Below are 120,792 nucleotides of genomic sequence, written 5' to 3' on the forward strand. Positions count from 1 at the left end.
TCCTACCCATTCACAGGTGGGGTACCCTGGAGAGGAGGAGGGGCAGCTGATGTCATCCAACAACCCTAAGGTCCTGAGACCCAGGACAATCAAGCAGGGGTCCAAGGTGCTGGGGCAAGGAGGGGGGCAGCAAAGAGCTTAATCACCACTCCCACCAGGTCCCAGGGCCTAAGGAGAGTGCTTGGGGGAGGAGTCCAGCCTGGTGGAGAAAACCAGATGGAAGAAATCCTGGCGGAGCAGCCAGTGACTTGCGGGGAAGAGGGGTGGAAGGAAGACGGGGGTTGTCTCGATTTCCTCGGGTAGATGGGGTGGGGTGGAAAAGATGGAGGTCTCCTGGAACGTGGAGGGATGCTGACAGAGCCAGATCAGATGAAACTGGGGTCGCAGAAGAGGGGGCTGAGGCTGGGGATTTTCCTCTCCTAGCACGCCCTCTCCTTGATCACAGAAATTAGGAAGCAGCTGAAAAACGAGGAACTTTCCCAGCTGACCCCTCATCCCTGCCTGCACTTGGAGGAAGAACTCTAAAATCCTGCCCCTAAATTCTCCCTTGGAGATGCTGACCCACCTGCCAGCTCTCCCCAGCCCGGTCCCGCCCCGCCCCACACGTGCCTGAGAGGTAAGAGGAAGGAGCCAGCTTAAACGCGGAGGGTGGGGGAGATGAGAGGGAACTCAGTCAGAACCTCGGAGAGTCAAACTTCACAGCAGTCCGGGAGCCGAAAGGTGGGGGGGACAAGAGCAGCAGCCCACAGCCCTGGTTCTCGGGAGCCTTCCACCCCGCCTCTCCGCTAGGAGGGCGCGGAGACACCGCTGGGGGCGGAGGAGGCGGCTGGGAGGCGGGGAGGGGGGAGGCAAACCCTGCCCACTCGGCTCTGAGCCCAGAGCGGCCGCGGAACTCGGAGGCCGGTGCGCAGGGCGAAGAGGGCACCGGGGGCGGGGGGCTCCGCTCCCTGCCTGTCCCCTCTCGCCCCAACCAGGAAAGTGAAGGCTCCTCGGACTCTAGAGCCAGCGGACGGAAGGACCACGACCGCCGGGCGCTCGGGCTCAAGGACTTGCCCCACCCGCCCCCCTCCCCGCCCCCAAGGCGCTCCGCACTCACTGGTGAGCGCCGCGACCCGGGCGCTGGATGTGGGGGCAGCTGCGATGGCCCCGCGCGCGGGACAGCCGGAGCACAGGGGCCCGCTGCTGCCGGGGCTGCTGCTCGTGGCGGCGGCGCTGAGCCGACCCGCCGCGCCCTGTCCCTTCCAGTGCTACTGCTTCGGCGGCCCCAAGCTGATGTTGCGCTGCGCGTCCGGCGCCGAGCTCCGGCAGCCGCCGCGGGACGTGCCGCCCGACGCGCGCAACCTCACCATCGTGGGCGCCAACCTGACGGTGCTGCGCGCGGCCGCCTTCGCCGGCGGGGACGCGGACGGGGAGGAGGCGGCGGAGGGCGGCGTGCGCCTGCCGCACCTCACCGCCCTGCGCCTCACGCACAACAACATCGAGGTGGTGGAGGACGGCGCCTTCGACGGGCTACCCAGCCTGACGGCGCTCGACCTGAGCCACAATCCGCTGCGCACCCTGGGCGGCGGCGCCTTCCGCGGGCTGCCCGCGCTGCGCTCGCTGCAGCTCAACCACGCGCTGGCGCGGGGCGGCCCCGCACTGCTGGCCGCGCTGGACGCCGCGCTCGCTCCGCTCGACGAGCTGCGCCTCCTGGGCCTGGCGGGCAACGCGCTTAGCCGCCTGCCGCCCGCCGCTCTGCGCCGGCCGCGCCTGGAGCAGCTGGATGTGCACCTCAACGCCCTGGCCGGCCTGGACCCCGACGAGCTGCGGGCGCTAGAACGCGATGGCGGCCTCCCGGCTCCGCGCTTGCTGCTCGCGGACAACCCCCTGCGCTGCGGCTGCGCCGCGCGCCCCCTGCTGGCCTGGCTACACAACGCCACGGAGCGCGTACCCGACGCGCGGCGCCTGCGCTGCGCCGCCCCGCGGGCGCTGCACAATCGGCCTTTCCTGGACTTGGACGAGACGCAGCTGCGCTGCGCCGACGGCGATGCCGACGGTCGCGGGGATGAAGTGGAAGTCGCCGGCCCCGAGCTGGAAGCCTCCTACGTCTTCTTCGGGCTGGTTCTGGCGCTCATCGGTCTCATCTTCCTTATGGTGCTCTACCTAAACCGCCGCGGCATCCAGCGCTGGATGCGCAACTTGCGCGAGGCGTGCCGGGACCAGATGGAGGGCTACCACTACCGCTACGAGCAGGACGCCGCCGACCCGCGCCGCGTGCCCGCCCCGGCCGCGCCCACCGGCTCTCGCGCCACTTCCCCGGGTTCGGGCCTCTGAGCTTCGGCTGTTCTGACTTGGGGACTGCCCCTGCCAGCTGATGACCTTACTGAGGCCGCCTCGCCCGAGACCGTGGGTATGGGACACCCGCGAGCTTGAGGCTTTGAGACCTGCCCCTGCCCTGAGACCTTTGGATTATGGCATCTCCCCCACCCAGAGGCCTGGAGCTGTACCCCTTCTCCCCAGCTTCTGAGAGCTGTCACCATCGAAGACCCAGAGACACCCTCTTCTGATTCCAGAACCACCCCCATCCACTCATCCCAGGCTCTGAAAGCCCTCCTGAACCACCCGAAGCCCCTTCCCCCTTTCAGGACTCACTCGGAGACCCTGTCCTATCCCAAGCCCCTGAGACTGCTTCCACCACCCTGTGCATTGAACCCAGACCTCTCTTTAGGAAACACCCCCCTAAACTACACTCCAGCTCGCAGCCCTCAGCTCCCTTCTAGTGCTCAGGGGCCCTCACATCCCATTCTAGTCTCAGAATCAGAGCACCCCCTTCAGAAGGTTTTTGTGGACTTTGAGCCTTTTTCCTTTTACCCGCTCATCCTGCATACAGACCTACATCTGGGGGCTCTGAGGGCTGGGCACCCTCCCCCTATCTGAAGATGTATTTCATACCACCCACCACCTCAGCTCTAGCTCAAGCCCCTCCTTGGCCCAGGCTTGGCACTCAGCTCCTAACTCTGCCGTCACAGGGACAAGGACACCTCATTAAACCCTTAGTGTGGAGCCGATCCTCAGCGTTTCCCACTTGGGGTTCTCATACCCCAATACTCAGTCCTTGTTCCCAATTTGAGACTCTCAGCTCTTTACCCCGATCTGAGTTAAATCCCTTTACCCAAGTTTTGGGCTCTCAGTTCTCTCTACACCCATCGCTTGCACTCAGTACCCACACCTGCCACTCACTGGGTCAGGTCCAGTGAGGACTCCATCCCTGGGAGATGCCCACCCCCCTTTCCTCTTAGGATGAGCTCTCTAGCCCTGCAAAACAGGCAGGTGCCAAGCACCGCTCCCCCCCAACCATGCTAGCAGATCCTCATGAGAGATCCTGGAGGAGAGAGTCCTGGGGGTGCAAAGTAGATGCGCTGGCCTTAGAACCTGGGTCAGCTGACGTTTGTGCCCACAGAGAGGGGTGGAAGAGGAGGCTCTGAAGGGCTGGGAGCTGTTGGCCACGTCCTCTTTCCCACCCATGTGACTCTTCTCCCCTGAAGTTTCCTTGCTGCCACCTCGCCATCCTTGCCCATCCCCTGCCCCATATGACTTCTGGAAGAGGAAGGGGGCCTCTCCTCCTGTCTCAGGCACAAGCCCTCCTGTCCAGGGTCAGAGCCTCAGCACCCTGCCTTCTGCATGATCCCAAAGCACAATTGGTGAGTGGGAGGGGGCTGCCTCTCCCTGACTCCCATCCCCTAGGTCAAGCAGAAAGGCTGGCCTGTGCTGCCTCTGCACACAGGAAGTCACCCTCCTCCAACATATTGGCTTGAGGCCTCTCCCCACCTAGAAATCTGGATCTCCTTTGGGCAGTTTTCTATAAAGTCTGCAATAACCTCAGATACTCTGCTCTTGGAAGTGGTGCCATGTCATTCTTGCTGACCTTGGTCACTGAAGTGGGGGAGGGGACACTCAGAGCATTTTGAACCTTCCTGAGATGAAACAGTGACTCTTGATGTCTTTTCTCAGACTGGGGGCTGGGGGGAAGCGGGCTCTGACGGCACATCGTAGGATTGGGGCTAGCCATATGGAGGGACTTCCCATTGGGATGGCATGGCTCTCCAAACCAGTTTTGCTTTTCATCCTGAGGTAGAGTTATCCACAGCCAGGGTGGGACCCTATGGTTCCTCTTCATTCTCTTACCCTTCGACTCTTCAACACTCGGTGGTATGGGGGGTCATGGGGGTGGTGTCGTTAGACTGACAAATTAACTAGCATCAGATGAGTCTGTCAAGGGAGGAAGTCCAGCTACAGAGAATCAGAAGCAGTTGATTCAGGCAGGCAAGAGGAGGATGCGTGATCTGCTGCTTTGGCATCATCTCCTTTGTTGAATTGGGCTTCCCTGGTGGCTCAGATGGTAAAGAATCAGCCTGCAATGCAGGAGACCTGGGTTTGATCCCTGGGTTGGACAGATCCCTTGGAGGAGGGCATGGCAACCCATTCCAGTATTCTTGCCAGTGGAGTGTGGCAGGCTACAGTCCATGGAGTCTCAAAGAGTCGGATATGACTGAGTGACTAAACACAGCACTTCTGTTGAATTACTTGATCCTCCCTTATGTTCTGTGTCATGCCATGCTCTCCTGGCTACAGGGCTAAGACCTGCACCTTGAGTATATGAGAGGCTGAGGGGAGGCAGCCTAGCAGTGTGTGTGTGTGTGTGTGTGTGTGTGTGTGTGTGTGTATATAAAATAGCCCCTTGAGATAATGTGGATGAGACGATAGGTGGGTTCTAGGCCAGTGGGGTTAGGGCAAGAGGCTGTCGCCTCCTCAAGGTCCCCAGGCTGGATTATTTTACATTCAGGGTCTCAGAACCCTGGAACTGCATGGCGAATATCTAGAATTCTGGCATTTTGGAATCTTGAAGTTCTAGAATATGTGTCTTCTAAACATTGAAAGGGACCTCCAAGGTGATGTGGGAAACCTGGTAAACTGGGTCAGCAAGGAGCACCCTCTATCTGGGAAGAGCCCAATCCCTCCCTTCCACTTTAGGGCCAGAGAAAGCAGCCTGGGACTCCTTGACAGTCCCAGCTTTGCCGTGAGGCCAGGAACACTCCCCACCCCAGCTGGCTTTTCACCAAGTGAAAAGAGTCATGAGTCTCCTTATATTTTCCCAGCAAATTTCCTACCCCTCTTCTCAGTCATCCCTCTTGAGAAAGGGTTAAATTATTTGGAAGCATTTCCATCCATCTGTCAGTGGCCTTCAAAGAATGCTCTGCCAGTCCCGCAGGACAAAATAGTAATGGGTTTCTAACAAGGTTAGAGAACTATGTCTCTAACAGGTCACCCCTACCCTCAGTTCCAAAGACATGTCCTCTGGCACTGTAACCTAAGACTGCAGTAAATCCTGGCATATAAAACATGCTACTAGCTGTGGCTCACTGTCAGCAAAAATCTTGGAGGGTTTTAGATGAGAGCTGATGCTAAGCTAAACATCAAATCAATAGTTGTCAAAAATCAACAAATTGAGTACCTAAGTTATGCCAGTTGACGTTTAACCTTAGTGTCATTCACTGATTCCCATTAAATGTTGTCTCTGAGCTGCTTCCCTTCTTGCAGTCTTGCACTGGCCTTGGGCTTTATGGGACAATCAGCGGGTCCCCAGGGGCCCCAGCCTCTTCTGCAGATCCAGCCATTTGCTAACTCTCTACTGAATACAACTTTGCAGTCCTAGAAAAGCTAATGACTCAGGGGAGAAATTATATTCAATCAAATTCTAGAGAAACGAAGTCACAGGAAACTGTGTGCTCAGAGTAGAGGCCCCTGTACCCAGCCTAAGGAAACTTCTTAAAGTCACATTTGAACAGGGTTTTGAAGGATGAATAGGAGTTTGCTGAACAAAGACAGATCTAAAGAATCACCTTCTGCAAGGGTGTGGAGGCAGGAAAATCTATTAGTCTGATAATTCAAAAAAAATGTTTATGGCTGGGATAGATAGGAAGATGTTTGTGGGTAAGATGGTTCTGTGTTCCCCTCACTCTCCACTGCACTAGAGGGACTTCCGCCCTCAGAGGAGAACTCAGGGAAGCAGGGAGATGCGATATGTGGGCCAAGAGAACTGCATGCTTCTCTCGCTTATTCCTTCCTTCTTTTTGTGCCCATCCTTTTTGTGGCAAGCCTCATGCTGAGCACAGGAAACACAGGAATCAGCTAAGCTGTGCCCACAGGAGGCCAGACGGGCATGGGGGTAAGGGAAGGGGCTGCAAAGAGTCCTTGCAGGAAAAGGTGAGATGGAGGGGTCTGGCTAGTTCTCCCCTGACACCCTGATGCACCCCCTCACTGCAGACCCTCTCAGCAGCACCAAGGACCCCCCGAATGGCCAGCCTTCCCCTCTAATCAGATGCTGTGAATGCTGCTGGAAGTTTGAGGTAGGCAGGGGACTACAGGGCCCAAGTGCTGGGGGTAAGCTCCATCCAGGATGTGCCCTTAAACAGCAGGTAGGGTAAAGCCTTCCCTGGTGTCCACTGCATAAGGTTTCGTGCTCCCAATGCAGGGGACTGGGATGCCATCCTTGGTCAGGGAACTAGGTCCCACTAGTTCTGCAACTAAAACTCAGCACAGCCAAATAAAAAAAATTTTTTTTAAAAAGAGGAGGTAGGATAGAGAGCAGGGAGAAAGGGAGAAAAAAGATGTGTGACTGTCAGAAATGTGACAGACATGAGGCGGCTCTGAGGCAAGAAACCTGTCAGACTTCCTGGGGTTCGGTGACCCTGTAAAACCTGAAATTTCCTCTCAAAAACAGAGGAGAGCCACGATCACCATCTCCTTGAGAAGGCATTTACTTCTGCGCCCCCATTCCTACCCAGGCCCCTCAGTTCTGGGATGAGGGCCCAGCTGGAGTCCAGAGGGCTGGGGTTCAGTCTGAGCTCAGCATGATTTGCCATGTCATCTGGTTCCCTGGTCAGTCAGAAACAGAGGTTAGGCCCCATTGTGTGCTTGGGTGCTGGGGATTCAGCAATGAACACCTAAGAGCCGGCTTTTACCTATTTGGTTTGTTCCACCCCTGGCCATGGACACCCCCTGCCCTTCCCTGGCTCCAGGTTCCTTCTGTCCAGACTGGGGCTGGACCTGTGACCTCCAGAGGCACTGTCTGCTCTCACTGAGGCCCATCTCCTTCTTTATTAAGTCTGCCTGGCAGACTCATGGCCCTAATTTATGGGCATGGCCTTTCCCGGACTGGGAGAGGTGACTGGGGCAGTTATTATTCCTGTGGTAATGTGCTTGGCTGCCTCCAGAGTCCCTTCTTGGCTCCCTCACCCCTCTCTTGCCGCCTCTGCCCTCTTTCTTCAGCACTGCTTCGTGTGACTTGCTCAGGGGTGGCTGCTCCTCTGGAGACCTCCTCAGCTAACCCTCCTGTGTACTGATGGGGAAGTTGAGGCTCAGCGAGTGCAGGAGCCCGTCCAGGTCACGCCAGGTGCTAGGAGCAGAGCAGACCCACAGCTCCGGACACCCCCTGGGGTCTTCCCTTGCCCTGCTCTGGGTCTGAGTACCTGGCAGGGCTTCCCAAACTCCTGACTCTGTATCTGTGCCTCTGAGGTCATTGCTTCCTGTGGCCAGGCCTGTGGTGACCTGGAGATAAAAAGCCAACAAAGAAGGGGTGGGGAGCTCTCTTTAACCTCTATCAGCAGCTTCCTGCAGGCCTCAGAAACCCCCTCCAGCCCCCTACCAGCAGAAACCCTCCTGAGGGCTCCCTCTCAAAAGAAGGGACATCTCTTCCCATCTCTGAGAGGGAAAAGTGGTTTGCTCTGGACCCCCAGGCTCCGAGGTCCACCTGCCTGAAAATCATCCTTTCTGAGCCTCTCATCTCTGCTAGGACCTGCTGAAATGGGCCACATCCTGTGCCTGGTAAAGACGGGGTCACTGGGATAGTGGAGGCAAGGAGGGGTAAGTCCTAACTGAGGTGACTGTCCAAACTAGGAAATCTTGGAGAGCACAAGGGACCTCTATTAATAATTATGCTGGGACAAGAAGTTAGGACAGTACCAGGCTGCTGGCCCTGGACTCCAGTGGCTAAGACCTGGAGGGGTAAAGAAGTGCTAGACTGCCAGTCTGCAGCACTGGACTCACTCCCTGTCCTTGACCCTGTCCTCCAGCCATGCTAGACGACTTCTTGAATGCCATTCTCCAGCCATACCAGGCTACTCCGATTTTTCGTACAAGAGTCTAGCTATTCCAGGGCCCCCACACCTTTGCTCGCACAGTACCCTCTGCCCAGGATCCTTACCCCCAACAGAGAGCAGCAGGACGTTTCAAGAGTCCCCTCTGCTTTCCTGACCTGTCTTCCTCCTGTCGACAGACCCCCAGACCTCCGTGTGGGCTGATTTGCTTTCTGGCCCATTGTCTGCACCAGACTAGACGCCCCTGCCCCAGAGGCTGGGCTCAGTTCCCTTTTGGGTGCCTGATCCTGGTGCGCCGAAATAGGTGAGCACTGTCTCTGCACCACAGAAATCCAAAGCACGGAGGAAAAGCCATTACATGGGGCTCGTGGCCTCCCTCTGCTGCGTGTCAGATGTCCACACCCTCTAACTCCCACGACCTCTCACCTCACTGAACTGGGGCTGCAGTTACAGAAGATGCCTGTGTGGCCAGCTCCTTGTTACTAGTCAATAAAGTGAGAAAACAGAAAACGGGGCTTTAGAATCTATATGTAAAACATAATTTAGCTTTAGTTTCTAGACTTTGACTTTTTAATACGATTATCGCTTTCTGGTCCTCTGTTTGGGATTCTTGAGAGTGCTATCTGGGCAACATCTGCCTCTGGCTCTGGCTTGGTTCCTTGACCCAGGGAGCAACAGTGACGTCTATTGGCTGATTTGTGTAAGAGCCGAACCAGTTTTTAAAAATGTTTTCCATACATGTGCCATCTGCTGGTGGACATGGGACTATGCCTTCTTTCATTTAGTAAACTCTTGCCTGGAGAATCCCAGGGACGGGGGAGCCTGGTGGGCACAGAGTCGGACACGACTGAAGGGACTTTGCTGCAGCAGCAGTTCAGCAACTATTTTATAAAGTGCCTACTATGTGCCAAGCACTATGTTCGACAGAAGCTAGGAGTTTTTCTAGGCACTTGACGTATATTACCCCATTTTAGCCTGATGACAGTTCTATGAAGTAGCTATTATTTGTTTTTGGCTGTGCCAGCTTTCTCTAGCTGCGGGGAGAGGGGGCTGCTCTTTGTTGCAGCGTGTGGCTCCTCATCGCGGTGGCTTCTCTGGTTGCACAGCACATGCTCTATGCACTCGGGCTTCAGTAGTTGCGGCACGTGGGCTTGGTCGTCCTGCAGCATGGAATCCTCCAGACCAGGGACTGAACTATGTCTCCTGCATTGGCAGACTGCTTCTTAACCACTAGACCACCAGGGAAGTCCCTATGAATTATTATTATTCCTACTTCACAAATGAAACTATGGCAACTGAAGGAGAATTTGCTAAAGATCACAGTGTTGATAGGGGTCAAGGTAGGCTAAGAACTCAGAGCCCATGTGCTTGGACCATAAACAAGTAAACAAACAAGATACTTTTTATGAGGAAAATAGAATGATGTAGGAGTGATGGGCAAGGGTGTCCTTTGAATGGGGTAGTCAGGCAGGCTTCTCTGAGAAGGTCTTACCCTGAAGAACGGGAAGGAAGGAGCTCTGCAAAGAGCCTGGGAAAGATGAATCCAGGCAGGAGAAACCGAGTGCAAAGGTGCTGAGACTGAATATTAAATATTGAGTGGGAAGCCAGTTCTGGCCATTCTACCCCTAAATACCTTGCCAATCAGTTCTTCCCTACCTGGTCACAGCTTCTGCATCTCTAAGCCAGATCCCTTTCGCAGCTTCCTCCCTGATCCCTCTGCCTCTGGCCTTCCCCTCTGGCCCATCCTCTGCAATACAGCCAAAGTGACCCTAAAAATGCATAAATCTGATCCATCACACTGTCCTGCTTAAAACCTGTCCCACTACCTACCTTCTGAATAAAAAACAACAACAACAAGCCCTTTGGGCTAATTATCTGTAACCTTCCTCTCCACGGCTGTGTTTGGTCCCATCTCCAGTTAGCTCTTCTGGTTCCCTTCATTCTAGCCACATCGAAGTCCTTACAATTCCCTGAAGGTCTGTTTTTCTCACCCCTGAGGCTTCCCATGTGCCACCTCTTCTATTTGGAATGCCTGTAGCTTCTCCTCACTTGCTTAACTGCTTCTCATCCTTCAAAAGTCAGTTGAAGGAACGCCTTCTCTAGGAAGCTTGCCTTATTTCCTACCCTACCCACCCCTCCTTAGTGCTCCATAGCATGACATGAGTGCGTGTCAGCCCCCATCCCCAATATCCCTCAACATCAAGCCCAAATCTTTGTCGTCATGCCTTATATTCTTGTGAATTTGTGAGCTCCTTGAAGGAAAGGATTATCTTACTTATCTTTTTGTCTTCAGGATCCAGCATTAGCCCCAGCAAATGGTACAAGCCCTATAAATATTGTTTGTAGTTTGTGAGCTATAAATTGTTTACTTTTTTTTGCTTTTTATTGAGATACATATTTGCATAGAGTAAAAATACACTCTTTTCTGGCATACAGTTGATTTTGACAATCAAAATGTGAAACAGTTCCATCACCCTCCAAAGTACTTCCAGCTGCCCCTATGTAGCCAACCCTTCAGATCAACTCCAGCCACTGGCTACTAGTGGTCTGTTATCCATCCCCATAGTTTTGCCTTTTCCAGAATGTCATATAAATAGATGCATATATATTTGTCCTTTTAAGTCTAGCTTCTTTCACTAGCATGATGCTTTTGAGACTCATCCTTCTTGTGTGTATCACTCATTGGTTCATTTTTATTGCTGAGTAGTATTCCATTGTGTAACTATACAATAGTTTATCCATTCACACTAGCTTGAGTATTTGGGATGTTTTAAGCTATGTGTACATCCATTATTTACATTCACATACAGATTTTTGCAGGGACAGAACTTTTTATTCTGGGAGTGGAACTTCTAAGTCTTATAATAAGTATCTTTAATAGTGGTAAAGAACCTGCATGCCAGTGCAGAAGACCTAAGAGTGACAGGTTCAGTTCCTGGGTTGGGAAGATCCCCTGGAGGAGGAAATGACAATTTACTCCAGTATTCTTGCCTGGAGAGTCCCATAGAAAGAGGAGCCTGGCGGGTGACAGTCCATTAGGTCGCAGAGTTCAACACAACTGAAGCAACTTAGCACACAAGCAGACTTATAAGATTATAACTGCCAAATTATTCTCCAAAGCATCTGTACCATTCTGTATCCCTACCAGCAGTGTTCCAGTTCCTTCACAGCCTCACCAGCTCTATTTATGGGAAAGAACAATTAGATAGCCTTTGCACCTTTTTGGAAAATCAGTTGATATGTGCTGGCCTATTTCTGGATTCTGGAGTTCATTTCATTGATGTGTCTGTTTTTTCACCAGAACCACCCTGTCTTAATTACTGTAGCTTCACAGTTAAGTCTTGAGATCAGGAAGTAAACAACTCTAATTGTTCTTCCTTTTAAAAATTGCCTGGCTAGTCTAGTTCCTTTATTTTTCCATATAAATTTTAGGATTACCTTGTCTATATCTGTAAAAAAGATCCTGCAGAGATCTTGGATTGCACTGAATATCAGTTTGGAAACAATTGCTACCTTAACAATATTGAGTTTTCTAATCCATGAACATTAGTACATGCCTCAATCTGTTTCAGTCTTCTTTCATCAATATTTGCTGGTTTAGAGATGTACATAGAGTCTGTGCACATATTTTGCTATACTTACACCTAAGTATTTCCATTTTGGTGCTATTGTAGGTGGTATTATCTTTTTATTTGGCATCGTCTTTTAAATTTCAAGATCCAGTTGTTTAATGTTACTATACAGAAGTACAATTGATTTTTGTATATTGAGCATGAATCCTCACTGAAGGCTTCCCGGGCAGTGCAGTGGTAAAGAATTTGCCTGCCAATGCAGGAGACTCAAGAGATGCGGTTTTGATCCCTGGGTTGGGAAGATCCCCTGGAAGAGGAAATAGCAACCCATTCGAGTATTCTTGCCTGGAAAATCCCATGGATAGATGAATCTGGTGGGCTATAGTCCAGGGGGTTGCAAAGAGTCAAACACGACTGAGCTACTGAGCACAGCATGTCCTCACTGATCATTCATCCTCTTTTTCTGGTTCTTTGTAGGTTGAGTAATTTCAGATTGTATCCTGGATTCTGTGAATGTTATATGGTGTAGACTCTGGGTTAATGTTGGGTTTTGTTTTTGCTATTGTTTTAAGAAGAAATCAACTAATTTAGTTTCAGACCCAAAGTTGTGTCTCACCTTCTGTTGGTGGTGGTTCTAATTTCAACACAAATCCACAAAAGAAAGGAGAAATAAAAGGGAAATTTAAACCACGCAGATTACTTTTCCAAAGTTTTGCTCCTCTGGACCACCTGCCTGCTTTTGTTTGATTTTCAGAGTCATTAGGTAGTTGTGTTTTGTATTTTTGTCCAGAGTTTTTATGTAATCGGTAGGAGAGACAGGTTCTAGTGGACTTTGTCTCGATCAGAATTTGAAACATCTATGCTGAAATTTTTAAAAAGCTAACAGAAATGAAGTCTCAAAATACCATGAAGACAGTGACAGAAGGAGAAAAGCTCAAAACTAAAGAGACAGTAGTAAACCCCTCTTCCTGTTCAGGTGTCAGGGCTCCTAAATGGTGGTATCCAGGCCAATAGGATTATTTCTGTTTTTTCGATGAGAGATTTAAAGAGCTGGTCATTTGTCTATTTGGTCTCAGGTCGAATCCCCTGATTTTCCCCTGTTCTATACTGCAAGGCATTGACCATTGCAGGCAACATTTCCCCAATTCTGTGAATATTAGCTTCTAATTAAGAGTCTGCCAATAGGAGTGCAGGAGAGAAGAAATCAGAGTATTTCTCCCACTCTCTCTGCTTTGGAAGCATCCCCCGCCCCCCTCCTCCCCCCCCCCCGCCCCCCCAAGGAACAGAGGTCTTTCTTCTATGGTCTGGATTCACCAGATACCCTCTCCCTCCACATCCCTGCTGGGCTTCCCTGGTCCTTGGCTCAGTACCACCACCTCCTCTCCCTGTCCTTCCACCCTACAGGCGGTAGTCATTTCCTATTGTACCTGGGTTGCCCTTTTCAACTCTTGCAACATTTTTATAACCAGTTTCTTTGTAAATACTGGCATAGACTTTGTTTATCTGGACTTGGACTGACACAGTCCATGAGGGAGGGCAGAATCAAAGCTCTAGCTCCTGTCTCCTGACTCACACGTCAGCCTTTCCACCACCCTTCTCTAGCTGGAAGAGAGAGTCAGAGGAAATAGACCAGCTTCTGGCCAACCAGGAGGGCAATGCACTGATCTAAACTACACATTATTTTACAGGAGTGTAAAAAAAAAATTGTTTCATATATATGACCAATTTCCTAGAATTATCATCTTGTAATCCAGCAGCACCTTCCTTTCGTATGAATACAGTATCCTGTCATTTAGGACTCTGAATCTTCCTCACCTGTACCACCACTCCTCCAGGAGTTCTTTTGAAACAGGTAGTGGGTAAGTCATACAAAATCCAAGTGACTTTGGGGAGATCCAACAGAACAGGAGAAGAGACCTCAATGAGAACCAGGCTGGGACTGGGGCAGAACTCCAGCTGAAGAGGCCAGAAATGCCGAAGAGAAGACGGGATGGCTTTCTCCTAGGAGCAAAGCAGGAGTCACGGGATCCAGTGGTGTCTGAGACGGGTCAGCTCACCAGGCCCTAAGGCTGCTACGTGGCAGTGAGGGGAGGAGAAGCCGTGAGGAGCCCGGTTGGAGTTGGAGCTAACACCAGACCCAGCCAGTCCAGGGCAGCCGGACAGCATTTTCTGGCCTATGTCCTGCCGTGGGCTTATGAGACAGAAATAAAAGCACAGTCGGCATCTGTCACAAAAGACCTTTAATGGTCTCCTACTTATGGTTCTTTTGTTCGTTTGTCCTGTTAAGAGTCGATAAACTGTAATAACTTATCTGACATAATAAGGAATGCCACAGGTACAACAGATGAACCTGGAAGACGGCCCAGAAATAAGGGTATCACGAAAGAATCACTTAACAGAAGGACCACAGACCTGGAGACCAGTCTCAGTCACTTGTCACTCCCCACGCCCCGGCTGAGCGCCGGCTCCCACTGGGAAGGAAGAGGCAGCCCCCTCCCCCAGCTGTGGCTAGACCCCAACACTGAGCAGAGATGCTCCAGGAAGATGGTCATCCTACACGGATCCCAAGTGCTCTTGGATCTGCAGAGCAGGGCATGATGCATCCTGAGTTTGGGAGTCCCCCTCCATACCCACCTCTCCCATGACCCTTGCAGGAATCCCTTTGAGGCGGGCAAAGCCTGACACTATCTCCACCTTACACAAGCGGGAACTGACGTCAGGACCTCAAGGGCACACTTGGACTGAACACAGAATAGCACTTGGCACTTTTCCTCCCATGCCACGTGGCTTGCTGTGTCCTAAGTCTCACATTTTCACCTGGGATTCCCTGGGTGGGGGCCAGGCAGGATTCTGTGTCAAGGGCTGGTCCAGGTCTCCCTAAAGTGCCCCCCTCTCAGTCAGCCCTGGTGAGGGACCTGGGCAGAGGGGCAGGCCAGCAAGAAGAGAATTCAGGGGATGGCAGGTGGGGGAACCAGCCTCTCTTCAGGGACCCGCCTGTAGCCCACACACTCAGTTGATTGCAAATGTGGGAACAAATCCTATTAGAATTGCTTCAGGGAGATTTGCTGCTTAAAGGGCATCTGGAGGAATCCTGCCTTCATAGGAGGGACTTTGGTCATAAAGTCGTCCCTCAGCATTTCTTTTTTGAAATCTGGACTTTCCTCCACCTGGCTGTATATTAAAGAGGAACCCAACTCTATTTTCTCTTCCTATCACACTGCTCCTCTCTCATCTCATGGGCCCAGGTCAGGAAAGTCAGGTGTCACACTGGGGCACAGACACAAGTCCTGGAGTGGGACTGGGCCTCTTTGCTTCATTCATGGTCCCCCACACTGCCTGGGCCAATAACAGGGACAAGACCCATCCTCACAGCACCAGGACCCCGCCCAAGTCAAACCCAGGCCAGAGTTTCAGTGGGGGTGAGCTACAAAACCATCAAATGTTTGCGTGTTTTTTACATGTGTGTACGTGTATGTGTGTGTGTGTGTGAATAAGCAAATGTTTGGGCCTGGGTCTGTGATGCAAGTTCCAATACGAAGATACTTTGTATTGGAATACTAGGGCCATTCCAACATGAAAAGCAAGAATAGAACCGGTGCTTGCTGGTCTAGGATCAAACCTCAGAATGGTGGTTTGAAGTTTTTTTTTCAAGAGAAGTTTGAAGGTGAAACCTTGATAGGCAAGACAGATAAAAGAAGAGCTGTTCTGGTGGAAGTAGGAATGAGGGGGTGGGGAGGGCTGGAGACATAGCCTTTGCCTCCACCCCATCTTCCCACCTTAGCAGCCCCTGACAGAGCTCTGTGGAATACAGGGGTTCCACAGCACTTGGTTAGGAAACAAGTGCTTCAGAGTCTATGGATCATGGGTCCCGGGGACCTGTGCTTTGACTTCCCTTTTGGGGTGAAGAGTTGGAAGAGAGGGATGGGTGGTGGAGGGGGAGGATGCTCCCCCTTCAGTGGGCCTCTCCCTGGCGCCACTGTGCAGTGGGCCTGCACTGGTGGCAGAGGTGGGGATCCTGCCCCACAGTTAGGCCCCTTCAGTCCTGGAAGGAGGACAAGTGGTGGAGCTGCCTGGGCCAGGAGGACAAATTGCCAGGCCCAAGGCAGGCTTCCGCCTGAGGGTGGGGAGAGTCTGTTTTGGTCCATGTTGACTTTAAAAACATCAGAACGATTATAGGCCTATGTCCAAAGGACCCTAGGAGAGTTCAAGACTGGGGCCTAATGCCTTCCTCCAGGATGGGTGGAGGATGCTCAGTCCCCAGTCGCTGGCAGGAGGGAAGCTGCCTCTGTGGGCTGCTGAAACCACCAGGGATGAGTCAGCTGGGACTCAGATCTCAGAGTTGAGAGGCCTGGGCTTTCCTTGAGCCCAAATCCCTCCCATGTGTCACCAAGAAGTGGCAATTGGCAGCTCTGGTTGATCCTGGAGGGGGCCTGACACTTTGAAGGGGCAGGCAATTTCTATTCCACCTCACCCTTGGGGTTCTTCAGCAGGGTAGTGGGCGGTTCAGCCCCGCTAGGCCTGGGGGCTGGAGGCTCTTCCTAACCTAGGATCTGATCCAAGCCTTCCTGGCCTCTGACACCAAGATGTACTCAGCTCCCCAATCACTGACACTATCCATGTCTCTCTGTTTTGGTTGCTGGGATCACAGCCGGGGGAGGGGGGGGGGCAGGCATTCCTGAACAGTGTCTGAATTTCCTTCTCATCTGGGTCATCAAAGCCAAATTGGCCTCCTCTCATTCTGGTTGACCTCTACCTAAGTGAGACGGGAGCAAGAGATGGAGGGGGCGGGTGGGAGGGCTCAACTGGCACCACACTTCTTGTGTGACCCTGGGCTGCTCCCGTGCAGTGGCAGGCCACGGCCTGAGCAGCCATTTGCAGATTACAGAACTGATTTTCATCTCCTTTGGGCCTCACAAGTCCCTTGAGATGGGTGGGAAAGAAATGACTGTCCCATTTTACAATTACAGAAACCAAGCCCAGGGGGTTGAATGAGACATTCAAGGCTCCTCGGCTGCGCAGCGACAGCCAGTGGGGAGAGGCATCGTGGACTTCTGGGCCAGGGTACTCTTCACTGCACCATATGGTACCAGCTTGTCAGTAATCCCCCAGCGAACCAAGACCCAAGTGAGCTCACCTTGCCGGTCTGGGCTCTGAGACCAAGGAGGCCGGTGGAGTCCAGCCAAAGAACTCAGTCCTTATCTTCACAAGGACTGCACTCCTCTCTTGGTTGGGAAGGTGAGGAAGTCCAGCTGACTCTCTGCCTGTAGACTTTCACTCGGGTCATGCTCTTTCTTCCTGCCCAGACTGCTATCTACATGCCACCCACTGCAAAATCTCAGTGTGGAGAGATGTGGTCAGCACAGGTCACAAATGTGTGGACAGAGAGCGCCAGGACTGTGGGCTGGTGCCTGGAGCTGAGTGGGGCTCCCCACCCCGTTTCACTCCAGGGGTTCCCCGGGACAGGCTGACTCCAGATGGAGAGGGGCCCTGCAGAGAAGGGGCTGCAGGATTGGGCGGGGTATGGAGCCAACCAGAGGCTTGGAAAGATCATCTGGGCCTTTCTCAGGAAGAAGCCTGAGTGTTCACTGTGCTGCCATGCGTGGGTATGCAGGAGGGCACTCAGCTCAGGGACATGTGGGGCCTGTGACCACTTGGGAAGCTGTGCATTCCGAAGTGGGTTGAATCCACCTCGAAGAGGCACTGTTTCTAACTCACATCAAGGCACCGTACGGGCTAGCAGCAACCATGGAGCCCTGAAGGCAATGGCCCCTCATCACTTCCCCTGTAACTCCCCCTTGACCACTTTCTGAGGACAGGGGCTGGGACTGACCCAACTGCGTCTCCAGTGCTTAGCACCAAGTGGAGAAGTTGTCAACCAAGCATGGTTAAGCCAAGTGAACGTGACCACTGCTCTTCTGTAGTCCTGGGCCCAAAGAGGAAATAAAAGGTTAAATAGGCCCATGATGCTTTTTGCAGCTGGAAAATTTCAGTTCAGCACTGTGATAAACCCAAAATGGTCAGTGTGATTTTGAGGTGGAAGGAGATTAAGAAACCAGCCTGACAAAGCTTTTGTGTGCCTGCGTTAGGGACATGGAGAAAGGTCTATTTGTAGGTAAGTGATCACCACACATCCTAAAGGGTCTTGTACCAGCCCCAAAGGTTCCAGAAGGCAACGCTGAAGAGCGTATGCTTGCCACACCTTGTTCCAACAGTTCATTAACTCTCCAGCTGCCCAATGAGGTACAAACTGTCCAGCAAGCTCTGGGAGGGACCGGATGCAGCTGGGACCCTAGCATTGACTGGGGGGGTGCGACTGTCCCAAGCTGGCTTGTTTCTGACCTGGAGTGGGGGCCCCTGGAGTGAGATTCAGCACGGAAGGGCGGGGGTGCAGTGCCAGGCATACGAACTGGGTAATTTCACCACGGAAAAGGGTTGCAAAGTCCATCCCAGGAGGGGCTGAACTGAAGAGCTGAGATCCAGCTTGTATAATAAAACTTGGCCATCTCCCTTTTCACAAGTATGGGACACAGACAGAAAGGAGGAAGAGGTCCCCTTGCCCTGCTAATCAATACATCTGCTTGGGTGTGAGGCAAACTTCAGGACATCCAAAGAGGGTGGGAAGTAGTACCGTGTCTATCGCAAGCTCTCCTCCCCTCCCCCTGCCACGCCTCAGCAAATACAATACCTTCTGTAACACTTGGTCCCTAGGGCCAAGCGGCTCATGCTAACTACAGCCACAGCTTGACATCAGGCAACCCCTCACCCTGGCCCGGTCTAGGGACCTTAGAAGGGCCCTTCTTCGGCCTGGAGTGGGTGTAGGGTGGTGGTGCTAGGTGCCCTCTATTGCCCCGCCACCCCTCGGGTTCAGTGAATCCTCACTGGTGGCAGACAGACCAGAATCAGTGGTTCTGGCTCCACCCACCAGACCAGAAACTCTAATGTTCACAAATTCTTGGAGCCAGAGCTGGGAGGGCCCTTTGTGATCATCTGCTCGAACCCCTTGGTTTTCTAGGTGAAGTACTGAGGCCCAGAGATGGAAAGGAACTTGCCCAAAGTCACACAGCAGTGAGCATCAAAGGTCAGAGAAAAACAGACAACTTTTAACACTTTCTGCCTCATCGTCTGCCTGCCCCATTGCCCTGGAAGTATGCCCCGTGTCCTAATCACACCAACATCACCCCATGGGTACTGCAAACCCATGACAGTGGGAACCACTGTGTGTGTGTGTGTGAGTGTGTGTGTATTGGCGGGGGGTGGTCATCAGCTCCCCAAGGAAACAAAAGAGTCCCCCTTCCTTTTAGGTAAGGACAACTCAGTGGACCTTGCTACCTTCTACGGAAGGACCCCCTTTGACTGTGGGCACGGTGGTCTCAGGGGCTCTCTTCCAGTCCAGCCCTGGAGACCTGCAAGGGCAGGAAGACATTGGTGGCCTCAATCGTTCTGGCCCTTCAGCCTTGCTTCCCACCAGATCGCTGATCCCTCTTAAGGAAGGGAGCTGGGCAGACTCTCATCTTCTCACCCCACCCCCATCTCAGAGTCACCCTTCAGGACACCTCCTCAAGACCTTGGTGCTTTCCGAAGGCCCCTCCCTTCTCTCTGTTGCACTCTGTGCATATCTGCGGATGACACACACGCAAGATACAGGCAGCTAGGATATTACATCCTGATGATACTGACATAGACTTGGGCTACTTCACACGACTTGCCTTAGACTAGGTAACTGCTGGTAAGAAAGTCAGCCAAAATGCTTTGCTCCATTCCTGGGGTCTACAAACCTTCACCAAGGTCACTGTCAGTCACAGAGGGACGGGGGCAGGGACGAGGGAGGAAGAAGACAGGTGTTTGATGGGTCCAAACTTTGAGCAAAACTGTGTGGAAAATCTATCCATGGGCCTGTCCCCTCCCAGCCAGAGAAGCGTGGCCTTCAAAGCGGTCATGTTTTAGCTGCCAGAACTGTATTCATCACCCGGGACAGTGGCCACATCCTCTCACGTGTCTTGAGCCTCCATCCCCACCCCGCCAAGCCCTTGTGCCCCATCTTCCCCTTTCTGCTCCCCATCCCAAGTCAAATTCTAAGGCCAGAGCCGTGCTGGCCTGTCTAGGGGTCAACAGGAAAAGAGGAAGGATGGAGAAGTGATGCAGTGAGAGGGTGAGGGTGCTGCCTGTGGCCCAGTTGGCATGGCGATGGGGGCCAATCCTGAGGCCAGGGGTTCCCATTGTGACCTGGAAGACCGCTGGGCCCCCTGGTAGAAACTGGAAGAACAAAGGGGAGGGGGAGCCAGGACAGGAAGAAGACAAACAAGCATCCTAGCGCATGAGAGTGGACCTGGAGCTGCCCGGAGGGAGGGCAGCCCCAGTCTATCTGTCGTTGAGCCGCGGAGAGCCGGTACCATCCTCCTCTTCCTCCTTGTCATCCTTCATGCCTTTTAGTCTCTGGCGGGCAAAGTCCTCAAACACAATGTCGTCATCGCTGGTGGGAAAGACAAGGAAAACAGGCATGTTTGCAGGGCAGGGAGAGGAGGCTTACCCAGAGGGGTCGGAGGGCCTGCACAGCCCAGCAGGACCCAGAGGCCAGCCTCTGGGACTGGTCTTGGATAGAAAGGCCTGCCAGGCCAGCACATCTGGATGCCCATCAATGACAGTGGGACCAGCCAGTTGCAGAAATACCAGAGGGAGGCCTGAGTTTGCTAAGGGCTGGAAATCGACCCAGCTCTTGAGAAGCTGGGGTTCAGGCACACATCAAATTGTGGGTGGGGGCAGGGAGTGAGGCAGGGTTAGGGCCAGAGGAGGAACTTATTTCCACAAAGAGGCCAGGCCGACAGCAGTTTCACAGCATATTCTGAGTCCCCCAAGAACACGCCCCCACCCAAAGAACTACCCTCAGGAAGCACTCCTGTTTTCTGAGAAAACCCCAAAGGCCCTTTCTCCAAGGAAATGTCAGCTCACATTCTACCCTGAGGGATCTTGGATACACAGGGTCTGTGGGGGCTGGGGTGGGGACTAGGCAAAGCCCAATAAGGGTAGGGAACGGAAAAAATATGAGTGGAGAAAGAGGGTGCCTGAGAGGGGTTCCAGAGGGGCTGCCTCTAAGAACAGTGAGCTCCCTTCTACTAATAAAACATGTCCACATGGGCCCACTCTCCAGGCCCCAGCCCCACAGAATTCAGCCAACTGCACGGGGTATCCTCCATGGGCTGACTTAAGACCCGACACATCTCCTAGAGGACAAAGGAAGCATAGATTTGGAGCTGGAGCGAGAAAGCTGCTTGGACCTGGAGGTGGTTCATGTTTGCCCAGGTCCTCCCCTCTGGCCACTGTCCTGTGAGGTGACAGCCTTTGACCACAGGGCCATCCATACTGGTCCTCACGAGTCAGAAACAAGAAGATCCCCAGAACCTTCCCCACCCCACAGCCTGATTCCACTGGCTGGACACCAGCCAAGTAGGAGGGTCCCAGCCCAGGGCCACAAACCAGCCCTGTGTCAGCCGAGCAGGTGCTGTGGATGGACGAATGGACTGACGGACTGACGGACGTGCAAGGACGAGGGAGGAAGACAGACCCCACCAAGGCAGGAGGAAGAGGAACAGGCACCGAGGGTCCTTCAAGTCACATGCAGGCAAGCGGGTTGCTGAAGAGGCGAGCAGAGGCAGCTCTCAGCAGACGGGTTAGACCGCTGCTCCTCGGGGTTAATTAGCATAAATGCATATAACCAGGCAGCCCCGCCCACCTCCCAAGGCCCACCCCGCCCATGTCTGCAGGCAGGGTTCTGCTTACTTGGTGTCAAGTTCTATGAGATTGGTATCTACTGGCGTCTCGTGCTCTGGAACTAAACACAGGGCAGATGACCGCCCACGGGTTACTGGCGAGTGAGTGGGGGGCAGGTGGGCACAGGTCCTCACCCCGGGACCACTAAGCTAAGGTAGGGGAGGGAAAGGAAAAAGCGGGAGTGAGGAAGCCAGGGCTGGTCCCTGGTCTCAGAAACACCTCACATCAGCTTAAATGCAGGGAGGAGGGTCCAGGGAGAGCCAAGGAGGGCCAGGGAGCAGCGCCAGGGGAAGGGAAAATCTCTGGACCCTGCTCTTTTTGGCATGTCTCCAACACAACTGAGATTCATTTGCTGCATGCCTGACTCACTAACTCTAATATAACTATTTACTCACATTTTCACATCTCTGAACTTGCGGTTTGTTTTACAGTCATTGGCATGTCATAGTTTAATTATGGGGACATTTTTCTTTCTTTGTAGTAAGTGCTATAATGTCTCTTTTGACTGAAACAGTCTTAGGTTTAATGAAATATGACCAATCTGGTATCACTTGGAAATATCACCGGGATGGTGTGCCCAGATATCATCCTATCCATGCAGACCCTTCAACTGTCCCTGGATGCGAGACAAGGGCTCCTGACATGGCCCTTCCCACCACCCTCACCACCCCCAGCCCACAGAGAACAGAGCCAGACCTTTCTGTCTACTGGGGAGTCAGATACAAATAGGAGTGTGGGCCTCACAAAAGATCCTGTGAACTGGGGAAGAGGGGTGACCCTGGGCTGAAGGCTGACTCAGTGAGAGGTGGGGTGACAGGGAAACCCTATCCCAGGAACCCACAGATTCTGCTTACCTTCCCGATGTGGGGGTTCCTCTTTGGGCTTGGGGTGCATTAGGGTGAAAGGCAGTTCCACGGCCACATCGCTGAAAGAGACCCAGACAGGTTGAGCCTTGAGTCCAATCCCAGACTCAATGCCCCATCAGTCTGAGGACTGGGAAAGGTTTTGTGATCAGAGGAGGTAGCTCTGGACCAAGTGGCAGGAAATCTGGCCCCAAGCCCCGGTCCCACCACTCTCTGAGCATCAGCCTATCTGGGATACCTCTTCTGGCTCCTGAAAGAAGTGGAAACTTCCCCTTCCCCGAGAAGGCTCCTTGAATTCCCATGAGCTGGGAGGTGGCACGGGGCAGTGAGCATGCTTACCGGGTGGCTCCAGAGGGGCCCCAAGATCCTGCGGACCTCCAATGGTCACAGCCCAGCCTCCCCTGCCACTGCCCTTCTCAACTTCCTGATTGAAACTCCTCTCACCCTCACTCTCCTATCTCTCAACATCTCCAGGGGGCCTATGACAGTGCCCCCTGCACCCTAGATGATGTACTGCTGAGGGCAGTTTAATCAAATTCAAGCTGGACCCAGGTCTCAGTTGTCTACACAGAGTTGTCTACACTGTGCTCAGAGCCTTGAAGCCCTATGGGGGTGGAAGGGTGGAAGAGGTGGTGCTGCTGGCTAGTGCTTCTGACCAGGCTTCTCTGCCCTTGGCCCTGATTGACAGAATAATAACAAGAACAGATACTGACAGGGTGCTGACTTTACACCAAGCAGTACTCTAGAGTCACTCTTTTTAATCTTCACAACAACCCTACTATTATACCCAATGTACAGATTGGGAAACTGAGACCAAGGAGAAAACATACCTTGTCCAAGGCTCTACAGCTATTAAAAGAAAGTGACAGGCTGAGGATTCTGACTCCCTAATTCACACCCTTAACCCTGTGTGATAACAACTCAGAACTGAGAAGGTGATTCCACCCACCCTCTCTCTCCACTCTGGACGAAAGCAGCCTGGAAAGCTCCTCTACTCTGCAGGGGAGAGTCACCCTACGAGGCCCTGTCAACCTTGAGCACCTCCAGGCACATCACCTTACTGACTTTGCTGCCAGGGCCGGGTTGAGGGGAGGATGGGGCAAGGGATGAAGTGGTCAGGGGAACCAACTATACAACCAGGAAGGGATGTTCCCCTAGCCCCTCTATTCACTGAGGAGCAGTTTACATCTTTAAGTCTCACTGAGCTCACCTAGAAAACAGTGCTAACTCTACTCACCTTCCAGAACCACTTCCAGGAGGTAATGTAGGTAAAAGGCTTGGTTAAACTGTGAGGCTTGTGCCTGCCAGAATCATGACTTCCCCTCAACAGGGACATGGAGGTTTCATAAAGCTATTGAAACAATGTGGCTTTTTTCTTTGACTTTGGTTTTGTTTTTTGCTTCCATAGAGGACAGCTTCTTCAGTTCACTTGGAAAAGTGAGCTATCAAAATGGAAGCTGGTGGAAGACTGAGACCACCATTTGGAATATGGATGGAAGAATGTGGACCTTACCCTTCCTTCCACCAGGTGACAAGCAATCATGGGCAGGGAGTGTGTCTGATTCCTCTCTAGGACCTCAGTCTCCCTCTCGAGGCTAGGCTCAAGTCTGGGTTCAAGAACTCCTTACTGAATTAGATTGAATCAAGTTGAATTGAATTAATTTCACTTCTCCTAACGGACTAAGGTTTCTTGGGATGAGCAATATTAGCTTCCTGGGACAGGAGGAAGCAAAGCCACTGGGTTTGGAGCACATGAATTTGTGGAAAATGCATGCGGATCCAGCTGGTTCCAAGGAGTCTTGTCTACAGAAGCAGAGCTCCTCAGGACTTCTGAGCAACACTCAGCCAGCAGTTAGTTCTCATTCATGTAGAAGGGTTTGAAAGCCACGAAGCCTGAGTTTATCCAAAACATCCTGTAAAACAGACTGACTGGGGGCCACTCCCAGATCACCGAAGCCCACTTTGCTGTCTGCAAAGGTCCTTGTCACTTGGATGGGATGGAAGAGCAGGGCAAGGTTTGAAAGGAGAAACCGCACCGCCCCAGCCCCTCCGGAGAGAGTCCTAGTCCCCACACGTGCCTGAGCCTGGCAATCAAAAAACTGAGTGCTAAGAGTCCTTCCTACCCAGGGCCCATGGCTCTGGACAGTCAGGACAATGCTCTCTGGGCCCTTCAGGAAGGTGGGTTGATCAGGTTGAAGGGAGGGGCTTTACCTGGATGCAAGATCTCCCAACAGGCTGGGTGGGTCAGAGGAGGCGGGAGAAGTGGTCAGGAGAGAGTTCAGAGAGGAAGAAAACAGAAAGCAAGTTCATTCACCACACTTTGGGGTAGATTAGACCCAGGGACACACTCCACCCACCCCAGGTATAACCGCTCATCAGGGATATACAGAAGTGGTGTGAGCCCTGCCAGGGGGACTGAACAGGCCCGGTTCAGCCAAACTCCCTGCGAGGGCAGCCCCAGGGTCCTCATCTGTAAAGGAGACACACAAGTTCAGCCCTGTGCTGCCGGCTCTGGGGAAGCTGGGGCTATCCAATGGCAGAAGGAAGTACTTTAGGATGTCCTGAGGATGCCTCAAGAAGGAGCCTGAGGCACAAGACCCCAGGGTCTTGCAAGAGTCAGAGGACACAGGATTTGAGATCTGCAGTTCTGAGAGGTCCTGTAATACATGGCCAGTATTATACACCACCACCACAGGAGGCATTATTCTAAAAATAAAGGAGACTTGATGTCTAATGCTACTAGCTTTCCAATCTTTTCAAAGAAATTTATGAATTAAAAAAAATCCCTCTGACAAATTAGAAATCCCAGTTCTAGGTTGATAACAACCTATTGGCTCAGTATATGGGGAAAAGCGCGAGTTCTTTCTGGGCTTCCACCCGACTCTGCTCTGATCAGGGAATATGTTTGGTTTACTGTCGTTACCCCAGCACCCAGCCTGTGACCTGAGGTTAGAGAAGGAGATTTCGGGAAATGTGTGGGGAACTGTTTTGGCCTCTGTTTCCCTGTCTGTAAAACGGGACAGTCAGAGCACCCTCAACCCAGCTCTGGGATTCTGAGCTCCTTGAGCCGCTTCCCCAGCAGATCAGCCTGGGCATAAGTAGGGGTATGGTGGGTGCTGTGCCCTGAGATGTGATGAGGGGCACAGCACCCCTTGGAAACCCCACAGCACAAACTCTTAGGAAGTTCCCGCCACCTCCCACGTGCCCAGACCAGGGACGGGGAAGAGGAGGAGGAGGAGGTAAAAGAGGAGGAAGAAGAAAAGGGGGAGGGGACAAAGAGGGGAGGAAAAGAGAGGAGCTGAAAGCCTCTGAAGCAGGAAGGAAAAAGGGTACAGGAGAAGGAAGAGGAACAAGGCAAGATCCAGCAAGCAGGCAGAATGGGGCACTGGGTGTGGCCATCAGGGACCTTCCCGCCCACCCTTTGGGGTCTGGGCTGGGCTGGAGCACTCACCCACCACGAGACACCACCAGCTTCACCTTCACTTTGTAGGAAACAATGATGCCCAGGATCTCCCGGTTGGCTCCTTCCCTCAACCTGCAAGGCGACGTAGGGAAGCTGGTTCATGGGTCTTGTGAGACACGGCAGGATGGGGTGCGCCAGGGCAGTGCCGCAGGTCCCTCTCCTGACCACTCAGCCACCAGGTGCAGGCGGAGCCCAGTGTGTGAGAAAGGCGAGGCCTGCCCTTGGGGAGCAAGAACTCAGAGCGCTGGGCCCCAAGTCTGGCTGTGCTGCGCTGGGAACCAGCTCCTTCCCTCCCGGAGCGAGTCCCAGCAAGGAGGTGAGGGCTGGGCTCTTCCTGCTGGGTGGCTTCCCCTTCTCTTGCTGCTGGCAGAGAGGAGAGGGCAGTGGGCAGACGAAGGGAGGGGAGCCTGCACGGGGAAAGACCCTGCAGGAGGCGGTGCGCTCACTAGGTGTTGAAGGCAAGTAGGATTTGAGTCAGGGAAGAAGAGGGAAGTGGGTAGCACACGCAGGGGCGGGTGAGACAGCGTATGGGCTAGAATCCCGAGCAGAGGCGCTGCAGAGGTGGGTCAGGTCCCAGGAAGGGCCAGGCCTCAGCAGGCAGGGCAAGAGGGGTCCTCATAACCCCCGGTGTCCATTAGAGCAGGGTGGCCTCAGAGAGGCAGTGGTGACCTTGGGGTAAGATCCCTGGGATCCCTTCCTTCCAAAACACCTCCACATGTGGTTGAGCCCAGCTCACCACCCTCATCTCTCTGGACTCCCAGACCCATCCTCATTCATCCTCTCCTCCTAGGACCCTTCCAGAAGCCCCTCCTGCCCTTCCTTCCTTCTTTCCATCCTTCTTTCCAGCCTTGCTCTGCCTCAGGGACGCACTCTATCCAGCTGAAGACACGACCAGGTCAGGAGCAGCTGCCTCCTGCACAAAGCCTCTCCATGTCACCCTCCCCAGGGCAAGGCACTGACTAAGGGTGCCGGGTGGAGTGGTCCATCGTGTTCTCTGGGCACCCCTGGAGAGGGGTGGGATTGGGCGACAGCTTCCCTGGCAGTTCAAGCTCATGAGGACTGCCCCGGCAATGGTCAGGGAGAGGGTAGCCTGAGCCTGTGCTGGCCCTGCTGGGACCAAGGTGGGTGTGGATCCATTTGGGGGAGGATGGTAAAGAATCTGCCTCCAATGCAGAAGACCTGGCTTTGATCCCTGGGTGGGGAAGATCCCCTGGAGGAGGGCACGACAACCGACTCCAGTGTTCTTGCCTGGAAAATCCCACAGACAGAGGAGCCTGGCAGGCTGCAGTCCATGGGGTCACAAAGAGTCAGACACGACTGAGCGACTAACACACAGTGGGGAGCCTGGGACTAGGGAGGGTGGGTCCTCACAGGGTGCTGGAGGCCAGGTTTGTGTCCTCGTGTTTGAGCTTCCCGTCCAGGGCGAGGCCCCGCTTCTCTCGATTGTTGGCCAGGAAGGGGGTCAGCGTGTAGACTTTGCAGAACGTAGAGCTGGGTGCCACTGTGTCACTGGAAAGAAGGGGACTAGTGTGGAGATGCCCCCAGAGCCAACCCCAGCCTCACCCCCGGCCCACCCAGGACACAGAGCCCAGCCCTGCTCTAAGCCTCCCTCCCCTGTGAAGGGCCCACCTTTAGGCCCAGCTCTGGCAGGGAGACCACTGCCACCCAAAAGGGGACATCTCTGCTCCACATGCAAACAACAGGGACTCTGGGGTGATCCATCAACTTCATTCGTGGTCTCTAAGCAGCTGCAAGTTTTTAAAAATTCATTGTACTGTTTGGCCCTGTGCTGTATGACTAGGATAATTTTTTTTAGTGGAGAGAGGGTGGCCTGTTTTTCCCCTAACGTATTACTATGAAAAAATTTCAAACATAAAGGAAAACTGAAAGAATTGTGCAGTGATCACTCACCTCCTAAGTTCTACAATGAAGACCTTACTTGCTGTATCTCATCTCTGTCCATCGTGTGTAAGGTGTTTGGGTTGTTCAGTTTTTACCTACTTTTGCTCCACCCCCCAGCCCCTTTTCAACAATAAGAGAGCTGGGGTGCAGCAAGCCTTGGAGCCCTAGCTCTGCCACTGGCCAGCCCTGTGAGGCTGAGCGAGTCACATCTCTCTGCCCCCACTTCCTTCTCTGCACACTGGGGGCAGCGGCAACCCCAATTCAGAAGGCCCCAGGCAACCTAGGTTTCCAGAGCCCCACTCCTCGCAGATTCACTAGCTCTTATTTTGCATTCTAGTTTTAGTGGGTCTTTTCCCTGACTGGAGCATGTATTTCCTTGTAGCTAAACCAAGTGGCTGGGTGGTTTTTAAAAAAGCTATTCAGGGCCAACTACGCTGAGCAGCAAGTCTAAGGCCAGACCCTCTGCCAGGTGGAGAAGAGCTACTGGACCTGTAACTGGACCCCGGGCTTCTCTTTTCCCCAGCTGATTCCACCCGTCCAAGGCTGGGCTTGTGCTCACGTACTCAGCCTCTTCCATGGCCACAGGGCACTTGTACTGGGCTGTGTTGAACAGACAGATGTCTGCATACTGGCGCACTGCAGAGAAAGAGGGAAACGAGGTGGCTGAGTCCAGGGGTCCCAGGCTCTCTGAGTTGGGATGTTCAGCCCCAGGTAATAGCCAGAGGCCACCAGGAGTTTCTGCAGGAGATGGACCCCATCCTCCACCCAAAGGGCAGCCTGAACAGGCCCACTTCCTTCCATAACAAAAAATCTCGCCCTCAAGGACAGCTCTGTCGAGGGAACTTAGAAGAAGGGCTTCAACAGTAAACTCATTACCTGGCCAGTAAGCAGCCTGCGTTACCAGCCTCAAAAGCCTTACCCTTCAGCGTAGAGCAGGCCTTAGTCTTCCCTTCAGGCTAGCGGTTATTTACAGGGCTGTTAGCAAAGAGAGAGCCTTCGGCTGCCCCCAACCTCTGGAAGGAGTCCCCCTGCCCGTCCCCTGGACTGGCCCTCTGCCTGGGTACCCGAGATCTTGATCTTCTTCACTGTCTTGTTGGTGTTGTTGGTGACATGGACGTTGACGCTGATGGGTTCTCCATGGTAGTAGATCTGGGAGGTGGAAGAAGTAGCCGGGGAGAAGGGAAAGATTCCAAAGCTTTAGATGAAGGGGAGGGAGATGAGGCCCCACACACATTTCCTGGGGTTCCCCAGGCCTTGGCCACTCTGACATTGGCCCCAAGCTCATCAGTCACTTCCCACTGATGCTAAGCCACCAGGCATGTTAGACTTAAGTTCCTCTGTGGACCTTGAAAGATAATTGAATTAGAAGGTAATAATTCTAGGCTCTGGGCATCCCTGGTGGCTCAGATGGTAAAGAATCCATCTGCAATGCGGGAAACCTGGGTTGGGAAGATCCCCTGGAGGAGGGCATGGAAACTCACTCCAGTATTCTTGCCTGGAGAATCCCCATGGACAGAGGAGCCTGGTGGGCTACAGTCCACGGGGTCGCAAAGACTTGGACATTACTGAGTGACTAAGCACACTACAATCCTGGGTTCCAGCCCTGGGTTGGTCACCAAAAGTAATGATAACAGTAATACTAACAATAATAAAGATGAGAGTGGTAAGGCCTTGGACAGGCTATCTAAGCCTCGGTTTCCCCCGCTGTCCATTGGAGGGGCTGGAGTAAGTGATACATCAAGCCCCTGGCTCTGAAACCTCACTGAAGCCTCGATTTGTATCTTGGCCCAAGCACTTGCCTTCACTGTGCCCCCGAGAGGGAGAGGGGGTGCTCACACTTCAAAGGCGGATGGGGATGCAGGAAGACGGCCAGGACCCAGGACTCTTCAGAAGGCACACTGACTTCTGAAGTCAGCCACATCCTTCAGGCTCATGCCCCTCCTCTGTCACCCCTTCAGTCCCCAGAGGCTTCCCCAAATCTCCCAAGGAGGTCTCAGCTTCCCTGAGTGCTGTGGTCCTCGGGCTAGAGCCAGAAGCTCCCACCTGGGGAATCCCAGAGGGTGTGAGAGAGCTGGGATCTAAGGCTCCAGTCCTGGGAGGGCAGCCCCACCCATGCCAAGCCCCAACCTCCTACCTCCTTGTCCAGGGAGGCCTCCAGATGCAAGGGCTTGTCTGACATGAGGAACTGCCTGGTGGTCTCCGCCGTGGGCTGGGGGCCAGGCCTCTCTGGGGCATACTGAACCTTCCGGATGACCAGGCGCACAGAATTCCTAGTGGACGTGGGCAGAGCAAACGATGACCAGAGTCCCCCGCCTCCATCCCCTTCCCTTGTGACCCTCACATCTTTCTCTTGCTCAGGAGATCGCCATGGTTCTCATCTCCTTGGACTCCAGTCCAAACTGCAGATGTTGGCATAGCGCCCTGTTACCAGCTGGTCCCACTCCAACCTCCTCCATCCTGGGAGTCCCTAGCATCCTCTAGATCCTCACTCTCATGCTTGATGGTCCCTCTAGCACTATTTCTGAAGCTTTGCATACCTTGGGTCACAACCTATAACACTCTCTTCTGGCTTCTGCCCTCATTTGCTTCCTCCTGCAAGGCTCAGCCAAACACCTGTTCTTCCAGGAAACTTCCTGGATCCATCCACTCTGATCTTTTCCTGGTCTGAACTCCCACCACATCAGAGGCCAAGCCATCCCATGGCAGTACTGTGTGTGGATCTGTGTTTTGGTAGCCAGCAGGATGCTTCCCGGGTGGCTAGTTGGTAAAGAATCCACCTGCAATGCAGGAGACCTGGGTTCGATTCCTGGGTCAGGAAGATCCCCTGCAGAAGGCTCTTGCCTGAAAGATTCCATGTATTCTTGCCTGGAAGATTCCAGTACTCTTGCCTGGAAAATTCCATGGACAGAGGAGCCTGGTGGGCTACAGTCTATGGCGTCACAAAGACTCGGACATGACTTAGCAACTAAACCACCACCAGTAGGATGCTAAGAAAGAGCACTTTCTGCATCCCTTATGTCGCTAATGGTATGAGCCCTTTAAGGGAAGGGTTCCCAACCTCTGGTATCTAATGCCTGATGATCAAAGGAGGAGCTTATGTAATAGTAATGGGAAAATAGTGCACAATAAATGCAATGTACTTGAATCATCCCCAAACCATCATCCCCCACCCACCCACCAACCTTGGTCCATGGAAAAATTGTCTTCCTGTTCAGAAACCTGTTCAGCCAGAAACCAGTTCCTGGCTCCACAAAGGTTGGGGACTCCTGCTTTAAGGACAGAAGTTTTTGTCTAAATTGTTCATTGCTGTATTCTCAGTATCTAAGACAGTGCTGGCTACCATATAATAAATACTTACCAAATAGCTATTAAATAAAAATATACACAGGGGACAAGGGCCCCAGGAAGATACGAGGGCATGGAGAGGTGATGGAATTCAGTGACGGGCGTGTGGATTCCATTAGGGGGAGGGAGGCCAGTACAGAGAATAAAGACTCAGTGAGAGGATGGACACTCAGAGACGAGGTGGGGCTCAATGAACATGATGGGCTCAGGGAGGAAATGGGGCCAGGAAGATTTGGTGAGGGGATGGGGACTCAGTCAGGTGGTGTCCCAGCATTCCCATTTCTCAAATAAGCCACCTCCATTTCCTACAGCTGGATAACCAAGGTTGAAGTCCTTGCTCTTGGACTTCCCTGGCAGTGCAGTGGTTAAGACTTTGCCTTCCAACGCAGGAGGTGTAGGTTTGATGCCTAGTTGGGGAGCTAAGGTCACGGCCAAAAAACCAAAACATAAAACACAGGCAATATTGTAACAAATTCAATAAAGTCTTTAGAGATGATCTGCATAAAAAAGAAATCATTTTTTTAAAGCCCTAATTCTCCCCATACTAATTATATGACCTTAAGTAAATGAACCTCTATGCCTCAGTCTCCTCATCTGTAAAATGGTGATGATAGCAGGACCGACTTCTTAGGGTTGCTGTGAGGATTAAATTAGTTTGTACATCTCCATCACATTGAACTGTGTCTGATGCCTAATAAACTGGTAAGTGTGAGTTGCTCTATCATTATTAGTAAATTCTGGTGTGGACTTAAAATGTCATATTGGTAATAGGTTGAGAGTGCTGGCTCTCAATGTTGCCTCCCCTTTCTTGCTCTAGGTAGGCTACTTAGCACAACCTACACCCCTCTTCCTTTCTCTTGTAGTCTTAAGAAGAAACGGGGAACAGAGAAGCAAGGGACAAAGGTCCCATCTCCCTACACGCTCTAAGTTGTCCAACTGGAGTTGGAGAGGTGCAATGCATCATATGACCACCAGGTGGCAAACTCAGCCCACTCCCTAAGAGGATGCTGCATCCTCTGGAAGCCTGCAGCAGGATGCAGAGTTGGGGACCCTGGCCAGCCTTGCCAGGAGGCAAAGCAAAACCCGACCCCGAGAGGGGCAGGTATGAGAGCAGGGTTGGGCAGCTCACCCTATAAATCAGGGCCAGCTATTTCTGGCTGCTAGCCTGGTCTGTCTGTCTGCCCAGGGCTGTGTCTCTCCAGGAAAATGCTTCCCTCTTTGAGACATGGCAGACCTCCTCTGTCTGCCCTGGGTGGGTTCACTTTCTCCACTTCCCTTCCCTGTTCAGAAGCCTCCATTGACACCCCTTACCCAACCCCCACAACCTCCTGCTGATGACCTCCCAGGAGAACTGGGAAATGGGGGTCCAAGCTGGCCGGGAAACATCTTGCTCACTGTTTAAAACAATCTGAATTTCAGATTTTTTTCCAAAACAAAATTAAAGGACATGCAGTCTGGAGAGGAAGAGATTAGAAGCAGGGCCATAAGGGAAGTGGGTACAGTGATGCAAAGGAAAAAGTGCTGAGGCCTGAGTCAGGGTAATGGAGCCACCTCCCCCAGGAAGCCCTCCCCACCTGCCAGCCTTCCCCAGTGCCCTTGGAGTTTCCAAGGCTGGAATGCAAGGCCCCTCCTCTCCCACTTCCAGGCATTGTTACTTCTGTCTTCCTCCAACCGAACCGTGCCTGTCCTGTCTCCCTCCCTCTGCCAGCAGGCAGCCCGCACCCACACGGATAGAAGCTGCACCCTCCTCACCGCTTGTGGATCTTCTCCTCCAGGTTCTCCGCACAGAAGGCTTTCACTTCATAGTCCACACCGCAGGCCTGCAGGGGAGGGTCGCTGACCTCAGTGGAGAGGGCCGGCTCCACTGAGCATGGCCTACCCACCCTCTTATTTAACAAGGCCGCTGGATGCGAATATCAGGTCCCCAGGCCTGATGCCCTCGTCTGAGTAGGAGCCCTGCACTCAGCCTGTGCGGAGCTGCCTCCCTCATCTGACCCTCCCACAGAGCTGCTCCCTGACCAGCTGGGCTCCAGAGTCCTGGCTGTCTCGGGGGGCACTGTCCTCAATAAGGCAGCTGCCCAGAATTAACAACAAGCCTTTCAGCAGCCCTATATAGGGACCACCCCCACCCCCAAGCATATAGACCCTTGCCCTGGGCACCCCTTCAGCATCTTGCCCTACCCTTTGGACCAGATGATGAGGTACATCCCACCACATCCATTTCACAGATGAGGAAACAGGCTCTGAGCTCCGAGGCCTGGAACACTCGTGGGGTCACCTATGTCCGAGCCTCAGTTTCCCCACCTGTGAGACAGTGATGACTGCACCTCCACACAGGGTTTGTGAGGCCGGACGGTTTGCCAGAGAACATTCTGCAGCCAACACCGAGGCCAGCGAGAGTGACTTGGGAGAGGCCCTGGGCACATAACTGAGTGTAGGGGATGAGGGTGACGCCATATGCGCCGCCCTGTCTGAAAAGACTGCTTATCTGAGGTGGGATCAGCCTAGCTTACACACCAGGAGGCTTCTACAGGGAGAATTCCAGCACCCTCCAGACAGAGAGAGAGCTGGGGACCTGGGGACACAGTGTCCTGAACCCAGAGAGATGCTCCCTCGGGGGTGACCCACCTTCCCTGTATCTTCAGGTCCCGGCTGCAACGTCACAGAGCATGGGAGGTTCGGAGGGATCTGTTAAGAGGACAGAGACACCTGTCACATTCACCGCTGACCTCTCCATGCCTCCCACCCCCACACACATTCATCAGACCTGGGCCCCTAAGGACTGACCACGTCCCTTCCATCAGACTAGGCAATTCACAGGACAGACCATGTTTACCCCATCAGAACATGCTAAGCTATGCCTCATGTTACACTAGAGGCCCCTGCAATAAAGCCAAGGATTTCAGTGCATCACAGCCCCCCTAGAACAAGAGCTGAAAAGGTCTTTCTATGATGTGCACTGTGGTAGGTAGAATAATGGCCCCCTGAAGATGTTCACATTCTAATCTCCAAAACCTGTGATAATGTTACCTAAAAGGGCAAAAGGGTCTTACAGTGTAATTTGGTGAAGCATCCTGAGATGGGGAGATTACCCTGGATTAGCCAGGTGGGCCCACCGTAATCACAGTGTTTTAGCAGCGAAAGCAGCATCACAGTGATGGGATTCGAGAAAGACTGGACCGGCCATTGCTGGCTTTGAAGATGGAAAAGGGCTGGGCCAGGGGCCAAAGAATGTGAGCAGTTTCTAGCAGCAGGAAAAGGCAAAGAAGCAGTTTCTATCCCAGAGCTCCAGAGAGAATGCAGCCCTGCTGACACTTGATTTTAGCCCATGAAAGCTGTTTTTGACTTCCGACCTTCAGAACTGTAAAATAACACATTTGTATTCTAATTGGCAGGTTTAATTACTGCTAGGTTTGCAAGGGTTCATTACAGCAGTCATCATATGTCTATAACAGAGAGGATGGCTCCTTATCCTCTCTCCTCTGACTTGCACAGTCAGGGGATTTCACTGAATCACAGAATCAAAGTCTGAGAAACAGGAGGTCTGAAAATCCAGAATCCTGGAGTGGAAAGGCGGCTGCGCAGGAAATCCAGTACTTGCCGTTCTTGTTTGGGAGTTGGGTTGAAGCAGGGTTAGTGGGCAGCCAGTATGAAGGAGGAGATAGCCTTGCAGTGACCCGGGGGCCAGAAAGGACTCCTTCTTTCTCTGCAGCATCCCCCTCGACCCCTCCTTCTCCCACCGATGACCTGGACTTGGGAGGGTCCAAGTAGCAGTACAGAGGTAAGGGTGACACCTCTGGCAGCGGCCAGAGAAGAGACACTTACCAGGCAGCGTTAAGTGCCAGTGCCCTCACCCCAGGGTACGCTGGGGAAACTGCGTGGCCTGGAGCTGCTGCCCCAGCTGCCCCCGTGTGCCTGCCCAGAGGGCTTGCTAGAAGTGATGCTTCTGGAATGGGGCCCCAGGGGCTGGCAGTCCCTGACCTCAAAGGTGAAAGGGTAGGCATGCTCGCCCAGCTTCTTGATGAGGCGCTCCTGCAGCCGGGTCAGGGGCTTCTTGTCCTCGGGGGCCGGCGGGAAAGACTGCACGTTGGCCACAAACAGGTCCTTGCGAAAGGTCAGGCCCAGGACATCCAGGTCCTCCCGGCCGTAGCGGAAGGCGCAGGTCAGCGTCACATAGACTGTGGGAGCAAGGGGGTGCTGAGGAGGGGCCAGGAAGGGTAGCAAACATGCCCCCCACCCAGAGTGCCAGCTGCAGCCCGGGAACTGGCTCCCCTGCCAGTCTCTCGGAGGCACACATCTGTCCCAGAGCTCCTGCAGGGAGGGCGGTGCTGCCCTTGGGACAAGGGTGTCAGGTGCCTGGCCTGGGGAGGAGGTGAGGGCTGACTGCTGGATGGGTTCGTTCCTTCTCCACCCCCACTGCAGTCCAGGGCGTGTGTGCAGAGGGCCTGACAGGGTCAATAGGGGCCTGGAAGAAGCACGCTGGGGAAGATTAGAGGGTGGGGAAACCAGTGCTAGGTGGTGTCTGGAAGACCCAGTGTCTTGTTCCACCCAACCCCCACCTCCCATCTTCCTGCTGACCTTAGACAAACCCTTGAATGCCTCAGGAATGAGTCTTCTCTTCTGTACAATAAGACCCTACCTCCTGCTCCGTTTGCATCCCCCAGCCTTGCAACAGTCACGATGGGTTGATGTAAAAGGGCTCAGACATGAAAAGGGTCTCCCAAAGTGGGTACAGGCAGGGCTGCCCCAGGGGGCCGGAGCACCTGCTCTGATGCTGACTGGAGCCGTCACGGGAAGAACCAGTGGGGAGGGGCAGGGATGGGCTTGTTGCCTCTCTTAGTGCCAGTGTTCTGCCAGAGAGTCAGAAAGGCCCCAGGCTGGAGGTCAGGCTGGGGGCAGGGGCCACAGCTCACCTCTCCTCTCCTTGAGATACTCCGGATCCACAAGAACCACTCCATCTGGAGGAAGGACAGGGAATGAGCAGACAGGACCTCAAACTCCTGAGCCCCAAAAAGTGAAGTGAAGTCGCTCAGTCGTGTCCGACTCTCTGTGGTCCCAAGGACTGTAGCCCCCAGGCTCCTCCATCCATGGGATTCTCCAGGCAAGAATACTGGAGTGCGTTGCCATTTCCTTCTCCAGGGCATCTTCCTGACCCAGGGATCGAACCCAGGTCTCCCGCACTATAGGCAGATGCTTTGCCGTCTGAGTCGCCAGGGAAGTCTGAGCCCCAAACACCATGTTAAATTCAAACCCAACCATTTGTCTGTTCACAAGCATCACGAGGGCTTCCCCAGTGGCACAGTGGTGAAGAATCTGCCTGCCAAGGCAGGAGACACGGGTTAGATCCCTAATCCGGGAAGACCCCACATGCTACAGAGCTGCTAAGCCTGTGTGCCACAGCTACTGAGCCTACGCTCCAGAGCCTGGGAGCCGCAACTACTGCGCCCTCACACTGGACATACTAAAGCCCGAGGGCCCCAGAGCCCGTGCTCTGCAACAAGAACACCACCACCACGAGAAGTCTGAGCATCGCAGCTGCAGAGTGGCCCAAACTCCCTGCAGCTAGAGAAAAGGCCAAACAGCAACAAAGACCCAGCACAGCCAAAAATAAATAAAATCATTATAAACAAAACAAAAGCATCATGAGAGAAATGGGAAGGCCAGCAGCCAGTGAATGTTACCACCATGCCCCTCCACCCACTGACCCAGGCTGGCCTGACAAACCCAGCTCACGACTATAGGCAGGTTATTTAACTCCTCTTTCTTCATCTGTTAGTCAGAATAAGAAGATGAGTTCAAAACCCCAGTATCAGGTATACTGTGGAATTCAGAAGTTTTGAATTATAGAAAGGCCATGTGGTCCCTCTTCTGTATCTTCTCTAATGCCTTCTGCCAGCTCTGGGGCAGCATTCCTTGTCTAGCCCATTAAAACCTCTGCAGGGAAACTATTTGCACCAAGAGGTTAAGTAAGGCATCAGTCACCTCCCATCAGTTCAGGCCAGGCTGCCACTAACTGAATTCTGTGTCAAACTCATGAACAATTTGGTGCTCTCAGGGCTTCTGGATTCGGGATTTGCAGACCTGCAGTACCCACCTCATAGGGCTCCTGCGAGGACTAAATGAATTAATACGTTTAAAGTATTAGCCGGTACCTGGCACATGTGACCATGGAGAATGTCCCAAGGCCTGACCTTGAGAGTACAGAGTCCAGTTGAAGACAAAGGATGCTCTCTCTGCTCAATGATGTAAGGGAGAAGTTTTTCTCACTGTGGGTCATTTGATCCACTTGGTATGACGCCCCAGGACTCACTGGGATCTCCAGGGTCTAGCACAGGGCCTGGCATGAAGTAGGTGCTCTGTGAACACTGGCTGAATGGTGCTCAGGGTGCCTACGTGTACTAGGGGAGCCAGATCCCTCCTGCCCTTCTCCCCAGCCCCCGCGATGCCCAGCCCCCGTGACCCCGTTACTATTCTTAAAGGCTAATGGGTGTGAACAGCCCTGGCCTCAGACAGCCCATAGGAAACTGCCTTGGCCACAGGGGGGCAGGCCACAGGTGAACACGGGGATGTTTGCTCCCTGCCTCCAAATTCATGGGGGAGATAGAAATGGCAGAGAGGCTGGTGAGCTTCAGAGAGCACCCGACAGGCTGGGAGGAAAAGTAGGGCTGTCTGGCTCCAGGCCAGGAAGGGAAGGACTCAGAGTAGAGCTGGACACTGCAGCCCACAGCCTGCAGAGCGACCCCAGGGACTTGCCAGGCCTCCCGCCCCAAGGTCACAAAGACCTTCCTCCTAGCGAGCTGACACCTGGCTCTCTGCTCCATCTGCTCCCACCTGGGCTCTGGAACCACACGTCTGCCCTGCCCTCCTGGCCCCAGGACAGCTCCCAGGCCACATTCCCTGTGAATTTTTCCCCCAAGCAACACATCCCACTTTCTTCATCTGGACTTAGCCTCCTGTGGTTTCCAGGGCCCAGCCTCCCAACCTGTCACCTTCTTTGGTCTCACCTGGGTTTGTTCATGTCCCTCTTCAATCATTTAACCTCTCTGGGTCTCACTGTCCACATCTGTAAATTAGGGTTAATCCTAGGCCTCCCTCCCTCAAACAAATTGTAGGAAGAGACAACGAGATTGAGGTTCTTTAAGGAAAGCTACAGTTCTTAGAATCCTAACCGGAGGTGATTTTGCCCCCCAAAGGGATATCTGGCAATGTCTGAAAACATTTCTGATTGCCATACTGGGATGGGGGGCCTCCCAGTGTCTGATGGTAGAGGCCAGGAATGCTGCCAAGCATCTTTCAACACATGGGATGGCCCTGCCAGCAAATGATCCAATCCAAAACCTCAGGAGTGCTGAGGCTGAGAGAAGCCCTGAAGTGGAAAAAGTCCTTGGAAGGTGCCTTCAGCCACAGCCCAGCCTCCTGGTAAGAACCCCATTCAGTGAAGACAGCCTCCATTTCACAAGCCCCTAGGTTTTCTTTCCATCTCCCCACCCTTTGCCATCAGAAGGGAGCAGAACAAAGTATCTGTGGAGCCAGACTGCCCAGGTTTGAATCCAGGCTCCTCAATCTACTAGCTCTGGGACCTGGAGGAAGTCACTTAACCTCTCTGTGCTTGGGATGGTAATAATAGTAGTTCCCCCAGTGTTGGGTACGCAGTTAAGCCTCACGCTAAGTGGCGGCTGTGGTCATCAACATCCTCATCGTCCTTATCGTCAGGATGCTTGCCCCACTTCCTACCTCTGTCCTTCCCACAACGTCCTTTCACAGGCCCCTCAGCAGAAGAGGAAAACAGCTGCTTGGTTATTCTTTGCTGACTAGAGCCAAAAGCTACACATATCCTATTCTTGGCACCAGGCCCCTCTGGAGACCTGCAGGATATTCCTGGGCCACTTCAATCTGCCCTTTTCTGGGAGGGGTCAGGCCACCGCTCCCCGCCCCCCGGCCTCTAGGGACTCACCCACGGGCTCCACGAGGTCGATGTGGTCCACAAAGTCCCGCTTTCCCAGATAGACGGTGAGCTGGGGAAGAAAGGCACAGAAGGTGTTAGCAGCTGTGGGCCCCTGCCCTGGAGGAGACCCTGGAAGCTGCCCCTGAACTCCCTGGACCCAACCCTAACCCTATTATCGAAATCCTAACTGGACGTGGACCTGATCCCCAGTCCTAATACTAGGAATAACAAGGCCTTGTATAAATTTTAAAGCACCTGTTTATCCCAAAACCCTGCAAAGAAGTTCTTGCTCCCATTTTGCAGATGAGGACACTGAGGCCTGCGGGGACCTTCACACCAAGCACCACTGAGTGTGGAGTGGCAGCAGCAAAGGTGCTTGCTGAGCGGGAGTGCTGGGCGCATCCCTGAGAGGAGGGGGGACCCCGAGCAGGGCCAGTGGCACCGGGAGGTGAGGGGGCTCTGAACACTGAGCTCTGAGTGTTCCCCGCCTCTGCGCAGTCTGCAGGGATCCACTCAAACAAGGACTTGTTCTCCAAGGCTGTGAGCCTGTGCCCTGCTGGTTGCCAGCCTTCAGGGGAGAACCCCAGAGCTAGAATCCAGAGCGTCATTCCAGATGGTCTGTGCTCCTCCACGATGCCTCCATGCTGACAACTGACCCTCCATGGGATTTCTGTCTCCACAGCCACACCTGACAGGATTATGCACCAGCTCCTTGACTATCTACTGCCTGGAGCTCCCACAGCTGGGACCTTTCTCCCCACCGTAGCCAGACTGGTCACCCTAAAACGCAAATCTAACCATGGAAGTCTGGTCTGAAAACACTCTGATGGCTCCTCAGTGTCCAGAAGCAAGATGACAAACACATTGCATTCCAAATGTCAACTCTGATTGATTGGTAGGGGCTGCCTGGGGCCCTGGGTTGAGAAGAACCCAAGATGGAATATCACCTCAACGTGAAAAGGTGGCCAGTGATTGGTGATGTCTGCTGTGGGCACAGAAGGGGGATGTGAGCACACACAATGATGTCATCTGCCAGCCTGGGCCAGGAGTCCAATCTTCTGAGCCCAACTCCAAGGCTCCAGGACCCAGCTCGGCCAGCCCCCCACCTCAGCTCCTGCTCCCTCTGCTCCTGCTTGGCACCCAGATGCCCTGTGATTTATCTTCACACCTCACATGCTCTTTTCCTCCCTACCTTGCCTGGGAGTGCATCTCTCCTCAGGAAAACCATCCCTGACCACCCAGGCTGGGTCTGCAGCCCCCAGGCACCCCTCTATCACACACTCGCACTTTATATTGATCAGTTTTTCTATGTCTGCCTTCCCCATCTGGCTGTGCCTTATTTTTATCTCAGTACACCCTACTCCAACCCCCACAGGCTCAGCCTAGACCTGACATGGAATGATGTCAGTCATACCCATTTGCTGACCTGCGAGGAAATCAGGATAGGGCCTGGGACTGTGTTAAGAAAGAGAGTGGGGTGGGCCTGGGAGCTGCCCCAGATAATAGGGCTCAGTAGAGGCTCCAGGGGCCGCTCATGCCAAAGGACTAGGTTTCCCTGAGGCCCTTGGCACTGGCTCTAATTATTGCACTCACAAGGCAAGACAGCCTCTCTGGGATAGGCTGTGTTTCCCCATACCAGAGCAGGGGCGCCCTAAAGTCCAGGGGGGTTAAGCGGCCCCCCTCAGTTTGCTGAGAGCGTCCCTGTCACTGTACCTGAGGGAGGACAGGGCTGTGTCTCCTCCTCAGACAGGATGTGCCAGTCTTTCACGGCAGTAAAGATGCCCAAAAGAGAAGGAGAGTTTGGGGACAGAGAGGAGCCGGGGTGGGGCTGCCACAGACTCACCTTTCCATTGGGGCTTGCCTTCTTGAACACCCTGGGGAGAGAAAGAGTGGGAAGGTCAGGTTAGCATATTCCGCCCTGGGGGAAGGTGCCTGCAGGGCATCTCTCAGCAGAACCAGAACAAGGGGCCTGGAGTGACTTGCAGGCTCCATACAAGCGCTGAGAGCCGGAACAGTGCCCAGCACCATCGGGTCTCCCCATCTCCACCACTCTGAGACACCGCGCCTGCCTTCATAGCTCCCCTGGGCGCCCTTGACAGCTCCCTTGGTCTATTCCTCACCCAGCAGGTGGAGGGAGTCTTCGAAGACAGGTCAGACCACCCCAGCTCACACAGAGGCACAGCCTTGTGTGTCTGCCCGCCTCCTTTACCTCTCAGCATCACCTCTCCCACGCCCCTCCCGTCCCCTCCAGCCACAAGCCTGCTTGCCTTTCCTCCAACACAGCAAGGCACTCCTTGCCTCAGCAGTCAGTCCCTTTTCCCTGGGACCCTCTCCCTGCATAGATCTGCCTGGATCTGCTGGCCCAGCCCCGCACCTTATGTGATGAAGCTTCACCCTGCGCCTGCCCAGGAGTGCCAGAGCTCTCACTGTACTTGCCCTTCTCCCACAGCACTCACCGCTCCCTAACCCACTGCACAGCTGACTCTGGGGTTACAGGTACCCCTGTCTATTAGCTCCACGAGGGCAGGGGTCTTTGTCTCTCGTCCTCTGTTGCGTCCCAAGCCCCTAGACTGGCACACCTGGTAGGTATTCGATACACCTGTGTTCATGAATGGCAGGAAGCCAGCAGCCAGTAAATATTAGTTGAGAATATGAATGAATGAATTAGGGGAGGAAGCAACTGAAGCATGAAGCCAGGAAGGGAGGGGATGTGCCTGGGATGGCACAGCAGAGCACAGGACTCGGAGTCAGGCAGAGGTGGTCCCCTGCAGCTCCTCCTGGTCTCTCCCTGAGCCTGGTCTGGGAGTCCCTCACCTGTCCCCCATCATCCAGCCCCAGAACTGCTCTGAGGAATGTTGAGAGGGGAGAGAATAAAGGCAGAGACAGAGGGTGTTAGAGGAGGGCAGGGAGGGAAGGAGGGAGAGGAAAGGGATGCTGGCCCTGGAGGTGTGACAGTAAAAGATGGGATGAGAGATCATAAAACAAACAAACAAGAGAGGAAGAGAGAGAGCAGACACAGAGCCGCAAGGCAGCCACTAAGAGGGGCAGGAGGTCTAGCAGGCCTCCAGGGCAAGGCGGGGTGAGGCCCCAAGTGTCAGCAAGTCCTCCCAGGAGGAGACTGAGGTGGTGGCTCTGTGCTGCCTCCAGAGCACTGCCCCCCATCACTCCCAGCCCTTACTTCCGGGGCCCAAGGGGCCACTGATGGGTCTGAGCTTGGCTTGCAAATAGGAGCCTAGCATATCCCTCCCCCACTTCCCCTAGGAGTTCTGGGTTTTCTCCTCCTCGTAAATATTTATCATTGTTTGGAGTGTGAAGATGCCACAGTCAGCTGGGGCATAATAACTACCAAAGTGAGAAAAAAATACAGATGACACGATTCGAACCAACAACTCCCAAACTAAGGCTGGACCTGCAGAGGAGACCAGGGAAGTGACATGCCACCGAAATCCCTGCTGCTTCCAGAAGCCTCAGTCCATCCCCTCGGGAGCCCCGGGTCAGAGGGAAAGGAGAGGCCACAAACGCCTGAGGCCACAAAGAACTGAGTCAGGAGAAGCCATCCCAGTGACCCCTGAGAGGGACTAGGGGCACCTGGTGACAAGAGGCCGGGGCGGGGCGGGGGGGGGGCAGGCAGGGGGCAGCTAGGAGGAGTGATAGAGAAAGAGGGAAGGAAGGCGGGTAAGAAGAAAGCAAGAAGGAATTAACACTTAAAAGAAGAAGCAACTAGCATTAGTTGAGTGCCCAATTAATTACTTCTCATTACAGCACTGTGAAATGAGCATTATAATTCTCATTTTATGGATGATACACTTAAGGCTCAGAGAGATGTAGGAATTTTCCCAGAAGCACACAGCAAGCAAAGGGCTAATAAGTCAGGATTCAGACCCAGTTCTGCCTGGCTGCCTTCTGACAGTATACAAGGAGATAGGTAATTTTATGTTCAACCCCGCTGCTTTCCTAAAGCAGGTGTTTTCATCAGCATCAAGAATAACAGAAAAGAGAGGAATTGAGGACAGGAGGAGGGGGACGCAATGAAAGAGTGAGTAAGGGGCAAGGAGGCGAGTGAAGGTGACGAGGGGCAGGAAGCCCGGCCGGCCCAGCACTGGGGGGCGTCCCACTGCTCGGTCCCAGGCCACACTCTCTGGGAGCAGGATGCTGATGGCTTTCTCAGGCAACAAAAGCAGCCGCTGCCCATGCCCTCTAGGCTTGTACACCCTTGTCATGGTCATTTCTCTGAGTATTTTCCCCAGAACACTGCTGTGGATCCTTCCACAATCCCATTTCAGAGATGAGAAAACCAAGGCTCAAAGAGGTGAATGACGGCTGCTTGTCTCCAAAGCCTGTGTCCTTTCCACTCTGTCCCACAGCCAAACCATCCCTGAAACAACTCCACTGGCTTCCTGAACCCAACACTGTCAGAGAAAAAGGCCCGTGTAGGGGTGCTTCCAGCTCACCAGGACCCCACCTGTGCAGCACCTCACAGATGGCTTCTGCCTGTCCACTTGGAAGAACAAACACAAACATGCAAGACTGAAGCCAAAGGCAAACTTGGGACTGTGGGATGCCTGGGTTTGGTTCATCCCCAAGTCCCATCAGTGCCCCACAAGCCTGATCCTCAGGGCCAAAGCTGGGTCTTGTACAAGAAATGCCAGCAGCGTTCTAGCTGAGTAAGACTCCCTGGAGACAAGGAATAGAAACCCACCACGCAGAACTCAAGAAAAGGAGACAGTAAAGAAAAAAATCTCACGGGAAGGATATGCAGGCAGGACGCACGGGGGCTGGAGCCAGGAACGGGGAAGCCATCCACCCCTCAGGCAGCGGCTCTCTGTCTCCACCTTTCCCCCTGGAGACGCATGTTCTCCTGCTTGCGCTGCTCTCCTTGCGGCTGCTCCATTGTCTCTGTGGACCAACTCTCTCTGCTTACTCAGGGCTTTTCTGCCCCTCCATCATTTTGGCTTCCATGTGGCTCTCACTCTGACCCTGTTTCTACTCTGCCTCTGATCTGCTTCCCACTGTTAACTGGCTGAATGGCCCAATTCCAAATTCCCAAGAGAGGAATTTGATTGGTCAGTTTTGGTCACGTGTCCCATGCCTGGGCCAATCAGCTAGGTGAAGGGTGTGTCATGTAGCTCATCAGGCATGGTCAGAGTAGGGTCGGTAGGGCAATGTGTTTCAAACCATGGGCCACAATCCATTTGTTGACACTGAAATCAACTTATAGAACTGTCACTAGCACTTTTGCTGTTGTTGAATGAAATAGAAGATATAACAATAAGGTGCAGATGGCAAGTAGTAGATATTATTGTATTTACCAATATTCCATCCCTTCTAAGGCTGGGCATATGTGTGGATCAAATTTCTCCAGTCTTGTGAAGTTAGATATGCCCATACAGCTTGCTCTGGCCAACGAAATAGGAACAGAAATGCCATATGTCACTTCCAGCCAGAAGTATTTAAGGGCTGGTGCATGATGACCCCATGCTGTTTATATTCATTTTCTATGGAAGCTACAATAAATGATCACAAACTTAGTGGCCTACAACCGCATAAACTTAGTATCTTACAGTGTTAAGTTCAGAAGTTCACTAGGTTAAAATCATGGGGCTTCCCAGGTAGCTCAGGGGTTAAAAAAAAAAAAAAAAAATCTGCCTGCCAATGCAGGAAATGCAGGAGATGGTGATTTGACTCCTGGGTGGGGAAGATCCCCTGGAGGAGGAAATGGCAACCCCCACCCCCCCACCAGTATTCCTCTATGACTGAGCAACTGAGCATGCACGCACAGGTTAAAATCAAGGTGTTGGCAGGGCTGCATTCCTTTCCAGAAGCTCTAGGAGTAAATGTGTTTTCTTGCCCTTTCCACCATCATTCCATGTCTCAAGGCCTCTTCCTCCATCTTCAAAGCCAGCAACACCAGGTTAGGTTCTTATCACATTGCATCACTTTGACCTCCTCTTCTGCCTCCCTCTTCCACATTTAGAGACCCACTGCATGAATACATGCAGCTCCCTACTTTAAGATCCACTGATTTTAGGAAACTCAATTCCATCTGCACCTATAATTCCCCTTTGCCAAATGATATAACATATTCAAAGGTTCCAAGGATTAGGATGTAAACATTGTTGGCGGGGTGGGGGGTGGGGGGGTTCTTCTGCCTACCATGGCCTCTTTCCTCTGTCATTGAAACCAGCAATGATCTGGATGGGGAAGCCTTCAGAGACTAAATTCCAGGGCTCTCCTGCTAAATGACAGACAGCATGAGAGAAACTTCTTGAGCCACTAAGGTTTGGGGGTTATTTGTAACTACAGCAGACCAGCTTCTCCTAATTTTTTAAAAATTTAAGTATCATTTAGTAAAATTTCTGTTTCAGGTGAACTGAGTTACAATGTAAAATGAATATCATGGTACAAATTTTTAAATGTTTAAAAAGCATGCCTAAAACAAACATGCTCTATCAGTGTCTGTGCAGCCTGTTAGATCCTATTTTCTGATTCTGCTGCTTTTCTGTGAGCTACCAGTCCTCCCAAATATCTACTTGTGCCTGTAGGGAGAAGCCTGCATCATGAGGGACCCAGAACAAAGTAACTTCCTGGATAGATTACCCAACATTCAAGAGTTTATCATTTTGTACAGTACAGCTAAACAATGGGATATTGCATAGCACTGAAATTATGCTTGCATCTTTCATAACACGGGGAAATGCTTATGATAGAATATTAGGCAGAAATCAGCAATCAAAACAATATGTTTGGCATGAGCTCAAATTTATACTCAATAAATATCCAAAAGAAAGAAGGAGAAGGCTGGAGGTTGTTAAGATGGCAACACTCCTCAAACATATCTATGAATTCAATGCAATACCTATAAAAATTCCAGCTGGATTTTTTGCATTAATTGACAGGCTGATCCTAAAATTCATATGGAAATATAATAGTGAAGACAATCTTTTTTAAATATAATTTTTATTGTAATTATTTGCTTGAGTGTCTCTGTCTCACTTTGCCCTCTTTTTTCGTTTGTTTTGTTCTGGTGACTTCTTGAGGCATTGTGGATCTTAGTTCCCTGACCAAGGATCCAACCCATGTCCCCCGCAGCGGAAGAGCAGAATCCTAACCAGGGAAGTCCCAAGACAATCTTGGGGGAAAAAAAAAACACAACAAAGTTGGAAGACTCAGACTTCCAAATTCAAAATTTACTACAAAGATACAGTAACCAAGACTGTGTGATCTTGGCATAAAGATAGACATAGAAATCAATGGAACAAAATTGAGAGTCCAGAATTAAGCCCATATATTTACGATCAATTGATTTTTAACAAGGGAACAAAGAGAAGACAAAGGAGATAAAATAGTCTTTTCAATAAATGATTCTTGGACAACTGGATATCCATATGCAAAAAAATAAACTCCCCAACCTCACACCAGTTCTGTCCCTGAATGGGGAACTAAGATCTCACATGATGTGAGGCCCAGCAAAAGAAAGAAAGAGAGAAAAGGGAAAAGCTATAAAACCCTTAGAAGAACGCATATATATAAATCTACATGACCTTGGATAAGGCAATGGTTTCTTAGACATGACATCAAAAGCACAGGCAACTAAAAAAAAAGTAGATAATTGAACTTTATCAAGATTAAAAATTTTGGAGTTTCAAAGGTCACTATCAAGAAAGTGAAAAAACAATCCACAGAATGGAGCAAGTATTTTCCAATCATGTATCTAGTAAGAGTCTAGTATCCAGGATATATAAAGATCCTATTATGATTCAACAACAAACAGGCGAATACCTTGATTAAAATCAAGCAATGAGTTTGAACAGTCATTTCTTCAAAGAAGGTATACAAGTGGCCAGTAAGCACATAAAAAGATGATTAGTTACTGGGGAAATGCAAATTGAAGCCACAACAAGGGTATTCCCTGGTGGTCCAGTGGTTAGGATTCTGCGTTTCCACTGTCAAGGACCCCAGTTCGATCCCTGGTCAGGGAACTCAGATCCCACAAGCTATGAAGCGTGGCCAAACAAACAAAAAAGCCACAATGAGATATTTCACACCCAGTAGGAGACCTATAATAATAATTTTAAAAAAAAAGGACAATAAGCCTGTGTTATCAAGGATGTGGAGAAACAGGAACCCTCACACTTTGCTGGTGGTTAGCAAAGGGGTGCAGTCACTGTGGCAAACAGTCTGGCAGTTCCGCTCAACAACACTGAGCTAACATATGACCCAGCAATTCCATTCCTAGGTAGAGACTCAAGAGAACTGAAAATGATGTCCACACACACAAAAATGTTCATAGTGGCATTATGCATAACAGTCATATGCCACCAACTGCTGAATGTGTTTTTTATCTGTGGGATATATATTCAATGGAATATTATTCAACCATAAAACAGAAGGGATGAAGCACTGATTCATCCCTACAACATGGATGAACCTTGAAAGGATCAACATTATATTTTGTGAAAGAAGCCAGACACAGAAAGCCATACGTTGTTTGATCCCATTTATTTGAAATGTCCAGAACGGGCAACTACACAGAGACAGAAAGCAGTTTGGTGGTTGCCAGAGGCTGGTGGGAGGTGGGATGGGAAGTGATTGCCAATGGGTAGGAGTTTCTTTTTGGGGTGCTGAAAACTCTGGAATTAGTGGTGATGGTTATACAACCTTGTGAAAATACTAAAAACCACTAAAACCGCAAATACTATGGTATGTAAGTTATATCTCAGTTTTAAAAACAAACCCAATAAATGAGTATAAGGAAAGGAAATATGCCCAAATGTTAACAGGGGTTAAAGGATATTCCATCCGTCCACCCACTCACTCCTTTATATCCCTTATTTTCCCATGTTGTACAGTGAGCACCAATTACTTCATAAAGATGCACGGCTTCCCTAACAAGATATGTCTCCAGTCTTAATGAAAAAATATCGCAAGTGAAGTAGAGAAAATATGGATCCTATCATTCTGAATGGATGTTAGAATCTCTGATATTGCAACTTTACAATCCATGTCTCTGCGATTCCTCAGACCCTTCCCCAGACCTGCTGTGTCAGCTGTTACAACTGTGCACCGTGCCTTCTCCTCAGTGTTCTCCTTCTCCAGGAAGCCTTCTCTGACTTCCCTAAATTGGGATTAGATGTACCCTGACTCCCACACCCGGTGCGTCCCATCACAGCATTTACACACTGTAAAAGTCTGTTTACTCGCCCTGTGCTTCCCTTACAACTGGATCCCTGGGGGCACAGCATGATGCCTGGGCCACAGGAAGTGCTCAGTAAATAAATACAGGTGGAATGTTGTCCAATGAATGCCCTAAGAGGGAATTAGTCACGAATGAGGATGAATGAAGTTTCAAAAGATGGTGGTAAGGATCCTTGGCCCAGGGTGAGTGGACTCCACAGATTTCTCCTATCTATGCTTCTCTTTGGCTGTCAGGATCAACAGGCACTGGGTTTAGAAAATACTTCACAGGGGCAGGGTCTCAGCCAGCATCAGGGTGAGCCAGGAAGATAACTGATACACCCAAGTGGGCCTCTGCTCAGCTCTGACCAATGACTCTTCCATTTATCATTCCCGTATCCAGTAAACATTCACACACTCCTACCACTGCCAGGCTCTGCAGGCACCAAGATGAATAATTCATGGTCACTGCTGACAAAAAACTGTGGTATAGCCAAGTGAGACAAACCCATCAACCACAACGGCCACCATGCATTAAGCTTTCACTGTAAGCCAGGTGCTTTGCTAAGAACTTCAGCATATTAAGATATTATTCCATCTAAACATTCCCATTTTTCAAAGGAGAAACCTGAGATTCAGAAACCCTAAATAGCTTAAAGTCTCAAAGCCAGTACCAGAAAACTCATACAGGAGAGAAACCCTATGAATGGGCCACCTATGGGAAATCATTTAGCCAAGCATGTCTTACACAACATCAGAAAACTCATCCGAAGGAGATTATCCACTAAGGCGGATTCACTGCCAGAGAATTGAGAGAGCACTGGCAACAATTCAAGCCTTTGTGAGCATCCGAAAATTCATGCTACGAGTACAGTGAATGTTGGGAAAACTTCAGATAGTAATCTCAATCAGCAACAGAAATCTGTTCCAGGAGAGAAATCAGGTGCCAGTCACTGCTCTAAGTGTGTCTTAAACATGAACTCACTTGTTTTTCCGACAACATTTGAGAAGGTATGGTTATAATCCCATTTCTCAGATGAGGAAACTGAGACACAGAGAGTCTAAGTCATTTACTCAAGGTCACAGAGCTAGTAAGGGGCACAGCTAGATACTGAAACCCAGGCAGTCTCACTCCAGAGATGACACTTTTCACCACTCACAATACTACGCTATAGATGGGATTGTGTGGTTCTGTCTGGGGGCCCAGGAAAGGCTTCGAGGAAGGCAGTATCAATGAAGGGGATCTTCAAGAACACACACAGGTATGGAAGAGGTGACGGCACTGCTCGTGGAGGCCTAGGGAGGGCAACTGAGTCCACTCAGTGTTTGGGAGATAGTGGGCAATCTGAAGTACGTCCCAAGTGCCTAGGAAGGGTACCAGGGAGGAGTACGGGCCTGAGAAGGGTCCACTCCCCTCCCTGCTAGTCACAGAGCATCTCCAGACCCCAGGCCCTGGGCTAGGTGCGCAGGGTCTCAAATGCCAGACTAAGGAACTCAGACCATATCCAGAAAGCAATAAGAGCCATAGACACTTAGTGAGGAGGAGAATGGCTGGGGCTGTCTCTTGGACGCAGAGATGCCATAACCCCACCCCTTTCCCTATCCCTGCCCCTGATGGCAGTCATGGTCAGCTGGGCAGGGTGGGGACCTGCAAGGGGGCGTTCGCCCTCAGGTACACCCGCCCTACATTCTGACCCACTTTCCTGGGTGTGAGAACAGCCATCAGGGAGCAGGGAGGTGTGAGGAGCAGGTGGCTGTGGCAGCAAGGAGGTTTCTAGGGCCCTTATCACACTCTCCCTGGTAGTGGGGTTATTTGTGTACAGGCTGCTCTGCTCTTCCAGGACTGAATGGCCCTCCCTGCTTCGGAACACTGCCTTCCTGTTTACCCACCATCAGTGCACCTGCTTCTCAGGACAGCCCAGGAGAGGGGCAGGAGGCAGGAAGATAGGAAAGGTCACCCCTGTTTCACAGATTTGGGGAGCGTGCAGCCCGCTTTATTTCCCAGGTGGAGAAACTGAAGCCCAAGGGCGAGAAGAATCTTGCACCCAGGCCAGGAGACTAAAGCCCAGAGAGACTGGTGTGCCCAGAGTCGCAGACCAGGAGGAGAGCCCCAGGCTGCTGGTTCTCTGGGCACAGGCCCGAGGGATGACGGGCAGTGGATGGGGGTCTGGCCAAGTCGAGCTCCAGGACTTCAGACTTCTCACAGGCTCTGAGGCACACAGCTATTGCTTCAGCCTCCTGCCCACATTCATGTGTCCACTTTTCTAGCCATGATCCGTATCTGTGAATACTTTCAGGAGCTGCAGAGTGAGGGAGGAGAAGAGCCACCAGGTGGCCACGGAGGTGGGGTCGGGGGGTAAGCTTCTTAAAGAAGCCTGGCCCATTTTCTAGTAACCCATAAAACCGGAGGTCCGAAAATCAAAGGCTAATAAAAATTTCACCAAGCAGGCCGACAGCTGGATCCCAGAGAGCCCACAGACCACACCTGAATGCTGTCCTGCCTTCTCGGGGGCCGAGAGGCAGGAAGGGAAGGGTGCTGGCAGAAGAAACAGTGCGGACGCTGAAGCAAGCAGACCCCGCCTAGGTCCTGCGTGACCTTGACTTTCGCTTCCTCTCTGAAGCATGCTTTCAGTTGTCTGGAAAATGGGGTTGATGTCTACCCCACAGGTGAAGGCGTATACAAAGCCTTGGGACCTAGCAGGGAATGATAAAGGGAAGCAGATGTCGTTGGTACGGTGGTAACTATTGTTATTATCACTCTGCCTTCCCTCCAGAGCCCAGTGGAGAGTTCTTGCCCAGATGTCCCTTAGGTGGGTCAGGATGGTTATGTTACCTTCATTGGAGAGAGAGAAGATTTTTTAGTTGGCTATCTCCCTTCCTGTCTCAGATAGAAAACAGCAGTTTATGATATTCTTTTCCTAGTTTAGACCCTCACATTCCAGCTCCAGGGACACACCCTGCTATTCCCTCTCTCTGCAACAGCCTTTCCACTGGTTCCCCCACTGCAGTCCCTCCCATCCTTCCTGCTAAATACCACCTCATCCAAGAAGCCTTCCCTGACTGCTTCAGCTTAAAGTGGCCTTGCCCTGACCCCTTCCTCCTTCCCTCTTGCCGCTCATCTTGGCTACTCCCCTCCTTGCTTTTTGATTCTTTTTGTTTTTCCAATCTTTGAGCCTGACACTGTTCTTACCGCCAGGAGATATAGGCCCCTGTGTCCTGTCTCCAGGGCATCTACACTCTGGAGCAGGGGGAGAGACAGAGAGATCCTCCACCAAGAAACAGAACCCTCTGTTAGAAGCACAGCCGGGGAGTGGGATGATGCAGTGTATGGTGGGCCCAGCTAGGCTCCAGGCACACAACTGCCGTCCTACACATACACACACACACACACAGAGTCTCCCTTCCCCTCCTCCACTCTGTCCGTGTCCCCTCAGCACCCACACAAGCCTGCACATCTCTGCTCCCCAGTGGACAGCATGGAGCTGATATACTGACAAACTCCAGAGAGCAGAACCCCCTTTCTCCATCATCTTCCTTGGTATATAATTGGTGCTGAGTAAATATTTTGAATGAATGAATAAACAAATAAACAAAAGCCGACTGCTGAGCTTGAAGATGGGTAAAAGCAGTACCTGAGCCTAGAGGCAAATCAGAGGCGGACAGCCTGGCCACCAGAATGAGACGTGGGTGTGCGCGACCTTAACAGGAGCACCTTCCATGCAGGGCGGCCCCAGACATGCAGCAGCCATGATCTTCCCTGTGGGAAGACTTTATCCAAAATTTTACTTGCTTGAGGCTTTTGGGGGGACAGAGCTGTTTGTCTGTTTGCTTGTTTTTCCAATTTGAACATATGAACTTTTGGGAAAGAGCATATTATATTAAAACTAAATATTAATTCAGAAGTATTACTTTCCTCACCATTCTCACATTTCATGGAACATCAGAACAATTCAGCACAGTGGTGGATCTCCAACGCTTCATCAACCACTCTGGGGACCAGTCAGGGGCTGAGAGCCCTCCGCAGTCAGAGAGCCCTCTGTCCAGACTGACAGCTACAGCTTAGGGTAGCGGCTCTTTCCAGAGAAAGAATTGCGGAGAGAAAAACCTAGGCCTTATATTTAGCCAGACACAGAGGTCATGATGTGCTGAAACTGGCTGGTACAGGCTCATTCAGAGCCAACTGTCACACTTGTAGGAATTCTGTCATCTAGTTGTTAAACACAGCCACTGCCAATGGCTGTCTACTGGGGTTTATATAACTGTCCACTGGGTTAAATTTGCTCCCCCAGGGGACATATGGCTGTGCCTGGAGACATCTGGATGGTCATGACTTGGGGGAGGGGTGCTACTGGTGTCTAGCGGGTGGAGGTTAGGGATGATGTGCGTGCAATGAAGCCCAGCCCCCTCCCTGCCCCCAACAAAGAACCTCAAGGCCAAATGTTAACCGTGCTGATGGCAAGACAGCCTGAACCAAGATTACAATTAAATAAACTATATTAAAAACAGAGAGGGGGAGACTTCCCTGGTGGTCCGGTGGTTAAGAATCCGCCTGCCAACGCAGGGGACATGGGTTCCACCCCTGGTCTGGGAAGATCCCACATGCCACGGGGCAACGAAGCCCAGGGGCCAGAGCTACTGAGCCTGTGCTCTACGGCCGAGGAGCTGCAACTACTGCAGCCCCGGTGCGCACAGCCTGTGCTTGGCAACGAGAGAAGCCACCACAACAAAGAGGAGCCCCTGCTCGCCGTAACTAGAGGAACCACTTGCCCAGCAACAGAGACCCAGTGCAGCCAAAAACAATAAATAAATATGAAAAATATTTTAAAAATCAAGGGAAGACATACTCAAAACTTACCACTTACTATCTGTTATTTTACTGAGTTTTACTATAAAGATAGAGTCCCACTGTGCACCTCTTCCCAACTCCATGTTCAGTGACATCACATTAGTAGGGTGAAGCCCTTGGTGGGAGAGCCAACACCACAGAAACTGGCAAACGCTATAAACCCCCCTCACCCCCCTTTTTCTGGACGGCCAGTTGTTACCAGTGCGCCGCTGGGGGCGACCTGAGTAGAGAAGGGAAATCCACACGTCTGGTGGACACTTCTGAGTTTTCAGCCCAAGCAGATGACTCAGCACCAGCCTCCCATATGCACTGCGGAACAAGGATCTGAATGTGGCCATATGGACAAACTCTACACACCACACACACACACACACCACGCACACTATGCCCACCACACACACACAAAGACACACATACCCCACACACATCTACAGACAACACACCTATGTAAGCACACCACATTATGCACATACGCCATGCACACCTGCACCACACACACACCATGTATGCTTCACACCTCATACCACATGTACATCCCACACACACCAATACTAAGCACACTCCATGTGCACACCAGCATCACCCGCCCCATACACAAGGCATCTACAACTCTAGCAACATCAATCACATACGCACCACACAAAAACACAAGTGCTCCCCTGGCAGCCCTCTAGCCAGCAGGGGACTAACTGAAACCATGAGCATGAGAGAAGGCCAAGCTGGAACTTTCATGGTGATCCAGCAGTTAAGACTCCACACTGCCACCATAGAGGCCGTGGGTTCGATCCCTGGTCAGGAAACAAAGATCCCGCATACCTCACTGTGAGGCCAAAAAGAAAAGAGGATGCCCAACCTGACTGAGCACCTTCTTTGATGTCTAGCACCTCTGCAGTAATTACTGCCTCCTCATCCAGAGGCCCGTCTTTCCCACAGACCCCTACACCTAGCCTGCCAAAGCAAAGGTCTCGACACCCCCCACGAGCACCATGCAGTGACTCCATCCCAGGCCCGTCTCTCTTGGCCACTGGAGCCCTGGCTGAGCGGTCGCCCATCCCAGCCCTGTACCGAGCTCTCTGCTGCAGCCTCTGGGGCCTGGCCTCCGCCCCCTCCCAGGACCCATGACAAGCAGTTCCCTTGGTGACTCTACCCACCCGGCCACTTTAGCTGCCACCGGATGCTGTTAAGCCAAACCTCCGTCTCCAGCCAGACCCGCTCTGACCCCACAGCCACTAGCCTTGGGACATGCGTACTCCAATGTCCCCAGATTCCTCAGACAAGTCCCAAACAGACTTCCTGTCTGCCCACACCTGTTCCTCGCCTACACTGTCCCCGCCCACCCCAGAGGTCAGCACACAGGAAGTGCTCAAGGTGAATCCCAGAGATAAAGGAATGTACTATATAAATCCCATAAAGAGACGACAAAACAAACTTCCTCATGAGGCAGATAGGAAGTCTTACCCCATTTTACAGAAGAGAGCCCTGAGTCTCGGTGGAATTAAGGGACCAGCCCAGGAGCAGAAGCTGAGGCAGGTTGGGGGCTGTGTGGGGAGGAGGGAGGCCGTGGAAGACCCAGCAAGGGGGGCTGCAGGCGGCCGCAGCAGGCCGGAGCAGGCCGGGCAGGATCCAGGATCGGCTCTCCCCAGCCCCGAGTGAGTGGGTTAGGTACAAAGAAAAGGAAAAGGCGTTCCTGATACGCGTCCTGTTTCCTCTTCTCTGGGCTTCTCAGGTCTTGGAGGGCGGATGTCTCTGGGCTCAGAGCGCTCAGCCTGCCCACAGACAGGCAGAAGGTGAGAGTCTCCCAGGCCCTTCCCATCCCAGCAGTTTAGCCTGCAGGCAGACAGGGGCTCCCGAGTGACCCTCGAGTTTTGCTTTCTAGCCAGGAGGGTCCCCCCTTACCCCCAGTGAGTACTCATCATAGCTAGCAACCTCCTTCCATCAGAGTGGCACACGGGAAGCCTCCGGCGGCAGCTGAAGTGGCGGGTGGGTAGAGTCACCAAGGGAACTGCCTGTCACCTGTACTTGCTAGGGGAGCCCCTCTGAAGCACCCCCTTCTTCCCTGCCCCACAGCAGCCTAGCCCAGTATTCTGCCCAGCCCTCTCTGTGGCTCTTGCCTGTAGACCAGGGCTCCCCATGAATCAGGCCAGGAAGGCAGGGAGCAAAGGCAGAAGCCGTCAAATGGGGCTTCCTGAGTGAGAGAGCAAGATGAGCCTCCCCCATCAGAGAGACAAGGGGCCTTCCTGAGGACAGAGGTCATATCTCCTCTATCAGATAAGAATTCCCCAGGGAAGAAAGCGGCCACAACTCCTCCATCAGATAGGAGGCCCCTGCAGACAAAGTTAATGCCTCCACCCTCAGACAAGGTGCTGCCAGAAGGCAAGAGGGCTATGTCCCTTCTGTAAGATAAGAAGACCCAAGAAACAGAAGCCACATTCACCTCCCCACCAGCCCCACCCTCCATCAGACTGGTGCCTCTCCTGAATAAGGCCCTGCCTCCTCCATCTGACTATAAACCCCAGAGGGCAGAGAATGCCCTGTCTGCTGCCTCCTCAGCAGTTTCCAAAACAGACTTCATTTCAGTCTGAGACACAGAGAAGGACTTCCCCCTAGGGCAGAATTGGGGGAAGTCTTGCCCACATCTTCTCTTGCACAAGACCCCATGCCAACTTCCCATTCATGCCCATGACTGAAAGGAAACTGTTCTGCCATCCTTAAGACAGCCGTGTGTCTGGGCCAATGCCAGCATCTGTCTGTTTCAGTCAGGAATGTTGACTTCGTGAGAGATGGTGATGGAGCCGACTGGGAGAGCCTTGACAAGAGGATGCCCAAGACAGGCCGTGCCCCCAGATCTGGGTGGAAGTGACCAGATGTGTGGGCTGGATGGATCTATGCTCCTGACTCTCCCATGAAACAGGCAAATCTTTTCCCTATGTGGCCACTAACACTTCCCATCCATTTCCAAACTCTGTCGGCACCCACTGCTGGCTAAAGTGGCAGGAGGCAACAGGGAGGAGGGATGATATCACTGCCCTTCCCCAAGGGCCGCCCCTGAGCCTAGTGCAAGTTGCCTCTGTGATCATCTTCCCTACACGTGCCAGCTCCAGGGAGCTGCTATTAGTTAGCATCGATCCACAAAGTGCTTTGCCGACACTTTTTATGAGCTCAGCCTCACCCGGAGCCCTGGGGGCTAGGAGCAAAAGGCAGAAAGCGAACAGGAAGCTCAAGTCCCTGGGCAGAGCCAGGAGCAGCTGAGCTCCAAGATCAAGACCCAGACAAGCCCAGGACCAGCCAGTACTTAGTGACTGTTAGCTGAAGAGTATTGGCTGAAAAGCAACCTGACTGGATTTAGTAACTGTATCTGGGTATATTTTCTTATAAAGAAATAGTAGTAAGTATTTTCAATATAACATATTGTTATTGTTATTTAGTTGCTAAGTCGTGGCTGACTTAGCAACTAAATAACTTCTGCAACCTCATGATTTCCCAGGCAATACTGGAATGGATTGCCATTTCCCTCCCCAGGGGATCTTCCCCAACCAGGGATCAAACCCATGTCTCCTGCATTACAGGCAGATTTTTTTTACCACTGACCCACCTGGTCAGGTACTATTCTAAATATTATATTTAACTCATTTAATCCTCACAAGCACCCTGTAAGGTAGGTACTCTCATTCCCCACTCTATATATGATGAAACACAGAGAAATTAAATTACTTTCTCAAAGTCACAGAGCAGAAATAAGAAATATAAGCAGTTCAAACCATCTACTTGATATATGAGGAAGTAAAAATATAGTAACAACACTTCTGGGTTTTAAAAGAATTAGATACTGTTGAAACGAACAATTTATCCTAAGTGTGCTCCAAACCAAATACTTTCATTATTGGTCATCCTGCGGTATAGTTCCAATGTAAGAGGTTCTCTGAAATAGCTGTATTACAGATATAAAATGTGCACCTGTCATCTCAAAATCATGAAGAAGTTACCCTTCTTTTGAAACTTTTAACTGAGTAGTTTTATTAAACTTGAGAAAACAAACCCCCAAAACCACAATAACAATATTTTAAGATTTATCATGTATTTTTTGTCATACGCTAAGTATTTGATCTATTCCTCCTGTTTAATCTTGAGGACAACTCAAGTAGGGAAAAAGCATTATTCCTTCTGGGGGCCCTTTACCAAGCCTCCAGGCTGAGCGCACTATCTTGTACACCTCCTGTGCGGGTGTGATCCAGTGGGAGTTTGCCCCCCAGGATGGGAGCTGCTCCAGGGCAGGGAGGGCTGTGCGCAAGCAAGGGGCGACATAAAGGAGTTAGGGGCTGGGGTGAGGCAGGCCTGCTGCCTCATCAGCCTGTGCTTCAGCCATCTAGTGTTCAGCGAGGCGCTGGCACACAGTTAGAGCTCTGTCAGTGGTGACGATACTTCCCATCATCGCTATCCCCCACAAGAAACACACTCGCTGGGCGGCCCTGGACGGGTCCCTGATGGACAGGGTTCAGCTGGATCACTGGCTCTCAGCGAGGGTCACGTTACCTCGTATGGGTCTGGGCAGCAGAGAGGAGGTGATGGGTATGAAGAGTTTCTGGGAGGCCAGAGTGCTGGGCAGAGACCAAGGCCTGGTATTACTGAGCATTTTTAAGACATGCATTTCCATTATTTCCAAGAAGAGAGTAATTGGGAACAGATCTCTACCATGGCACTTCATGGCTCCTCACCTCACCTATCCTCACCTAGGTAAGACCACCTCCAGGGTGTGGAGGGGAATGAATGGGCTGATGTCTGCCTATGCCTGGAACATAAGCCAAGTTCACCGCATGGTAGGACTAGGGCACTGAGAGGCACCAGAAGTGCCAGGATGAACAAGGCTGTCCAGGGCTCTGGGGAGACGGGGGAAGACAGAAAGGAGGTGGAGGCGCCTTTGGCCGCCATGCCGCATCTCCCAACATGTATCCGCCCTCTCTGTGTATCTGGTGGGCCTGAGGCACTGGGATATGAGCCTGCTGGGGATCCTGGAGTGTGAGTGAAAGCTGCTCAGTCATGTCCAACTGTTTGTGACCCCATGGACTATACAGTCCACGGAATTCTCCAGGCCAGAATACTGGAATGGGTAGTCTTCCCCTTCTCCATGGGATCTTCCCAACCCAGGGATCAAACCCAGGTCTCCCACATTGCAAGCAGATTCTTTACCAGCTGAGCCACAAGGGAAGCCCAAGAACACTGGAGTGGGTAGCCTATTCCTTCTCCAGCAGATCTTCCCGACCTAGGAATTGAACTGGGGTCTCCTGTATTGCAGGCGGACTCTTTACCAACTGACCTATGAGGGCAGCCCAGAGTGTGGTAGGTGAGCTTATGGAATACACTTCTTAGGGCCTAAACAGCCTCTCCCCCTCCATTGGCTCAGGTTTCACTCTCTTCCGGAAACGTCATGGCCAACATGGCCCTTTGGTATCCTGATTATGTCTAGGAGGTCCTGGGCAGCAGGCATGAGTATGTGCATCACAGAAAGTGAAGGGCTTTTATGCATGGATGAGTGGCCACCTGCTTTGAGCAGAGTCCCTGAATCTGACTGAGTCCATCATGGGGATCTGCTCAATTCTAAGGACTGGACTGTCGCGTGGGGACTTTGCCAAGGCCAGACTCCAGGAGGTCAGCTCCCCAGCACCTTCACCACCCTGCCTCTGCTCTACCACAGCCACTGTGGCCTTGAGAACTGGAGGGGCCGTGGAGAATGCACTGCCTGCAAAACAGCGGGGGAGGCCCACTGTGAACAACTATCCTTGCATAAGGCACCCACAGAGGGTTAGAGAGACGGGGGAGGGAGCAGCTTCGCTTTCCCCAGGGGGACAGGGGGCTGCTGAGAGAGCTACAAAGAGCAGGTGACACCAGAGCTAGGACTTGAAGGGTAATTAAGAGTTTGCCAGGTCGTCAAGGTGCAGAAGAGAGAACGTCAAAGTGATGTGCGTATGCACGGAGTCACACATCCTTATATAGCAGAGTGTACATTTCAAAATCACCACCTCATTTGAGTCTCTCAAATCCCCTAATGGTGTTATTACCCCCCTGACACACACACACACCCACACCCACACATGCAAATAAGAAAAGAGAAGTGCAGTGAAGGCAGATGATGAACCAAAAGGTGACCAATTTCTGGGCGGAGGGAAGGGGCAGGATGTATGCTGGCTGAAACGGCCCTCTTCTCAGGAAGGGGAAGGTATTCCTCTCTGGCAGCAATCTCTCACTTGCAGTTCCTGCTGGCCTGTGGCACCCCCCTCCCATCGCCAGCATACATACACACTCCCCCGACCCCAGGGCCTCTCAGAAGGGGCAGCTGGCAGACACACGGAGCAGCACGGGCCGGGGCTTCGGCGGAGGAGGCTGAGGAAGGGCTGGCAGTTCTCCAAGGCTCGGCCAGGAGGCCCGGCCTCACCCTCTCCCACTCCCCCTGAGCGCTGATAACCTCAGCTCTCCCTCTGTAGATCTCCTCTGCCCTTCTCTCCAAGCAGCTGCCGCCAGCCTCTCCCTCCCCTCCCTCCACCCATCGCCCTCCCCAGGGAGCAGTGAGCTCAGCCTTTCCCATCAGCCATCCCTGGGAATGATGGGAAATGCTCAGCAGGCCAGGAACTGAAAGGAGGCCTGCCTCCGAGAGGGAGGGGAGAAGGGAGGCTTTTCTGAGGGCTGTCGGGGAGCATCCTCAATTCTGCTGCTTCCTATGAATCCCGGGCTAAGGGTGCAGTCTGCCTGACCATAAAACACGCTCGATAGAAGGTGGGATCCAACTGCTACAATGGGCCTCTTTTTACAGCTGGGGAGCCAGAGGCCCAGAGAGAGGACTGAAGAAAATGTGTCTAGGGACTGACTGCCATGTCCCAGGTACTGTTTGATCCTTTCACATTTCTCGTCTCATTTAATCCTCATAGCTACCCTGCAAGGACTGTGTGACAGGCTGGATCATGGCCCCCTGAGATGTTCACATCTCAATCCCTGGAGCTGTGAAGCTGTTACCTTACATGGTAAAAGAAACTCTGCAAACATGATGTTAGTTAAGGATCTGGAGATGGGGAGACAACCCTGCTTTATCTGGGTGGACCCAGTGTAATTACAAAGGTCCTTGTAAGCAGGAGGCAGGAGGGTCAGAGGGAGAAAAGGCAAGGTGAGGATGATGGAAGCAATGAGAGAAACTGGAAGATGCTGTTCTAATGGCTTTAAGATGGAAGATGGGGCCAGAAGCCAATAAATGCAGGCAGCCTCCAGAAGCTAGAAGAGGCAAAAGAATGGATGCTCCCCTGCAGCCTCCGGAAGGAACGCAGCCCTGTGATAGGACTCTGACATCCAGAACTATAAGAGGATAAATGTATGTTGTATTAGGCCACTAAATTTATGGTAATTGTTACAGGAGCAAAAGAAGACTAACAAAATAGGTAACCCCATTCCCATTTTGCAGATGAGGAAACTGAGGCTCAGAGAAGGCACGTAATGTTCCCAGGTTCTGCATGCTTCCCTCTATACCACACTGGGTTACTGAGCATCTCCATGAGCTCTTAAGGCTGGGAGTCCCCTGGCCAGGGCACCAAGGCTAGGAGAGAGTCTGAGGAGGAGGCAGAGGTCTGTTGCTTGTAGCGTTAAGACCAAGGACAGAGGAGAGATCTGGGGAAGGTAAAGCCCTGCCTGAAAGGGGCTGCATTGTGACTGGGGGCTTCTGGGGCCAGTGGATGAGTCCTACCCTGCCCCAAACTGGGAAGCAGGCAGGCATGTGACACAGAGGAAGGGCCCTGGCTATAAAGCTGGGCTCGGGGAGCTAAGTGTCTTCAGGATTAACAGAGATGAGATAAAATCCCCCCATTATCTCTCTTTGATCTTGAAAAAATCCTTGGGAAAAGGTTCCATATCCTTCTTCCTACATTACTGGTGTGAAAAAGGAGGTCCTAGGGTTTCGTGACTGGCCCAAGTTCTCACAGCGGCTAAGAGTAGAATCTGGGTGTTCATAATGTCCCATATAACAAAAAGCATCAAACCATGATGAACGGCTTTGAATGCTGCATGCCTGACACTGTGTTAACTATAATTGGCATTTTTCTCAGTCATGCTAGACATAGACTTGATCAAGTCCTTTCTCTGCCTCAAACCCCTTAACTGCTCCCCACAAGCCCTTCACAATCTGGCCCCTGCTCAGCCCTCCAACCCTTACTCCACCACACTCCCTTGCACCCCCATATCTTGCAACCACACTGTCGGTCAGTCCTCTGGAGCCATCAAACTTTTTCCCAGTCCCACAGGGTTTGGCACCCCTGCCCCCTCTGCTCCAGGCCACTTGTGGTGGAGAAACCATGGGTCCTGGCCATTCCTACTCCTCCCTGTGGGTAAGAGACAGAGAACAGGGCCAGGGGTCAGGATGACAGGCCTCGGAGGCTACAGCTTAGAGGGCATGGGTAAGCTGGTATTATTCCACACAGTAAAGAAACAGCAGCCTGGAAGCATGTGGCAGAACTCCCCTGGGGACAGGCCCTCCCAGAGACACAGACCATAGGCCACTGCAGCTAAAGGAGCCTCTAAGAATGGCGGGTCCCATCCTTCAGGGCACAGAAAAGTCTGGACTTGACCCCAGTTTCACAGTGTGTCACTATGAAGTAGGAGGCAAAGCTTTGGGGTCTGCCACTCACTAGCTGGGTGAGCCTGGCCAAGGAGAGAGTCGTTCTGGTCCTCCCCTCTGAAACATGAGTGACAGTGCCTTTCTCCCTGAGTGCACGGGAAGCGCCTGGTGCTGTGAAGACGGAGATAAATGAAAGCTGTGTTCACTACTGAGAGAGCAGGACCTCAACTCAGGATGCCCATAGGGGAGCTCACTCCCTCTCTGTGACACAGCTGGTGGGTCTGATTTAACCTGGGAGAGCACTGGAGAGGTGGGCGCTCAGCTGGCTCCAAAGCCACTGCTTCTGGGCCCCCAGTGCTGGTCAGTCCTTGATCATCTCCAGAAACGGGCTTGTCAGCCTCATCTGTCTTACAGTTAAAGAAAGGCTCCCCCAAGTGAGCTAGCTTAGGCTAGAGGGGCTCCTAATTAAAAACCTGGGCTTCCCTGTGGTCCAGTAGTTGGGACTCCACATTGCCAGTGCAGGGAGCACGTGTTCAATTCCTGGTCAAGGAACGAGCATCCCACATGCCATGCAGCTCGGTCAAAAGATTAAAAAACAAAACAAACAGTAAAACCAGGGCTCCCACTTGCACACGGGCAGAGGGAAACAGGAATCAACTCTACCGAGTGCTTCCTGCCGGTGGTGCTGCAGTGGGGCTTATGTGTGTTCATCTCACTAGACCATCACCACTGCCCACCCAGAGGGGATCAGGAGGCCCGTCTACTGAAGAGGAAGCAGAGGTTTCCAAAGGGTGAAGAACTTGGCCTGTGGCACCAGCCGGCAAAGCCACGTTCCTACTCTGCTCCAGGAGGCCTCTGGGCAAGGGTCCATCTCTACTGCAAATTATTGAGGTTCTAGGGCCTCTGTGAAGGGAAGGGACCCAGACTGGGAGATGCGGCCCTACAGCAGCCTCCTGCTCCACCCGCGGCCTCTGCGGCCCATGTCCACCCTGCAGCCCTCTCATCTCACCTCAGCCTCCCCAGAGACCTGTGGTTAAAAACTGTGAAAATACCACAACACTGTCCAGCCCCACACCAAGTTCTCATCCAATCCAGCTCAGATTTTTGCTCATCTGGCACTTCCTCGGCTTCCCAGGTGATGTTAGTGGTAAAGAACCCGCCTGCCAATGCAGGAGACATAAGAGGCATGGGTTTGATCCCTGGATCAGGAAGATCCCCTGGAGGAGGGTATGGCAACCCACTCCAGCATTCCTGCCTGGAGAATCCCACAGATGGAGGAGCCTGGCGGGCCACAGTGCATGGGGTCCAAAGAGTCAGACACGGCTGAAGCAACTTATCACACATGCACATGGAAAGCCTTCGGGGTCCCCCAACTAGGGTGGATCCCCCCCAGCACCCCCAGAGCACTCTCACAGCGTTCATCTCTTGCGTCTGGGTCCCTGCTCCAGCCCGGAAGCCCCATTGAGCCAAAGACAGTGTATGTTTGCTATCATGGCATCTCCAGAGGTGCGGGCCACGTGGCCTCTAGAAGTTACCCCATACTAGCCCGGGCCAGGCCCCACGCCAGTCACACTTAATCCTCACCATCACTCTAGGCAGTGGAGATTATCACTCCGCTGTACAGATGAGGACAGCGACGCTCAAGAAGGAAGTGACTTCCCCGAGGACACCCTGCTAACCTGGAACATGTTAGGACCAGCTTTAATAATCTGTGGTCCGAAGTGCAAAGTGAAAACGCAGGGCCCCTTGTTCAGATTTCAAGACAGAGACAGAAGCACATGAAACCAATCAGAGGTCCTCCTGAATTCAGGGCCCTGAGTGAAGGCACAGGCTACACGCCTCGGAGGCTGGCCCCTAGGGCACCCCTGTGCTCTGACTCCAGGCCCAAAGCCAGGCTCCTCCCACTGAAAGGCCCTTGGGCATCAGACAGTGGTTCTTACACTCGAATATACGTCAGAATCACCTGGGAAGCTTGCTGAAAACCAGCTTGCTGAGCTCTACCCCCAGGATTCCCATTCAGTAGGTGAGAGGTGGGCCTGGGAATCTGCATTTCTAACCACTGCCTTTCTAGAAGTGATGTTGCCAAAGCTGGTGCTGTGGCCTGAGCACAAAACCACTACCCTAAGGAATGCCTACGTAACTGGGGCGTTTTGAATCCAGGGCCTCCAGGAAGGAGAGGTTTCAGGTGAGTTATCAGGGCTGAGGGTGTCCAGTATCCTTCAAATCATCCTCAGGCCTCAGTCTAAAGGCCCAGCTCTGCAAAGAAGGAGAAAAGGATGGGGAGGACAGGGAGAAGCAAGGAGGAAAAAAGGAAAGCTTTGCACAGGTTACTTTGTTAATTGTTGTAACAATCTTGAGAGGTAGCATCTATTATCTTTATTGTAGAAGAAACGGCAGCATAAAGAAATCAACAATTTGCCCAGGGTCATAGCCAGGAAGTTATGGACACCACGACTGAACCTAGTTCTAGCTTACGAGTTGTCACAAAGCCTGCTTCAATCAGCTGGCCCTGATGTGTTCTAATCTCATGACCAACTTGGCCCAAGGGAGCAGAGCCAGTAGCCTTGGGTTAGATTCATACAGTCCCAACCGCTGAATAACTCTGACAAGCCCTGGCAACCCCCAGGGCCCTCCATACATGGTGCCCTTCGAGGCCAGGCCTAAAGCACAGACCTGGGACCCAGCCGAAGGGGCCAACTTCTGACAGCATTTCAGCAGGTCAGGGTGCCCACTCCCAGACTGGAGGTTCCTCCCATATCCAGGCCCTTTTCCCCAGTCTCCTCTCTGGTCACTTACTCACACTCTAAGCCCTAGATCACACACCACCTGTCCTAGGATTTGCACAGGCTGTGTTCCTTCTTCCTGGAATGCCCCTGCTGGTGTGTCCAACTCCTATCCATCCTTCAAAACCCCAGGTCATCTCTGCCTCCTCTGAGAAGTCCTCCCTAAGCACCATCCTGCCACCTTCTGCTTCTCTAGCTGCTTGCCAAACATTCATTCTACAAATATTTACTCAGCATCTGCCCTGCTGCAGGCACAGTGCAAGGTGCTAGGAGGCAAAGGCCAGACCACGCTCCATGAGGTCAGGATACAGGTCCGCTTTACCCCATGAGCCTCTGCCAGGGGGGCAGACAGGGCCGGGGCTGGGTGAGCAGAGAGGGTTCTCCAGGGAGTGATGTCAGCGCAGCCGGAGATTTGGAAACGTGAGGATATGAGAAGTCGTACAAACTCTACACTCCAGGCCCCTGCCAAGTTGTGGGGAGCAGCTCCCCAATGCCCTTGGCAAAGCAGCACGAAACTACTACCAAATGAACGTAAGACATGCTATGAGCCTCTGTGCCAAGGGGCTGTGCTGGCTGTGGGCTCCCCAGGAAATCAAAGAGGGGGGAAGGGATGAACCCCAAGCAGGAGGCAGCCCTGAGTGGGCCCCTCTGCCTCCTCCACCAGGAGATGTGGGCTTTCAACAGTGGAGGGAGGAGGAGGCAAGGGTGCCCTCCCTCTGATGTCCTTGCCCTGTGGACCCCTCCTCTGGGGGCGGAAGGTATTAAGGGCACACTCTGGAAAGCCACAGCCCGCAGAAGCCCCAGGCAGGAGAGGGATGGCTGCGGCCTGCCCAGGGAGGGGAGAGGCTGGAGTGGAGCCAGGCTGCCAGAGGAAACATCTTGAGAGGCAGGAGGGAGGAAGGGAGGAGGAATGAGAAAGGAAGAAAGAGCCAGACATGCAAACACCTCCGCCTCCTCTTTCCAACCAAAACAGAATCCCCAGCAGACTGAGACCTGTGGGGAAGGAGACAAGAAACGAAGCTGGGGCCTCAGAGGGGCGGGTGGCTGGGAAGGCACCCAGGGGCTGGAGCCTCTGGAAGTTCAGTAGCCCTGTGAAGCACGGGGTAGGGGCGGGGGAAGCCCCCTCCATCACCAGAGCCCACCCAGCTCTGTGCCGCAGGAGCCGAGGCTCAGGGAGGAAAGGGATGGGGACTCGACCTGGTCACTTCTATTGCTCCTTCAAGGACCACTCAGGTACCAACTTTTCCCAAAGCCCCTGTGCTCCACCCCACCTCCCTGGGCTAGGCTGGGCTCCAACCCCAGACAGAACACAAACTCAGAAAGTACTGTGCTGCAAAACTGATCTGATGGGGGAGTCCAGGCCCAGTCCTTAGAAGGCCCACAGCCTGGTGGGAAACCCAGGGAATTCAAAGGAGGGAACAGTCCCAGGCCGTGGGGCGGCTCTGGACTCCCAGACGACCAGGACCTGGCAAGCACCTGGGGCCAGCCCACAGAACCTAAGGGAGGTCTTTTCCTCTAGCAGGACACATGGCTGGGATGGGAGTCAGGACGGAAGAAGAGGAAGGCATCATCTCTAACACACAGCCCCATGATACACGCAGGCACACACACACACACACACGCTCAGCACCAAGAGCTGAGGGGTTTCCAGGGACCTGGGCTCTGGACCTTGGACAAATCAATCCCCTGATATCTCCAGGTCTCTCCACTCCCTCACCTGTACCATGGGGGCGCCTGTCCCCCACCCCTTCCTCCCAGGGAAGGATAGACCTCCAAGTGGGTGAGAACTGAGGCCTCTGGTATGGCTTCAGCACTTAGGAGAGAACCTTACCCCCACCCCACTCCACCCCATCCCTGCTGGCACCCTCCTTCCTCAGGCCTCCACCCGTGGTACAAAGCCTGGGAGACAGAGGCTGCAGACAGAAGAAGAGGTGCCCTGGCGCCCAAGGGGGAGAGTGGCCCCATAGCAGGTCCACCTTCCGTCTGGGGGCCCTTCTCTCCTTCCTCTCTCTCTGCTGGAGGAAAGCCCCGCCTCCCCACACACCCTCGCCAGCATTGCGATGACCTGCGTCTGGGTTTCCCCTCATCTGACTGACTCTAAGCTGCTGGAATGCAGGGGTTTTCTTTCATTCATGTTTCTTTTAATTTTTTTTTTTTTTTGGCCACACTGAACAGCATGTGGGGTTTCAGGTCCCCAACCAGTGATTGAACCAGAGCCCCCTGCATTGGAAGAAGGAGTCTTAACCACTGGGCCACCAGGGCAGTCCCTCATTCACTTTTTTATCACAGCGAACTAATCTGCCTCAGCTGAAACCTTCACTCACTAGAGGACATCAGTCAAACGACTCCCCCTCCCTCAGCCTATTTCCTCTTCTAAAAAGAGGGGACAACAATAGGGCTTATCCCATAGGATTGTTCTGAGGAATAAGTGTGCTTAGCGCCTGCTGCCCAGTAATACATATTTTGTTGGTGTTGTTAAGTTGCTCAGTCGTGTCTGACTCTTTTGTAATCCCATGGACTGTAGCCCACCAGGCTCCTCTGTCCCTGGGATTTCCCAGACAAGAATACTGGAATGGGTTGCCATTTCCTTCTCCAGGGGCTCTCTTCCCCACCCAGTGATTGAACCCACCCTCATCTCCTACACTACAGGTGAGTTCTTTACCACTGAGCCACGAGGGAAACCCTAATGCGTGTCAGCTCTCAGTATTAATCCTCGTAATCAACAGATATTCAGCAACCCTCTGTTGTGTGTCAGACACTACTGGTCACAGTGACTAGGGCAGATCCATGCAACGGCCCCCGCCTGTATGAAGTTTCCCTCCGGTGGGAAAGGCAGCGGGGCCTTGTGTTGCCCAACTCTGGGAGGGTGCACAGCACAGACCATAGTGCCTACGGCATCCCCTGTACGTGTGCAACACAACAGCCCCGCAAGAAAGAGAGCAAACAAAGGGGCCAATAGTACACACTGACTCTCGGGCTCCATGCTGTCAGGGGCAGGCCTCCACCAGCGCAGGATGCACGCCCATCAGCCTGAGAAAGTCAAGGCTTCCCTAGCAAGTGACAAGTGAGTTAGGAGCTGAAAAAGCAGCAGTGATGTAATTCTGAAGGGGGCCAGGGTGGGATGCTGCACTGAACCAAAATGAAGCAAAACCTTCAGTGGGAAGGCTCTGGGGGAGGAAGGCGCTGAGGGAGACCGGTAGGTGAGGCCAGCAGGGGCAGGGCAGCAGGTGGCCTTGGTCAGGAGGTGGATTTCAGTCGTAGTGATCAGACAGCAGCAGGGTTTCAGTGAGGAACAGACATGCTGCAGCTGTACTTTAATGAGCTTGCTTCGGCCACTGGCTGGAGACTGGAGGGCAGAGAGGCCATAACACACACAGGGAGACTAGTAAAGGGGCGGAATTAATAAGGAGGCTGCCCCAGGTTCAGGTCCCGGATCTGCCATTTATTTGCTAGAAGAGAGATCGCAACAGCATCTGCTTCCTTGGGTTGTTGTGAGGTTTAAGCATTTTTAATATACCTTTTGGCCATGCAGTACATAAGATCTTAGTTCCATAACCAGGGATTGAACCCGAGTTCCTTGCCTTGGAAAGAGGCTTCTTAACCACTGGAGCACCAAGGAAGTCCCTGTTGTGAGGACGACACAAGCGATTTCATGTGTGTAAAGAGCTTTGGACAATACCTTGCTCATGGAGAGTGCTATAGTTGGTATTATTCATCTATAGTTGATATTATTCATCCAGGTGAATTGATAGTTGATATTATTCATCCAGGTAAGAAATGAAGGTGGCCTAGATTAGAGAGGCAGCCATGAGAGAGAAAGAGTGGGACAAGGCCAGACGCGAGGGATAAGATCACCAGGTCTCGCTGGAAGCACTCAGTGGCCACAGCCCCATGCCAGCTGCAACCACAGGAGAGGCCCTGAGCTAGAACTGGCCAGCTGAACTCTCCCCATCTTCATGACCCATGGAAACCGGGAGATAAAGAGATGTATGTTGTTGCTTGAGCTACTAAGTTATCGGGTGATTAGTTATGTAGCTAACGATAATAGGAACACCTCATGTTGAGAGTTACCTAGAGGGAAACTCCTTTCCCCCAGAGGGAAGAAGGTGGCACTTAGGGGCAGGAAAGGAAGAGGTGGTGGCGTGAGCCTGGGACCTCTGAGGCCTCCAGCATTCTGCCCTCCAGAAGCGGTCGGACGACTTTAAAGCTAATCATTCTGACATTATTTACCATAGCAAAAAACCGGAAATAACATAAATCCCAAATAAGGCGATAGTTCAATAAACTGCTGAGCAGTCACACAAGGAACTCTTATGTGTCATTAACAAACACGGGTATTAGGATAAGTTAATGGCATGGGAAATGATGAAGGAAAAAAGCAGTAATCCAAATGTCATATACAGCTTAAGCACAACTGTGTCTGAACACAGGTTCATACATGCACACGAGGACACACACATAATAGCAAGGATCGCAAAGACCAAAAACAAATTGTTTCGTAAAGTTCTAAGTCACAAGATTACGGATGCTTGCAATCTTCTTGTCCAAATGTGAAGCATTTTGTGTTTTTAAAATAATTCCCGAACGATAAATGTCAGCTCTTTTAAATGAGCCCTCAAAACTCTGGTCACTCCCGTCTCTAGGATGGCAGCCTGGTGAGGCTGGTGAGGGTAAGGACTGTCACCTGCTTTGGTCATGCTGGTGTCCCAGTGTTAGAACAGTGCCAGGGACGTGGCAGGCACTCAGCCAGCATTTGCTGAATGAGGGAGTGAATGAATGGCGCATATCAGAGGCAAGGCGTCTCTGTGAGTACAAAGCAGCCTCTCTCATCAGCCCTCGGGCAGGAACCAGGTCCCACCCCACTCTGTCCCCAGGGTTCAGCACAGGGCCTGGCACAGAGCAAAGACCAATGAATGAACGAAGGGCTGAATAAAACGAACGTTCTGGCAAAGAAACCCTCCCTGATCACAGTGTGCCGAGCTCTGCAGGGCCGACAACCGTGTCTATGAGAATGAGATGCCTGTGTCTGTGAGAAATAAGGGGAATACGAATACATCGGGGCTTTCCAAGACCCAGAGAGCCTGGCTTGGCCTGGCTCTGCTCCTCCGCTCCTCTCCTAGTTCAGCTGCCTGCTTGGTACCTCCTTCCACCACCAGGGGGGCAGTTCTGGAAGGCCCAACTCAAGATACTCAAGACATAGCTTTGTTTTTAAAAGGAAACTGAGACAGCAAGCTCCCTCCTGGAAGGACTTTTCTGTCCTTCTGCCCTGAGACAACCTCAGTGACAAGCATCTGGGAAGGAAAACCAACAGTGGAGACCGGGCTGGGATGGGGGGCAGAGGGCAGGTGGCTGGAGAGCCAGGGACGGTAGGGGGTGGGGGGGTGGGGGGGGTGGGGGGGGTGGGGGGCTGGGGGGGTGGGGGGGGTGGGGGGCTGGGGGGGTGGGGGGGTGGGGGGGTGAGGAGGGATCCAGATGTTGGAGGATGAGAAGGGGGAACAAGCGCTCAGCAAGATTTTGCTGGGGGTGAATGGGAGTGCAAGTGGCCAGGTGATTGTGTGTGTGTGTGTGTGTGTGTGTGTGTGTGTGTGTGCGCGTGTTGGTTGTCCCAGTGAGGGGGTAGGGCATATGACTGTGCAGAGGTGATAAACTGTGGATGGCAACAGAAGAGGTGCCCACAGGGTGGCAGCGAGAATCAGATGGTTCGAGTCTAGGAGAGCTGTGGTCAGACTCTGCCTGAGTGATTACTCGGGGATAGGGAATACTGATGGGGGCTGGTCATACCCAAAGCAGGCAGGAGCCCAGTCCTTGAAGGCTGGAGCTCAGGAAGGACCACCTGTCCCCCCACTCCCTGCCAACCCCTACTGCCCCAGAGGCCAGCCCAAAAAAAGACTGTCTACTTTTTATAAATTAAATCTCAGCAGATGTGACACCTTAGGCCCATCCCAAAGACAGGCTGGTGAACTATGTGACTCAGAGGTCTGGAGGCCACAAGAGGCTGAGAGGAATCCCAGGGCACGGCCAGCCTGCCCTCCTCCTTGACAGGTAGAGGAACTGAGGCCCCGGCAAGCCCTCCCTCCAAGTCCAAGGCGTGAGCCCCCAAACCCAGGGGGAGTTTTCAGGAGGAGACCTGTCTGATCCCAGGGGAGACAGTGCCTGCTTAGGCAGCTCCAGAGAAGTGGGAAGTGATGAACAATTTTCATTAACAGCTGAAGCGGCAGGCGCGGCCGGACGTGAGGGAGCTCCTGAGAGTCGACCCTGAGTCACGCTCACAGCTGTGTCCCCAGAATGCAGCCCCGGAGCCTGGCTCAGCAGGGGTGCTCAGTAAATGAACAAAAAAATAAAAATGTGAATGAGCCATAATAAACGTAGCTAACACTTATGCAGACCTTACTTTGTGCGAAGCACTATTCTAAGCGCTTCACAAATATTAACTAGTTTAATCCTCAAGAAAACTGCTAAGCTTTCCATCATAAAAGATTTCAGTTCAGTTCAGTGGCTCAGTCGTGTCTGACTCTTTGCGACCCCATGGACTGCAGCACACCAGGATTCCCTGTCCATCACCAACTCCCAGAGCTTGCTCAAACTCATGTCCATCAAGTCAGTGATGCCATCCAACTATCTCATCCTCTGTCGTCCCCTTCTCCTCCTGCCTTCAATCTTTCCCAGCATCAGGGTCTTTTCCAATGAGTCAGTTCTTCTCATCAAGTGGCCAAAGTATTGGAGCTTCAGCATCAGTCCTTCCAATGAATATTCAGGACTGATCATAAAAGATTTAGATTGCCATAATAAAAACTTAATGATTCCCATTTTCCAGATAGGGGAGACTGAAACAAAGAGGGGTTGAATAACCCGCCCAAGGACACATCTTTGCCCCCAACCATTCTTATTCTGGAACCTTTGTTCCTAATCAGGCTCCACTGGACACCTTTCCCCTGTCACACCCCCTCCCTCTACCCATCCTTTCTCTGGCAGCCTCACCCCTGAACACCCATATCTCATCTCCAGGGCCTCCTCCTCACAATGCTGTTTTTATCATTAGCAATTAAAACAATAATTTATTGAGGTGAAATTCACATAACAAAATTTACCAGCTTGAAGTCAACAATTAGCAGTATTTACTGCAGTCACAACACTGTGCAGAACTACCACCTCTACTCCAGATCCAAAACACTTCCATCACTCCACACTAAAATCCATCACTCTCAAGTGGTTTCTTCTCCCAGCCGCGCCTCCTCCCAGGCCCCAGCAACCACCAATGTCGGCTTTCTGGGTCTATGGACGTATCTATTCTGGACATTTCATATAAATGAAATCACACAATATGTGACCTTTGTGTCTGGCTTCTTTCACATAACACAGTGTTTCCAAGGTTCATGTTGCAGCATGCATCAGTACTTCATTCCTTTTTTTGACTGAATGATGCTCCGTGGTATAGACAGACCTCAATCTGTTTACCCCCGCATACACTGATGAACATTAGGGCCACTGGTTTCCACTTTTTGTCCACTGTGAATAGTCACTCGCTGCCTTTTGAGCCTCACCACAGCCCTGAGGGTGAGGACTATTGTTTCACCTCAGTTCCCAGAAGGTCCATTCCTGGGAGAGATAGTGCCATGGACTGAAGCCCCCTGCCTCCCAGATCACAGTGTCCTTCCCACGTGTCCCATCAGCTGGTCACTTCTCCCCCAGGTCACATGTTTCCTGGGCATCGGTTACCACGCATCAGGCTCTGGGCCAGGATCGGGCAACATGCAATGGATGGCTCAGCCTGGGCCCTAGTCTCCACTGTGACCTGAAGCCAAGGGGTTCCAGGATCCAGGCACGCTATATCCAAAACAGGTACCCTTTCCTCCCTGGTCTCAGCTCTCCTCTCTGCAAAGACAGAAGATGGCCCCCGGCAGAAGGCTCCAGAGAGCTGCATGGTGGGGCTGTGGAGGGGAGCAGGAACTGCTGGGCTGGAAGAGGGGCCTTTAGAAAACACAGAACTCACAGTCCCTCCGTGGGGCAGGGCCGGGGGATCAGGAGAGCAAGGAGGGCTTCCCTTGCCAATCAGCCATTTCCCTCTCAGACATAAACAAGGGACCCTGCTATTCCTGGAGATAAACCTTTTCTGAGGTTTCTCAGCCCAAAGGCAGGGGGCCAAGGTTCTGGGATTCCACATTCCAGGTTGGGATAAGGAGGCTGACCTTAGAGGCTACTTCCATTGGAGCCATCTCTTGGCATAAGATGAGGAGGTTATGACCACTAGAGACTCAGAGAGGCCGCCCCCTTCCTAGCCCTCCAAGAAACCTCCTTCAGCCAAAGCTGGTCTGTTAATGGGACATCCTGAGGGAGTTTCCAGCATTCACTGGGGACCAACAGTCTCAGCCCAGTCACTAAGAGTCACCACCGCCTCTTCACGCCCCCTTCACACGCGACAGGGGCCGACACAAACACGATGAATGAATGACCAATCGATCAAATGAATATTCATTCCCTCAGCGATTTCCCACTGTTGGTCCTCTCGTCTCTAGTCTATTGCTCTACACAGCTGCTGTGGGAACCCTCAGATCCTGCCCCTCCTGCACACTGTGTGTCCTTGGCCAAATTCCTTAATTTACATGAGCCTCAATTTCTTCCATATTTCTTCATCTGCAAACAGGGACTCTACTTGTGGGGTCCTGAGGAAGATTAAAAGAGAAGGCAGATGCCCAGCACCTCAAAGGCTAAGGTAGGGGCCCAGGAAAAGCTGCTGAAGGAAAGTTGTTTCTCTTTAGCCCCACCCCTCACCCCATCCCAGCCCTCCCAACCCTAATCCTCTAACCATTCTCTGCTCTTGAGGCTGGAAGAAGGAGCCTAGCCCCTGGGCCGGCCCCTGGCTGGATGTAAATGTTTATGCCAAGCCCAGCCTCCCAGGGACAAGTTATTTGCTTGGCTAGTAATTAATTGCAGAAGGCCCAGTTGGGTAATAAACTCTACTGGGGAAACATAAACAGTTTGCACAGAGCTCCAAATCCATTGTGAGACCAGTGCAGAGGGTCTGTGAGGAATGGAATGTTCTCCCCAGTCTCCTCCCAGCCAGAGGCAGTGAGGTCACTAAAGGTCAGAAATGGGAGGACCCTTGGAGATCATTTTAAAAACAGGAACTGATGTGATGGAGTCCTTCCCTTGCTCCAGGCCCAGCTGATCACTTGATTATCTGGGACCACCATTATGCTCACGTTAGAGATGAGGAAATTGAAGCTGAAAGAAGCAGCAAGACTTGCTCCAGCTGGAAAAGGGTTGGGCTGGGAGGGATACCAAGCCTGAGCTCAGAGAAGGGAAAGAAAAGGACAGCTAACAAAAATGTATGCGTGTCCCCTGTGCCAGGCACTGGGACCTGGGGACACAGCTCCCATGGCCCCTTGCATTCCAGTGGGGAGAGATGGATCTTAAAGGCTGACCAAAGACTGGTTTGATTACATGAGTGCTAAGTGCTTGGGACAAAAGAAGACAGAGCTTCCAGCGCAGAGAAGTCCAGCAAGTTACAAGCAGCCACTCAAGCTCTGCAGAGCAGATTCCACACAGTAGGCCTCGGCAGGAGCACAGAGTGGATGTGCACTGAGTTTCCGGCTAAAACTTAGCCCTCTTTTCTTGCGGCCAGTGCAGCTTCTTGCCAACCAATTCAAAGTGCATTGAAGGTACTGTGCCAGGGCTGGAGCATAAAGGTGGATGAACTAAGCACAACAGATGCCCCCAGGGAGTTCGCAGCCCAACTGAGGGCACTCTCAAAAGGGTAAAGGATGGAGTGCAAGACAGGATGATGAGGTTCACAGGGCAGAAGAGAGGGGCAGTCAGCATTTATTGAGCACCTACTGTGTGCCAGGCACTGTGCTTAGCCTACATTATCTCATTTAGGCCTTACAGCAACCCTGGGGTGTTGGGGGAGGATATTATCACCTCCATTTGGGCAGAGGGTGGGAGAAGCATTATGGCTTGCCTCTTGCAGGATCTTAGTTCCCCGACCAGGGATCAAACCTGGCCCCTGGTAATGAAAGTGCCAAGCCCGAACCAGCGGACTGTGAGGAAATTCCCTTATCAACCCTATTTTGAAGATGAGAAAACTGAGGTTCATAAAAATTATACATAACTGTCTCAAGGTCACAGACATAACAAGCAATAAGGGTGGGATCTGAAGCCTGGCCTGACACCAAAACCCATGTTCTTTCCTCATAGCTCCCGCCTGAGCTCCTCCTTCCCCCACTCCCTGAAAGGGGTACTGAGGTTGGAAGTTGGAACGGACAGGATGCAACCACCACTCAGCCACCTTTCCCCAAATCTGCAGGGGGAAGCAATGCACCCTGCCGGCCTACCTTCCTTTCCGAGCAGGAAAGGTCAGCTCAGCCCGCACAGGCAGCTTTTCTCAGGCACAAACTCAGCTAGGCTCCTCACCACCACCAACCACCTCCCCTGCACCCGTGGGAAAGGACAGTCCAGACTTCCACCCTGCCCCTCTCACACAAAAGGGCCACTCAGTTGACAAAGAGAGCTGTACTTCACAGCTTATAAACCCTTTAGTCCCTCTTAGCTCATCTAACCACCACCCCCTGCCCCCACAGCCTGTATCCCCAGAGCCCAGCACCAGGCATCGTACAGTGCAGGTGAATCTGACAGCTAGCAACGCTATCCCAACAGAAGGGATGGGCTCCCCGCATCATGTCCATCCAGCTTCTGCCAACATTTACTGAGCTCCCATGACAACCTTTCCGCAGCCTTTTCTGGTAAGAGCTATGCCCATTTCACAGATGAGTAAGGTTGAGGGCAGAGAGACCTTTCCAGTCTGTTACTGACAGCAAGCAAGAGCTATGAGCTTGTTGTTGTTGTTCAGTCACTAAGTCATGTCCGACTCTCCGCAAAGCCTAGATGGACTGCAGCACACCAGGCTCCTCTGTCCTCCACTGTCTCCCAGAGTTTGCTCAAATTCATGTCCATTGAGTCAGTGATACTATCTAACCATCTCATCCTCTGCTGCCCCCTTCTCCTTCTCCTATGAGCTTGGCCTGGCCCAGAACCGGCTCTCCCAGACGTCTTTCAGGTCCTGCCTCAGCAGAGAGGGCTTTAAGTGATGACCAGGTCCACAGTGGGATGAGAACTCCCTGAGGACGTGCAGTGATGTGACGCCAACCTCCTGGCACAAAGGATTCCTGGTCAGAGCAGGGGCAGATCCAGGCTTGAAAGGGACTGAAGCTCATGTAGTTTGGAAGCTCTCTTATAAAAAACAAAAATATCTTCTTCCTTTTGCACATTTCTCAAGCCCTCTGAGCCCGTGGACCATTGCTGGGCCTTGGAAACGGCCCTGGAGCGTGAAGGCCTGAAGTTGAAGCGGCACCAGCCTCACGGTGAATCCGCCTCTGGGCTGGAGGAAGGGCCCAGAGGCGATCTGAGCACAACCCGCCTTCACAAAGGCCCTGCCTCCAGCCCAACAGACAGACGAGGCTCCGGAACATTCCTTCTTCTTGTCCTGCGTCCTGCTGCTACTAAACCCCGCCGTGTCTGTCTAGCCATCTCTCTCCTGCCATGGTTCAGAAGGAGCAGAGCCACCCGAGCACAGGGGCTGGCACAGGGTTTGTGTGGTCACATGGACAGCAGTGCCAAGGCACACCCCAGAGGGCCCCTCTACGCCTAGTGGGCAGGGCCTGCCTCCACCTGCAGCTGGAACCCCGGGGCCGGCAGGAGCAGCTCTTCTGAGACCCCCTCCTCCCCAAATACTTAGAGGCTACAACATGGCTGACAAGTGTTCCCACCTCCTACATCCCACTGGGCCCACACGGCAGTCCTGCAAGTTACAGAGCCAGTTTTATTGTCCCCATTTATAGACGTGGACAACCAACACCACCAGTTATGCACATACTGGGCTTCCCAGATGGCGCTAGAGTTTAAGAACCCACCTGCCAATGCAGGAGACACAAGGGACACGAGTTTGATCCCTGAGTCAGGAAGATTCCGTGGAGGAGGGCGTGGCAACCCACTCCAGTATCCTTGCCTGGAGAATTCCATGGACAGAAGGGCCTGGCAGGCTACAGTCCATAGGGTTGCAATGAGTCAGACACAACTGAAGCATCTAAGCACAGCATAGCACACACGCATAGTAGTGTTAGACACACCACAGAGACTTCCACAAGTGACATCCCTCAAACGCCCTGGCAGGAGGGGCTGCCTCCCCAAGGAACAGGTGGGGAAGCGGAGGCCCCACTCTCTCTGGGCCTGAGCTGGCGAATGGGGCTGCAGCCCTGCTCTCCCACCTCCAGGCCCAGGCCTCCACTTCATCTGGAGTGGACATTTCAGAAGGCAGTGGACAGACTGGTCAAACAGGGCAGGTGGAGGAGCCATGGCCTCCAGCTTCAAAGGCAATGGAGAAACTAGGAGCTCATGACAGACTCGCCGAGTGAAAGTGGCTTCAATGACTGCCTTCTCCCTGGATGAGTCTGAAGAAGAGCACATGGGCCTTGGAAGCCGGAAACCCACTTGAAAGCAACAGCTACAGACTCAGGGCCTCTGTGTTCCCTGCAGAGCAGTAGAGGGCCCTGTGCCCGCCTCCCACCTTCTACCTGCTGGGCCTTCTAGACCCTTCACAAGATCACTTCTCGTGCCACAAGCCAGCCACTTAATGCAGGCTTTTGCTCTCCAAGTCCTGACTCTGTCCCTCATGATTTATTCATCCATATATCCATATTCTTGGAGAAGGCAATGGCACCCCACTCCAGTACTCTTGCCTGGAAAATCCCACGGAGGGAGGAGCCTGGTAGGCTGCAGTCCATGGGGTCCCTAAGAGTCGGACCTGAGTGAGCGACTTCACTTTCACTTTTCACTTTCATGCATTGGAGAAGGAAATGGCAACCCACTCCAGTGTTCTTGTCTGGAGAATCCCAGGGAAGGGGGAGCCTAGTGGGCTGCCATCTATGGGGTCGCACAGAGTCGGACACGACTGAAGCGACTTAGCAGCAGCATATCCATATTCTACAAACCCTTATGGAGACCATGGTATAGGGTGACCAACTAACGGTCTCCATTCACCCAGGACTGAGAGTTTTCCCTAGATGTGGGACTGAGACAGAGCAAGAAAACTGGGATAGTTGATCACTCTAATGTACTGTGTGCCTGGTCCTGTGCTGGGCAGAGAGGACACACTGGACACGTTCCCTACCCTCAGGAAGCCTGCAGTGTGAGAGCAGTGCTCGCTCCATGATGGACCACTGTCAAAGGCACTTGTGCAGCTCCTCATACACATTACAAAGTGCAACCTTACCAGGAGTGTGTTATTACCTCCATGGTGTGCATAGGAAGGGCTTCCCTGCTGGCTCAGTGGTAAAGAATATGCCTTCAGGGTAGCAGACCCAGGAGACACAGGTTTGATCTCTGGGTCAGCAAGACCCCCCGCAGAACAGCATGGCATCCCACTCCAGTATTCTTGTCTGGATAATCCCTTGGACAGAGGAGCCTGGAAGGCTACAGTCCATGTGGTTGCAAAGAGTCAGACACAACTAAGGCAACTTCGCACGCACGCATGCATAGGAAAACTAAGGTTTAGAAAAATGATGTGACCAGTCCTCAAGTCCTGGAGCTATAAGTGACACGCCAAGACTTGAACTCCAACAAGACAGATAAAGGGAAGGATAGGCTCCAGCATCAACATTAAGACAGAAAAATACAAAGACATGTTTTATTTAATCAGTTTTTGTAGCCCTAGTGTTTGGCATCTCCTCGAGGTTCAGAAAATGTATATGGAAGGAAGGGAGGAAGGAGGTATATACCTATTTAATCATCTCCAGGCTAGGAGATCTCAACCCTTAGTAGAAAATGTATGCATTTCCCTTTCCACAGTTTCAGCTGTTTGCTTTCAGTCAGGCTCAGGAGGGAAGTGAGAAGAAGGAAAGAGTGCTTCTCCTTCAGGTCAGCAGCCCAGGGTTCACTTCCTCCAGAGAATTTTCCTTGACTCACTCCTTACCCAATACCCAATTTTGGCCCCCATTTCTTTGAGTATAACAGCTGTGTGTGTGTGTGTGTGTGTGTGTGTGTGAGTGCTGCTTGTACTCCGTTTCAATGCACTTCTGCAAACCCAGGCCTTACCCAGGTTGGCCTCACCCACATCAGGAACTGGAGGTCCACTAAGTACCAGACACATGCCCGCCCTCTAGCACTGGAAACTGACATGCCAGTAGCCAATTCCAACACAACGCTCTGTCTTGGAAACCTATGAGGCTACAAGGGAGCATGGAGGAGCGCACTGACTCTGCCTGGGCAGCGAACAGAGCGAAGGGAAGGTGTCGTGTCCAAGCACACAGTAGGTACTCAGTGCAGCTCAACTGCACTGCATTGAGCTGAGCTGCACTGAGCTCAGGTTCAACCTTAAAATACAAGGGAGATTTCACCAGGCAGGAGAGGAATGCATTCCAAACAAAGAGACTGGCGTGAACAGACACGTATGTGTAGAAAAAGTACAAAGGCTGTGGGGAAAGATTCAGAAAAGTCAGTGTAGCCAGAAAGCTAGCTGTGTGGTGGGGAGAATCGCGACAGGAGCCTGAGAGGAAAAGGCCTCTAGTGCCACCGGAAGAATACGACCTTCTCACAGGAAACAGAAGAAACAGATCAGTGTTTTCTCTGGCCGTGCCACGCAGCATGCAGGATCTTCCCTGACTGAGGATCAAACCTGCGCCCCCTGCATTGGGAGTGTGGAAATCTTAACCGCTGAACCACCATGGAAGTCCCTGATTGGTTTTTAAGCTGGGGAAGGACAGGGTCAGATGTGAATTTCAGAATGAGAGGAGGGTTTGAGAGGTTTAGACCAAGCAGAAGACCACTGCAATAGTCCATGCCAGATGTGGGGGTTGGACTGAGCTGGTGGCTGTGGAATGGGGAGAAGAAGGGCACTTTGGTGATGGAACCATGTAGCTATCCATCACCATCAGGCTGAGTGCCCTGAGGGTTAGGAGAGGGTTTCTCTTCTCCATGGAGTTCGGAACCTTCCCCACCACCACCCCACCTCTACCACCCGATAAAAACTCATCCGTGCCAGAGCTCAGTTTAGGACTGGGTCATGGCTCTTCATTCGAAAGTTATACTAAAAAACTTTATTATTAATTTTTTTGGCAAAGTTGACTCTGCAAAGTTGTGAGCATCAGAGATGGCCGAAATGTTTCAGGTATGCATAGCAACTGAACTGAACTGAGGGAGTCGCTGCTGCCAAAGTGAACACTCTAAATAATATGAAAAATGAATATGTGCATATTAACCATTCCATTATGCTGTTGTGATCATCTCTGTCATTTTTAGGATATTAAAATCTGTTTCAAAAAAAGAAAGTTCTCCTTACTGAGTTTAAAAATGTTTCCAGGTTTCTTCCACTGCCCTGGAGCTATAGAGACCCATAATAAAATCAACCTCCTAATGTGCTGGGTGCTTTCATTAGCATAGATACAGAAAGGATGGAAACTTTATGCCCAGAGGCAGAAAAACTCAGCACACAGACACAAAACTACTGATATGGAGGGAAGGTGAGAACCCCAAGAGCTTCCTCTCTCTACCACGCTACTACTTGGCCTCCGTGTTCCCAGATACGGCCCTTGGAGCTGCAGACACGTGCCCCATCCCCACCCTATGACCCCCAAGGGTAGAGCTGTTTCTCATAAGACATGGTTTCTCTGCTCTTTCATGTCCATCCTCCTCTGGGAACAGTCATCAGACCTCTGCAGGGTCTTCTCAGCTGGAGTGAAGCCTTTGCCCCCCAACCCCCGCCCACCACCAGAGGAGACCCAGGTAGCTCCTGGTTTCCATGGAGGGCTTGCTGAGCCTGGTGTCTCCTCTTACACCTGCCCCATTTCTTCCGTTCAGGCCCGAACACTCACTCTGATGTCACGTGGCAGAACTTTCATTTTTCACCCCAGATTTTGTGTCCTCCAGCAGTACCACCACACCCTTACCAACAGCAGAGGAAGTAAGTGTCTGACTCCGGTGCCTGGCGCATAGTGGGTGCTCAAGTTCTGATGAAGGAAGTCAGTCCCCACTGAGAACATCAGTCACAGGCACCGCCAAGACAAGCGTCACTTCTGGTTCAAGTCAAACTCACCCTCCTAAGCTTGCTGCTATGACCTCCCTGCTTCTGCGGAGCTGCCTTTAACTCTCATCCACTGGGCTTGCTCTGCCCCAGCTATAAATGAATGGGCTTGCTCTGCCCCGGCTGTAAATGAATGGGCTTGCTCCGCCCCTGGTATAAACGAATTCCCATCACCCCACTTCTGACAGCATTCTGGTATGATCTCTTCCCTCCTCCCCAATGATAGGAGCAGCACGAGGGTGGAGACCTGTCTGTTTCCTCCTCATACCTCAAGGGCCCAGCCTGGGCCTGCAGTGTGGCAGGTACTCACAGGGTGTCTGTCCACAGGAACCTCCTTGGGAGGGCAGGGTTGGGGGCGGGGGCACTGACCGGGAAGGGCATAAACCAAGGACATAAACCAACTGTAAAAAAGCTTAGCCCAGAGGAATCCCCATGCTTCCTGTCATGAGGTCCCTGACACCCCAGAACCCAGGACAGCCAGGCCCCAGTCTGTGAGAAAGGGCATGGTCTTAGCAGTGAGATGGGAGCAGAGCCGCCTCGTAAGTCAGCTGCCCACTGGGAGAGACACGCCACGGCGGGGCCAGGGGCAGAGTGGGTGGGCAGACGGCTTCAGGAACATGCCTTGAGTGGAGGTCTGGGCCTGGCACCCAGTAAGTGCTGGGGAAATGTTTGTGGAACTGAGTTGAACAAACTGGAAAATGCTGATTATCCATTCCTCTAGCTGCAGAGAGGTCAGCTTCCCTCCGGGGCACTTTGCAGGCAAATTATCTCAGGACACAGCCTGTTTCCTCTAATGAGGCTTCTCCCCTTTGCAGATCTGCCCCCAGGAGCATGGGAAGGGGGGCAGTGAGCAGAGCCGACCCGGAGCCTGCAGCCGGGCAGCGCATGCAGCTCTCCTCCCGAGATGGTGTGGTCAGCGCCTATCACTGCCCTCGGCAGGGGCACGGTCTCAATGACCTCCTGGGCCCGGGGAATCAAAGCAAAGCGGCAAAGCAGCAGCTCCCGAGGCCTCTCTGGGGAGAATGGAAGAAGGAAGCTGGGAGTCCGGCTGAGTTATGTAACCAGCTTCCTTGGAGTCAGAGGCCCTGGCTTGTCACAGCCCAGCACTGCGGGGAGGGGTGCGGGGAGGCCGAGGCGGCTTTGGTCCCCTCCTTTGCTGCCTCTCCTCCAGACCTCACAGACCTCCAAGGCAGGCACTGCCTTCCAAGTGCCCCGGCTTCAAGCAGGCACCTCCCGCTAGGGGTTGAGAACCAGGAAGGGCTGTTGTCTGAGTGTGTGAAACAGAGGTCTGCTGGCTTCCCTGGCAGAAAATCAGGGCCTTGGCTCTATACCCGGCCCCTGGGGGTGGGGATAAAGGAGAGAAGCCTGGGACCCTCCGTGACGCCCTCTCCTGCCCCCAGCTTCCTGACCCCCAAGCTCTCCCCACTTCCCGGTAGAGAACCCACCATAAATGAGGGGCCAAAAGGGAGGGGGGCCCCATCTGCCCCAGCACCAACTGCTCCACCCTCCCCTCCCTTGGGCAATCTCACTTCCCTTTCCAGCCATCATCTGACCTTCTCCTCCTGCCCAGCACAGCCCCCCCGCCCCCGCACACCCAGCAGAGCACACAGTCCTGGGCAGGACAGGAAGGGGGAGGGGATGCAGGAGAGAGGAGGCAGAAAGAACAGCTTGAGTCCACTGCCAGTGTTAAGAGTCACAATGACTTTTATCAAATCCCTACCCTCTCTACCCATAGCAACTACTTGCAATAGAGGATATTATTATCTTTACTTCATAAATGAGAAAACTGACACCCAGAGAGTTTAAGACCCTCACCAAAGGTCAGAGAGCAATACTGCTAGAAAACAAAGCCAAGTCTTTGTGATTCTGAGATCTATACTCCAAACCTGTGGCTTTACCTTCAGGGAACCCCATTCCTACACTCGTAGGGTGCTTCTTAGGAAATTTCTAGACTGTTGGAAAGGATACTGCACAACCTTCAACGGTCACTCGCTGAGGACACTAGTTTGGGAGCCACGGGACAGTCGGGAGAACAGAGCAGGGACGAGGGCACGACAGAGGCCGAGGACTTGCCCAATGCCATCTACGTCCTTCCCTCGTGATTAACCTACAGAGCCTCAGTCTCAGGCTGGGTCAGTCCCGAGCAGCCCCTTTCAGAAGACAGGGCTGCGAGAGGCCAAGCGACTGGGCAGAAACACAGTCTGCTGTTGACGCCTCCTACCCTGCAAACTGTTGAACCGAATCAAAGGGTTCCAGGGACCTTCCAGGCCAACCCTTTTGCTGCTTGACACACGGAGAAACTGAGGTCCAAAGAGGAAAAGCAGTTAGTCCATGATGTCACAGCAACAGAGACCAAGTGGGATCCCTGCCTCCCAGACCAGATGGCTGCTCTGATTCATCTCATTCGAGTGCGGCCCCCAGACAGCACCCTCTCTCATCTGGCTGTCCCTCTCCCTGCCTGCCCCCCACCCTCTCTCCCCATCGCCTGCTTCTATTCCCAGCTCGGCTCAGCAGGCCCGGTGTCTGAACTCTCCCTGCGTGGAGCATCCCTCTCCTTCCCACGACTCTTCACCACCCCTCTTTCTCCCGTCTGCTGGACCGAGAAGCAGTGTTCGGGGGGTTTAATTAGCTGATTATGACCGCAGCCTGCTGGATCCGGTGCCCAGAACTCTGTCCTCAGTAATTAGGTGGGTTCTGAGTACTTGCCCAGTGGGAAGCCGTGGGGGAGAACTGTGCTCTGCCAGCAGGCCGAGGGAGGGCTCTCCAGGTGCATAAAGAGCTCCTTGACCACCGCCGGGTCATCAGAAGCATGGTCCCCTCCTCATGTCAGGTCAAACCACACTGGACATACTGTAGCCAGATTCAGATGTCCATCCTAAAGGGTGATGGACTACCCAGACCCAGGAGAGGCTCCATCAATGTCTGAGGACGGGTGTGGGGAACAGAGCCCACCCTCTCCAACCGGCCAGGAAGTGATGGCTGGGCACGTGTTGAGGAAGTAGAATTTGGACAAGCAGAGAGAAGAAAGGATAACATTCTTGATGGTGGGAGCAGGAGGAGCAAAGGCCCAGAGGTTGGAATGAGCCACCGACCCCTTCGCCAGGTTGCCTGAACACACATTCTCCTAGCAAAGGAAAAGCCGTCATCCTGTGCCTTCCGTCCTTTGGATTACAGAGAATAATTGAATGCCTGTGACTCTGGGCCATCGTTAGACATTTCAGAATCAGCAATGGTGTCCTTCTGTCCTCACCCACCACACTGGCCTCCCCAAGTGTATCTTTTCTCGGTGGAACACCGACATCAGCCTCCTTCACTGAACAAATATTTATGGAGCTCCAGGTCTACACAGGTGCAAAGGGACAACAGACTTGGGCCAAGTGCCCTTGGTCTCACACAAAGGACATCATGAGTGTGCAAATAACCAGGACCTACAAAGAGACAGAGGCATGAATGCCAAAAGAAAGAGAGAGAGAATTAATATACAGTTAAAAAAAAAAAAGTCACAAGGTACTTGGAGATCAGTGAGGGCTTCCTAAAGGAGGTCATGAGTGATCCATGAGTGATCCAGGCTTTGAAGGACAGGAAGGGCATTGTGAACCAGCCTCACTTGTGCCAGGGGCATATCTCCTAGCTGTACCTATTTTAACTAATTTAATCCTTAAGACAACCTATAAGGCAAACATCATTACTACCCCATTTTATAAGTGAGGGAGTTTCAGCAGAGAAGGGGTTAAATAGCCACCAGAGGTTGCCAGGCTGGGAAGTGGCAAGCTGGCATTTGAAACCAGGAAATCTGGTTCTTCCTACAGCCTAACCACTATGCTAATCAACCTTTAATATATGCTAATAAGATTACAGAGGAGGCTGTGGGCACCTGAGGAGGGCATGGCCTGGGCAGAGAAAATGAAATGTCCCAGGACCTGCCTGCCTGCCAGTTCCTGCAGGTGCTTTGAGGGGTGGAAGGCTGCTGAGGCAACGACCTGGTCCCACAGGGAAGAAAGAACGCAACCCACAGCCATCTAGGCCCAGCTCCCCAGTGATCTCAGTCCCACTGCTGTGTGGCAGAGGCCTGAACTGCCCACTCCCCCATTTCTGTCCTCCAGAAGGAAGGTCACCCCCAAACCCACAACCAGCACACAGGAAACACTGATTCCAGGAGAACAGCTTCATACCCTCTGGCTGATCTGACTTCCATAGCGACAACAAGTTTCAGAGAGGGTGAATGTTGTACCCAAGGTCACACAGCACTGAGAAAGCATTAGAGCTAATTTCTGACCCTCCTGGGATGGCACAGCCTAACAGTCCACTCCCCACCCCTTCTGTGGTCCTCTGCCAAAAAGCATCCACGCCCACTGATTGTAATGGCTGGGAGGGAAGAGGGCGAGGCTGCAAAACGATGAGGATGACCAGTTTGGGGCCAGAGTCTCAGGGCCAGGATGAAGGGAGCACCTGCCTTGTGTGGGGCCACATTCATTCACCTTCTGGGCCTCGGACCGCACCTGGAGAGAGAAGCTGGAGCCAGCATCACCACCGAACCACTCAGACCTTGAGTAAGGAGTCCTGCCTCCTGCTGCCCAGACAGGACCCCAGCACCCCTACCCCAACCCCTGCTCCAGATCCCTCTCCGGTTACAGGAGGACCCCCTGACTATGGTCTCAGCCAGGCCAGACCCAGCCCCAGGCAGGGGAAAAGCGACTCCAGGGCTGTGGTGGATTCAATCACACAGAACTCCAGGACCTGTCTGGTCTGATCCCTGGGGCCGGGCCTCCCGGGGGCCTCATCTGGCACTGGGTCTCTTGGGAAGGAACAAGCAGTTCCTCTCAAGTGGGACTAAAGACGGGGCCAGGTCCAGGAAGGGGGTGGGGGGTGCATCTCCAGAGAGATGGCCCTGCCAGGGCCCCTTGGGAGGAAGGGGGGAGGGAGCTGGGACAACAGTGTCCTTTGTTCCCCTCTCTAAAGCAGCCACCCTGTCTTGTCCCACCCCCTCTGTTCTATATCCCCCTACTAGGACTCAAGCCACCCCCAGGGTAGGACCCATCCTGCACACAGGAGGGAAGGATGATGCTCAGGACCCATCAGGGTCCCTGTTCTAATCCCAGCAGGGCTCATCTTGAAGACATGTCCCACCCCCAGAAGTCCCCTGATGTTGGAGTCAAGGCTCCCACCTGCAGAAGCCTGTCCAATGGGGGAGAACCAGGCTTCACTTGCAGGAAGCCCATTCTGATAGGAGTGGTACTCTTCTCCTTCAGGACTTCTCAATCTGATGGAGGTGATTCCCCAGCACCAGGTCTCATCTAGGAAATATGGCTTCCATCCTCAGCATTCCCTAATGGGAAAGACCTAGGGAGCCCCTGGGCTGACAGCAGAGGCAAGAAGGGAGGAAGCAATTCAGTCCAGCCAACACATCCCTGCCAGACATCTCCTATGTACCAGATCCAGAGCTGGACAATGAATGAGCCAACAGGAAACAGAAATAGCCCCAAATCACAAGGAGCTCACCAACTGGGGAACAAAGACACATGAGGCACATGAGGTATGAAAACCTGAGTGGAAAGTGCCTTGAAACCTACCCACTTCAGCACCCAGACCCCACTCGCCACGGCTGCTGCCTCCCTCCCCACCTGCACGCGGACCTAGGCGCTTCCTTTTGCTCAGAATACCTAAGCCTTCCACATGCCCCAGGACCCAGTTCAGGGGGCATCTTCTCCCAGGAAGCCTTTCTCAAGACCCTTTGCCCAATTCAGCGCGGCCCCTCTCTCTGGAGCCAGCACAGATATTCCCTGCTGTGACCATCTCACGCCTCTGCAGTGTCCCTCCCAGTCCTCAGCTGAGCCTCACCCCCCAGATCCCCACACCCAGAGCCCCCAGTGCCCCCAGCCCAGGGCCTCACACCCTTCTTCCAAGAGGCTCCCTACCAGCTCCAAGCAGAGAAAAACAAGGTCCTTCCCTACTCTCCTCTGCCCATTGTGGCCCAGCTCTGCCCTCATAGCTCCATCAAAACCCCTCTCAACAAGGTACCAGCCACTGCCTTCTGCCTAAATGCCAGGGGTCTTTCCCAGTTCCACCCTCTGCTGGTCCTTCCCTGCCCCGTGGCTCCCAGGACACAGCTTCCCCTGTTCCTTTCCTTCTCCTCCCTCCACCCTTACACACACGTGCTCTCCAAAGCCTCAAATGCCCCCAGCCACCCTCTCTTCAAACTCTATATCCTTCTCCCTGTGCCATGTCATCCACAATTGCCAAGTCAAATACCATCTCTAAACTGAAGACTCTCATAATGCTTGCCTCCCACGTCCATCCCTACCCTGAGATCTGGACCCATCTATGCAGAAGACCCCCGATATCTTCAACTTCCAGCCTGGCTCCCTGTCAAGCTGCCACCTACTGCAGGTCTCATTAGATGGCCAGCATGGTCACTGCAGAGGATGGCCTGGCAGAAGCCAGAGGCCACTCAGGGTGTGCTGACTCCTGGCCTGTTATTCTTCCATTGCTGCATCCCCAGTGTATGGCACACCCTCAACTCAGGATCCCTGAACCCATGTCAATGGGAGGCTTCAACCCTGGGCAAGGAGGCCCAAGCTCAGAAGGAACACAGCTGTGGAGAGGTCTGAAGCCCAGAGGCGAGCCTAGAGCCAGGGATCAGACGATGGGTCAGGCTCAATGCTTCCACTCCCAGCAGTCCCATAAGTGACCCTGGCCAAAGCCACAGGACTTCCCCCATGTTCCAGCCAAGATGGGTCACACAGAGCTTAACCACCGAGACCACAGCCAAGTTTCACAGACAGCTGGTGATTACGTGTCCCCATCACACCCACCCTCCTTCCTTGCCAAAAAAGAAGAGTTCATAAACATCTGTAGAAAAGGAAATGTCATTCTATCCCATTGTCTCTCGGGAAGTCCTTCTTATTGTCTAACTTTGATCCTTTACATTGCCAGTTGAGTTGGTAGGAATAGGGAGAAACAGAAGGGATGCTTGACTTGAGAATGGGGCTGCCAGCAAGGTAGGGGAAGTCACCTGTGAGCCAGACAATCCCCTCCTTCTGGGTGAAAGCACAGAGCAGCAAGGCAGATAGGCCTGGGTTCAAAAGCTCATTGAATGAATGGCAGTGCACAAACTACTTAATCTCTCCTAGTCTGTTTCCTGGTATAGAAAATGTCCTTGCACTAATAGAATCAGAGGGAGGACCATGAGATCATGCATGTAAACCTGGCACACGTCAGGCACCAGACGAGTACGGCTAACGGACTCTATCTCCTTGTTCATCTTCCTCAGCTCCGTTCTTGCCACAGCCTTAATTCAAATCTCACTTTCTCCCAGGCTCCTCCTCAGCCTCCCCACTGGGCTCCCTGCATCCAGGCCTGCCCCTCTTTCAGTTCAGTTCAGTCGCTCAGTCTTGTCTGACTCTTTGCGACCTCATGGACTGCAGCACATCAGGCTTCCCTGTCCATCACCAACTCCCAGGGCTTGCTCAAACTCATGTCCATCGAGTCGGTGATGCCATCCAACCATCTCATCCTCTGTCATCCCCTTCTCCTGCCTTCAATCTTTCCCAGAATCAGGGTCTTTTCCAGTAAGTCAGTTCTTCACATCAGGTAGCCAAAGGCCCCTTGCCACTGCCAACGGCATCCCTCTGCAACACAAATCTGCTCCCATCCTTGCCCTCCCCACACTCGTCTCTGAATCACCAGGGTCTTCAGGAGAAAACGTCTCTTTAGCTTGACATCCCAGGCTGTTGATAACCAGCCTGTGTTCACTCTCACCCGTCACCCTAGCCCAACCCGTAGGCGGCACATGTTGCCTCTTGTCTCCAAACCCTGTCACATTCCTCACCCCACGTCAGGAATGATGTCCCCAGCCCCACCTTCTTGCTCCAATGCCATCTCCTTCTCAGGAAAGCATCCCTCACCATGCCCCCTGCCAAAACTGTGTTGGGGACTCCTCCTTTGGCCTCGCACAGCACATGTCACCCTGTGAGATAATCACTCGCTCTGCTCTCAGTCTTTTGGAAACCAAGTAGAGCCATTCATCTCTGAACCACCAGCCCCAGCACTCAGTCAATGTTTGCAGAATGGCTGTCTGATCGCTCCGTGAGCGCTTGTTAGAAGAGTTATCACACTATCTGTATCCTGTCCTATCCAGATATTCTCTCCTCCCTTCTTTCCCCCCTGACCCTGGAACTTCCTCAGGCCCAGTGACTGTTTCTGATTCATTCTCGTCACTTTCACGTGGGGGTGGCGAATCTACGTGCAGAATGGACGCACGACTCCTGACCCTTCAAGTATTAGACATTTGCCGTCTCGTCATCTAAGTCGGAGACAAAGTAGAATCCCATGCTTTACAGAAAAAGGCAAGGCACGGCCTATTATTGATTGTGTCTTTCGCTTTCAAATTACTCAGGAAATCTGTCTGGAAGGGAGAGGGAGGCCTCCTGGGACTACAGGGGAGCCCAGGAGAGAGAATGGGGCCACCATCCCATGGACTACAGCCAGGTCTAAGCACCAGGCTTCCAGCAGCACCTCCTCCCCTGCCAGGTGTATTCAGAAAACACAGGGAGGGTCCTGAAAATGTTAGGTATGGATAGCTACGATTTACAGGTGGGAAAGCTAAGGTCCTCAAGCTCCCAGTGACTTAGAGACACAGCAGGTAAGTCATGGAAAATACCTAGCTCCAGAGATAGGGTCTCCAACAGGTGCCCACCCTGCTGACAACCTATGCCAGCAGGAGAGCAACGACACCTCCCCCCAGTCACAGAGAGGCTAACCAAGGCCCAGGAGGGGCTGAGTCACCCTGATGGCGAAGCAGCACAAGAGGGACGTCGGGGAGGGGGAAGGGCTTCTGGCTCCCTGCAGCGAGAGAAGTCCCACCTCCCTGATCAGGAAGATACTGTCCCTGGGGTACCTGGACGTTGTGGAGGAGACTCACACATGCTCCCCTGAGGACAGAGACCTGGGTCCCGGGTCAGCCGACTGCAAGGGGGCTAGCCATCAAGGTAAATGCAGATGCCTCGCCATCTTCTGCAGCCTCCACCACCAGCTGGGCCTCCACCCACAGAACCAGCCATCAAACCCGGACCTCAAACCAGGGTCCACAAGGGGCTTGACAGTGCCCAACAGTGAGCTCCAGAGAAACAGATCAAGTAGACTCCAGCTTCTGGCCCCTCTTGACCTTAAGCAAGTCAGGGTAACCTCTCTAAGCTCTGGTTCCTTCTAGGGAAAACAGGAAGAGCAAAGTTAACCTCCTCGCAGAGCCGGCAGGAGGCAGTTTTTAAACCTTCAGAGCTCAAGTTATCTCTGAGCCTCGGTTTCTTCTAGAAAATGGAGCTAATCTCTGCACAATTTTTCTCAGGTTGTTGAGAGCGAGTGTCAGACAGCAGTGAGTGTTACACTGCTTTATCAGTGGTCCCAAAATATGATGGGCACGGGGGCTCTTTCTCTCTATGAGCTCTGTGGGGAAGGAATGGGTCTTGCACACCTTTGTACCCCACCTTATGCCTCATACATGCCAGGTGCTCTGTAAATAGTTATTGGAAGTAAGGAGAGAGTAGGGCAGGGCCTAGACAAAGAACAGACTGGGGAGAAGTGGGGTACAAAGACAGAAGGGGGTAAAGGAAGAAGAGAATGAATAAGAGGGTTCATGTCGAAGGGGTAAGAGGAGATACGGGAGAAACGTCTATCTGAACTGAAGGGAGCTGGTGGAGCGAAAGGGCGGATCTAGGGTGACAAAGATGCCTGCCTGACAGGGGCTTGTCCTGGGCACCAGCGCCCCTCCCTTTTCTGTCCCAGTTTCCCATTTCAGAGGCAGACCTCTCCCTTTCTGCGCCAGGGCAGGCTCCTAGGGAGACCCAAGCCCCCTCTCCCCACCCTCCTGCCAGAGGAGAGCTGCAGCCCTTGGGGAGGTCAGAGGGAAGGGAAGCATTTTTCCCAGGCTCCAGGGGGCCTCCCACCCGGCGTGGTGTGTGCATTTCCACTTCTCCACTTGTGGGGACTGGAGTGAGTGTGTCAGAGGCCCACTGGGCTGTTGGCATGCGATCCAGGGTGTCTGTCTGAGCATTAGTCTGATGTGTGTCTGTGGGGGTCCGCTCTAGTGTGGTCTTTTGAACACTTTGCTGGTGACAGACACGCCAACATAAGTGTTCCTGTTGGTAAGGGAGACAGCAGGGTGTCTCAGTGACAGTGTTTGCTACCATTTGCGTTAAGTGTATGTATCAAGGTAGGTCAACATGTGTACACGAGCATGAAGGTGTGTTAGCGTTGGTATGTGTCGGAGTGTGACCTGTGTGTGCCCCCACACCCAAGAACGTGTCAGCAAGAATGTATTGATGAGTGTGTACCAGTGAGTGTGTGACAGTGTCACTGGATGTGCTGACATGTGGCAGTGAATGTCAGTGTGTGCCAAAACAGAGCGCCCATGGATGAGTGTGCCTGTGTGTCCATGAGCGTGTGCCATTGTGTGTCAGCCTGCCCTCTGCGTCCCTGAGCCGGGTAGCCAGTGCTGGGTGTCAGCGAATGAGTGCGTGCGCGTGTGTCTCCGTGGCCAGGTCCCCGAGCCCCCAGCCCTGCCGGCGACCACACGGGAGACCTCGGGTGGAGCAGAGCCGAGAGCCGCGGAGCCAGGGGCGGCGGGGTGGCTGCGCACGCACAGCCGGGACACGGACTAGGACCCCCTCCCGCGCCCTAGCCCGGCTCGCCCCCACGCGCGCCGGACCGGCCGCCGCCCGCACTCACCGCGTCCCTTTGTCGCCCATGGTCCGAGGCGGCCGCGGGGAGGTCCGCGGCGTCAGTGCCCAGGCTGGAAAATCCCCGGCCGACAGGAGGGGCGCGGGCCAGCCGGTTCCCGGCTCCTGCTCCGCCTCCTCCGCGCTCCGGGCCGCCGCCCCCGCCCGGTCCCGCCGCGCCGCACAGCGCCCGCCGCGGCCGGGGCGGGGAGCCGGGGAGCCGGGGAGCCGGGGAGCCCAGCACCCGAGCGGGGAGGGCCCGCGGGGCCGGTGTGCGCGTGTGTGCGCGCCGCCCAGCCAGCCGCTGGGCAGGGCTCAGGCGCGTCAGGGCCCGGAGGTCGGCGTTCAAGGTCCACACGGGTGCTGCCCCGCGTGTGTGTGTGTGTACGTGAGGGCGCACGCTGGATGGGTATACGTGCGCGTGTATGAACGCGAGGGTGCGGGTGCGTGTGCACCGCTGTGTGCGCTGCCGAATGGGGTGCGTTCGCCTGGCTGGAGAGGGGTGCTCGTCTTTGTGCAGCGTGCGTGTGTGCAGGCGCGCTCCCCTGCGCACGCCGCGGGGCGGCTGGGGGGCAGCCTTTGCGTGTGCGGGGGCGTGGACGCCGAAGGTGCGCCTGCAACCCCAGGGCGGAGCTCCAGGCGGCTCCCCGGGTCGGGTGGGGGGTCGGTGGGAAACAGGGGGCCTGCGGTGGCGTTCGCCCGACGCCCCACCCTACCCGCACCCCACCTCCCCGCCCTTCTGGAGCGAGAACACCCTACCACACCACAGGGACAGGAAGAAGGGGCTCAGGGGGCTGGCGCAGGCAGTGTCAGCGGTGGGGAACTGATGAGGGTGGGAGGGGACCCGAGGCGAGCCGGGGTAGCTGTGGTGACGGCCCGGAAGAGGAAGCATGGTGAAAAGAGGAGATAAGGAAGGGGGCCTAGGCCTGGCCGGCTGTGGCCTGGGAGTCTGAACTGGCTGAGTTGCATAAGGGAAGAGTCCCTACCTAGCTAGCTTCATGGCCTGTTGTGGGTGACCCTGGACCCCAGCCCTCTCAGAGCCAGTCTACAAACATGTGAAGTGGGATATTAACACCAGCTTGCGGAATCGTCCCTAGAAGTTCGCTGGCTTACCCTGAGTGCCTGACGCACAGTAGGCATCCAGTGAATGTAAGCATGTCCTTTTGCAGGCTTCTCTGGTGTTCTGCAAAATCCTGCCTGGGACCCTTTTTTGTCTGAGATCCATTCCCCCTTTGCAGGTGGTGGAAGCGTGTGAGGTCCTTCCCACCCCCTCACTGCTGGGATTTGGCTAATTGACCTTGTTAGAGCCCTAATATTGGTATATTAATGGGAGGAAAGGAAGCTATCATTTACTCTGATGTGATTGTGGGTCTGTAAACATCTCCTGTAATTATGCTCAGAAGCAGTTACCTATGCTGTTTATACATAATTGGGAAAGGATATCCCAGTACAATCACTATAATTGTGTTCAGATGGGCAGATGGTTGAGGAGGGGCCCTGTTGATGGGCAGACGGCGTGGTCCAGAGTCTGGGCAATGTTAGGAATTGGGAGAGTTGGGTTAAGGCCCAGAACCTCCCTCCTGGCCTTGGCCTCTGGGCTTCGCCCTCACTCCCACAGGGGAAGGAGAGGAAGCCACCTGCTGTTTCTGCTGAGGTTGGGGACTTGAGAGAAGCATGCCAGAGTCCAGCATGATGACAGGAGGCTTATCAAGTGAGCCAGAGGGGACTTTAACCACTTTGGAGGGGCCAGGTCCACCCGTTCTCTGCATCCATTTCCCCACCTAGAAAACATCGGTTCAGCCCTACCAAATGATTTCCAGGGCCTCTCCTCATGATGATGCCTAAGGCACCTGGATTTTAAAATTCAGCCAAAGTCTGCATTTGATGCAATAAGTCTTTGTGTTTAGTTAACTATGAAGCATAAGATCATAATGTTACATGGGGCTTCGCTGGTGGTCCAGAGTTTAAGAATCCACCTTGCAATGCAGGGGACACCGATGTGATGCCCGGTCTGGGACGATCCCACTTGCCATAGGGTAACTAAGCCCTTGCACCACAACTACGGAAGCCTGTGCACTGAGAGCCCATGCTCCACAGCAAGAGAAGCCATTGCAATGGGAAGCCAGTGCGCCCCAACTAGAGAGTAGCCCCTACTCTCTGCAGCTAGAGAAAGCCCATGCCCAGCGTAAAGACTAAGCATAGCCAAAAATAAACACACATATATATGCATTTAAAAAGATAATGTTCAAATTACTTCCAAGTAAAACAGTCCAGAAAGATGTATCAGATGGTTTCAGGTAACTCCTGAAAGAGCTCCCACATAGCTTTTCCAAGCTCAGTATGGAAAACATGGCTCTAACGTTCTAGGGACATCGAACGTTACAGGGTTTCAAGTACATCCCCCTCTCCACTAACCTATAAACATCATGAGGGGGGTGTATGGGTACCTGGGACTACTTGATGCTCACAATTCTATGAGATCGACATTCTTTTCCTTAAAAAAAAAAAATGATATGAGCAAACTGATACTTGGAAAAACTAAGTATTTTCGCCAAATCCATTGCCTCCTCTGAACCTTGGCCTCTGATTCCTGCTCGCCACTGTGTGAGTGCATCTTCAGTCACTTCAGTCATGTCCGCCTCTTTGCGACCCTGTGGACTGTAGCCACCAGGCTCCTCTGTCCATGGGATTCTCCAGCTAGAATACTGGAGTGGGCTGCTGTGGCCTGCTCCAGGGGATCTTCCCGAACCAGGGATTGAACCCGCGTCTCCTGCATTGGCAGGTAAGTTCTTTACCACTAGCACTACCTGGGAAGCCCTCTGCTCCTAGCCCTCCCTAAAGTGAAACTAATATTGGTAGAGTCAGAATCTGGCCCTTGATTCACTCTTGATTCAGTAACTGTTTATTGAATGTGCCATGCATGGTTCTAGGAATCTACAAATCATGGTCAGTAAGACAAATGAAACTGTCATTTCAGTGAGGGTTCCTACTGAGAGAAGAGTTTACTTGTCAGGACCTTTGGATAATATAGTTATTGCTAGCAGAATTAAAATTAATAAAAATGTAGAAGTAGTGATGTGGAGGAGACCTCTATAAATATAAAAAGTCTGATTTCAGGCAGTGATAGGTGTTATAAAGGAAATAAAAGTGATAAAACAAAGAGTGTTGAAGGCAACTGTCCTAGGAAAAAGGTTCTTCAAGGAGAGGACCTCTGGAAGGAGATCTGTAGCTGAGGACTCAGCCGTGTGTATCGTTCGGGGAGAGCCAGGAGAAGAGCCACCTAGGCAGAGGGAGCAGCAAGTACAGAAGCTGGGCTTTCCTGAAGCCCAGGAGCAAGGACAGGGCACCTGGGTTTCTGTGAACAGGGAAGAGTGGTGGGGATTGTGCAGGGCTTGGCGCTGAGGCTGAGGAGTCTGCGGAGCCAGTGGAGGACTTAGGAGATGAATGACTGTGCCTGATTTACATTCTTAAAGGTCACTGGCTGTTGGATGGAGATGTTTTGGAGCAAGACAGGAGCAGAGGCGGGGCATCCCATTATTGGACCAGGTCAGAGAGAACTGCTGGTTGGCCTAAGGTGACGCAGCAGAAATGAAGAGAAGTAAAGGGGTTCATCTATGTTTGGAGGTAAAGTCAACAGCTCCTGCTGCAGGATGGACTGTGGACAGTGGATGGTCCAGGAATGCGCTGAGATTTGAGGTGGGTCTGCTTGTTCCACACTCCATGCAGCCCACCTCCCCACACATTTCTCCAAGGGCGCTGATGCTTGAGAGGACTGGAGGCCCCCTTCCTTCCTCTTTTAGTTTATTTGTAATATATCTTCTGCTTGAAAACCAGAGTGAGTTTTCTAAAGGGTAGATAGATTCGGTAACTGAGGTGGTCATCTCCTGGTATGTCCCAACTTGGGCCAGTCACATCCCTGAAATTTATTACTCACAACAATTTTTTTTTTATCAAGGAGAGAGGGAGGGAGAGATGGAAGGAGGGAGAGAAGGGAAGGGAGGAGAAGAGAGAAAAGAACTATTCTTGGTTTATAGATGAGAAAACAAATGCTCTGGGAGGAAAAGCGTCTAAGCCAAGGACATAACAAATAAAATAGCTGCAGCTCACACCTAAAACCTCTGCTTAGCTGGTCAGGTAGCTGAAGGTCAGACTGAATGAAGTGTGAGTGGGTCGGTGGGTGGATGAGTTTTCAGCTCCCTCCTCAACAAAGGATGTGAGGCTGACTGGTACACACCTTTGAGGTCTTAAAGGTGAATAAACTTTTCACGTAAGGAGCTTCCCTACCTCTGCCCCGAGCAGAAATCTGCATGTCATCTTTGACACCTGTGTTTCCCCCACTCAATCCATGTCAAGCTAGTCCTCTACTTCTGCCTGCTAAGTGTCTCCCAGTAAGCCTGAGATGTAGGCAGGAGCAAGACCATGCTGATCCTGGAGGGTTGTGTTAAGGAATTTGGTCTTTATCCAAAGATCAATAAGGAAGCTTTGAAAGATTTTAAACAGAGCAGTGACATGCTCAGACATGTGTTTTGAGGAGATGGCTCTGGGTGCTGTATGAAATGCGGATTGGACATGGGCCAGAGGGATGTGGAGGGGGAGATCAATTAGGAGGCAGTGTCAGCCATTTAGGGAGGAATGATAACTGCATTCCAGGGAGAGGACATGCAACAGCTGCAAAGCCAGAAGGGAGGAAGGAAAGGGCATGACACTGGAAGGATTCAGATGGATCTCTGGCCAAAACACAGAGAAGGGAGAGGAGGAGCTGCAAAGGAGGATGGGGGCCATATCCTGAGGAAGCAGGCTTACAGATGGGTCAGCTCCCCAATAAAACAGCAGGGGCTGTTACATTTGTCTAACAAGATCTGCAGATTGTCCAACAAGATTGCTTTGTGGTGAGATTATGATGGAGGACAATTCAAAGTTCCTTTTTTTAAAATCTAAAGATATTTTATTTTTGGCTGCTCTGGGTCTGCATTGCTGTGCACGGGCTTTCTCTAGTTGCAGCAAGTGGGGGCTGATCTCTACTTGTGGTGCTAGGCTTCAATGCAGTGGCTTCTCTTGTTTCAGAGCACGGGCTGCAGGGCACTGGCTCAGTAGTTGTGGTGCACGAGCATAGTTGCCCTCTTGGCATGTGGAGTCTTCCTGGAACAGAGATAGATAGGCCCTGTGTCTCCTTCACTGGCAGGCAGATTTCCAAACACTGGACCACCATGGAAGTCCTCAAGGTTCTTACTTATGATCATAGAAACCAATTCTGATTGACTTACTTATACAGTGAGCTTATTGGCAAGACAGTCATGTAGCTCCCACTGCTGAATGATGGATTCCACAACTTATATCCCCACTATTGCCACAGCCACATCTAGCCCTCTTGCTGCCTTAGAAACAAAATATGGCTACTTCCACCTCTGTCTCTAGATGGATTCTTAGCTGGCTTTGCTTCTTTGAGTCAAAGTCCCCCATGCATCTGATTGGCTGAGCCTAGTCATGTGCCCTTGCCTTAAGTCATGTGATCCCCCCTTGCTATAAGGACACTGAGAAACTGTGCAGTTGGCATTTGTGATTCCATACTGCAAGGCAGGATTTCCCTTACTCCAGTACCCAAAAAGGGGAGGATTCCCCAAACAGGAGTAAGGAGTTTTGAAGCTGAGTAGCCAAAAAAAATACAAATATCTGCTTTACTGTGAAATACAGTAGAAGGAACTTCCTCAACTTAATAAAGAAAAACTTTGAAGAGCTTACAATTAACATGACACTAAAGTTGAAAAACTTACTGAATGCTTTCCCTGTAAGATCAGGAATAAGGCAAGGCTTTCAGTCCTCACTTCTATTAAATTCGATACAAGAGATCCTATCTATCACAATAGGAATAAAAAGAAATAAAAGGCACAGAGATTGGAAAGAAGTAAGTGGAGCTGTCTATATTTGCAGATGATATGGTTGTTAGCATAAAAATACTAAGGAATGTACAAACAGCTACTGGAATTAATAAATGAAGTCAATATATAAAAATCAGTTGTGTTTCCATATACTAGCCGGAAAGAACTGGAAATGGAATTAAGAATTCTGTTTACAAGAGTATGGAAAAACATAAAATCCTTATGCATAAATATAACAAAAGACATTCTAGATCTTTACCTTTCACTGAAAAGCATAAAACATTGTCTAGAGAAATTAAAAGAGATCTAAATAATCAGGGGCGGAGGCCGTGATGAGCTACCACATGCCTGAACGTCCAATGAGCGGTGGCTGTGCGGGTGCAGGAGGGCCTAGAGGAGCTACTCCACATTCAAGGTCAGGAGGGGCGGCAGTGAGGAAATACCCCTCATCCAAGTTAAGGAGCAGCGGTTGCGCTTTGCTGGAGCATCCGTGAAGAGATACCCCACGACCAAGGTAAGAGAAACCCAAGTAAGACAGTAGGTGTTGCGAGAGGGTATCAGAGGGCAGACACATTGAAACTATAATCACAGAAAAGTAGCCAGTCTGATCACATGGACCACAGCCTGGTCTAACTCAGTGAAACTAAGCCATGCTGTGTGGAGCCACCAAGACAGACAGGTCATGGTGGAGAGGTCTGACAGAATGTGGTCCACTGGAGAAGGGAATGGCAAACCACTTCAGTATTCTTGCCTTGAGAACCCCATGAACAATATGAACAGGCAAAATGATAGGATACTGAAAGAGGAACTCCCCAGGTTGGTAGGTGCCCAATATGCTACTGGAGATCAGTGGAGAAATAACTCCAGAAAGAATGAAGGGATGGGGCCAAAGCAAAAACAATACCCAGTTGTGGATGTGACTGGTGATAGAAGCAAGGTCCGATGCTGTAAAGAGCAATATTGCATAGGAACTTGGAATGTTAGGTCCATGAATCAAGGCAAATCAGAAGTGGTCAAACAGGAGATGGCAAGAGTGAACATTGATATTGTAGGAATCAGTGAACTAAAATGGACTGGAATGGGTGAATTTAACTCAGATGACCATTATATCTACTATTGTGGGCAAGAATCCCTTAGAAGAAATGGAGTAGCCATCATGGTCAACAAAAGAGGATGAAATGCAGTACTTGGATGCAATCTCAAAAACGACAGAATGATCTCTGTTTGTTTCCAAGGCAAACCATTCAATATCATGGTAATCCAAGTCTATGCCCCGACCAATAATGCTGAAGAAGCTGAAGTTGAACTGTTCTATGAAGACCTACAAGACCTTTTAGAACTAACACCCAAAAGAGATGTCCTTTTCATTATAGGGGACTGGAATGCAAAAGTAGGAAGTCAGGAAACACCTGGAGTAACAGGCAAATTTGGCCTTGGAGTACGGAATGAAGCAGGGCAAAGGCTAATAGAATTTTGCAAAGAGAACATACTAGTCATAGCAAACATCCTCTTACAACAACACAAGAGTAGAGTCTACACATGGATATCACCAGATGGTCAACACCGAAATCAGATTGATTATATTCTTTTCAGCCAAAGATGAAGAAGCTCTATACAGTCAGCAAAAACAAGACTGGGAGCTGACTGTGGCTCAGATCATGAGCTCCTTATTGCCAAATTCAGACTTAAATTGAAGAAAGTAGGGAAAACCTCTAGACCATTCGGGTATGACCTAAATCAAATCCATTATGATTATACAGTGGAAGTGAGAAATAGATTTAAAGGTCTAGATCTGATAGACAGAGTGCCTGATGGACAGAGGTTCATGACATTGTACAGGAGACAGGGATCAAGACCATCCTCAAGAAAAAGAAATGCAAAAAAGCAAAATGGCTTTCTGAGGAGGCCTTACAAATAGCTGTGAAAAGAAGAGAAATGAAAAGCAAAGGAGAAAAGGAAAGATATAAGCATCTCAATGCAGAGTTCCAAAGAACAGCAAGGAGAGATAAGAAAGCCTTCCTCAGCGATCAATGCAAAGAAATAGAGGAAAACAACAGAATGGGAAAGACTAGAGATCTCTTCAAGAAAATTAGAGATACCAAGGGAACATTTCATGCAAAGATGGGCTCGATAAAGGGCAGAAATGGTATAGACCGAACAGAAGCAGAAGATATTAAGAAGAAGTGGCAAGAATACACAGAAGAACTGTACAAAAAAGATTTTCATGACCTGGTTAATCACGATGGTGTGATCACTAATCTAGAGCCAGACATCCTGGAATGTGAAGTCAAGTGGGTCTTAGGAAGCATCACTACAAACAAAGCTAGTGGAGGTAATGGAATTCCAGTTGAGCTATTTCAAATCCTGAAAGATGATGCTGTGAAAGTGCTGCACTCAATATGCCAGCAAATTGGGAAAGTTCAGCAGTAGCCACAGGACTGGAAGAGGTGAGTTTTCCTGCCAATCCCAAAGAAAGGCAATGCCAAAGAATGCTCAAACTACCGCACAATTGCACTCGTCTCACATGCTAGTAAAGTAATGCTCAAAATTCTCCAAGCCAGGCTTCAGCAATACGTGCACTGTGAACTTCCAGATGTTCAAGCTGGCTTTAGAAAAGGCAGAGAAACTAGAGATCAAATTGCCAACATCCACTGGATCATGGAAAAAGCAAGAGAGTTCTAGAAAAACACCTATTTCTGTTTTATTGACTATGCCAAAGCCTTTGACTGTGTGGATCACAATAAACTGTGGAGAATTCTGAAAGAGATGGGAATACTGACCACCTGCCTCTTGAGAAATCTGTATGCAGGTCAGGAAGCAACAGTTAGAACTGGACATAGAACAACCGACTGGTTCCAAATAGGAAAGGAGCACATGAAGGCTGTATATTGTCACCCTGCTTATCTAACTTATATGCAGAGTACATCATGAGAAATGCTGGGCTGGAAGAAGCACAAGCTGGAATCAAGATTGCCGGGGGAAATATCAATAACCTCAGATATGCAGATGACGCCACCCTTATGGCAGAAAGTGAAGAGGAACTAAAGAGCCTCTTGATGAAAGTGAAAGAGGAGAGTGAAAAAGTTGGCTTAAGGCTCAACATTCAGAAAATTAAGATCATGGCGTCTGGTCCATCACTTCATGGCAAATAGATGGGGAAACAGTGAAAACAGTGTCAGACTTTATTTTTTTGTGCTCCAAAATCACTGCAGATGGTGATTGCAGCCATGAAATTAAAAGACACTTACTCCTTGGAAGGCAAATTATGACCAACCTAGATCGCATATTCAAAAGCTGAGACATTACTTTGCCAACAAAGGTCCGTCTAGTCAAGGCTATGGTTTTTCCAGTGGTCATGTATGGATGTGAGAGTTGGACTGTGAAGAAAGCTGAGCCGACGAATCGATGCTTTTGAACTGTGGTGTTGGAGAAGACTCTTGAGAGTCCCTTGGCCTGCAAGGAGATCCAACCAGTCCATCTTAAAGGAGATCAGTCCTGGGTGTTCATTGGAAGGACTGATGCTGAAACTGAAACTCCAGTACTTTGGCCACCTGATGCGAAGAGTTGACTCATTGGAAAAGATCCTGATGCTGGGAGGGATTGGGGGCAAGAGGAGAAGGGGACGACAGAGGATGAGATGGCTGGATGGTATCACCGACTCAATGGACATGAGTTTGGGTGAACTCCGGGAGTTGGTGATGGACAGGGAGGCCTGGCGTGCTGTGATTCATGGGGTCGCAAAGAGTCGGACATGACTGAGCAACTGAGCTGAACTGAACTGAAGGTGGGTGAAAAGTATGATTGCTTTAATTTGCATTTCCCTTTTTTAAGGTTTTTTTTTTTTTCCAGCTATACTGAGATACAGGTGAAATATGACACTGTGTAAGGAAGGTGATGATGTGGCAACTGTATATATTGCAAAATGATTACCATAGTAAGATCAGTCACATAGTTACCGTGTGTGTGTGTGTGTGTGTGTGTGTGTGTGTGTGTGTGTGTGAGTGAACTTCTAGGACTTACTCTCAGTCGGTCACGACTGAGCGACTGAACTGAACTGAAATAAAGGAAGAAACATACCAAATTGATGGCTTAGAAGACATTACTAGGCTGTTATTGTCCCCCCAAAAATCAATCTATAAATCCATATAATCCAAATCAAAATCCCAATAAGCTTTTCTTTTTTTAATAGGCCTTTATGTGAGAAATTTATATGGAAAAAACTAAATCCATCTTGGGGGAAGAAAGAGACAAAGTTGGAGACCCACATCCATGACTTCAAAACCTAATATTAAGCTATAATCATGAACATGTAACAGTCCTGGTACAAGGACAGACAAATAAATTAAGGGAAGGGAAATAAGGCCACAAATCAATTGTTGACATCCCCTTATGGATTGTAAACTTCATATTTGTATCTGAATTTGTTTGGTCCCTTGATTTGTCTTCAGAGTCTAAATAGGGCAGAGTTAATGATTGTAATGCAACAACAGCCAGATTGTAGTACATAGTAGATGCCCAATAAATAATTATTAAATAAGTGCATTTTAGGGAATGAAGTGGGAGTAGCAATCTGGTCTCCTTCCAAGGTCAAACTGTTCTCCGTCAGACATGCAGTTTTGGAGGCAAAGAAACTACTGTACCTTAATCTACTCCACACTGCCTCTCCTAGCTCCATTCCTTGGAGAATGGACTTGTATTTCTTCACCTTAGCCATCCAGAAATCAGAATCACCAGCTCCTGGAATTCCACCCTGCCTACTCTACTGCTGCAGACCCTCCAAAGTTCAGGAAGCAGATCATGCTGTCAGCTCTAGAGGTGACACCCACAAGTCCTGGACTCCTTGGTCTCCTCCAGTAGAACACAGACTTAGAAGTGACAGGTGAAGCTAGAAATCACCCCCTTAGAAAGGGTGACCAAATGCCTAGGTTTGCCCAGGACAGAGAGTTTTCCTGAGACAAAGGACTTTCCATTTTAAAACCAGGATGTGCTTGTGTGTATGCTAAGTTGCTTCAGTCGTGTGCGATTCTTTGCAACCCCATGGACTGTTGCCCGTCAGGCTCCTCTGTCCATGGGATTCTCCAGGCAAGAACCCTGGAATGGGTTGCCATGCCCTCCTTCAGGGGATCTTTCTGACCCAGGGATTGAACCCACATCTCTTATGTTTCCTGTGTTGGCAGGTGGGTTCTTTACCACTATTAAAACCAGGATGTGTTGTTCAGTCGCCAAGGAATGTCCAACTCGTGAGACCCCATTGACTGCAGCACACCAGGCTTCTGTGTCCTGCACCATCTCCCAGAGTTTGCCCGAGTTCATCTCCAATGAATCAGTGATGCCATCCAACCGTCTCATCTTCTGTTGCCCTCTTCTCCTTCTGCCTTCAATCTTTCCCAGCATCGGAGTCTTTTCCAATGAGTCAACTGTTCACATTAGATGGCCAAAGTATTGGAGCTTCAGCTTTAGCTTCAGTCCTTTCAAAGAGTGTTCAGTGTTGATTTCCTTAAAGTTTGACTGATTTGATCTGTTTGCTTTCCAAGGGACTCTCAAGAGTCTTCTCCAGCACCACAGTTTAAAAGCAGCACTTCTTTGGCACTCTGCCTTGTTGGTAGTCCAAGATTTTGTTGTTATTCAATCACTCAGTGGTGTCCAACTCTTTATGATCTCATGGACTGCAGCACACCAGGCTTCCCTGTCCTTCACCATCTCCTGGAGCTTGCACAAACTCATGTCCATTGAGTCAGTGATGCCATACAACCATCTCATTTTCTGTCATCCCCTTCTCTCTTGCCTTCAATCTCTCCCAGCATTAGGGTCTTTTCTAATGACTGGGGTCTTCGTAGTCCAGGATAGTGGTGGGAAAACAAGAAGAGTTGGTCACCATACCTCCCAGGATTCCTGCCTCAACCTTCCGCATCCTGAAAAGGGAAGTCAAATGGACTTTACCCTTCCCATGGTGGGGAATACCCCTCTAGGGTCAGCAGTCTACTGTAAGGATCGATTTACATTTCAAGAACAAATATGGAGGCATGTCCCCAGCTCCAAAGCAGAGCCTGAGGCTCAGCAAATGCTAGGTAAGCTGTTGGATGGACGAACATACTAGAAGAGCAGAGGAAAGGGACCCTGCCTCTGGGAGCACGTCTACCCAAGCAAGGCTGTGTTCTGTAGCCATAGTTTGCACAGGACCAGCCTCATCCAGACCTATCATTTCCCTTCCCACCCTGCACATTCCATCAGAGACCCAGCTTTTGAACCAGTGTTCAACATTTACATACATTTATATTATGTTTATGAAGCATTGTTTTATAAAACCAACACATATTTTTAATACTTTAATACAGAATGTTACTAAGAAAAGTCTCCGTCTTACTCCACACCATCCCACCCAGCTGTAGGCCTCCTCTTTAGAGGAAACCAGTGGGAATTCCCTGGCAGGTCCAGTGGTCAGGACTCTGCTTTCATTGCCATGGCCATGTGACTAAAAAATAAAACTAAAAAAATAAAAATGAAACCAGCAAGATTTTTTTGATTTGAGATGTGGTGGCTTTACCATCACTGAATTCATCAAATCTAATTAATGTGCATATACTTCTATTTCTTGATTTATCAACTGGATTAATATTCATTGACCCCTCCCTCATGAAAAAAAAAATGAAGACATTTGCTCACTTACACTACTGCTATCTTCCAATTTTTTCCATGTTGTGTTAGTTATAGGGCTAGTTTATTCTGTTCATTACTGCTTTAAGCTCAATGAATCTTTATTTCCACTTTCATCTACTTTGGCTATATCCTATGATTTCTACTATGTAAAATGAAGAAATTAGCCCCTGTACTCTGCTCCACCTCTCTTCAACCCCCAGCTTCTGATTCTGACTATAGCTATTACTTTGACATTCCCAAGAGTTAAAACTACCATGCTGCTGCTGCTAAGTCGCTTCAGTCGTGTCCGACTCTGTGCGACCCCAGAGACGGCAGCCTACGAGGCTCCCCTGTCCCTGGGATTCTCCAGGCAAGAACACTGGAGTGGGTTGCCATTTCCTTATCCAATACATTAAAGTGAAAAGTGAAAGTGAAGTTGCTCAGTCGTGTCCGACTCCTCGCGACCCCACAGACTGCAGCCTACCAGGCTCCTCCGTCCATGGAATTTACCAAGCAAGAGTACTGGAGTAGGGTGCCATTGCCTTCTCCTTAACCATAATTAACTCTTCTGTGCTTTACCTAGAGAGTAATTCTGATCATTTAAATCCAATAAACAGCATTTACAACCTTATGATTAGAAATAAATTCTAGGGAATTCTCTGGCAGTCCAGTGTGGTTAAGATTCAGCACTTTCACTGCCAAGGGACTGGGTTCAGTCTGGTCGGGGAACTAAGATCCCACAAGCTCTGTGTCATGGCCAAAAGAAAGAAAGAAAGAAACTCTAATTTGACATTGTATTGGATCTATTAAACAAGAAAAGGCTATTAGTAAAAAGAATCAGAAAACAGGAAAGAGTTCTGGGAAATGAAATATATGATTGCCAAGATAAAAAAATATGATTTAGAAATCTAGAAACTAGTGCCGGAAAGTAAGGAAGTGCTTAAATAAATAGGATGGGGTGTGTCAAAGGGACATAGGAACCAGCCTGAAAGAGCTCTCAATAGCCAGAGCTGGGATAATTTGAGCAACAAAATAGTGGAGTACTAGAGTGTAATCCAGAGTATAACATAAATACACAAAGCCCATGCTGATCTAAATAAGTGATTGAATAAATAAATACGTGGAGAGAAGGGACAAGTCTTCTTACGGAAAAATTCCAAATAATGTATGGGGACCCTCCCCTCCAGACAGAGCTTAATTGGCTCTCTGCCTCTGGACTTACTGACTCACTGCCAAAGAAGAAAGCGTGGAAAAGGAAAAAATAGTAAGTTCACACTGGACAAATCTGACAAACTAATCAAATAATCAAGGGTACCATCACCAGCTGATTGCATGTAGTGAGAGGGGCAACTCATCCCAGTCATCATGAGAAAAAAATCCAAATTGAGGGACATTCTACAAAATATCTGACAAATACCCTTTAATACTTTCAAAGTAACACAACAACAAAACAAACCAACAGAGACGAAAAGCAAGGAAAGACTGAGAAAGTATCCCAGAGGAGACTCAGGAGACAGGATAACTAAGTACAGTGGTATGCTGGATTGAGTCCTAGAACAGAAAAAGGATAGTGGAAAAGCTGTTGGAACTCTAATAAGATCTAACAAAGATTTGGAGAAACAAGAACATAAATAAATAAGCGAAACTACATGAAGTAAAAGACTTTTGCACAGCAAAAGCAACTATCAACAAAAAAAAGAACAGACTGCCAGATGGGAGAAGACATTTGCAAATGGTATATTTGATAAGGTGTTAATATCCAAAAAACACAAACGCCTAGAACTCAACATCAAAAAAACAAGCAACCCAATTGAAAATGAGCAGAGGATCGGAACAGATGTTTTTCCAAAGAAGACATACAGATGGTCAACAAATACATGAAAAGGTGATTGTCACTAATCATGGAAATGCAAATCAAAACCACAACGAAATATCATCTCACAACTATCAGAATGGCAGTTATCAGAAAGACAACAAATAAATTTTTTGAGGATGTGGAGAAAGGAGACTCCTCTGTGCACTGTTGGTGGGAATGTAAATTGGTGCAGCCACTATGCAAAACAGTATGGCGATTCGCACCCCCCCCCCCCGCCACCAAATTAAAAATAGAATTACCATTTGATCCAGCAATTCCACTCCTGGGTGTTTATCCAAATAAAATGGAAATACTAATTTGAAAAACTATACACACCCTTGTGTTCAATGCCTCTTTATTTATAATAACCAAGATATGGATGCAATCCAAGTGTCCATCAATAGATGAATGGATAAAAAAGATGTCACACACATGGAATGGAAACCCAGCCATAAAAATGAATGAAATCTTGCCATCGAGGATGACATGAATGGACTTGGAGGGTATTATGCTAAGTGAAATCAGTCAGACAGGCAAAGGCAAATACTGTATGATTTCACGTATATGTGGAATCTAAAAAGCAAAGCAAATGCGCAAACATAACTAAACAGAAGCAGAGTTGTAGATACAGAGAACAAATGGATTGTTGCCAGAAGGGAGGACAGTGGTAAGAGAAGGGAAACGGGTGAGGGAGATTAAGGGCCACACACTTCTATTTGCAAAATAAGTCGAGAATTATGCAATATCTTTGTATGACGACAGACAGTAGCTAGACTTATTATGCTGAACATTTCAAAACGTATAGAAATACTGAATCACTATGTTGCATAACAAGAACTAACATAGTGTTGTAGGTCAGTTATACTTCATATAAAGAGAGACCAAGACTTCCCTCGTGGTACAGTGGTTAAGAATCCACCTGCCAATGCGAGGAACACAGGTGTGATCCCTGGTCTGGTCTGGGCAATTAAGCCAGTGCATCACAACTGTTGAGCCCACGTGCAGCAACTACTGAAGCCTGTGCGCCCTAGAGCCCGTGCTCTACAACAAGTGAAGCCACAAGATTAAGTCTGTGTACCACAACTGGAGAGTAGCCCCTGCTCTCCACCACTAGAGAAAGCCCGCATATAGCAAAGAAGACACAGCACAGCCATAAACAGATTATTAAATAAATAAAAGAGATCAGGTTTGTGGTTACCAGAGGTGGAGGGTTAGAGGAGGGAGAATTAGATGAAGGTTACCAAAAGGTACAAACTTCCAGTTATAAATAATTAATAGGGATATAATGTAAAACATAATACATATAGTTAACACTGCTGTATGTTTCATATGAAAGTTGTTAAGAGAGCAAATCCTAGGAGTTTTCATCACAAGGAAAAATTATTTTCTACTTCTTTAATCTTGCCTCTGTATGAGATGATAGAAGTTCACTAAACTTACTGTGGCAATCATTTCATGATATATGTAAGTTAAATCATTATGCTGAACATCTTCAACTTATGCAATGCTACATGTCAATTATATTTCAGTAAAACAGAAGGAAAAAAAAATTGAAAGCAGAGGATAATATCATGGCCATAGGTTTTATATTTCTATTTGTTTTTGCTAAGGATTATTTTATATTTTTTTCAGGTTTCTTCTGACTGTTAAGCCCATGGTATCTTAGACTATCAAAGGTATCAAGGGCAAAAGATGCTGCTTTCCCGCCACCTGGAAATCTTGGAATGTTCTTGTTTTTAATCATCATTTGAGAGTTTTCTTTCTATGTAAATTAATCTTGCAATTGGAATTGCATTTTATTTCAGTTAATGAAAATGAGTTAATCTTGATATATTCTTTAAAAAAACCTGAAGTTTAGGTAATAGTAATAAATGAATGTTAATATGTTTATTTTGATGTACTATGGTAATGTAAGATGCTGATTTTATTTTTTTAATATTTATTTATTTGACTGTGCTGTGTCTTAGTTGCTGCAAGATGCTAATTTTAGAGGAAGCTGGGTGAAGGGTAATGGGAACTCTCTGTATTATCTTTGCGACTTCTATATGAATCTAAAATTACTCCAAAGTAAAAAGTTTATTTTAAAAATGCTTAGAAGCAAAAGCCACAGGGTTCTCTAAGAATATAAACACAAAAAAGAATTTTTTTTAACTAAGGGGGGAAAATCGAATCATAGATCATTTCAAGAGGCCTGATATTTTTCTAATGAGAAAAACAGAGAAACGAGAAGACCAAAGCAAGAAAACAATCAGAAAAATAATAGAAGGGAAATTCTCAGAGCGACGAAAACAAAAAATCCCAAACCGCCTTTAGATTAAAAGTGCCTGTTGACGGGAATTCTCTGATAGTCCAGTGGTTAAGACTCTGGTTAGGTGCTTTCACTGACAGGGCCTGTCTTCAATCCCTGGTCAGGGAACTAAGATTCTATAAGTCATGCTGTGCAGCCAAAAAAAAAAAAAAAAAAATTCGAGTGCTGAACAGAATCAAAGGGAAAAAAACACATGCAGCTTTGGGATCATGTTTTCAGAAAGCCCAATACCTTCTGAAACATAAAAACAAACAAGCAGGTTTTATGTAAGGAAGTAGAGATCAAGCTGGCATTGGGCTTCTCTGAAGCTAGCAACTATGAAATGACCTGTAAAGTTCTGAGGGAAATGCGTTTGAACTAAGTTCATTAAAAGACAGTCGTAGAGGGCTTCCTTGGTGGCCCAGTGGTAAAGAATCACCTGCCAAAGCAGGAGACACAAGTTTGATCCCTGGTCCGGGAAAATCCCATATGCTGAGGAGAAACTAAGCCTGCGCTCCAGAGCCCACACAACTGCTGAAGCCCAGGTGCCCTAGAGCCTGCGCTCTGCAGCAAGAGGGGCTGCTGCAGTGAGAAGCCTGAGCACCACCAGCTAGAGAGCAGCCCCTGCTCCCTACAGCGAGAGGAAAGCCCGTACAGCAGTGAAGACCCAGTGCAAGCAAACTAAATTAACAAATTTTTTAAAGTCAGCAATAGTGGCAAAATAGACTTTCACGTCCCATGCATTCATGCTGAAAAAAGTTACTTGAGTTTGTAGTTCAGAAAAATGAAAAAGGAAGATATGATTTACTGCTTTGATTCTCAAAGTATAGTTCCAGAAGCAGCTTCTGGCAATATGTCAGATATGCAAATTCTCAGGACCCACCCCTGACCTATTGAATCAGAAATTCTGGGGGCGGGTCCCAGTGATCTGTGTTTAACAAGTCCTTCTGGGGGATTCTGGCCCATGCTCAAGACTGAGAACCACTGGAGTGGTGGACAGTCCTCTCAAATCCCCTCCACTGGCCTGGTACACCCATTGCCTCTGCTGTGAGTTGCTACACAAAGGCCTCCTTGTCTCAAGGGAGAATGAACTCCAGCATCTCCAGCCAAGAATACTTCCTTGCTTAGCTCTCTTCCCTTCCTCTATGCTGGAGATGGTGGTTAACTGAGAGAATGGTCTCAATTTCACCAGAATTCTTGTCTCAGGCTTTGCTTTTGGGGAGCCTGACGTAACACACTCAGTATCCAAGAGACAACAAAACTAATCCAGACACACATTGAAAAGAAATCCCAGATGATAACTGTTTGCCTAGAAGTACTTGCTTAAAATTAGAACAGGAAAACAGAAGGTTCAGAAAATGTCTTCAAAAGGTCTTCAAGAATGAAGTGAATTCCTGTCAATAGATAGTACTATTAAGAAGTTACAAGCTCTGAGTCACATGATAAAGAAGGCACATGTCTCTTCTCTCCTAAAGGAACAGGAAAGGTGCCAAGAAACTCCAGGAAAAACATAAAACTATACCAGAAAATTGTGATTCAAATGTGAAGGAAACAAAAATGTAGCATGATTTTAAGCAATTGATGATATATAAGGAAAGGGAAGTATTTGAACTTAAGATACGAAATAGTCTACTTGGAGGCCTTATTTTACCTTTATGGAATAATTCTAATATATGCAAAAGCAAGGGGAAAAATAGCAAAAAGGAACATCTACCTGTCACTCAGTGTCAACAATGATCAAGATCTGCTTCATCTCAAATATTCAGTCAGTTTTCAAATTTCCCTAAATGTCTCATACTAAGTGCATGCTAAGTCACTTGAGTCGTATCCAACTCTTTAGGACCCTGAGGCCCACCAGGCTCCTCTGTCCATGGGATTTTCAAAAAAGAATACTGCAGTGGGTTGCCATGTCCTCCTCCAGGGGATCTTCCCAACTCAGGGATCGAACCTGTGTCTCCTGCAGCTCCTGCATTGGGCAGGGGAGTTCTTTACCACTAGCGCCACCTGGGAAGCCCTAATGTCTGGTAACTTTTCTTTTTTATAGTTGTCTTGCTTGAATCAGCATCCAGACTACTTGTTAAATTTAGTTTCTATGTCTCCTGATTCTCTCCCAGGCTCCAGGGGACCCTCCACTTAGGGCAACAACAATTCAGGAACTTGAAGTGACACCTGGTTCTCTAATGACCCAGTCACCGTCTCAAATGTGCAGGGATTGTTTTATTCCTGCTTTAAGGTCAAATTTCTTGTTTTAATCATTATTATCTCATGAAATAGTCACTGGGCAGTCTTCAAGTTCAGGCTACTTCAAGCTCTCTCAAACCATCAGTTTCTTTAGAGTCAAAAGAATCTCACATTTCTTTCAACCATAAAGGACCTTTGGTTGGTGGTCCCGTCCATATAGAAATCTGAGCTCCCCCATTCCAGCATAAACACTGAGGCAGGTGTCTAGCCTAGAAATCTTCTGGACCTTTCTGTTTACCAAAGTTTATTAGGAACGCCCCTGGTTACACATGCTGTGAATAATCGAGTGCCAGATATGATTAAAGATGTTCAAACAATGCTCTAATTTATAAGTGAACTCCTCAGAAAATCCAGAAAGTTCAGGTTCAAAGACAAAAGGTATTTGGAGCTGCTATCTTGGATCCCAGATTTTGTTGCAAACAGCCCACTTGACCATGAAGATGAAGGTGGGGCCTGCCCTGGGGCACACAGATTTGTGTTATGGAATCTTCTGTCTCTGGCCCAACCCTGGGCCATGGGTTCTGGAATTTACCCCTTCCCTCCTCTTTATTGGGGTGGTTGGGCATAGGAGGGGCTGGAAGAACAGGCAGGGCTGGAACATGAGATGGAGGCGCTTTGAACTTAGGTGCCCAAGACCTCACGGCTTCTAAGTTGCCAGGCCAGAGTGTGAACCCAGGTTAGTCTGGCTTCATATTTTAACCCCTTCTTCCTTCCCACACCCATGGAAACTGGGAGCCAATAGGAAAAGTCCTCGTGGGACTAGGGGCTTCCCCAAGAGGCCCAAAGGGAATCAGAATGGCCAAGTTTCCTGCAGTTAAACAGTTAGCTTAGACTAATATCAATAGACACACCTAGAAATGTGAAACCAACTAACAAAAGTGGTCCTTTTAACAGATGAGGGAAATCGGGGAATTTTTCAGGTCAACCTCTTCACCGTTGCCATAGAGCCCTGGGTGCTCAAATATTAACTGCTAATTGGGGGGAGGGGGGCAGGGCAAGTGGCTATCTTGAACATGCCAGAAGCTGAGTCCCTGCCTACAAGGAGACTGGCTGAGTGCTCTCTCCCGAAGAATGATGAGACCTGCCAGCAGCCACAGTTTTCACCATGCTCTCATCATCTATTCTCATGGCTGGCACAGAGCCAGACACCAAAGACACACTCACAGACTTCCCTGGTGGTACCATGAATTGGAACCCGCCTGCCAATGTAGGAGGACTTCCCTGGGGCTCAGACGGTAAAGCGTCTGTCTACAATGCGAGAGACCCAGATTCGATCCCTGGGTTGGGAAGATCCCCTGGAGAAGGAAATGGCACCCCACTCCAGTACTATTGCCTGGAAAAATCCCATGGACGGAGGAGCCTGGTAGGCTACAGTCCATGGGGTCGCAGAGAGTTGGACATGACTGAGAGACTTCACTTTGCCAGTGTAGGGTATAGGGTACAGGGGTTTGATCCCTAGTCCAGGAAGATTCCACATGCCTCGGAGCAACTAACCCTGGGTGCTGCAGCTACTGAAACCTGTGCGCCTAGAGTTCATTCTCCACAACAAGAGAAGCCACCTCAATGAGAAGCCTGTGCACCGCAGCTAGAGAGTGGCTCCCACTTGCTACAACTAGAGGAGGCCTGAGTGCAGAACCTGAGCCCCAGTGCAACCAAAGATAAACAATTTTTAACATACACACTCACTCCATGAATGAACTTCACTTTTGAACCTTAGCCGACTCTGTCTGCCACTTGATAACTTCAAGTGTTTGTGTATATTATTGGAAACTAATTGTGTATATTATTAGAAAAGAAAACTGGAAATTCCCTGGAGGTCCAGTGGTTAGGATGCCATGTTTCCACTGCCAAGTTTGATCCCTGGTCAGGGAACTAGACCACACAAACCATGCAGCGCCAAAAAAAGAGAAAAAGAAAAAGAAAACTGTAGTCAGGAAAGGGAATTTAGAGGTGAAATGATGCATGCTAGTTAGTAGATATACTTTTTAAAGCTTTCCTGGGTAAAGTAGAGGAAGCAGAGGAGAGAACAACCAACCTTAGGACAGCATCTCTCTGCATTTGCTGAGGGAAAGACTTTCACTTTCTGGAGGGGATGTGGGACCGGCAGGGACAATGTGCTGTGTCCAAGGGTCTCCAAGAATCTCCAACCCTGAGTTCGGGAAAGAGGCCTACTCTAGAATGGCCGTCAGGAGCGAATCTTCAGGTTTCCAGAAATGGGTTCATTCGTTTGCTCAAAATGTGCTTATTGAGCACCCAAAAGGTGTCAAGCTTTGTTTCAAGCACTGAGGATATAGCAGTGAACAAAAGTTTAAAAATATCTGCCCTGTCATGGAGCTTATTCTAGACATGAGAGCAATTTAAAAAAAAATGTGAGATGTAAACGCATTTACCCCTTGATCCAGCAAGCCCACTTTTGAGACTTTAGCCTAGAGCTCCATCTATACAATGAAATGATGCAGGCACAAGTTTATTCATCGCACTGATATTTTGCAATAGCAAAAGATTGGGCACAACTCTGAATCTTGAACCATGTGACTATTATTATCCATTCCAACCAAAATATTTTAGAAGTTCAATAGAGGCTTTATGAGATGATGACAGATGTGTTATGGAGAAAAATTAAGTAGGGAAAGAACTAGATAATGCTGGAAGGGCTGTGGCTATTTCGATTGTCAGGGAAGGCTTAACAGAGAAGATGACATTGGAGTAACAACTTAAAGGAGATGAGGATGTATTGAGAAAGTGTTCCAGGCAGAGGCAACCGCAGATGCAAAGGCCCTGAGGTTGAACCTGTCTGGCATTCAAGGAACAGCAAGGAGCCCAGCTGGGTTGGAGCAGAGTGGTCCAGGGGCAGAGGGTGAACCAGCATTGCCACCCCAGGTGCTCTGAGCCTGAGGGACTGTGTCTGTGGGGAACCCTCAAGCTGGAAGACGCCTTTCTCATGCTGACCCTGGGGATCTTGTCTGCTGGTGAATATTCGTCATGAACTATGATGCCCGTAACTGTGCTGGCAAGTGCCCTCAATGCCCCCCATCTTTGTCTCCAGCTCACCAGCCCCCTTGGTACTGTGTTGCTTGGTACACTTCTTCTTGGGAACTGTCTTCTCCCCTGGCCCTCCAGATGATGTCAACTCCTACCTACCTCTCTGCCCATTTCTTCTAAGCCTCCTCGCTGCCCCTAAACACGGAGGCTCCCAGGCTCTGTCCTCACCCTACTCTCTCTCTTACGACTCTTGCCACACCACACCTCACCAGGGCGTCTGCTTGCCTTTCTCACCCCAGCCCAGACCCATGACTCTTCTGCTTCTTGAACCTCTGCCCCAAATGTCCCCAGCATCTTGGACTCTGCCTCTGTCCAGACCTGGATTCACCACTCACTGATCACCCCACACCCTCCCAGACGAGTCAGGCTGGTCCTCTGGGTGCCCTCTCCTTTTTTTTTTTTTTTTTTTTTTACTGTTTTGAACTCCATATGGGAAATTTAATAGAAAATTAACACACACAAAATGAAATCCTAAAGTTTATATTTAAGGATTTGGAAGCCGATCTCAGATGGAAGACCTGCAATGATAGAAACAATGAGGATCCAAGAGGGCAAATGCCTGCACAGATGGATACAACTGCTCATAATTTGCATTAAACATGAATGCTGTTTCCTGTGGAGTTAGAATGATGGAATTAACATACAAGGTCTCAACACACAGACTGAGATACAGATATACTGCTAAGTGTCTTACATAGTAGCGAAAAAGAAAAAGTACTTATAATTCTGTGCTCTACTGTTTTTAATAAGTGCTTATAAATCTTAAACAATAACAAACACAATTAGAGAATGTGCTTTCCAAACTAGAATAAAGAAAACCTATAAGTAATTAATAGAAAATTTAAAGGGAAGGAGGGGAGAAAAAGAACAAGTGATGCAAAAAAATCCAAAAAATAAGAGTGCATATTTAAACTCAAATTCTGTATATCAACTATAACATTAAATAAATATGGGATAAGTTAAATTAGCAGTCAGTACTTTCGGACAGCTCAAAATTCCCTTCACAAGAGATTTTTAAAGGGAGGTTTTGAATTTCTATTCAGAGAAACAGAAATTTGGCTGATGGAGAACCAAGACCTTATGCTGAATGTCACTAGAGCCCATGATTAAGCTTCTTAAGAAATAAAATCTGCTGAGAAGCCATCAGGAAATTACCAGCAGCACAGCTCCTGGTGAGGAAAGAAGAGAATGACATGGAGGGGTAACTTGTGAGTAACAGCAGCCAACTTTTAAGCACATCCACATACCCAGCCATATGACAGGCTCTTTACAACACTATCCTTTAACCTGCACAACAACCCGGTGAGGCATGCTGGTCAACACACTTGTTTCATAAATAATGAAGGTTCCAATGGTTAATCCAACTCCAAGTTTACAAGGGAGAAAACCAAGAACCCAAAAGTTCCCTGAGTTGGTCTGAGTTATGAGCACCGCTGAGTAGCACAGCTGAGAACGGTGGGCCAAGTGGCGGAGATCTCATCACTGCTCTCCTCACCCTCCTGCCTGAAGTCATATAGTCTGGGCAGGGCCGGGACCCTTCCTGGATCAGAGAAATAAGCTCATGGAAAATTCAGCTGCCCAAACTACCAGGATGACCTACAAGAAGTCTTTCTGACTTTTGTGTGTCCCAGAAAAGGACCTTCAGCCTCACTCACCACACTTGTGGAACTGGGAACTGTGACACTTGTGACTAAGAAACTGGAACACACTGTCAAGCCATGGGTCACGTTTCCTATGGATGCAGAGGGCTCTGTCAGGGCTGAGGGGCAAAGTCGTTCCCGGAGACTCACCCCAACATCAAAACCACACACATGTCCCATCAACTCTGCCTCCGAACACGTCCCAGGTCACCTCTTAAGCCACCATCCTGGGCCAGTCCACTGTCAACATCCTCCTGGACTGTAGTGGCCTCCCCCCTCTCTCCAACATCAGTTCTTTATCCTCCTCAGTCTGTGCTCCACACAGCAGGCACAGGGCGGCTTAGAGACAAATGACATCATCCTGCTGTCCTGTGAGTCCCTTCCTCAGCTCCCAGAGCAGCTGCAATACAACCCACATTTCTCATGATGCCCTGCCCCTCCGTCTCACGGCCCACCACCTGCTTCCTCTGGACCCACTGGTCTTCAGCTGTCTCCTCTGGCAGTCCCAGCTCTGGCCTGCCTCAGGATCTTGGCACATGCTGTCCCCTTTGCAAGGAGCGCTCTTCTCCATCTTCAAACACGGCTGAGGCTCCTCTGTCCCTCATGGGTGCCCTCTCCTGACAGCACTGACTACACCCCCTGCCTGCCCCCTCCGTATCTGCACCTGGTCCCACCTGGGCAGAGACCAGTTCGGCCAGATGGCTGACACTTACCCAGCACCTAGTGTGGCTCCTGGCGCAAGTGAACACTCAATAAATGAACTTCATCAAATAACAGGACAGTCTTACCCACTGCTTCCAGGTTCTGAATCTGCACCCTCTTTCAGTGACCCCCGCCAGGCCCAGTGGGCCCACCGCCAGGGTATCCAAACCCAGAGTAGAGGAGGCCCTGTGAACCTGCCTGCAAAGTGACTGCAGACCCAGCTGTGCCTCCTCAGCAGTTTCGAACCCCAAGAGGCCCTTGACACCTGCCCACTGGAGGTTCAGTGTTGTTTTCTGGGTCTCAGTGACTTCTGCTTTTTGGGGGACAGAGTGAATAGGCTGTGGTGACCCTTGGGGGGGCACCGTTTGAGTCAGAGGAGGAGGGAGAAGCAGAATCAGGAGCTGAAGGGCCCAGCTAGCACCCAAGGAGCCTTAGTGGTACCTATGAACGCTGCATCCAGCAGTGAGATCCGAGATGAGATTTTAAGCCCCATGGAGCAAGCTCCTTCATGTCTAACACCCTATGGCAGGGGCTCAACAGAGAACCATCCCTTCACCCCACACCTAGGTTGCCAGATAAAATATATGCTGCCCAGGTAAATCTGGGTTCCGATAGACGATAATTTTTCAGTATAAGTGTGTCCCCATTCATTATGTCCTCTAGGACACACTTATACTAAAAAAAATACTTGTTGTTTATCTGAAAGACAAATTCAAACTTAACTGGTGGTCCTCTATTTTTATTAGCCAAATCTAACAACCCTACCCCCAGGTGACGTTTGGCCATGTCCAGGAGACTTTGTGGGTTGTCACAACTGCAGAGGGATAGGGGTGTTGTGGGGTGTTGCTCAATATTCCATAGTGCACAGGACAACCAAAAATTATCCAGATCAAAATGTCAACAGTGTTGAGGCTGAGAAACTGGCCTCTGGATCCCAGAGCACACAGAACTCCCCACCCCACCCCCACCCATACCCCTTGCCCACGTGGCTTCCTTCCCTCAGACCATTAAGTGATGTAGAGGGGGACTCACGGCCCTGCCACAGATGTCAACCAATGCCAAGTTACAAGGTTATGGGGAAAATGGAATGCAAAATTGTGTAACTTCTCAACATAGATCAGGGGTGAACTATGGAGAAAGAAACACACAATTGAGGGAAAATGTCTAACACATTCAGGAGGTTTACCTTAGGCAACAGAGCTGTTTCTTCCCCTCTGTTTCTTTTCTCTTTCCCCCCTCATTTCCTGAGAACCATGTTTGTAAAATATTTTTAACTTTTTTTTTTGGTCTGTGCCACACAGCTTGCAGAATCTTAATTCCCCAACCAGGGACTGAATCCGTGTCCTCAGCAGTAAAAGCAGAGTCCTAATCACCACCTGGAAATTCCCAAAACATTTTAAACTTTTAAACCTTTTATGTAATTATACAAGTAAGGCATGAATACATTCTCTTTGGATTGAAAAGAAATTGGAGATAGTGCAGCGAGGCCAGTCTCCTCTCACCCGCAGTCTGGCCCCAGTGCCCTGCAGAGGTAACTGCTGCATGGGGCTGATGCTGAGCTCGGGTAGAGACACAGCTCCACCTTTGGCTTTGAACTGACCCTGGAAAATAGGATGGTGCCCGCATAGGGCAAATAATAGGTACGGCCAAGTTGTTTTAAAGTTGGCTGTTTCATTTTACTCAGCCACCAACAAGGTGTGACAGGACTGGTATGAGCCAGCACTTGAAACCAGACTTGAAAATGCTTGCCAATAAGCCTGGCTCCAAATAGGGAAAGGAGCACGTCAAGGCTGTATATTGTCACCCTGCTTATGTAACTTCTATGCAGAGTACATCACGAGAAACGCTGGGCTGGAAGAAGCACAAGCTGGCATCAGGATTGCTGGGAGTAATATCAATAACCTCAGATATGCAGATGACACCACCCTTATGGCAGAAAGTGAAGAGGAACTCAAAAGCCTCTTGATGAAAGTGAAAGAGGAGAGTGAAAAAGTTGGCTTAAAGCTCAACATTCAGAAAACTAAGATCATGGCATCTGGTCCCATCACTTCATGGCAAATAGAAGGGGAAGCAATGGAAACAGTGTCAGACTTTATTTTTTTGTGCTCCAAAATCACTGCAGATGGTGATTGCAGCCATGAAATTAAAAGACGCTTACTCCTTGGAAGGAAAGTTATGACCAACCTAGATCGCATATTCAAAAGCTGAGACATTACTTTGCCAACAAAGGTCCGTCTAGTCAAGGCTATGGTTTTTCCAGTGGTCATGTATGGATGTGAGAGTTGGACTGTGAAGAAAGCTGAGTGCCGAAGAATCAATGCTTTTGAACTGTGGTGTTGGAGAAGACTCTTGAGAGTCCCTTGGACTGCAAGGAGATCCAACCCGTCCATTCTAAAGGAGATCAGTCCTGGGTGTTCATTGGAAGGACTGATGCTGAAGCTGAAACTCCAATACTTTGGCTACCTCATGCGAAGATTTGACTCATTGGAAAAGACCCTGATGCTGGGAGGGATTGGGGGCAGGAGGAGAAGGGGACGACAGAGGATGAGATGGCTGGATGACATCACCAACTCGATGGACATGAGTTTGGGTAAACTCCGGGAGATGGTGATGGACAGGGAGGCCTGGCGTGCTGTGATTCATGGGGTCGCAAAGAGTCAGACACGACTGAGCGACTGAACTGAACTGAACTGAAGATGGGTGAAAAGTATGATTGCCTTGTTTTAATTTGCATTTCCCTTTTTTAAGGGTTTTTTCCAGTTATACTGAGATACAGGTGAAATATGACACTGTGTAAGGAAGGTGATGACGTGGCAACTGTATATATTGCAAAATGGTTACCATAGTAAGATCAGTCACATAGTTACCTTGTGTGTGTGAGCGAATTTCTAGGACTTACTCTCTTAGCAACTTTCAAGTATGTGATACAGAATTGTTAACTATAGTTATCACGCTGTACATCACATCCCCAGCACTTTTTCATCTTCCGACCAGAAGTTTGTACCCTCTGACCAACCTCTCCTTGATTCCCCCCTCCCCCTAGCTTCTGACAACCACCTTTCTGAGAGTTTGGACTTTTTGTTTTTTAGATTTCACATATAAGTAAGATCCCTCTGGGGAAGGGCATGGCAACTCACTCCAGTGTTCTTGCCTGGAGAATCCCCATGGACAGAGGAGCCTGGTGGGCTACAGTCTATGGGGCTGCAGAGTCCAACACGACTGAGTAACTAAATGCACACACAGATAAGTGAGATCACACAGTATCGGTCTTTCTCTGTTTGGCTTATTTCACTTAGCATAATGCACTCAAAATTCATTTATTTTGTCACAAATGGCAGAATTTTCTTCTTTTTATGACTGAAATATATGTATGCATGTATGCATATCTTCTTTATTCGTCCATCGATAGACACTTAGGTTATTTCCTTGTCTTAGCTATTGTTAATAAGGCTGCAGTGAACATGGGCTTACAGATATTTCTTTGAGAGAGTGTTCTCGTTTCCTTCAGATTTATCCCCAAAAGTGGATTGCTGAATCATATGGTAGTTCTATTTTTAAGCATTTGAGGAACCTCCATACTGTTTTCCAGAATGACTGTACCAATTTACATTCTCACCAGCTTTGCACAAAAGTTCCCTTTTTCCACATCCTCTCTAACACTCATTATTTATTGTCTTTTTGTTGATAGCCATTTTGACAGGTGTGAGGTGATATCTCATTGTGGTTTTGATTTGCATTTCCCTGATGATTGGTGATGTTGAACATCTTTTCATTGATATGTTTGCCATTTGTATATCATTTTTAGAGAAATATTAACACCAAGACTGAATTTCTTCAGGTGTTAGCTTCCATTTTTAGTGAAAAATGTAATTGATATACATGCACATCATATAGCATTCAAAAAGGAGTAGTCAGTGAGAAGCCAGCCTGCTTCCCATGTCTGAAGCCCAGCCCTGCAGCCTTATTATCTGGGACTCCTCCCAGAGATACTCATTTCACATGTAAGCACTCACACATACAACATTTCCTTTTAGTTTTTGCATTCTGCACTCTGAACATTTTCCGCATTCTTCTGCACTTCTCTCTCTTTTTGGAAAGTGGTTCCTCCAACTGTTCATAGAGCCATGTCATTCTTGTTCATGACTGTATTATATCCTCTCTGATGGATATATTACAATTTGTTTAAACAGCTTGCTAGCGTTTGACAATTAGGTAGCTCCCAACCTTTTCCTTCAATGACTTTCTTGTGCATATGTAATTTCTCACATATGGAAGAACTTAATTTGCCGAATTTGTAGGTTGGTGCAAATGTAATTGCTGTTTTTGCATTTGTTGAAATTTGCTGTTTGATATTGGAATATATTCTTAAATAAATGTGGTTATGTTATACATCATTTTAATGCACATTTCTCACTTCTTGTTTTTTTTTTGCTGAATATTTATTACTTGCTGTTTATTTTATATTTATTTTAAACTATGGAAATGATGTTACACAAAAAGCAGATTTGAACTATTTTCTTATTTGAGTTACAACTCGCAACATCAGCAACACATTTGGCCCAGTAACTGCTAACAAACCTACAGTGCAGCGGTGGTTCAAGAAATTTTGCAAAGAAGTTGAGAGCCTTGAAGATGAGAAGTGCAGTGGCTGGCCATCAGAAATTGACAATGACCAGTTGAAGGCAATTATCGAAGCTGATTCTCTTACAACTACACAAGAAGATGCCAAAGAACTCAACATCAACCATTCTATGGTCATTCAGCATTTGAAGCAAATTGGAAAGGTGAAAACGCTTGATGAGTGAGTGCCTCATGAAGAATAAAGTCACTCAGTTGTGTCTGACTCTTTGCAACCTCGTGGACTATACAGTCCATGGAATTCTCCAGGCCAGAATACTGGATTGGGTAGCCTTTTCCTTCTCAAGGGGATCTTCCCGACCCAGGGATTGAACCCAGGTCTCCCACATTGCAGGTGGATTCTTTACCAACTGAGCCACTAGGGAAGCCTAGAGTGCCTCATGCTGCTGCTGCTGCTGCTGCTAAGTCGTTTCAGTCGTGTCCAACTCTGTGTGACCCCACACAGGCTCCCCCATCCTTGGGATTCTCCAGACAAGAACACTGGAGTGGGTTGCCATTTCCTTCTCCAATGCATGAAAGTGAAAAGTGAAAGTGAAGTCGCTCAGTCATGAGCTGACTGCAAATCAAAAAAATCGTCATTTTGAAAGGCGTCTTATCTTATTCTTTACAGCAGCAACGAACCATTTCTTGATCGAGTTGTGACATGTGACAAAAACTGGATTTTATACCACAATCGGCCATGACCAGCTCAGTGGCTGGACCGAGAAGAAGCTC

At 50.8% G+C, this 120,792-nt stretch overlaps 2 protein-coding genes across 4 annotated transcripts; one reads left to right on the forward strand and one right to left on the reverse strand.

Annotated features, from left to right (window-relative positions):
- Window positions 1-1,140: 1,140 nt before the first annotated feature.
- Window positions 1,141-2,313, forward strand: TPBGL (trophoblast glycoprotein like). The gene has a single exon (XM_068988215.1). It carries the CDS (start codon window positions 1,141-1,143, stop codon window positions 2,311-2,313), a length of 1,173 nt encoding a protein of 390 aa, XP_068844316.1.
- A 17,460-nt stretch (window positions 2,314-19,773) lies between these two features.
- ARRB1 (arrestin beta 1) lies at window positions 19,774-91,285 on the reverse strand. 3 transcript variants are annotated; one of them, XM_068989342.1, is made up of 16 exons: window positions 91,172-91,285; window positions 40,834-40,864; window positions 39,000-39,060; window positions 35,959-36,003; window positions 35,027-35,223; window positions 33,674-33,733; window positions 32,798-32,865; window positions 29,835-29,970; window positions 28,765-28,849; window positions 28,264-28,336; window positions 27,170-27,307; window positions 25,787-25,870; window positions 24,547-24,570; window positions 22,327-22,397; window positions 21,482-21,533; window positions 19,774-20,177 (listed from the first exon to the last, which is right to left on the reverse strand). In XM_068989342.1, exons 1-16 carry the CDS (start codon window positions 91,189-91,191, stop codon window positions 20,066-20,068), a joined length of 1,257 nt encoding a protein of 418 aa, XP_068845443.1. In that variant the 5' UTR covers window positions 91,192-91,285; the 3' UTR covers window positions 19,774-20,065. The 3 variants fall into 3 exon arrangements, with proteins under 3 accessions (XP_068845443.1, XP_068845444.1, XP_068845445.1); XM_068989343.1 differs by lacking the exon at window positions 24,547-24,570; XM_068989344.1 differs by lacking the exon at window positions 24,547-24,570 and having other exon boundaries at window positions 20,050-20,177; window positions 25,813-25,870.
- Between the last annotated feature and the right edge of the window lie 29,507 nt (window positions 91,286-120,792).

Source organism: Capricornis sumatraensis, chromosome 16 (assembly GCF_032405125.1).
Source record: "Capricornis sumatraensis isolate serow.1 chromosome 16, serow.2, whole genome shotgun sequence".
NCBI classification, from domain to species: Eukaryota; Metazoa; Chordata; class Mammalia; order Artiodactyla; family Bovidae; genus Capricornis; species Capricornis sumatraensis.

Coding starts and splice junctions, on each gene's coding strand:
- ARRB1 (XM_068989342.1), bottom strand. CDS start 91,191: ATGGGCGACAAAGGGACGCG. Junction 35,224..35,958: donor GTATCTCAAGGAGAGGAGAG/GTGAGCTGTGGC, acceptor TTGCTCCCACAG/TCTATGTGACGCTGACCTGC. Junction 24,571..25,786: donor CTGGTGGTGTCTCGTGGTGG/GTGAGTGCTCCA, acceptor TGACCCACCCAG/CCTGTTGGGAGATCTTGCAT.
- TPBGL (XM_068988215.1), top strand. CDS start 1,141: ATGGCCCCGCGCGCGGGACAGCCGGAGCACAGGGGCCCGCTGCTGCCG.